Source organism: Cervus canadensis, chromosome 24 (assembly GCF_019320065.1).
Source record: "Cervus canadensis isolate Bull #8, Minnesota chromosome 24, ASM1932006v1, whole genome shotgun sequence".
NCBI lineage: Eukaryota > Metazoa > Chordata > Mammalia > Artiodactyla > Cervidae > Cervus > Cervus canadensis.
In genome coordinates, this window is record NC_057409.1 from 30,311,037 (window position 1) to 30,455,215 (window position 144,179).

Here is a 144,179-nt window from a genome sequence, read left to right on the forward strand (position 1 = left end):
CAGGCATAGCCCAGGAATTGGAGCTGCTGGCAGACCACAAGACCAGCTGATCCCGGCAGGAAACACCGTGATCCCTTTTGAAACCTCAGAGGATCTATGGGAACCCTAGGGACCCTTCTTGAAAGGAAGGAAAGTGAATGTCTTCAAAGAAGGAAGGTGGGGATTTTAGTTTTTCCTGCACTTGGTATGAGGGGGTGTGGCCTTCAGAGCCCCATCCGAGAGCTGAGCAGCTGTGGCTGTCCCGTTTGGGGGAACTTGGGTCAGTACTGTCACCCCTTTTACATTTCTCTTCGTCGCTCTGGAAGGGCTCTAACTTCCCTTTGGAGAAGGGGTTGCATTTCATGAAGTTTGCCACTAGACTGCACCCTCCTCTACGATAAGAATTCCTTCTGCTGGTAGAAAATATTTGTCTTCCCGGTTGGGTTCAGAAGCATCTCGCTCTATGCTGTTAACACCCCCAGATCCTGATCTCTCTTCCCACTTACCTACTTGCCAAAAGGCACATTTTAAAATCAAGGCAAAAATTTTCAGTTTTCTTTTGTTCGTATTGCCAGAGGGGCTTTAAGTGTTGGCTGGGAGAGGGAGGAGGAGCTGTGTGTAATGATTAAAAAAAAAAAAAAAAGCAAGCGAGGCTCGTTAGTATTGCTTCTCCTCTGTGTCTGGGGGCTCGGTAAGGTAGGAGGAAAATTAATATTCCCAACTCTGGTTGGAATATTTGAGGAGTGAGGGAGATCACGTATTATTTTCCCTTTTGTGTCAGGTTCGGACAGGGTGTTGTGTGTGTCCCAGCCCCTGCTCCTATTTCTGCACCGACTCCGCGGCAAAGCCGGCTCTGGGCACACTGGTAGCATTTCAGATGAATGGGGAGATTGTGGTGCTGCTTCCAGAGAAACATGAGTTGCCTAGTTCCAGCCACCCTCTATTCTGAGAGAGACGGCCTCAGTGACACGTCTTTTTGTCTAGCCGACTTCCAGTGGCTGGAAAATAAAATGTGTGAAGACAGGTAAAAGGGAGAGGGGATGATTCACAGAGAAGACGAAAAGGGTAGAGAGAAAGAAGCCAGAGCTGGTCTGTGGGGTAGGGCGGCAGGGGGCCCGGGAGAGGGAGAGGGGTACTCTGCAAGCCTGTACACATTGCGACTGTCTGTCTCTCCATGGAGAAGTGGGCTTAGGTCATGAGAGGTTGACAGTTGGCTGATGGGACAGAAGCTGCCATCCAAGGGACCCTCAGCTAGGCAGGCTCCCTGGGAAGGCTTAAGAGAGAACTTTCTTGGTAGCCTGGGCTAGTCTATGGCAATTTGGCTCAAAGATGGGCTCTTGGCCGGATGGCTTTGCCTCTAAGAGCTGGTAATTAACGTATGACAATGGACTGGAAGATCTGTTCCAGGATGTTGGATTATGGGAGATGCCTTGGAGCCTTTCTTGATTCCATTTTCCCCTCCCCTGAGTTCTGAAGCCTTAGATCTGTCACCAGCACCTTTAGAGGATAGCTTGTGGGGAAAAAAAAAGTTTGCATCAATGAATTTAGTTTTGTGGTGGGGAAGGGGGCACATTTGTGCCTGCCAGATTCAAATGTCAGAAGCTGGGGTCCCTTTCCTCCTTCTCTGTCAGGAGCTTCACAATACTGCTTTCCAAGCAGTATTGATGCCTTTCAACTACATCTTTCTTGGAAAAGTAAGAGGTTAAATATCATTTGCTTGTGTTCAGTTCCTCAGAGATCACCCTTTCCCATTCCTTTGAACGATTAACCAAATATCTTAAGAAATGCAACTGAGTAAAAGATTTGTGCTTAGGACAACTTTTCCAAGGATACATAGCACTTGTGTTTTATAAAGTTTGAGTCCTTTCCCATGGTCATTTTTCATGAGTTTCTAAGTGATTTTTGAGCCCAGGGTGATGCCTGATGACTTGGGGATGCGAGGCTTTTAATGGGACGTAAAATATCATGGATTCCTCTGATTGGAGAAGAAAAATGTTAGCTAAGGATTTTGTCTTTATTCACTCCTAGTCATTGCTCTCCCCTCTGTCCTCGACGGATTTGCCTAAACTGTGAGTTATTATTCCTTTTTAAAGGTCCTATGGGATTGACTGGTCCTTTTCCCAAAGGAAAATGCCCTTTCACACTGAGTGTTTCAATGCTACCACTTCATCCTGGTCTGAATCTAAGGTACGGTGACCCTTAAGAAATAAAGTCCCCCCAGTCACCCAGGTCCTGTCCCCCCCCCCCCAAGATTAGGGAAATTCAGCAAGATTGAGATCTGTGCAGAAGAGCTAGTTAAGGCAGCTTTGTTGTAGTGATGGGGCTGAAGGCTAGGTGGCAGAATGGATACATCATTTAAAACACACCTCCTTAGGAGAAGGAGAAGAAGCTGACGCTGGTGGAAGTCTGACAACAGAAATGGGGGGCAGGGGAAGCAACAGCACGGATGAACGGGTCGTATCAACGCCCCCGGGGTACACTGTCCACCACCCCAGCCTCGGCACCGCCCTTTGCTGTGATAGCACCAATCCACCTGGAGCGAGGAGATCTTCTGAGTCTCCCCAGCAGCTGTATTCACAATCCCTTTCCCTCTGAGCTGAGGACGGGCCAGGTCAGAACTTGATTACTTGGGGTTCATCAAAGGATGCCCTAAAGCTTCTCTGGTGAATAATTAGAAAATAGTCTTCAGCCAAAGTGCAGAGAAATGTCCTTTTGTTTCACATTTTAAAATGTTAATTATGGTATATTTCCAGCATTCAAAAAGCAGGAGATAACACAGTAGAGTAGATATCCCCTACTCACTACACTCATTTACCACCTTAAGATTTTGCCGCCATCTTGTTAGAGGTTATTTATTTATTGTTTTATTTTTAAAGAAATTCAATGTTACAGAGAACAACTCACCCCTGGCTGCAGCCCCTTTTCCCTCTGCAGAGATAGCCCTCCTCCTGAAATAGTTCTGTATCCTTTCTGCACAGTGTTTTTCTAGGTTTTATGAAGTTTCTTAGAACGATTTTGGGGGTGAACCCACGGACTTCTTTTGAGCTCATTTTGTAGCCGGGCTTGCTATGGCGGCCATTGAACTAGAGGCTAAACAGAACTCAGGCTGTCTTTTGAAGAAGTTGGAGCCAACTGCAGCTCAGAATGATTTGAATTTCTATGCAAGCAATATATAAGTTATAGTTTTAAGAATTTATGTTGGGAATTCCCTGGTGGTCCAGTGGTTAGGGCTCTGCACTTCCACTGCAGGGGCCACGGGTTCAATCCCTAGGGAAGCTAAGATCCCACAAGCTGAGTGGGCAGCACCCCCCCTCCCCCACCGCCACCAATAGTAATGCATATAGAACCAGAAAGATATGCAGAACAGGGAGGGCTTCATGTTTCTGGTTGGAGGGCTCTTGTTTTCTTGGGTCATGGGACCTGGTATGTCCTGACAACATGCAGGCCCAGGGCTGTGTGTGAGTTTTGGGAAAATGAGATTAACCAGGAAGAGTGTAGGAGTTAGAACATAAAGAAGGTTGCGCATGGAAGAATTGATGCTTTCGAGCTGTGGTGCTGGAGAAGACTCTTAAGAGTCCCTTGGATAGCAAGGAGATCAAACCAGTCAATCCTAAAGGAAATCAACCCTGAATATTCATTGGAAGGACTGATGCTGAAGCTGAAGCTCCAATACTTTGGCCACCTGATGCAAAGAACCAGCTCATTGGGAAAGATTCTGATGCTGGGAAAGATTGAAGGCAGGAGGAGAAGGGGACGACAGAGGATGAGATGATTGGATGGCAACATCAACTCAGTGGACATGAGCTTGAGCAAGCTCTGGGAGATGGTGAAGTACAGGGTAGCCTGGTGTACTGTAGTCCATGGGGTCTCGGACAGGACTTATCAACTCAACAACAACAGGAAAAGTGATCCATTGAGTCAGAAGACAGTGTGGATAGACCCACATCTAGGAGGGATACAGATGGACTGATTAGGGAAAATGGAATGACATGGGATAGGAGGAAAGTGAAAGTGTTGCCTGCTTGAAGCAGGTTTGATATAATGCATTTGCATCATGAAAAGGTCAAATAAAGTAACAGTGTGTGATTGGAATAGGTTTCATCACAGTGCAAGAAGGAGAATCAGTAAGAGCTAGTTTACCACCAGTAGCCCATAGGGCACATTTGTGTGAATTAGGAAAAGATGCCCTTCCCCAAAATGTTAGCACCTTACTTCTATTTGTCAGAAAAGTGTTATAACATGCAGATTTTGTTAGGAAAAATCAACTGTCCTACCCTTTCCAGTAAAGTGTCATAATGAAAGTGTATCTATGCTGTCTGCTGTGTAATACATGCATCTTAGGTGGGGTTCTCATTGTGCGGTGCACAGCCTGTATAGCTGTATGTGGTGGTCCTGATGGGAAGAGTTGAGCCTGGTTTCCAAACCATCAGGAAGCACTGCTTTTCTACTAGTGTGGGAAGGTCCAGTGACATGACTTGGCTTGATCCCTTCCTAGGGTTGAGGGATGGGCGAGAACCCCTTCAAGGCAGCCTATTCAGCTGGGCCAGTCTACACCTTTGTGCCATTCCTCAGAGAAGCCATGCTTTTCTGTGCCCCCATGGCTTTGCACAACTGTCCCTTCTGACAAGAATGCCTTTCCGTCTCTGGGCTGATTGGTGAAACACTAGTCATCATGAAAGACTCAGATGAAACCATATCTACTTTGGAAGGTTTCTCTGACTCCCATGTGTGATTTTCTAAGAGCACCTAGCTGAGTAGCGGTGTTTATCCCATGTGGTTCTCTGTGTCCTCATCAATAAAATGGGGGAATAATATTGCCTACCCCTAGGGTTGTTGTGAGCCTTGAATGAGGTCATCTATGTGAACCAGGTGGAGCTAGTGGTAAAGAACTTGCCTGCCATTGCACGAGACAAAAGAGACTCTAGTTTGATCCCTGAGTTGGGAAGATCCCCTGGAGGAGGGCACGGAAACCTACTGCAGTATTCTTGCCTGGAGAATCCCATGGACAGAGGAGCCTGGTGGACTATAATCCATAGGGTTGCAAAGGGTTGGATTCGACTGTCGTGACTTAGCATGCATATGAACCTCATTAGCACTTAGGATTACCTACTGTACCCTTATCTTCCCATTAGACTAAATGTCTTGAAGGACCCAAGGTCTTACTCATCTTGATATCATATTTCCACTTCTCCTTCTTTCCCTACCTCTTGGCTGTGAGTTCCTAGTACAGTTCCTAGAGCAGAGAGCACTTCATAAATTATTTTTGAATGAAAAACATTTACCACCCCCTAATTATCCCAACATCTTCCTAAATGAGGTTTATCTCTTCATCATTCTGGCTGTTTTAAAATTCACGTTGATGTGTTTCTACTTTGTAACTTTATATACTGATCTGGTCAATCCCTTGTGTTTCAAATGTGAGTAATTTATGAACTCTTTAAAAATTACAATAAATTCCAATATACTCCTATTGTTGGACTTAAAATATGTTAATTGTAGTGTAACCTGAACACGTAAAAACATATTAAGGTATGGGCTCCATACACTTATCTCACTGTAAAAGCCAACAAATATGTAAATAAACTCAATCAAAACTACAAACTCAACAAAACCCAAAATGACAACATTAATTTAGTGTGTTGGTTGATGTTTGGTTGATGTTCTGCTGGAAATAAATCACTGTTCTTGTTGTGATTATGGTTTAACTGTTATGGTGCAGAGTTTTTGAGCTTGGCATGCACATGTTTGATGTCCTGTCTGATGAGTTAAGTCTCCCACTATTTTTTTTTTTGTAAGCCATAGTGGAGTCATGGCTTAGATAGTGGTTAAAGTCAGCCTGACATACAAAAACTGAGTATAAGCAAAATTACCCAGGAAAACCCCTTAAAGCATTTGAAAAACAAAACAATACTGCAAAACCTTTACTTTTATAACAGTCTCAGCACACCTAGCCTTTGCTCAGTTCCTATGGGTTGTCTCAGGATCAAATCCATACCTACTCTTTGGCCCATTAGCACACGAAGATCATAATGAAGTTAAGTGACTTCTACCCCTTTGAAAATGAAAAATGTCTTCTATTGCAGGATACAAGGCTGAGGTGAGGAGCTTGCACGCAACTGGGTGATGAGCTTTGGAGAAAAACACAAAGTAAACAAATAACGTGAATAGCCTGTACTATTTTGGCTGGTGTGTGTGTGTGTGTGTGTGTTTGGGGGGTATATTGGAGGTTGCGCACAGAGGTCATGAAGCCAGGGTGGTTGGCTACTTGTTTGTTGGTGAATGAGTGCTACATTCAGCATGCCATCATGACTCACTAGGCCATCCTACTTGTACAGACTTAGAACAGGTAGAGGCACCAATTTGACTACCAAATAGGAAGTAGGAGCATCTTAACCATAAACCAACAGAAAAGACTAGCCACAAACCAACAGAAGAGACAATATGAGTTTGGAGCTAAGATCCAAAGACTGAGTGGAGAGAGAGGTGGGGTTTATTGAATTAGAGTAGGCTGAGTGTGGAGGGCAGCGTTCCCTGAGCCCCAAGCTTTGAATACTTCTGTCCTTTTATGTTAAAGCAGCTCAACCTTGGACAAATGACTTAACCTTCCTCTGGTTCAATTTATTCTGTAAAATGGGTTATGGTCCTTGTCAGTGGTTGTTGTGAGGGTTACATGAGATAATTGTGTATCTTGTTTAGCACAGCACCTATTGCATTGTGAATTAATTTGCTAGGGCTGCTGTAACAAAGTACCACAAACTGAGAGGCTTAAACAACAGAAATTTTATGTCTCATGGTTGGAGAGTCCAGAAGTCTGAGATCAAGGTGCTGGCAAGGCCATAGTATCTTGGAAAGCTCTAGGGAAGGATCTGTTCCAGGCCTGTCTCTTAGCTTCTGGTAGCTCCCCGGTTCATGGCAGCCTAACTCCAGTCTTCACACGCTGTTTCCCTGAATGTGTATCTGTGTCCGAATTCCCCCTTTTAAAAGGACACGGGTCATAGTGGATTAGTGGCCCATCCCACTCCAGTGTGACTGCATCTTAACCAGTTATGTCTGCCAAGACCCTGTTTCCAAATGAGGGCACATTCTGGGAGTGAGGATTTCAACATGTGAATTTTGTGGGGACACAATTTGGTCTACAACACGGAGTTAACACCCCTGTGGTAGTTATCATTATTCACTTCTTCAGTCCCCTTTCCATCGGGTAGTTTTATAGCTGGAATTTTCAGATCTTCTTCATTCTCATTGTCTCTCCTGGCCTGTTTATGTCTAGAAAGTGCCCTGAGACCAGGCGATTGGACAGTTGTGTTCACCATCGCGTTGTTAGGTGCTTAGAACAGCGATGGGCACGCTGCAGACACTGAAGTTTTGTGAATAAGTGAACAAAGTCTGTTTCTTTCCCCTTACTTCCTTCCCATTCCCACCACCCCCCCACCTTTGGACTGATTTCTCAGTTAGCCAGACTCTTTCTCTAGTTATCTTTTCTCGACTGCCAAGTATTAAAGGGGAAGGAAATGAAATCAAACAAATTTTAATTTCCTCTGTTGATAGTTATTAAATCCTCCCCAATCACTTAGTCTCTGCAGCCAGTTAGAAACCTGGCCAGATGGCAGTGGGTAGTGGGGGTGTTGGTGGGGGGCGGAGGGGCCTGTGTTAGAGCCAGCTGGAGCCTACTTGGAGCACTTCCTGGGACTTGATTTGGCCAGGACTAGGACTTGGGAATGAAGGGCACCCAACTCTACCCTGGGAGTCTGGAAAGAAACCCACGAGGTCAATATTGGCTCGAGAAGTTGAGAGTCAAAATCTACATCAGGAGCCACAGGCTGGAAATGTGTGTGTCTGTGTGGGTTAGTCACTCAGTCGTGTCCGACCCTTTTCAAGCCCGCAGATTGTAGCTCACCAGGCTCCTCTGTCCGTGGAATTCTCCAAAGAAGACTCAAAAGCCACATCAGGAGCCACAGGCTGGAAAGGTACAGGGGTTTTATTTAGTCTTCAGAAAGATGCATACCCACTTTGTCTGGTGCAATGACTCTCTGCTCCACAAACCACCAGCTCAGCTCAGGTCCCAAAGATCTGACCACCTTTGTCATATGGTGCCCTGGTCTGAAAACCAGGAATTCTATATAAATCTTGGACTCAGGCAGGAACTGGCGTGTCAGTTGTGGTAGTTTGAGGAGACAATGCTCTGTATTTTAGAGACCCAGAGGGGAGTTGTCATGGTCTAAAAACAAGTGACTGAAAGCTGAAAACACACTAATAATTTACTGATTGTCACCACCTATGCGTATATATAGCTATCCATCTACTTAGCTGTTTTCTCGCAGCTGTAGAACAGATGTCACAAATGCTCATAGCCCCTGGCAAATCACAGGATGCAGGCTGGTTGGGGGCTGGGGAGAAACCTGGGTTCGAGAGGTGTGTTACAATTCACTTTCAGACTATCATTACCCTTTGAGATTATGAAAGCAGCACTGCCCCACCCTACTCTGATTTTTTTTTTTTTTTTAATTTACTGGGTGGCAGGGTGGTTTGGGGGAGAATGGATACATGTATACATATGGCTGAGACCCTCAGCTGTCCCCCTGAACCCACCACAACATTGCTAATCAGCTCTACCCCAACGCAAAATGTTTTTGTGTTAAAAAAAAGATTTAATTGGATAGTTAATTTTATTACAAAATGCATCTTATTTTTATCATGGAGACTGTCAAGTATTCATAAAAGTAGAGAGAATAGTATAATAAATCCCCATGAGTCCATTCTTCAGCTGGAAGCAACCATTATTCCATAGCTCTACCACTCCATGTAGTTGCTCAGTTGTGTCCAACTCTTTGCGACCCTATAGTATGTAGCCTATATGGAGTGGGTTGCCATTTCCTTCTCTAGGGGATCTTCATGATCCAGGTGAACCTGCGTCTCCTGCTTTGCAGGTGGATATCGCTGAGCCACTAGGGGAAGCCCATTCCATGGCTGTCCTGACCCGTATACACAGCTCTCTTCACTTCTTCCATTCCCTTTGACTGAGCTTTTAAAGCAAAATGAAAACATAATGCTTCAGCTTCAGGTACATGGTTATATTTATGGAGCTTCTTTCTTCTTGCATGCTGAAAATTCACCCAAACATTACTACATAATAAATAGAGAGATGCTTTCCTTCTATATTATGGAAGAAGAAATCGGTGACCAATAAAAGAATATTTGAGGAAAGTGGGTTAGTGGAGGACAAGCGACTTTGAGGTTTCAGAGTTTGGACATCTGAGAGGATGGAGTGGGAGGCAGATAATCCAGATGGAGGAAGCACTGAAAAAAGACGGAGAGAAGGTGGCAGACAGGGTACATCCGCTGAAGTTGCCCTGAGCGCAGAGAAGACCTCAGGGATGGTGGGAGAGATCTAAGGACTGTCCACAGAATCGTGGCAGTATGAGCATGAGTGCCCAGAGGGAAAGCTCTATGCAGAGAAGAGCACCTTGTTCTGAGTTTAGGAGGAGAATCCAAGTTATTGCCTGGAAACTGGTTATTATTCAGTTTCCCAGGAAGGCAGAGAGGTGGTACTGGGAGGAAGAAGTGATGGAGGACACTTGTTTGATTTGAACTTGGTGAAAGAAGTCAAGAACTGGTCATCATGTCAAGGTAGGAAGAGATTGGGGCATGTGGAGAGAAAGTAACCTTTGAAACAGCTGGGATGGACTGGGCAGGAGAGAGGAGTCCCAGGAAACTCAGAGGTGGATGTGACTCCCCGACTCCACAGATGGCAAACCTCTGTACCCACAACCAACAATTATCTGTTCCAGGAGAGAGAGAACGAGAAGAAAGGGAGGAGGAGAAGGATAACCTCTGCTGGTTTGAGTTTCTAACTTCAAGGAACATTTAGAGCCTCTTTTAATAGTTCACCTCATTAGGGTATATCTATAACCTCAGATATGCAGCTGACACTACCCTTGTGACAGAAAGTGAAGAGGAACTGAAGAGCTGCTTGATGAAAGTGAAAGAGGAGGGTGAAAAAGTTGGCTTAAAACTCAACATTCAAAAAAGATCATGGCATCCGGTCCCATCACCTCATGGCAAGTAGATGGGGAAACAATGGAAACAATGACAGACTTTATTTTCTTGGGTTCCAAAATCACTGCACATGGTGACTGCAGCCATGAAATTAAAAGACATCTACTCCTTTGAAGAAAAGCTATGACCAACCTAGACAGCATATTAAAAAGCAGAGACATTACTTTGCTGACAAAGGTCCATCTAGTCAAAGCTATGGTTTTCCCCGTAGTCATGTATGCATGTGAGAGTTGGACCATAAAGAAGGCTGGGTGCTGAAAAATTGATGCTTTTGAACTGGTGTTGAAGAAGACTCCTGAGAGTCCCTTGGACAGCCAGGAGATTAAATCAGTCAATCTTAAAGGAAATCAACCCTGAATATTCATTCTGCTGAAGCAGAAACTCCAATACCTGATGCAAAGAACTGACTCATTGGAAAAGACCCTGATCCTGGGAAAGATTGAAGGCATGAGGAGAAGGGGACAACAGAGGATGAGATGGTTGGATGGCACCACCGATTTGATGGACATGAGTTTGAGTAAACTCTGGGAGTTGGTGATGGATGGGGAGGCCTGGTGAGCTGCAGTCCATGGGGTTGCAAAGAGTTGGACACAACTGAGTGACTGAACTGAACTGATTAGGGCAGGCCCACCCAGGATAATCTACCTTTTGATTCACTCAAAGTCAACTGCAAATTAATTGAATCTGCAAAGTCCCTTTACCTTTGCCATATAAGGTGACATAATCACAGGAGTTGGCATTCTATTGCCATATTCTAGTGGTTAGAAGCAAGTTACATGTCCCACCAACACTCAAGGGGAGGAGATTAGAGAAGAGTATATGGGTCATTGGGGGTCATTCTGGAACACTGCCTACCCCAGTGTTTGACAGGTCAATGCCATTTTGTCCTCAGATTCCCCACTGGTACAATAATAGGACTTTGAGTCCTATGCATGAGTACTAAATCTCATGCATAGATCTAACTGGCAAGAGAGAAAAGACTTAGGAGAGGAAGAAATATTAAATTATTTTCAAGCTTCTCAAGTTCTGTAGTGTTTCAAAAAAGTCAGAGGAAGATACCAGCAAATGAACTCAAGTTAGCAGATGTTGAATGAGAGCACTTTACCCCAGGCACTGTCTTTCACTTTGTGTTATCAGAGACACAAAGATGAGTGTGTTTGAGTGCATAGATCTTTACAGTTTTCTATAAGAAATTGGACATATATAGTTAGGACACAGTAGTCTAAAGGAAATACCTTAAGAGATGTAGGCAGCCTGGGGGCCTTAAGACCCACACTCGGGAGTATCCTAATAATACACACTTTAGTTGATGTCCTATGGCTTCTGGTCACTTGCATGCATGCAAGTCACTTCAGTCGTGTCTGACTGTTTGTGACCCCGTGGAGCTTGCGCATTAGGCTCCTCTTTCCGTGGCATTCTCTAGGCAAGAATACTAGAATGTGTTGCCACGCCCTCCTCTAGGGGATCTTCCTGACCCAGGGATCGAACCTGCATTTCTTACATCTCCTGCATTGGCAGCCAGCTTCTTTACCTCTAGGGCCACCTGGGAAGCCCTCTGGTCACTTGAGCCCCTCCTTTTGTTTCTGATTGCCGTGGAGATCATAACCAACTCCAGGGATGAACATATAGACTCCATTGTTGCCAGGCTGTCTTTGGCATTGGCTGACATCTGGTCAACCCCACGACACTAAAGCCGCCCAGGCTGGCAGTGCAAAAGAGAAAGACAATAAAGCCCTGGTGAAAAAAATCAGGTTTTCCAATTCTAACTTCCAGGGGTCATTCAAAGTATTAGGGATATGAGAGGAAGCGAAGACATTCAAGAAAATTGTCGAGAAGTGTTTGGTCTGGGAGGGGAATCTACTCCTTTCCTAGGAGGTTGGTCCAGCCCACTCCATCTCACCCCCAAGTCTTTGAAGTGTGTTACCTGGACAGTGAGCTAAGCCAGGCTTGGCAGGAGGGGTGGGGAGGCTGTGTGGTCTGGCAAAGAGCAGGGCAGGGGGCAGAGGGATGGACTTGGATCTGCGACTGACTCACACCACCTCTCATGCCAGGCATTGCACCATTCAGTCCAGTTGGAAAATGAGGAAAAAGCCCAAGTCAGGATCGCACTGAGAAATCCAGATGCCTTTCACAAGAATAAACAAGGCAGCTTTCCCTCCTCCCTGGTCTATGTTTCTCTCTGTGTATTTATGTCTATCTCTAGGTCTTTAGGGGTCTCTGTGTGTGTGTTTTAGCTGTGTTCATTTCTCTCTGTTTCCTTCCTCTTACTTTCTCTGTGGAGTAGCTTCGGGATTTGTTTTTGGTCTCCACTTCTGTCACTGTCTTTAGGTTATAATTGGGCCGAGCCCATGGTGCCCCCCATGGGAGACTGATGGGCTACAGTCCATGGGGTTGCAGAGACTCGGACACGACTGAGTGACTAATACTTCTTTCATGGTGCCCCTCACCCCTCATGCCTCTCTTTAGCTTCCTTGCTAATTCAAGTGAGGTCTGAACTTCTGTCACGTCTTCTGACTGGTGTGTCTCAGCAAACCTCTGCCCCTCATCTCGACAACGGAAATGTTGGGGGTGGGGGAAGTAGAGAAAGCTCTTGACCTGGCAAAGGGCTTGCAGAGTCCTGGCTCTGTTGCTGGAGCAATGGCAGGGTTTTTTTGTTTTTTTTTTTTTAATTTTTATTGGCACTTCTGGTACAGGAACAAAGGAAAACAAAAACAAACAAAAAAGATCACTTATTTAAAGTGAGTACTTTTCTATGGCCTTGGATTTCATTTTCTCTGCCCTTCCCAACCCTACCCAGGGTCCCCAATGGTCCAAACTTCCTCCATTTTTCTACCATTTCATCCTTTCTATTTCCTCAGGAAAAGCAAATCCATTTTCCCTCTATCTGGCCTTCCTCCCTTCTCTTTCATTTTATTTAGGGTGCTTTAGGGAGTAGATTGCCTTTTTTTGTGTGTGTTGGATTTGACTCCATTTGTAGAGAGAAAACCTTGTTTGGTGGCTGTGGCCAGAATGTAACCAGAATACATACTGGTTAGGAGTCATATAGACTTGAGTTGAACCATTTAGCTGAGTGATCCTGGTGAGTTACCTTTCTGAGTTTTAGTTTTCCTTACTTATAAAATGGAAATAAACCTACTGTAGAGGAAGGGAATACTTAACAGGATAATATATGTAAAATTCTTATCATTCAGTCCACTAAATGAATGGGCTTCAACTTTCATACTCATTATGGGTAGTGGACACAAAGTAGGGCCACATCTTTTAAAGATGTCTTCTCTTCTCATTGTCCTCCTTCCTCTCCTCTTGTCAGGCTTAATGATGATGGCCCTGCCCCTACTCATGCTTACCAAAGCTCAGTGCCCTAATCCTCTCTGCCAATCACAGTGATTGACTCCGGGTAGGATACCTGACCCCATCATGGCTCGCCAATGGGTGAGGCTGGGCTGATTAGATTTTCCCTTACATAAATGCGAATAAAAGACACTGAAGCAAGGACCGGTTGGTGGTGGTCACCAGAGCTAAGAAGTCTCTTAGGAGACTGGAGTAATGGGATGACAAGATGAACACGTACTCAGCAGCAAAAGGCCCTGACTCACATAGGCTCTTGGTTTTCTTGTTCCACAGTCCCATGATTTTCCTCACGATTCCATGGCATTTCTGCTACCCTCTCAACAACCATGACTAACTGGAGAAAGTTTCTGCTCTTGACAACCAAAGAGCTTTTACTAAAACATCTTCATGGATTTTCTGATTTGCAGTAGTGCTGGGCTCTCACGGAAGTCCTCTTCTCTCACCTTGAAGCATGTTGGGATTGTGTGTCATTATGGAATGTCAACTCTATAAGAGGTTGTGTGGTAAGAGTTCATCATCCTGTCAGTTTTCATGCATAGGGATCTTTTACTCTTAGGAAATTCCTGATGTGCTGAACACTGGCCCTCTTGCTAAAGTTTAGATCTGTCCTTTCATAATTCTTTTTATTCCCCCTGGAATCCTTGTAGTGCTCTCTTTTTTCCCTCCAAATTCTTTGGGTTCCAGGAGACTGGAGATCTTTTTTTCTGCATCCAAAAGAGCCGGAGTTTCTCAGCAGAGAGATCCTGGAGATATAAAACCCATTTTGAAACCTTAAACCATATCTTTCTCTCGAAAGATGTCTCTTGTCTCAGATCTTGAGGCTATGCCTCTGAAAATTCACCATATATTCACAGCCAGTCTTTCTTTGATTCTCCTGATAGTACCTGACTGGTTAAGTAAACTCATTCTGCCAACCTGGACATAGATGCTCAGAGGAAGATGGTTTGTAGTACAGGTCTCTGAGGTGTGTCAGCTTTGGAAACCTGGGTAGTATGCCTCCTTCTCCACTCTTCCAGGCCCATTGCCAAACTTCCAGCTACAATCCTGAGCTTTGGACGCTGAATTTGTTTTAGGAGAAGTCAAAAACATGAGGGATTCTGTTGATCTGTACCCAACAAGGGAAAGGTCTCTGACAGAGATGTTTCAAGGAATCCTACCAGGCACTTGGGAGATCTTTGCTTTTATCCACTAGGAGAGAGCACACCAACTTGGAGGATACACAGCTCTCTAGGTGATGAGCAGAGAAGGCACTTAGAGATGCCCTGAGACCCTGTTTCCATGGTGATGGTAGTCTCATGGAGCACAGGGTTGGGGGACACTCATAACAAGCTCAAAACGCACCTCTCATCCTTCAACACTAGATCTTCTAGGGTAACACCATTGCTGTCATGGACGTCTCTGGGATATTACCTTAGAAACCAGCTAAACCACTTCTTTGATTGTCTCTAGTTCCATGGGAATTAAACTTTTCATATAAGCTACACTTACAGCCTTTTCTTAGTCCAAACCAGAACTGTTGTGGAGGGAAAAATTAGAATAAGTGTGCTAATAATCTTTTGGGATACCACAGATCTTTGGCTCTTGGTGAGTTTGCACACTGCAACACCTCAAACTTTGAGCCACTGACAGTCTTTCTAAGTGAGATCAGGAGTAAGGCAAATGGGTGAAGGGCCTGAAAATAGCCTTCTTTTCCCTGTATCCTCAGCCCTGGTAGCTTTCAGAAGAAAATTGAGAAAATTCACAATAGATCAAGGTTCATGTTCAAGGTAGAGTGTGTATGTGGGGCTAGGAGAGAGTACTTTTGTGGGGGATCTAGAGGTAGATCCCTTAGGGTTAGGGGTGCCAAATAGGGTTTAGAATGGCCAGTTCAATTGGAATTTCAAATAAACAATGAACAAATTTAATATAAGTGTATTCCATGCTCTTCTAGAGCTTCAAAATCAGTGTGGTTAGTGACTGGAGCCCATGAAATTAAAAGATGATTGTTCCGTGCTCGCTTCGGCAGCACATATACTAAAATTGGAACGATACAGAGAAGATTAGCATGGCCCCTGTGCAAGGATGACACGCAAATTCGTGAAGCGTTCCATATTTTTTTAAAAAAAAAAAAGATGATTGTTCCTTGGAAGAAAAACTAGACAAACCTAGACAGCACATTGAAAAGCAGAGACATCACTTTGCCAACAAAGGTCCATATCGTCAAAGCTATGGTTTTTCCAGTAGTCATGTAGAGATGTGAGAGTTAGACCATAAAGAAGGCTGAGTACTGAAGAACTGATGCTTTCAAATTGTAGTGCTTTAGAAGATTTTTGAGAGTCCTTTGGACAGCAAGGAGATTAAGCCAGTCAATCCTAAAGGAGATCAACCCTGAATATTCATTGGAAGTACTGATGCTGAAGCTGAAGTTCTAATACTTTGGCCACCTGATGTGAAGAGTCAATTCATTGGAAAAGGCCCTGATACTGGGAAAGATTAAGGGCAGGAGAAGAAGGGGGCGACAGAGGATGAGATGGTTGGATGGCATCACTGACTCAATGGACATGAGTTTGAGCAAACTCAGGGAGATAGTGATGGACAGGGAAGCCTGGCATAGTACAGTTCATGGGATTGCAAATAGTCAGACACGACTTAATGACTGAACAACAATGCAATATTTGAGACATATTTAAATTGTATCCGTTGTTTATCTGAAATTCAAATTTGACTGCTGTATTTATATATTTTTGTATTTTTCTGACAACTCTGCCTGGGGTGCGCACAGTCCCTGGTGACCCCAAAAGTTTGTGTGAAGGTGAAATATGCATAGATTTGCATGTGAGAGACATGGGTATTAAAGATTTTCTGTGTCAACGTGTGTCTGTATCCTAGGAGGAAACAATATCTGGGTCTGAAATAATATTTTGTGTGTATTTTAAGTGATTCCAAAATTTGCTAATTTTTCTTTCCAAACATTTCCCAAGAACTTGGAGCTCCTTGGGGAATTCCAAAGGCCTTCCTAAAATTTGAGCGATTGATTCAATAGCCCCATTAGGCCATTTGGAATGAGCTAGCTAAAATTCTAAGAGTAACATGTAGATCTTTCCCCTTTCTTTTTTGTTTTTTTTAAAATCATTACTGAGGATTGTTCTCATCACCGTCCTCCTTCTCTCTTTGATGAGCCACCGAGGAGATAAAATATGAAGACAGAAGCTATAGGAGCTTAGGCGTGGTGGAGGAAAAAGAAATCGGCTCTTAGAGGTTCCTGCGCAAGAGGGGCTTGCAGCAGGGCTTTGTGGGCGCGGTGAGAACAGGCTCTGGGCTGGGACTCAGGGAAATCTGGCAGCGGATGAATCAGTTCCAGGCAGGTTTAGGAATGGAGGACTCCACACAGCTGGCTCCGGGAGGCACAAAGGGAGTGGCAAGTGAGGGCTTTTAGCCTCAGGCTAAATCCTGGAGGAGCATGGGAGGGACAGGCAGCTTGACAGGTTACAACAGAAATCCAAAGCATTGCCTCGAGCTCTTTGGTTGCGGTGGAATGGAGGTGTAAGCTCAACTGCCAGTCTGGGGTGTCTGGATCTTTCTGTTCAAGGCAGATTTGTTACTGCCTGATGCTAGCTGTCAGAAGACTTGACCAGGATTAAGCGGTGTTAAGCGCAGGGCAGGGGTGGGAGGTGGGCTGGTCCTAGATTTTCCGCTCTGGCAAGCTTACCCTGCTTGCATGGGTAGGACACACACTCTTGAACCAAGTGTTCCTGTGACATTCAGGTGAGCATCTCTCCTTCTTGGTGACCTTCTCTGGGGATACATTGGCCCCAGCTCCGATACCTGGGAGCACACGCCCTGTCTCAGTGAGTGGCCACCAGCCAGTAGGAGGATGTTCAACCTCACTGGTGTCTCATTTTCCAAATCCAGACAATATGCCTGGCTGCAGATCCTGTAAAACTTGGGTTTGATCAAGTTGGAGGCTCAACCTATTTGTGCAAGTGGGAAGTCAGGGTTCCTGCTGGCTTCCCTGTTCCCTGGCCAATGCACCCACCAGCCCATTCTCTGCAGATGCTGCCAAAGCATTTCCCTTCTCTGCCACATTTTGATTCCCATGTAGCTGAGGGCCACAGACAAACTGATCTCTCCCCTTGGCTTCAGTTTTCTCATCTGTAAACTGGGTGGCACTTTATCCATCCCTCAGCCTCAAACTGAGATATCCTTGAAGCTTATGATGCTATAGATTAGATATGGAGTTACAGTTTCTCTCTCTTTTAAAACTATTGTTAGATCTTTATTTTAAATACATTTTTTCTCTTTCTGTTTTTAAAAAATTGCGGTATAGTTGATGCACAACACTACATGTTACAGGTGTGCAATCTAGTGATTCACAATTTTAAAGGTTATAATCCATTTACAGTTATAAAGTATTGGTTGTGTTGTTGTAGATTATATCCTTGTAGTTTATTTTATACATAATAGTTTGCAACTCTTAATTCCCTACTCCTCTCTTGCTCTTCCTCCATCCCTCTCCCTACTGGTAACCATTAGTTTGTTCTCTATATCTGTGAGTCTGCTCCTTTTCTGTTATATTCATTAGTTTGTTGTGTTTCTAGATTCCATATATAAGTGGTATTTGTTTTTCTCTTATTTCAATAAGCGTAATAGCCCCCAAGTCCATCCATGTTGTTGAAAGATTTCATTCTCTCTGTGACTGAGCATATGGCTATTCCACTATATATATAAAATAAATATATATTTACATGTGTAAATACATATAAAAAACATAATATTGGGACTTCCCTGATGGTTCAGTGGTGAAGAATCCATCTGCTAATGCAGGAGACGCAGGTTCAATCCCTGGGTCACGAAGATCCCCTGAAGAAGAGAATGGCAACCCACTCCAGTATTCTTGCCTGGGAAATCCCATGGACAGAGGAGCCTGGAAGGCTACAGTTCTTGGGGTCACAAATGGGTCTGACACGACTTAGCAACTAAACAACAGCATAAGATAATATTATTCAGCCATAAAAAATAAGATGGGGTATATACAGATGTGATATATATATGATGTATATATAAAATGTGATATATATGTTTATATATAATGGAATATGTCATATCTTCTTTATTTGTATGATACACTTAGGTTGCTACCATGGAGTTGGAATCTCTTTGTAAAGCTTCTTGAGGTTGATTGCCCCTAATATTTCCTTTTTCTTTAAGGCAAATATTGTATTTATATATTATATTTACATTTGATTGGAAGATATATTCTTGATTTATTATCTCCGTATTCAAATTTCAAAGTAACAAAATAATAATTTTACACTATATAATCCAGGTATAATAATTTGGTCCAGGTGACCAAATTCATTGTTCACAGGGTGGGCAGAACCCTCTGCCTTCAAACAACTTTTTAAGCTAGTTTAACTTTCAGCTCTGAGTCCTGGTCGCAGTCTTGAGATCACAGAAGATTAGGGGCTGGAATTACTCAGTCACAGGGATGAGCTTCAAGTCCAGAGGTGAGGAGAGGGTTCCTGGAAGTGACCAATGAAGCTTCATTGGTAGAGGAAGACAAGGGCAGAGGGCATAGGGGCTGAACCAGAGGGGCCTGGCGAGGGCCTCTGTGTTCACCCCTGTGTCTCCACTCCGTAGAACAGGGGTTGCCTTAGAGCAGCAGCAGCCAGTAAATCTGATGTAAGAACGTTCTTCTCGTAGCTTCCAGAATTTAAAGACAGGGCCCAGTAGGACCCTTAAATGGACCCAGGAGATCCCAGGACGCCAGGAGCTACAAGCCCTTGATTACTGAGGGGGCCCAGCCAGTAGTTCCAGCTCCTGGAAGGCACGGTCAGGTTGCTTTTACAAGAATGGCCTATACTAACACATATATATGGAATTTAGAAAGATGGTAACGATAACCCTATATGCAAAACAGAAAAAGAGACACAGAAATACAGAACAGACTTTTGAACTCTGTGGGAGAATGTGAGGGTGGGATATTTCAAAAGAACAGCATGTATACTATCTATGGTGAAACAGATCACCAGCCCAGGTGGGATGCATGAGACAAGTGCTCGGGCCTGGTGCACTGGGAAGACCCAGAGGAATCGGGTGGAGAGGGAGGTGGGGGAGGGGGGATCGGTGATGGGGAAACGTGTAAATCTATGGCTGATTCATATCAATGTATGACAAAACCACTGAAATGTTGGGAAGTGATTAGCCTCCAAATAAAAAAAAAAAAAAAAAAAGAATGGCCTAGGGACGGCCCCACACAATGACACTGGATTGGGGCCTACAGACTCCATATTGCTCAGGCCATGAATCAAAGCCCTCAACACTGTGGTCAAACAATACAAAGTGGACGCCCTTCTTGATGTTAATCAATGTACACATGACCCAAAAGGAGAAACTCTCTGCCTGCCACTGGATGGGAAAATGTTTATGAAAGAAACACTGCAGGATGGCATAGTTGGCACCTAGAAGTCTGATGTCTGGCTGATACGTACAGTCACTGCCTTGTTGTTCTGTCCAGCAGCGAGAGATAGAAATCCAATCTTTCCACTCTCCAGAAGTTCCAGCCACAGACCCTTCTTCTCCAAGTCTAAAAGTTCTCCCTGGTACCCACACCCATAGGCTGGACAGTAGCTCGCCTCCCAGGAAGTCTCCGGCCTGACCTCCATGTTTTCCTCCTCTTCCTCCGAGTTATTGCTACCGCTCAGCATCATACAGTTCCAGATGTCTTCGCCCATGGGGTTCATGATAGACTTGCATCCTGTGGGTCTGTGCTTGCAGAAGTGGCCCAGGATGCAGGGCCTGGGGCCCTCAGCAGGGGGCAGGCAAGTGCGGGTGACGGGCCTCCGCTTGGCATGGTTATAGGGCAGGATGCTCTGCCACAGGTCCTGGCCGTCTGGCCAGCATGCCTGGTGTCAGGGCCTGAGAAGCATGCTTGGGGGCAAGTCGCTCAGCACCTCCCTGCATCTCAGCCAGTGCCCCTCACCAGTGGGCCTTCACTTTGCCGCCTCCTTTTTCTTAAATTTGAAGATTCATGAAGATCTTGAAACACAGTTCTTGGGAGTGTCAAGAATCTACTGTACATCAAAATATTGATAGTGTGTTATCTCTGGTGGTTGGAAGAATGATCTTAAGTGTCTTCTTTGTAGCTTTTTCATGAATATGCATTACTTGTGGAGAAACTAACATTACCTTTAAATGCTGTCTTGAGGTTAGGCTTTTTGCTAACCTTTTTCTGGAGGATGCTGGATGGGTGAGCAGTGTGTAGAGGTGGGGATCCAATTCAAGTGGGCCCAGCCAGCTCCTACCTTCCTGCAACAGAGTGTTGCCAGGAATCAGATAATGGGGAAAGGAGATGGAGGAGGAGGCAGGAGAGTAAAAGAGAAAACTGCACTGTCACAAAAAGCTCAGAACTCCCCTTTCAACCTTTCCCTTGTAATTAGTTGGTACAGCTAGCGGGGAAGAGCTCTTGGTAAGTTAGAACTTGTCGGGCCCCCGTCCTCGGGATGTTTAAGACTTGCTCAAGTGTTTGGGGAAAGCTTAGTTCTCAGATAGCTCCTCCTCCTTCCCTGTCTTTTTATTTTAATTCCCTGCCTGGAGGGGATTTGCAAAGAGTTGGAAACTTTCTAATGCCCTGACCAAAGAACCTTCTCTCCAGGGCTGGTCTGGGGATGCTGGGATGAATTTGGTTGAAGCAGGTTTCTCTCTGCAGTGATTTGGGAGCTGACTCTGCAAAGTTCTTGAGGGGAGCAGTGGGGGAGAAAGAAGGGTGGCCAGGGTCCCAGAGGGTCAAGTGCATCTGCCTCTTATAAGGTCTCTGTGATTGCATCATTAGGTCCACTCAGATAGTCCAGAACAATCTCCCCATGTCAGTATTATTGGCTTCCAGCTATAAAATCCTTTTTGCCATAGTTGTGTCTGACTCTTTGCAACTCCGTGGACGGTATTCTGCCAGGCTCCTCTGTCTATGGAATTTTCCAGGCAAGAAAACTGGAGTGGGTTGCTGTTTCCTTCTCCAGGGGATCTTTCCGACCTAGGGATTGACCTATGTCTCTTACATCCCCTGCATTGACAGGCTTACTCTTTACCATTAGCACCACCTGAAGATGCCCCTTTTGTCATATCAGGTAGCCTATTCACAGAATAGAGATTAAGACATGGACATCCTTGGGGTGCATTATTCAGTCTACCACAGATGTTTTGCTGAAAGTTTTGTTTTAGGTTTGAAGGACTTGTTAACAAAAGAAACTGCTGGCTACCCAAAAACAATTTCAATTTTTTATAAAAGAATTATTTAACTTAACTTCAATACACAGTTCTTGGAAGAAAAGAAAGAGAAACAGTAGAGAGGAGTAGCAGCATGTACATTACCCAGTTGGGCCGAAACCTACATCCAGACTTGAACAGTGCTGGGAAGTCCCGAATGACAGTAATCTGAAGTCCCACATGGGAAAGGGTCCCCAGTGGTGGGTCCACTCAATGGGTGAGACTTCAAATTGCAGTTTTGGGGGTTTGTCATCAGTTTGCATGCAAAAACGCAGCTCTGGTTTTTCTTTAACTTTTACAATGCCGTCTGTTTCACCTTGTGAGTCATAAGATTTTCCAGACCCCAGGTGACTAACCAGGTCCCCAGGGGATCCAGAAATTCCAAGACCCACACCCTCTCTTATCTAAAGTGCCTCTTGGTTTGTTGGTGACAACTGTGCTTCCTGGCAGGCATGTTGTCCAGGCAGAGTCAGAAGTCGGTCAGAGGCCTGCTCTCCTGTTTTTGAAGCCTGAGCAAGACTAATTCCATTTTAATTTCCCTAACAACAGAAATGGTTTTTGCTTCTAGAACAGTTGTTTCTACCTTCCTGTGTTGTAATCCCAGTAAACAAACTCCCATTTACCAAACACAGCCTCTGGCCTTGAGCTAGACCAAAAGTTCTATGAGGAACACCTAGTAACTTTCTGTACTCTTTCTGATGCTGGAGCTATTATTTTTATCCTCATTCTGTGCTGTGCTTAGTCGCTCAGTCGTGTCCAACTCTTTGCGAACCCATGGACTGTAGACTGCCAGGCTCCTCTGTCCGTGGAATTCTTCAGGCAAGAATACTGGAGTGCGTTGCCATGCCCTCCTCTAGGGGATCTTCCCAACCCAGGGATCGAACCCAGGTCTCCCACATTGCAAGTGGATTCTTTACCACCTGATCTACCAGGGAAGCCCCCTCATTCTACAGAGAAGAAATTAAAGCCTGAGATTTGAGTGACTTGCTAAGATCACACAGTCAAGGACCTGAGATTTGAACCCAGGTCTGTAATGGCAACCCACTCCAGTATTCTTGCCTGGAAAATCCCATGGATGAAGAAGCCTGGTGGGCTACAGTCCATGGGGTCACAAAGAGTCGGACATGACTGAGTGACTTCACTTCACTTACTGTTTGGTTCCAAGATCATTCTCTTCCACGTCTCACTCTTATGACCATGGTAGCAATCCCCTTGAGAAAGCTCCCATTGGTCCTTGCTCATTCCCTTATGTAGACCCCCCCCACATCATACTGGGATTAGTCAGGGTGACCAATAGAATACCATGAAAGTGAAGGTGGGTGTCTTCTGCAGTTAGGGCATCAAAGACATCGTAACCATGCTCTCTCTTGGACACTCACTCTGGGGAACTAGAGGCCGTCCCACAAGCCTCTCAAGCAACCCTGTGAAGAGGTCCACATGGTGAGTGACTGAGGTTCCTTGCCGCAGCCCTAGCTGGCATCTCGAAACACCTAGAGCCCAAACCTTCCAGCTGGGACACTCTCGGGAAACTGTAAGACAATAAACTTTTTTGTTTTGTGCTTTTTAGCCACTACTTCTTGAAGTAATTTGTTACACAGCTATTTATAACTAATATAAGGCCCAAGTTCTAGAAATGTGGGCAAGTTTGTTCTGAGTTCTAGCTATGCAAAAGAGGTGCTGGTCAGACCTTGATCCTCTGAAGCTTAAGTTCTGTTCCAACCACTTAGCACCTAAACTTGGAGTGAAGAACCCAACAGTTATAGAATGTTTCTCCTTCATGAGCCACTTTCCCCAAAGAGCAGAAATACTGTTCATCTATTATCCTACAGCTCTACGACCATCCATGGATCCATAATGCCCATAAATGATTCTGTCAAGCCCAAACTCCTTTGGCTGGCATTTCCCCTTCCCATCTCTCTCATGTTGCAGCCCTTCTGGTCTCATTTTTTCACTGATCCTCAGGCTGACCCTTCAGGCCTGGTTGGACCAAGGTGTTCACTGCTACACTCTCTTCTTGGTCATTGATTTGTACTGACCTTCCCCCATTAGTTGCAAAGGAACGCACAAATCCAAGAGGAGAATCTGCTAGGTACTAGAAGCCAATGAAGGATACTCTTTATGTGCAGTGTCTCTATTTGCACAATAAGCCATTTTTACAGAGAAGGGAATGGAGGTGAAATGACCTGCCCAAAGTCTTAGGGGAAGTAGGTGATGGAATCAGTACTGACAGTCAAGCCCACTCAGCCTTGTGGCTGTAAGCTCAGGATTTTTCCACTACACAGTCTTTCATCTGACTCACATTTCTGTGGAATTTTACAATTTTAAAGCCCCTGCCTATGATCATCTTTACTGAGCTTCACAACAACCCAGGGTGATAGAGCAGGGACTGCTCACCCTTTTTCACAGACGATAAACTCCACGGGGAAGAGTATTTGTCCCCATGGGGACAAATGTCAGAGCTGTGATTCCAAGTTAATCTCTGCCTCCAGACCCACTGCTCTTTCTTCTGTCTTCTCTTTGAACCTCTCCCCAAACTTACCAGAGAGTTCTGTGTATCACTTACTCAGTGCATATTTGTTGGCTGATTAAAATTTTAATGTATTCTTTAGTAAATGGAACTTCCCTGATAGCTCAGTTGGTAAAGAATCTGCCTGCAATGCGGGATACCTGGGTTCGAACCCTGGGTTGGAAAGATCCCCTGGAGAAGGGAAAGGCTACCCACTCCACTGTTCTTGCCTGGAGAATCCCATAGACTGTATAGTCCATGGGGTCGCAAGAGTCGGACATGACTGAGCGACTTTCACTTTCACTTTTACTGTAAATGGTACAGAGAGAGTCTGATGGCTGGAGAATTATCTGTGATGACTGAGACTGACTTAAAAAAAAAGCTATGAGGACAAACTCCAGGAGGAGCTTTATGATTGAAAGGCTGAGAATAGTAACACAGTGTTGAACAAAGGAAATATGGGACTAACTCTGCTGGGGAATCTCTAAGAACGACCCATCCTTACCTGGATTTACAAAAGTTCTTTTTGTTTTTAGGGGCAGGGGATGGACAAAATGAGCTATAGAGGGTCCAGCATCCATGACTCTGGTGTGGATGTCATTGTTATCTGAGTCACTGAGCCAGAACAAAGAAGAGAAAGAACGTTGTCACGATCTTTGTAGGGGATTACCCAGTGCTCAGGAATTCAGCTGATGAAATTCTACAGAGAGATTCTTGGGGACAAGTCATATAAGATCAGGTTCCTTGGGCCTGTGAAGCTTCACAGGTTGTCCCACCCATGCATAGTCCTTACATATCATGAGACACTCCAGAGGGTGCTCAATGAGTATCTGCTGAATGATTGATTGAAAGTCACATAAATGGATAAATGGACAGCTGTGGCTTTCTCCTATTTCTCTAGGGTTCTCACGGTGTTTCACCCTGTCCCAGACACCCATCCCAGTTACAACTGTTCTTTGTTATTATGGCTTCCTTTGGCTCTAACCACTTGCAAATCAAATCCATTGGACTCTTGTCCTGCCTTCTGTGGGCATAGTCCAGGACTGGTCACCCCCGGCCGGTGATCATCTTCCCTGTTTTTTTTTTTTTTTTAAAGCGCCTTTCATTGGGATTCAGAACATACTTGGAGTAAGAGATGTGAAGAGACTCAGGCATAGCCAGAAAGCAACCTTGAGCACTGGGCTGTCTTCGGGGGCTAAGTTTTCCTTTCAGAATCCACTCTGGGGAGTTTGTGAGTGAGGGGGCCATTCCCCGGATTCCACTGGCCCCCATCTGGGGGCCAGGAGACATGGCTGACTCAGGATCGATCACACGAACGATCTTGAACACGTTCTTCCTGACCTGCACCTGGGCCGCTTCACTGTGAATGGGGTGGTCAGATTCCTTCATTCTGCTGTCCACTCATCAGTTGTTTTCTGAGCATCTGTGGTGTGCCAGGCTTTGATGACATGTTGGTCAACACAATACAGGGACATTATGTACAAGGAGAGGAAGAGAAAAACCAATGAAAGCAATGAACAAGTGGGGAGAAGATGCAATGTCAGGTGAGTGTGGGGAAGGTAAGTATAGCCGGGCAAGTAGGGGGTGACTGATGGGGGTCTACTTTAGGTAAGGTGGTCATGGCAGGTATTTCCCAAGAGGTGACATTTGAGCAGAGATGTGAAGAAAGGAGGGAACAGGCCAGGCATGTCTCTGAAAGAGTGGATCCTCAGAAAAGGGACAGCAAGTTCAGAGGGCTTTGAAAAGAACCTATTTAGTGTATTTAAGAAGCTGCAAGGGACTTCACCAATGGTTCACTGGGCTTCCCTGGTGACTCAGATGGTAAAGAATCTGCCTGCAATGCAGGAGACCTGGGTTCGATCCCTGGGTTGGGAAGATCCCTTGGAGTATTTTTGCCTGGAGAATTCCATGGACAGAGGAGCCTGGCAGGCTACAGTCCATGGGGTTGCAAAGAGTTAGACACAACTGAGTGACTGATAATTTCAATGATTAAGAATCCACCTGCCAATGCAGGGGACACAGGTTTGATCCCTGTTCTGGGAACTGAGACCCCACATGCCGCCGGGGACCTAAGCCTGTGGGCCACAACTAGAGAGCAGCCCTCACTCACCCCAACTAGAGAAGGCCTGTGCACTGTAACAAAGACCCAGCACAGCCATTAAAGTGTCCGACTCTTTGCGACCCCATGGACTGTGGCCCACCAGGTTCCTCTGTCCACGGGGTTCTCCAGGTAAGAATACTAGAGTGTATTGCCATTCCCTTTTCCGGGGGATCTTCCTGACCCAGGGATAGAACCCGGGGTTCCTGCATTGCAGGCAGATTCTTTACCATCTGAGCCACTAGGGAAGCCTTAACTAAATACTTAAAAAACAACAGCAGCAGCAAGGAAGCCAGGTAGGGACAAAGTGTAGAGAAGTCACCAGGGCCGGATCACATGATGAGGACCTTGGATGACCTCTTGAGTGACTGGGGCAGTCATGGGTCTCTGAGAACAGGGGGCTGGCGAGGTCTGACAAGTGTGTTAAAAGGGGAACTTGATCCCGAGAGGTCCGACCTGGGCTGCTCCCAGTCCCAGGCTCAGGAGATCAGGCTTGGTATGGGAGGGGGCAGGGTGGCCCCAAAGTGAGGTCCTGCCCAAGAGGCAGACTTTGTGAGCTGTGCCAGGACAGACCGAGGGAACCTGCCTGCCCATGCCTCATCCTGTTCCTGCTCCAGGGCGGCAACCCAGACCTCGGTGAGCAGTAACACAGAGATGACTGACAGATGAACCCACACCCCCAAACCATAGGCTGTGGTGGCCTCGGGGTTGGGGCGTGGGATACTAACTTAGGGGTTAGATGTTTGGGGTCTTGGCCACTCCCAAAGGATATGTTCTTCCCTCTTTAGAAAAATCCTTCCTCTTCCCTCCCCTCTTTTCTCTAGTTTCCCTTAGCACCATCTTTATTCTTCCAGTTAATTCCCTTTTCTTCCTTATCTATATTCAGCCTCCAAGGACTGCATAGCAGCTCCTAAAAGTTGAGAGCTTATTAAATAAAATCTAGTAAGATCAGCTCCCTGGCCCATCGAAAAGCTGACAGTTGCCTTTGTTCCGGAAACTAGAAAGATGTAGTGTCTGATGTTAGGGATTGTGATTCTGGAGTCCTCTAAAACCTCCTAGTAGGTCCCAGGAATTACATATTGTGATAAGACTGAGGATGTAGGTCCACCCAAGGCATTCTGGGAAGACAGGGAAGGGAGCGCTGATCCAGCAGAGTGGGGCGGGGCTATCAGGGAAGTCTTCACAGAGAAGGGGCTGTTTGCAATAGGGTTTGAAAGGTGGATCAGATTTTGCCAGAGAGAGAAAAGTTGTATGCGAGAGAATGTTAGGAAAGGCCAAGAGCAAGGAGACTGGTGTGTCTGGGGAGTGACCAGTCAGTTATCTAAATTAAACATCAAAAAGTCTTACCTTAGTGGAAAAATCAGATGTGCTAGTTGTTTGATCCCATCCGGTAGTTTTTGTTTTGTTTTGAAGTAACTATCACTAAATAAACAGCATAAACACAGATGATCTTCAGGTAATAAATGAGATTAAATATTTGTATTATGTTTGGGTCAAAGGATGAATATAATGAGGAGAGAAGGGAGGAGAAGGTTGGGGTCAGGGACAGGAGATTTCCTGTTTAGACAGAATGGTGTCTGGTCAGTTGGCGACATTTGATCCTGAAAGAAAAAAAAATGAAAGTTTGGGAAACCTGGTTGAAAGATTTCAAAACACTCCACTCAATTGGAAAACCACTTCTCAGATCTCCTACTCTCTTTTCCTAGAAATGGTTCATTTTGTTAAGAGTATTAAGAGAAGAAGGGATTTAAAGAGAAGACATTCTGATTCAGAATAAGAATACCTAGTGTTCCTACCACACCTTTCTCCCAAGGAGCTCGGGTTGCTGGAGAGAAATTATGTCATTAATTCCTCACCTCATTCCCGCCTCCTTTTCCCTCAAATTATCCCCCTCACCCCAGCTTCCCTGATAGCTCAGACGGTAAAGAATCAGCCTGCAATGCAGGAAACCTAGATTCCATCGCTCGATCCCTGGTTCAGGAAGATCCCCTGAAGGAAATTGCAACACACTCCGAAGCACTGGTAGAGCGAGGAAGTGCTTCTTGATACCTAACTCAAATCTCTTTAGCTGTAGTGGAGCTGTAGTGGGGGCATTGGTTCCAACTGGCACAAAGAACGAGTGTCTTGCCCTTCTCGCATCAAGAAGCTTCAGAAACTTCCCTCAACTGGCCAATTTTTAAAGTAAATTTGTTAGATCCTCCATCTTGCAAATGAGAAAGCTAGATGTTTCCAAAACTGACGGGAGGGAGATCCTTGCCTCCTGCCTGCTTGTGGGGGTGGACCCCTGACTCAAGGATTCTTGGGTCAGTACTGAGCTCAGAGCCCTCTCCTGTGCATGACAGACGAGAGCAGCCAGTTCTGACGGTTCCCTGTCCTGAAGGAGCTTTCTGGAAAGGATGAAGCACGTATGTGTGTGTGCTGAGTCATTCAGTAGTGCCCCACTCTTTGTGACCCCAGGGACTGCAGCCCCCCAGGCTCCTCTTTCCATGTGGGTTCTCCAGGCAAGCATACTGGAGTGGGTTGCCATTCCCTTCTCCAGGAGATCTTCCCGACCCAGGGATCAAACCTGTGTCTCCTGCAATACAGGTGGATTCTTTCCCGTCTAAGCCACCAGGGTAACATGTGTCCACAAAAAGCTAAACATCAACTTAAGCATTAAATGTCAATGCAAGATAACCATGGACAATATCATGAAGAAGAGTATTATTATAATACTTTAAATAATAATAGCTAATGTTTATTGAGCAGTTGTTTTGTGCCAGGCCTGTCCTGAGTGTTCTGGGAAAGGTCAGTTTTCATTCCAATCCCAAAGAAAGGCAATGCCAAAGAATGCTCAAACTACTGCACAATTGCACTCATCTCACACGCTAGTAAAGTAATGCTCAAAATTCTCCAAGCCAGGCTTCAGCATATGTGAACCGTGAACTTCCAGATGTTCAAGCTGGTTTTAGAAAAGGCAGAGGAACCAAAGATCAAATTGCCAACATCCTCTGGATCATCAAAAAAGCAAGAGAGTTCCAGAAAGACATCTATTTCTGCTTTATTGACTATGCCAAAGCCTTTGACTGTGTGGATCACAATAAACTATGGAAAATTCTGAAAGAGATGGGAATACCAGGCCACCTGACCTGCCTCTTGAGAACCTGTATGCAGGTCAGGAAGCAACAGTTAGAATTGGACATGGAACAACAGACTGGTTCCAAATAGGAAAAGGAGTACATCAAGGCTGTATATTGTCACCCTGCTTATTTAACTTACATGCAGAGTACATCATGAGAAACACTGGGCTGGAGGAAGCACAAGCTGGAATCAAGATTGCGGGAAGAAATATCAATAACCTCAGATATGCAGATGACACCACCCTTATGACAGAAAGCGAAGAAGAACAAAAGAGCCTCTTGATGAAAGTGAAAGAGGAGAGTGAAAAAGTTGACTTAAAGCTCAACATTCAGAAAACTAAGATCATGGCATCTGGTCCCATCACTTCATGGCAAATAGATGGGGAAACAGTGGAAAGAGTGGCTGACTTTATTTTTCTGGGCTCCAAAATCACTGCAGCTGGTGATTGCAGCCATGAAATTAAAAGACACTTGCTCCTTGGAAAGAAAGTTATGACCAACCTAAATGGCATATTGAAAAGCAGAGACATTACTTTGCCAACAAAGGTCCGTCTAGTCAAGGCTATGGTTTTTCCATTGGTCATGTATGGATGTGAGAGTTGGACTATAAAGAAAGCTGAGCGCCGAAGAATTGATGCTTTTGAACTGTGGTGTTGGAGAAGACTCTTGAGAATCCCCTGGACTGCAAGGAGATCCAACCAGTCCATCCTAAAGGAGATCAGTCCTGGGTATTCATTGGAAGGACTGATGCTGAAGCTGAAACTCCAATACTTTGGCCACCTGATGCGAAGTGTTGACTCATTGGAAAAGACCCTGATGCTGGGAAAGATTGAAGGCAGGAGGAGAAGGGGACGACAGAGGATGAGATGGTTGGATGGCACCACTGACTCAATGAACATGGGTTTGGGTGGACTCTGGGAGTTGGTGATGGACAGGGAGGCCTGGCATGCTGCGGTTCATGGGGTCACAAAGAGTTGGACACGACTGAGTGACTGAACTGATACTGATCTTTACTACTCCCTTCTGAGGTAAGAATGATTATCTCGTAGAAAGGACAAAGCTGAGTCATAGAAATATCGAAAACCTCGCCTAAGATCACAAAGTTAGTAAATGCAAGAATCCACGATGTGACTCCAGATTACTTAATACCAGAGTATAAATGATTAAATTCCAATAGGGAGAAAAAGCAATTTAAAAATATTTATTTATTTATTTTTGACTGTGCTGGGTCTTCGTTGCTGCGTGGGCTTTTTTTCTAGTTGGGGTGCACAGGCTTCTTACTGCAGTGGATTCTTTTGTTGCAGAGCACAATTTCTAGGGCGCTTGGGCTTCAGTAATCATGACTCCTAGGCTCTAGAGCACGGGCTCAATAGTTGTTGCACGCAGGCTTAATTGCTCCACGGCATGTGGGATCTTCCTGGCTCAGGGATCAAACCCATGTCTCCTGCATTGGCAGGTGGATTCTTTACCACTGAGCCAGCAGGGAGGCCCCCAAAGCAATTTTTTTCATGATGGGACATTGATCAGATTCTGATACTTATACATGTCTGAGGGAGTGTATGTTTTGGAGAAGGTGCAAGGGGTTTCAAACATCAAACTGTGACTGGCAGGGCTACTGTGACTTCTCTAACTTTAGTAAGACCAAAAATTCAATTGTCAACATATTATAGAGATACCTGGATGGTTCCCAAGGCAGAGTAGGTAGAGAGAGCTGGGGTTGAACAGGCAAGACAGATGTCATGGAGAAGGTGGGATTGGAGTGCAGAATATGTGGGGGAGGTAGCTGAGGGCACCCTTTCCTGCCCTAGAGATGTGTCTCTAAGTGTCTAAGTTATTGCATTAGGCAACTGTCTTTAGTCATTATATCAGATAGGATGTGCTTATTTGCAAGTAATAGAGAATTTCCCTGCAATTGGATTAAACCAAAAAGGGGATGTTTTAGCTTGTATAATCAGCAAGTCCAGTTGAGTGGTGGACTTCAGGCAAGACCCAGTCAGGGCGCCAGCTCTCTGTGTCTCTCAGTTCTGCCCTCTACGTGTTGGCTTTGTGTTCAGGTTGCTTTTCTCATGGTTGCAAGATGGCAGCGTACAGTAGCCATGGCTACACACTCCTTGATCTTGTCCACCCTCAACCAACAGGCTAAAGTCCTGTGCAGGAATGGTGGGATCCAGTGTGAAGGAAAATGTGGGCATCTTGTTCAAAAATTATTGAGAATTTCACAAAGGAAAAACCAGAATATTAAACCAATTATGGAATCCTTGTAAGTAAAGAGCCCTGGGAGACTGTATCGGTCATATGCCCATGAGGTTGATTATGGCCCTATGCTTATTCTTCTTGGGCTAACTTGAACTAATTATTGTGATTCCCAGAAGGGTACCGTGAACTGATTGACTTATTTGAATTATTGTTCTTTCTTGGACCAATTCTTCCTTTTTTTTAAATTTAATTTTTGTTTTATATTGGAGTATAGTTGATTTACAATATTGTGTTCGTTTCAGGTGTACACCAAAGTGATTCAGTTATGCGTATACATATATCTGCTCTTTTTCTGATTCTTGTCCCATATAGGTTATTACATAATATTGAGTAGACTTCTCTGTGCTTACAGTAGGTCCTCGTTGACTATCTATTTTATATATAGTGGTGTATATATGTTAATCCCGAACTCCTAATTTATCACCTGCTCCCCACCGTTTCCCCTTTGGTAACCATAAATTTGTTTTCAAAGTCTATGAGCCTGTTTATGTTTTATAAGTAAATTCATTTATATAATTTTTTAAGATTCCACATATAAGAGATAGTGTCTGATATTTGCCTTTCCTATCTGATTTACTTCACTTAGTATGATAATCTCTAGGTCCATCCGTATTGTGACAAATGGCATTATTTCACTCTTTTTTATGGGTGGGTAATATTCCATTGTTTATATGTACTACATCCTCTTTATCCATTCCCCTGTCAATGGACATTTAGGTTGCTTCCATGTCTTGGCTATTGTAAATAGTGCTGCAATGAACATTGGGGTGCATGTGTCTTTTTGAATTATTGTTTTCTCTGGATATATACCCAGGAGTGGGATTGCTGGGTCATATGGTAGCTCTATTTTTAGTTTTTTAAAGATCTTCCCTACTGTTCTCCATAGTGGCTGTACCAATTTACATTCTCACCAACAGTGTAGGAGGTTTTTCTTCAGGCCCTCTCCAGCATGTATTGTTTGTAGAGTCTTTGATAATGGCCATTCTGACTGGTGTGACGTGATACTTCACTGTAGTTTTAATTTGCATTTCTCCAATAGTTAGTGATGCTAAGCATTTTTTCATGTGCTTTTTGGCTATCTGTATGTCTTCTTTGGAGAAATGTCTATTTAGATCTTCTGCCCATTTTTGATTGGGTTGTTTGTTTTGTTGATATTGAGCTGCATGAGCTCTCTGTATCTATATATTTTGGAGATTAATCCCTGTCAGTCCCTTCATTTACAAATATGTCCCCCCATTCTGTAGGTTGTCTTTTTGTTTTGTTTATGGTTTCCTTTGCTGGACCCATTCCTATGATAAGTTGGGTGAAATTATCTGATTAGCTTAGACCAATCAGGACTCAGCTTTGGAGTTCAGGTTGGGTCATGCTCTACCCAAATTACAAGTGCTGCAAAACAAAGACGGTGGAGTGAGGCATTGTTGGCTCTGTGCATGGCTTCATCATGCGTGGATTAGACAGTACCTCCCAGCCAGATGAGCATCCGGAATAGGCTCCCATTTCAAGAAGTAGCCTTGCGGTGTTCTCCTTCCTCTTGTTCAGAGCAAATAATGCTTCCCTCTGGTGAGCAGAGGAGAGCATAGATTTCAGGCAGTGTGGAGTTAGGGAAAGAACTCTTGAATGTGCACTTCTAGGTATCTGTTCAAAGGAATGAAATCCGGATCTTGAAGAGTTATCTGCACGCCCATTCTCATCGCAGCATTGTTCACAATAGCCAAGCTATGGAAAGTGCCATGCAGTGTCTGTCAAGAGATGAATGGATCAAGAAAATGAATATATTTACAATGGACCCCTGATGCGAAGTACTGACTCATTAGAAAAGACCCTGGTGCTGGGCAAGATTGAAGGCAGGAGGAGAAGGGGGTGACAGAGGATGAGAGGGTTGGATGGCACGATTCAATGAGCATGAGTTTGAGCAAGCTCTGGGAGTTGGTGATGGACGGGAAGCCTGGTGCGCTGCACTCCTTGGGGTCGCAAAGAGTCAGACATGATTGAGTGACTGAACTGAACTGATTACTCAGCTTTAAAAAAGAAGGAACATCTGCCATTTGCAATAATGTGGATGAACTATTTCTCTAGTTCTACATTTTTAGAGTTCACATATATATGATACTAGGCACTCTTTGTCTTTCTGTGTCTGGATTATCTCACTAAGCATAATGGACAGAGGAACCTGGCAGGCTGCAAAGAGTCGGACACAACTGAGTGACTAACCACACAGAGATATAGAGAGCAAGATGGTGGTCTTCAGGGGCTAGGGGGTGGAGTGGGAAAATGGGGTGATGTTGGTTTAAGGGCATAGATTTCAGTTATAAGATGAGTAAATTCTGGGAAGCTAATGTAAAGCATGGTGACTATGAAAAGAAAGAGTCACTCAGTCATGTCTGACTCTTGCCACCCCATGAACTGTAGCCTGCCAGGCTCCTCTGTCCATTGGATTCTCCAGGCAAGAATACTGGAGTGTTTTGCCATTCCCTTCTCCCGGGGAGAGAGATCTTCCCCGGGATCTTCCCCACCCGGGGATCAAACTCTGGTCTCCTGCATTGCAGGCAGATTCTTTACCATCTGAGCCACCAGGGAAGTCCTCTAGTATTGTATTGTATACTTAAAATTTGCTAGACGAATAATAGAGCTTAAGTGTTCTCATCACACACACTACACACATGCACGAATGGTAACATGTGAAGGGATGGATATGTTTAATAGCTTGAATGTGGTAATCAAAACACTATACTATACACCTTAAATACATACCTTTTTTTTTTTTTTGGTCAATCATACCTCAGTAAAGTTGGGGGAGAAAGATGATTCTGTGTGAGCTACTTGCAAGCAGATTTAAGATCAGTGCTATTGCAGTAAATGAATATGACCACCACACTGTAAAACTTGTGAATAGTGTTTAAACATACATGTATGAAAGATATTTTTAATTCTAAAAAAAAAACACATTGAGGCTAACCTCTCTGCTTGATTCCTCACCAGGTACATTATCTTGAACATACAACCTTATTTCACTATTACTGTTTCCTAACTTTGAAGAAAAACAAGGCCAGCCTTACTCTTTCCATAGGCTGATGTGACAATCAGATGAGATTATATAAGTGAAAATGCATTTCAACCTGGTCAGGACAATATGCATGAAAAAGATAGCTGCTATTTAAAGTCTGTGGGCTTTAACATCTTGAAGGCTTAACATGCAAGTCTTTCCCAGATTTTATATAGGAAATAGGGGAATGGGAAGTGGAAAGAAAGATGAATTGGGCACGGTAACTCAGGAAGGTCATGAAAAAAGGCTCTTGAGCTTTAAAAATGAGGTGAAAGGTGATGGGTATTAAAGCTGGAATACAGAATCGAGTTTCTTGTCCAAAGCAGTAATTTCAAAGGCAAATCATTCTAGTTTCTTACTGACATATAAAATCACCTCTTGGTCTCCCCCACTGGGTCCCCTACCACCTCCCCTCTGATCTCCTTTCCCTAACCCCCACTCCCCACACATAATTCTTAAGCTGCTTCTACTGTCTTTCCCATCACTTTTCTGGTGCCGTGGCTCCGTGTCCTCTAGGCAATTTGGAAAGTATCACCAGTCATCGGTCCTTAATAGTCGAGGGAGAAAAGAATGGAATTATGTTCCAACAGGTTCCCAGGGCTCAGGCCTCTGGTTCATGCCTCCCTCCAACCTGAGATTCCAGCATCCATCATTCTTGACAGTTGCTTGCACGGGGACGCCCCTTCCAAGTCTGTAAATCCCAGGTGCTCCAACAGGGAGGGCAACTTGCCTGCAGCCTATCAACACATCTAGATGGCTATCTTGTCGTAAACACCTGCAACACTGAAGGCGCATCTACAGGTAAATTAGATGTTACCCAGCCAGCCTAAAGGTGGTTATTGCAACCCCATCGTGTCCTCTTCTGCCTCACCACCACCAAGCCAAAAATGCCACAGCCTGATTTTGTACTATCGCACATAAAATGATATTCTAAAAGACAATACCAACCCTTCCAGGCCCCCTTGGTTGTCCTGAAACTTTGATTCTTGTAGATGTGGAAACAACTAAAGATGTTACCTTGCTCATTCTTCTATTTCTAGGCAAATCTATCCATTCAGATAATCTCAGGAAGGGGTTTGTATAGGCCTTTTCCTAGAAATTATTATAGAAGGAGTTGTTGTAGTGTCTTTGGGTCACCTGTTCTAGTGCTTTTCAACCTGACATTTTGGTGAAACTTCATGATTATGAGAACACATGTATCAGCTGCTCAAGATCCATTTTCTCTTTTTTTTCTGAAAACACCACCCTGATTTCACAGGGTGGAATTACCTGTGGGTGCAGTGTGTGTGTGTTCACTCAGTCGTATCTGACTCTTTGTGATCCCGTGGACTGTGGCCCGCCAGGCTTCTCTGTCCATGGAATTTCCCAGGCAAAAATACTGGAGTGGGTTGCCATTTTCTCCTCCAGGGGATCTTCCTGACCCAGGGATGGAACCCGTGTCTCTTGCATCTCCTGCATGGACAGGCGGATTCTTTACCAACTGCGCTACCTAGGAAGTGGGTGCAGACTCGGTCTTGGTAAAGTCCTGCCCTGGTCTAACCAAGAGGTGGGTCCATGCCCCAGCTAGTGGATTTTCTCTCTTGAGACTTAGTGGAGATTAGTGAGCTGGATGAGCCATGCTGGTGGAGCCCATTCCAGATGGGCTCCTGGTACACTGGGCTTCTTCGCTGCTCCACACTTGCCCTGACCCACTCTGGACCCAGCCTGCCTGAACCTGGCCTCCAGTTTTTCCTTTGATCTTGGGATCCAGCTATGTCAGCCCCCAAAGTAATCGCCAATCCCCAGGTGAGTTCTCTTTGTGCGGTTCAGGTGCAGCTGGAGGGGAGCTGGGTGCCCTCTCTTCTAGCCCGATAGCTGTGTCGTCCCCTTAGGTGGCTTGAGCCCCTGGCCTCGCTCTGTGCTCTTGGAGCCTTGGGCAGCCATCCAGCTCTCAGGTGTGAATACACACACTTTTCAGATTTTCAGCCTTTGCTCGTTGCCAAGGCCATTTCTACCTAGAGTTCACAGTGGCACCCGCGTAAACCCCGAGTCCCTTCTCTCCTGCCACCTGCCACTTTACCAGCAGGAGTAATCACAGGATGATCATGTTAGCCTTGGATCAGATTTTAGCGAGAGGTCCTCTGACGTGGTTTTCTCATTTTCCAGATGAGGGAATGGAGGCCTAAGAAAGATCAGGGAGTTTGTGAAGATCACAGAGTTAGCAGTGATTTGTCTTTTTCGGAAAACTGAAGAAATGAATCAGGAATCCTGGAGAACGCTGGCAGGTGGGTTTGTGTTATTTCGATGAGAGGCTCTAGCCCCAGTGGCCATGAGAGACAGCAGAATGGGTTCCCGGGATGTTATGGCTTGGCTATCAACCAGGCTGTACGTACAGTGATAATTCAGGACATCTGTCCAGCATGGGATAGACATTTCCAGAGATGCTTGTATAATGTCTTTCCAAGTGTCTGTTAATAGAACAGGTTCTTTGGGAAACCAGGGAGGTGTGGTCAGATGGAGGTTGGAGCGTTGCCGGATGGTGAGACTGTGGGAGGGATTTGCTTGTGGATTGGGGAGGGGGATGAGAAAATCCCTGAAGTCCCCACAAACCCCCAGATTCTACAAATCTCGCTAAGCTGGGACTCAACCCAGGCCTGGAGTTGTTTTGTTGTTTGCTTATTTGATTTTCAGCTAGGGCATGCTACCTCTGCCCAGACCATTAGGGCCATCAAAGGTCACCATGGCCATCCTTCCACCTCTTCACTCCTATAAAGCTGACCGAAGTCTTATCACGATGGGAAATACCCCAGGGAGGCAAATTCATTCTCTCTGGACCCCATGATTTGGTTTCATATGCTTTAGATTAGGAAGTTCCTCCCAGTGTTATCCCTGGGTGTGGATTTCATTCTTCCCTTCTTCGCTGGGAAAATCGTATTAACTAATTCATGAAATGTTTATTGAGCCCTTTGGTGTAACACTGTGCTAAACTAAAGGAATATCGAGATGGACGAGTCGGAGTTCACATGTTCTTCAGCTCCAACTGTCCAGGAAGCCAGATTTCAGATTCAGGTCACTGGCCTACCCCCCCGCCCCCTGCCTGCCGCATCCCTCCCCTGCCCACCCCCCCAATACAGGATTCAGTTATAGCCGTGGCCCCTGCAGGGTTTGCTTTTTTCTGGGGGCTGTTCTTTGGAGCACAGTTAGTCCAGGTGTTGGTGGGCAGTGAGATGCCTTCGGAGTCTGAGACCTTTTCCCCTGCTTTCTCACAATTGCTGATGAGAGATCACACTCCTTCCATTTATGAATTTGCTGCTCATTGAAATGTAAATCTTTCTAAAGAGAACATTCAGATATGCTCTGATCAGTTGCAACTGATGTCTATGTAATTGGTGATGAAATAAGATGTTTTCTTACTTTCATATAATTAAAAAAGTTACCCCTGACCACTAGAGAAAAATATAGAGAAAATGCATAAATAAAGAAACAAAAAATCACCCATGTTCTTAAAACCCAGAGACAACTGTGGCTGAAGTTTTGTTCTAGTTTCTAGTGGGGCATATTGCTTAGTTTACTGATAGGATAAAAGCAAAATCTCTCAGCAAGGTGTTAGGCTAGTTACTAGCTTTGTGTTCTTCTACAAATGACTAAAATCTTTTTTTTTTGCCTCAGTTACCTCATCTGTAAAATGGGGATAATTGTGGTGGCTATGCTATAAGGCTATGATGAAGATTTAGTGAGTTGATACATGTAAAGTACTTAGAGCACTGTCTGGTATACAGAAAGTGCTCAAAAAAAGATAATTGTTAGTAGTAGTATTGTTATGGCTGTTGGGTTTCCCAGGAGGCTAGTGGTAGAGAACCCATGTGAGTTTGATTCCCGGGTCAGGAAGATACCCTGAAGGAGGGCACAGTAACCCACTCCAGTATTCTTGCCTGGAGAAACCCATGGACAGAGGAGCCTCGTGGGCTACAGTCCATGGGGTCGCGAAGAGTCGGACTCGACTGAAACGACTTAGCATGCATTACGGATGTTTTGGTTTTGTAACTCATGCACAGCTAAGCCTCCCTGGGTTGCCTTTGTGATTGTTGGTCTGTGCTCTCTGGAGGCCAGTCCTTGTGGTCCCCAGTCCTATCCAATGCCAGTTCCTAACTCATTGCTGAGTGAAGTAGATTGTTCCAGAATATCTAGGGAAATGATGGAAGTGTTTACATCACACTCTGCAGCAAATTCTGCCCCTTTCTGTAGACTTTAAACATCTGTGAGCTTTCTCCAAAGTTTAATCCTGGTGGAAATTGTCCCATTTTCTCTCCTCTCTCTTTCCCAAGAAACTCATCTTCAGCCTCTCCAGCCACCTGGCACTTAATCCTCCCACCACCCCCTCAAAGTCTCACCAGCTCACAAAGCCAGCAGCTGCAGTCAATAGAACTGAAGAGCCAAATCCTGACCAAGCACACCCCCGGGGCCTCGTCTCATCCAGCCCTGTGTGGGTCAACTCACACACATGGATACACTTAGAGCAAAGTGTCTAGGTAGACCCCCAAACAGGAGTCTTCCTTCTTACACTGTTTGGTGTCTTTTTTTTTTTTTTTTTCTTTTCACTTGCTAATGTATTGTGAGCACTTCCCATTACATGATGGTACATCCATGGGGCAAAAGAGTAGATGGTCATTAAAAATATTCTTAGAAGTTCTTTTAAGCAGGTTTTTTTTTTTTTTTTTTTTTAATAGTGAGGAGGCTGGAGGCTGCAGGTGCTGGAGGTAAGAGGCTAGCCAATAAGGCTGCCAGCAAGTGAGGTTCTGTGCCCACGTTCACAGACCTCTTGCTTGCTCACTCTCAGTCACTTCAGTCATGTCTAACTCTTTTTGTGACCCCATGGATTGTAGTCCACCAGGCTCCTCTGTCCATGGGGATTCTCCAGGCAAGAATACTGGAGTGGGTTGCCATGCCCTCCTCCAGGGGATCTTCCCGACCCAGGGATCGAACCCACGTCTCTTTATGTCTCCTGCACTGGCAGGGAGGTTCTTTACCACCAGCGCCACCGGGGAAGTCTTGTAAGCTGGCTTAATCACACCTGCTTGGTCATCATTAATCCCTTCTCGAATGCTCTCAAGACCATGGATTAGAACATGTTTTTGTAGCTTTCAGGCAACTTCTCTTCCTTATCCTCTGCCTGTCTTTCCTCTTCTACCCACCCTTAAAAATGGCAGTCCTCAGGATTCACCCTGGGCTATCTTCCATTTCCTGTCTGCGTGGTCCCCTGGGCACCTGCCCTATTACAGAGCCTTCAGTCATCCTTCACTTGCCTAGGATCTTTTCCCTCAGCCCCACATCTCTGCATTGGGTCCTGACTGCTCTACTTGGCTTTCTCCCAGACCCCAGTCAATGTATTCCAAGTGGAATCCATCATTTCTGCCCCAAACGTGCCCCCTGTCTGGTTCCTTGTTTCAGTCCATACCATTCTGTTCGCCTACTCCTCGAGCTAGAGACCATGTGTATCTTCTCTTTCCGCTTTCCTCCCATGTCCAATCATTGTAGTCAGTGTTTCATAATTATTTTGTAATCAATCCAAACTACTACTCTGTACTCCAAGTTGTGTTCATATTCTGTCCTTAATATCAAAATGCTTAGAAAAAATGAAGCATAGGAGATGGTAGATGGCAGCGGTTTTTGTCTGTTGGTGTGTTTTCAGTATCAGTGATGGAGTTGCTGTTGATTGCTACTGAAACCCAGACTCTTTCCTTTTTTTCTAACAGAATTCAGTTTTGTTCAGATTTCCACTTCATCTCCTGCTTCAGAGGGCAATTCCAAATAGTCTAAGGCACCAATTCTCCAAGTCCCTGAGACCCTTCCAGGGGGTCTGGGAGGTCAAAACTATTTTTATTCTAAGCCATTATTTGCCTTTTCACTCTCATTCTTTTATGAGTATACACTAGACTTTTCCAGAGGCTAACTGTCATGTGATATTGCAATAGATTGAATGCAGAAGCAGATATGAGAACCCAGCTGTCTTCTATTAACTGGAAATTAAAGGGATTTGCAAAAATGTGGAACACTGCCACACTTCTCACTAAGCTTTGACAAGGAGTTTTTTTTAATAACAAATATGTTATGTTCACATGTAATGAGTTTATTATTTTTGTTTTAAAATAAGCTGACAAATGTTTTGAAAACTTTCCAGTGTTAATTTATAATACAATACACATCAATACCTTTAATCCACCTAAACACAAGCTCTCTGGTGTCCAGTTTTAGAATATTAAAGGGGTCCCAAGTGGAAAAAAATGTGAGAACCGCTGTTCTAACTTGGTGACAGCTATTGGTTATGTAAGTGACCCAAATTAGCCCAATCAGATCAGATCATGGAAAGATTTATATTCCATGTCTGGGGCAGAGATTTCTCTGCTTCCTCTTGTTGGGTGTGAAAAGTTTTAGTTTCCATTGCCACTGGTAGGGTGTCGCAAGGATGCTGTTGTGACCTTGTCTGAGGCCACCCTCTGCTCTTCCTGTGATATGAGAAGGTCATTCTTCATACTGCTGGATCCAGCTTGAGTTGGATTCTCCATTATTCGCCTCTGAAAGCCTGTTCACTGATATAGCACTTACCAATGATCCCAACTCTACATCCAGTTCTGGTTTGTGCCTGGGTGTCTTTCTTCCAATAACACCAATTACCCAAATTCTGATACTACCTGGAGAGGTTAATAGCATCACATCCCACAGGTTAAGGATTCAGTCCCACAAAACTGTCCTCCTGCGACCACTCCCCATCCCTACTTCAGATGCCAGGGTACCTGTGCTTCTGACTGATGGGCTATGATTGAAGGTTCCAGTGGCTCCTCCCTTGGTTCAATTCATGTGCTAGGGTGACTCACAGAACTCACTTACTTACTGGATCCCTGGTTTCTTACAAAAAAATTACCAGGAGTAGCCAGGTGGAGAACGTGCCCAGGGCAAGTCATGGGGAAGGGACTTGGAGCTTCTGTGTCCTTTCCCTGTGGTCCCCTCCCTGCAGCAACACATGTTCACCATCCTCAGAGCTCTCTGAATGCTGTTCTTCTGAGTTTCTATGGAGGCTTCATCGTGTAGGCGTGATTGATTACATCATTGGCCATTGGTGAGTGATTCAACTTCCAGACTCTCTCAATTCCCCTGAGGCCAAGGAGGTGGGACTAAAAGTTTCAACCTTCTAACCAAGTTTGGCTCTCCAGGCAACCCGCCTCCATGCTTAAGTGCTGTCCAGAAGTCACTGAAGACATCTTTATGGCTTTTATCTCTTGGGAAATGTCAAGGGTTTCAGGGGTCTGTGCCAGAAACATGGACAAAGACCAAATATATATTTATTATCAGAAATCACAATGTCATAGGTAGAAAATGAGGAGTTGGCACCTCCTCCTTCCTCTCCCTCATTGGTCCTAAACTTTGGAAGATGTTTTACTGTTGTAAGTGAAAGTGAAGTCTTTCAGTTGTGTCTGACTCTTTGTGACCCCATGGACTGTAGCCTACCAGGTTCCTCTATCTATGGGATTTTCCCGGCAAGAATACTGGAGTGGGTTGCCATTTCCTTCTCCAGGGGATCTTCCCGACCCAGAGATTGAATCCAGGTCTCCCTCATTGTAGGCAGACGCTTTACCATCTGGGCCACTAGGGAAGCTAGTGGTAAAGAACCCACCTGTCAATGCAGGAGATGTTAAGAGACACAGGTTCCTGGGTCAGGAAGATCCCTGGAGGAGGGCATGGCAACTCACTCCAATATTCTTGCCTGGAGAATCCCCATGGACAGAGGAGCCTGGTGGGCTATGGTTCATGGGAGTCACAAAGGGTTGGACAAGACTTAAGCCACTTAGCATGCACATATAACCTATCAACTGCCATATTAGATGAGCACAGAGGTTTCCCCAAATGTGAGAAACCATCTAGAAGGAAGAAGGTGCTGAGAAGGATGGGATAAGCAGAGAATCGAAGCTATACACCATAGAAGGTTCCCTGCACATAGATGTTCCAGGGCACAGGGAGAGACAGGTCAGAAGTAGGGATGTCATGGAAATCGCAGACCTGGTGTGTCCTTTGAGAGCTAGACTCCTCAAAGCTGCATCCCTTTCCCTGCCCCACTCCTGGTCCCCACCCTTTCCTCCCCTAGCTCTCTTCTTTGTAAACCACACTGTCAATATCTGTGTGGCTGAGCTGACTTGGGGTGACGGCTGTGAACATTTACCCCTTTGTCTGGCGAGGGGTGGGCTAAACCTCACGACCCTGGGACAGAGGCGTGTTTTCTACCCCCGACATCCACACTGCCAAACTGAGAACAAAGAGGCATGGATGGGGCCAGAGTCACCTACGGCAGCTTGGTGACCTTCCCCGGTAACTTTTCCTTCTATTGGCAGTTGTGCTAGTCTGTATGTTGTTGCTTTATTCAGGACTTTCAAAGGATCTTGCAGGTGAGTTTGGGTGCAGTGGGTGGGATGCCAACCTGGTAGAGACATTGCTTCCATACCTTTGAAAAGAGCATTCTTGCCTGTTTAAATTTAGCTTGGTGTCATTGGGCAAGAACTGATACCTTTCTTTTTTTTTTTTTCTTCTGGATTGAAGCTTTTTTGAACTTTTTACTTTGCATTGGAATATAGCCAGTTAGCAATGTTGTGATAGTCTCAGGTGGACAGCCAAAGGACTCAGCCATACATGTAAATGTATCCATCCATTCTCCCCCAAACTCCCCTCCGATCCAGGGTACCACATAACATCGAGCAGAGTTCCCTGTGCTGTACAGTAGGACCTTGTTGGTTATACATATTGTAAATATAGCAGTGTGTACATGTCCATCCCAAATTTCCTAACTGTCCCTTCTCCCCCTTCTTCCCCTCTGACAGCTGGAAGTACATGTGTTAGTCGCTCAATCATGTGCAACTCTTTGCCACCCCATGGACAGTAGCCCGCCACGCTCCTCTGTCCATGGAATTCTCCAGATGAGAATACTGGAGTGGGTAGCCATTCTCCTTCTCCAAGGGATCTTCCCAATCCAGGGATCAAACCCGGGTCTCTGCATTGCAGGCAGATTCTTTACCATCTGAGCTACCAGGGAAGCCCATAAGTTCATTCTCTAAGCCTGTAAATCTGTTTCTGTTTTGTAAATAAATTCATCTGTATCATGTCTTTTTAGATTCCTTTCTAAACAGGACACTTTTTAGCCACAGCAGATATTTTCTGGCAGTGTGGGAGTGACTACCTGCAGATTTACAGGTACTTCTTGGGTTGGAAATCTCGAACTGAAGTTGTAGAGAAGCTGAAAAACATTTGTTTGACTTACGTCTTCTTTTTGGTGGGCAGCAGAGTGGGAAAGGAAGCAGAAAAAGAGCTTGGGGGCCTAAAAGGACAAACTGGACTTTTCTCTAATAAATTGCAAGTAGGATACTAAAAGTCTTTCTTGTTACAAAGAGATTAAAGCTGGATAGAAGCTCCTTGAACTTTTTTTTTGGTTACAAAATAAAAAACTGCTAGGAGGACACAAAGCCCAATGGAGTTGGGATAAGCCCTGGGGAGACTTTATGTCCAAGTTAGGATAATCAAAAAGAGTTTAATTTACTCAATTCTGGAGTAAAACCAAGGCTGCATTCAGCAATATTTGAAGCCAGTTAAAGGTCAGCGAATGAGATGCCCAGTTGTGTTTAAATGTTTGCTTCTATTTATTCATGTCTTACTTTGTATTCTAAATCACATGCTTTCCTTTTTAACCAAAAAAAAAAAAAGATAATCATCATACCTAATTGTTTTATCAAAGCTTTTAATTTTTAAAAAGCACAAGGAATGAAAAAAGCATTTCCTAATCTTCAGTATTTACTTTTTTACTCTCAGGGGTCCTCAAAGCCAAAGAGAGTGTCTGCTAGTGAATTAGAATAAAACCACAGGATAATTACTTTCTGGGCTACCAACGCAACATGAGTTGCTTTCCGTTGTGAGAATGCTGAAAAGTTGCCACAAAATTAAACCAATTAGGATAATAAGGGGAGAAGGAGAAGATTAAATTTATTTCCATCTGATTTAACTTATTAATTTCTCAGGGGAGAAAGATTCCCTGCCGTTAACCTCTAGGTTTTAACCCATGAACCCCTTTTGTTCTCAAGATGTACTTGGGATTTAATTCATACCCCAAAGCCTGGGCCCTTTCAGTTGACTCAAATGGCTGTGATTTTTTTTTTTCCTTTTTGATTGTGCCCCACAGAATATAGGAACTTCGTTCCCCAACCAGGGATTGAACCTGTGTGCTATGCAGTGGGAGCGCAGAGTCTTAACCACTGGACCACTAGGGAATTCCCCCTTTGATCTTTAGGAAGTAGGTTTGAGAAATGAAGAGTCAGTGAACAAATCAGTCAGTCAACAGATCTGTTTTGGAGCTCCTACTGTGTGCCAAGCATGTTTTACAGTCTGGGTATTCAGTGTGAACAAGTCAGAACTCCTGACCTCCATAGTCTTACACTCTAATGGGGAAAGCACATAATAAATACACAAATAAATAGAGCAATAAAGTAACTGATGAGAGCTACAGAAAAGATAGAATAGGGAAATATGATAGCAAGTCACTTCTGGAAGCTAGGACAGCAAGTGCAAAGGTCCTGGGGCATGGATACACTTGATGTGCTTGAGAGCAAGAAGTCCCGCATGACTGAGAACTCAAGGGGAGAAAGAATACAGTGTTATACCCATCTCATCCTTTACTACTTCATTGTGTAAATTTAGTACTTCACTGTGCCCTGTGCAGCTAAAACCTTCCAAACTCTTCTCTGTCTGGTGAGCAGGGAAGCTTACTGTAAAGGCAAATGCCTGGGAGGGATTTGTTGAATCTCATGCCAGCTCCTACTGTTGGTGCTGGCCAAAGGCTAGAGAAACTAGTGTCTTCCTTCTTAGTTCCTTGGGGGCCGTGGTCCCCAACCTTTTTGGCACCAGGGACCGGTTTTGTGGAAGACAGTTTTTCCAGGGATGTGGCAAATGTGGGTTAGGGGATGGGTTAGGGTTAGGGTTAGGGTTCAGGCAGTAATGTGAGCAATGGGGAGCAGCTATGAAGTGGAGCAGCAGATGAAACTTCATTTGCTTGCTCGCTGCTCCCCTCCTGTGTGTGGACCAACACGGGTCCTTGGCCCAGGGGTAGGGGACCCCCTTCCTTAGGGAATACAGTTTTCTCACTAGCTTTAGGCTATGGTTCAACCATTGTTAGGGATGGTCAGTTCTAAATAGGTTCTCCCATTTCTAGTTGCCAAAAGTGAAAACCACTCCAACTAGTACAGGCTGAAAAGGATTTTTTTTAAGAAATATAGATACTGGGGCTTCCCTGGTGGTTCAGTGGTAAAGTACCCGGCTTCAATGCAGGAGACATAGGAGAGACGGGTTGGATCTCTGGGTAGGGAAGCTGCCCTGGAGAAAGAAATGGCAACCCACTCCAGTATTCTTGCCTGGGAAAGCCCGTGGACAGAGGAGTCTGGCAAGCTATAGTCCATGGTGTCTCAAAGAGTTGGACATGACTGAGCATGCACACACGCAGGGCATGCATAGATAGATATATCATGGACCAAGCGGAATGGCTAAAGAAAAAGATTCTAGGCTGAGCTTTCAGGAATGACGCCTAAACCACACTGCAGAGTTGCACCCCCATGGGAACTGCTGCCTCTTCTGTGGTTAGAAAGTTAGCATCGCCATGGCCGGCTGCTCCCACCCCGCCCCTGCCTTTGTTCCAGCCTGCTGCAGTTGAATATACATCCCACACTGATCCTCTCATCCCTCATAATTTGATTTCAAATCAAAGTCTTAAATGAGTGTATATGGTTAATAAGTCCCAAGCTGCCTACCCGACCTTGGCTGCTTGGACATCTGAGAAATGTACCTTCTGGGTTTTTAGCCTCTACAGTGGAGGAAGGTCAGCTAGAAGCTGGCATGGTTACTAGGAAGGTAATCTACTGAAACTACCACCCGGCTCAGCTTGGGTTGATGCCATCTGCATTCCAGAATTTGGGGCTCATTCCGGTGACTCCAGCAATTTTCTCTCCGGCACACAAGCCTGGGTCAGCTGTAAAACCACAAGCAATTTTCCTTTTCAGATCCTGCATTCATGGCTGTGTGCCCCTAGGCAAGATATGATCCGGGGCTGGGCTGGTTTAGCCTGACATGGATTTGGAGGTGCTTGGGGGTAAAGCTCATCTAAAGAGTGACATTTAGACTCTGAGCCCGAAGAGTGGGTAAGTCATGGTTATTTTTGCTCATTTTTACAGCTGCGATATCAGCATAGAAGTTGACATATAGTAGGCACCCAATTAATATTTATTGAGTAAATAAATGAAAGAAAATAGAGTGAGGAATGGTTAGGCATTAAATGCTAAGCAAATTCATTGGAGTCTCTGTGTGTTTAACAAATGCTAGTAATGCTTGATATGTGCCAGGCACTGTTCTAAGTGCTTCACAAATATTAACTTCTTTAATTCTCATAACTACTCTAGGAGATATGCACTATTCTTAATCCCATTCTAAAGCTTAGATACAGAGAAGTTCTGTTACTTGCCCAAGGTTGTACAGATAAGACGCGGTGGGGCCAGGGACTGGTTGCCCCAAATATCTTCTGTTGTTGTAAGACTTATCTATTATTGATTTGGCCCCTATAAATAGTCCTACATGCCTGCATGTGATAATATGAAAGTAAACATTTGCGATAAGTACATACCTACAAGGGTTTTTTGCTGTTAAAACATTGAAATCCACCTGTCTTTATTCTCTCTTTATACTGCCTCCCAGCCCCTTTCATTCTCCTCTGGGCTGGGCCTACTCAGGTCTCCTTCTCTTTGTCCCTCCTCCATTCCTGTACTGAACTGCATTTTGGTGTTATTTCAGCTCCCATTGAGTCAGGTGGGCCCGTGGGTCCCCTGCTGAGCTATATAGGAGGTGATTCCTGCTTGAACGAACCCCAACACGGTGGTAGGTCCTAGAGTGGACCCCACTGTCCCCTTGGTTCAGCCCAGAGTTAGAGACTTCTGACTGCCTTGACTACTGTGATATCCTTGAGCTCTGTGGCCTCTTCTGGAAATGCTGGGGCGGCCACAGCACCAGCACACAGCATCCTGCCTCCGCACCATCCATGGGGTCCATCTGCCAACCTCCTCCTTGCCTGGTTTATTTTAGGTTAATGGATGTCTTGGAAAGACCGAGCTGTAGTGTTGTCAAAACTCTCCTGGCCTAGGAGAGCAGGGTATTTGCAAATGCTTTGCAGAGCTGGCTCTTCTTACTGGGGCAGCACGGATTGTTTGCAAAACACCCAGATACTGTGCTAGCAATCTTCCTGAGAGCGTGGGGGTGTGGCGGAGAGCGTTCTCTTTGTCAGTACAAACAACAGGGTGAGGGGAGTGGGGGTAGGGAGGAAGGGTGTGCTGTTCAGAATTTATCCCATCCACCCCCTGCTTCTGAGCAGTCGGCTCTTCCCAGGCTTAGATCTCTTGAGGCACCTTGTTTCCACGAAGGGGTCATGGGGAAGTCCTCCTGGTGTCTACCTATAGGCCCTGCTGCTTCAGGACTCCCTCTGTTTCCCATGGAAAGTCTAACCCAGTGTGCTTCAGATATCCACGGAAAACCACCCATTTTCACTGCTCCTGACAAAGACTTTCCCACACTGTGGTGGGGGGCTCAAGTCACCCTGTGCCCAAGTAGCAAGAGCTTCTCTGTGGCCTCGCTGCAGGCCCAGTGGGTTCTGAGCCCTTTAGCTCTTGACCTTCCACTCTCTGAGTCACAGGACCCTGCTTCGTCTTGTTGGAGCATATTTTTTCCCTTGAGTTTTTTTTTTTTTTTTCTCCCTTTAGTGTTTACATGAACTGGTTGAACCCGTCACGTGGTGAATCTGTGTTTATATTTGCAGAAGCGCTGCCTAGGGAAGTTCTGTTTGTACAGAGGTCACCCCATCCCTGGGGCTTGGCTGCCGCCCTGCACTGGGTTTCAGCAGTAGTAACTGAGCTCACAGCAGGGACCACCCTCCCCCATTTTCACTTCTCTCTTTATCCCAGGTTCCAGGATCTTGGTCCCTGTGGCTCCATGCCTCCCACTGGAGGAAGAGAAGGCAGACGCAGAGGAGAGTGGGGCCACCTCCCTTCCTTCTCATTCTCAACTCGACCCAGAGTTTTCCCAGAGTTGCCTGATTCCTTCCTTAGAACTTAACTGTCCTCCATGGTCTTAGAGGTAGACTTGAGCTGGTGGAGTAGATGGTAGAGTCTAAAGATGGGTAGCTGTCTTGCCAACCTTCCTTCTACTGGGCTGACGATTCAGTCAGCATTCGAGGATGGTTAAGACCATGCACTTTGGAGGCAGACAGAACTCAGCTGGAATTGTGCCTTTGCCTGTTGCTAGTTGTGTGGCCTTGGACAATACCTCTAAAGCTATTTCATCATCTTAAATGACTATAATAGTCCTTCTTCCTGAAGACTGTCAGGAGGATTAATTTAGGGCATGCATACAAAATGTTTTTAATTACGATGATGATAACTATCATAGCAGTTAGAACTGGCAGCTTCCCTTCATCCCCATTTTTCTCCTCTATTAGAGCAGTGTTTCCCAAGTTTTCTCATTATTACTCCCCCATGTGGCCTTTTTGGGCTTCTCAGGTGGCGCTAGTGGTAAAGAACCTGCTTGCCAATGCAGGAGATGTAAGAGATGCATGTTCGATACCTGGGTTGGGAAGATCCCCCACAGGAGGGCATGGCAACCCTCTCCAGTATTCTTGCCTGGAGAATCCCATAGACTGAGGAGCCTGACTGACTACAGTCCAAAGGGTTGCAAAGAGTTGGACATGACTGAAACAACTTAGCATATATGCATGCAAGTAGTCTTTTGAAGCATTGGTTTTTTTCATCATTTCTTCTCCTCTGCTGTATACTCTGTATATTTTCATATACTTTAACCTTTTGAAGGCCCAAATCATTGTAATATCTAAGATATTTTTAATTCCCCCTAAGAACTAATGTTCGCAGTGAGAACATTCTCTCCCTGTTGAGAGAATGCATGTATTAGAGAGAATTCTGCTATCTGGGGAGTCATGTAGGTTATTATTAAAGTTTCTTGACTTGATGGAGAAACACATATACCCCAGTGTAGCCGTTTTGTGGATATGGCTGTCCATGGGAGAGAGCCCCTAGGAAACCAAATGCTTGTTGCACAACAGTGGGTACCCATTGACCAGAAGGGTGGAGCTAGAGATCTTATCCACTGTGGTCTGTATCCCCTTTTCCCTCCTCTCCTGCACTTAATGTTTGCCTTTAGGACAGCTCTCCCTGGTGGGAGAACTGGAGGATTCATCTTCACTGCTTGCGGGACTGGAGCCCATTTTTCTACAGTCTTTGAGACTCAGTGATGACCAACACACTGATGTTGACCACAGAGCCTCATCTATAGTTGTACATGCAAGTGTGTATGCTCAGTTGTTAGAGCTGTGTCTGACTCTTTGTGACACAGTGGACTGTGGCCCGCCAGGCGCCTCTGTCCATGGGGTTCTCCAGGCAAGAGTACTGGAGTGGGTTGCCATGCCCTCCTGTAGGGGATCTTCCTGACCCAGGGCTTGAACCCGAGTCTTCTGCATTGCAGGTGGATTCTTTACCGCTGAGCTACCAGGGAAGCCCCCATAGCTGTACATCAGACTGTAAACCATAGGATTGATTTAGGGAGCTGGCATCTCTGTATGCAAAGGAGAGAAAGGTTCCTGAAGAAGAATAGCATTTAGGACACAGAGAGTTGAAGAAGTGGTGTTTAAAGGCCTTGTGAATAACCTGAGTGCAGAGGGGTCCACTTAGGGGTGAGGCAAAGCTGCTTTTCTATTTGTGTAGACCAGGCCCTGCCCAAGGAGGTGTTACACTGTTATGTGAATGGTGCTCCCCGGAGTTGTGCAATATATGGTAGACCTGCACAGATGAGCTCTTTCTTGTCAAAGCCTAACTGTTAGATGCTGTCCCTTGGGAGCTGAAAGAGAGACTTCATGTTCATAGTTCAAAGTCTGGCCAGTCTAAATGACCATTTCCTTTTGAGTTTTCCCTAGTTCTTCAGCAAAGCCATGTGCATATAGTTGCAGTGTGGAATGCTATTGTGGTGGCCAAGAAAGAGGAGAGAGACGTGTTGTCTCATCTTGATTCACCCTGGGTTCCAGTAGAAGATGGATAATGACATCCTGGACGGGATGTGGTTCCAGATCTGTAGGGTAACCAGGGGTAAAGCCGGTGGCAGAGTATCCTGAAAGAATATACGCATGAAATAATGTTTGATTCTGCAAATACCTACCTAGGTCAAGCTCTCCTGAGAAGGGAGGCAGAGTTGGGGTAAGCCCTGAGTTGTGGTCCTCTGCTGAGGGCTTGCTATATGCTGGGCAGGCTGAGAAGTGCTTGGATTTATATCCTTGGTCCACAGCATGGGTGATGATAATACCTAGTATTTAGCTTCTAGATTAAAAACATTTTTTTCCCCCCATTCTAACTTGGCAATGTTAGTCTTGGTCCCTTCTAGCTCTGACATCTTAGAGAATCTGCCTGAGAGAATGTTCAGTCAGTTCTGCTTCAAAGGGATGCATTTGTTAACATCTTTCCTGAAAAACAAATGTTGCTTATGAGGAAGAGGAGCTTGATGTCTGAGAGGGACAAAGGCAGAGAAAAGGAAACTTGGGAGCATGGAACACAAACGCTTACATCTTGGGCTCTGCCTGGAGCAGAAGCGTTCTTAAGCTTTTCCTCCAACATCACCACCCTAAGCTTTTAACCTTTCTGGTTCCAACCATTTGGGTGTCGTTGCTCTTTCCTTATTTCTTGGCCAGTTGCCCCTTTCCTGAGAATTTCCCTAGAGACTTGATGTTCTGCTCTGCAGCATGCTTTGCCACCTGCTGCAAGGGAAATAATCCTCACTCTAAAGCAAGATGCATTTGGCATTGTTTATGGGAGAGGATGGAGGGCTTACATGCTGGTGGTGTGAATGTAAACAGAGAGTAACACAGATAAGCCTAGGGCTAGATTCAAAACACTGTGGCTGCAATCCTGGCTCCCACTTGAACTTTGGAGAAACCATTTAGGCTGACTAAACCTGGATGCCTTCATCTCAGAAGGAGGAATTTTTGTGATGAGCTTTGAGGTTCATTTTTTCCAACTACTGGTATGTTATGACTTGAAAGAAATTTTGTTGAAAGAACCACCAACTCCTTCTCCCCGCAGTGTTGAGCCTCCCCAACCACTTAGGGCTTGCAATGACATCTTTCCAAATGGGGCTCTTAGTGGCTCTGCAAGCTGGAGGATGACGTTGTCTTTTCTCTTCAGCTTTGGCTTGGGCTTTTTATGAGACCCATACTATCTGCTTCAGCCCTCATCTCCCACTCCCTGCTTTATCCTTAGTCAGGAGGGCACTTCCCCTGAGCAGCGAGATGAGGGGCCTGAGAACTCAGACACCGAAGGCAGAAGCCAAGTTGGGAATAAGCCGTCCAAAGAAAGGAGGTGGAGGGGACCGATTATTAATGGTATCAGTCAGTTCCCCAAATTGCCAATGATAACTGCGTAACTGTGAAATATTCTCCTTTTTCCTCTCATCCTAGGCCTTTAGGCAACTAATCTTGAAAAGAAGAACCTCTTTTCTTCCAAACTGTGATCACTCCCATCTTTATTTTTATTTTTTAAATTTGTTTTTTGGCTGCACCACGCAACTTGTGGGATTTTAGTTCTCCGACCAGGGATTGAACCCAGACCCATAGCAATGAAAGTACTGAGTCTTAACCACTGGACCACCAGGGAGCTGCGACCATCTTTATTCTTCCTTGAACTCTGCGGGTCCTGGCAGAACTGTGCAGGGCGACTGGTGGCTTGCTCCATGAGGACCCCATAGAGCTGAGGTCCTTTGTACTTGGACCCAGCTGGTGACAGCTGACACCTCTCTGGAGCCTGGAGAGTGAGGATGGTCTGGCTCTTGGTGTTCCATCCCTGCTCTATGGACCAACCAGGGAGTTGAGCGGCAGGATGTGTCAACTCTGCAAGCTAAGGTTGGAAGCTTCTCTGTTCCTTCTCCCACATGGACCTTCACCTCTCCAATAGTTATTCCCCCACAAAGCAGTATCTGCTTCTTCACCTGAGAAGCACCTCTTTTTTTTTTTTGTTACATCAACACCCTTCTGCTTCAGACATCTCATCAAGCTCCTTTCTGGAATTTCTGTCTAAAGAAAAAGAGGGTAGAAACTAAGGACTTGTGAAACAGGATACCCTCACCCTGGCTAAAAGTTATGTTTGCCAACAAGTCTTCAATTCCTGAGGTAAAGCAGTATTTTTAAGACTCCCTCTACACCGCCTCCTTGGAACATGCCCAGTCTGTAAAAAAAGGAGAAAGAGAGGGCATGGATGTTTAGGAGGTGGGAAGGTATGTTCTAGGAAATGAGAATGCATATGAATTTAATTTACAGTGGAAAATAAGAACTGAAGAAAGGGTCCAATAAAAACCTTCAAATACTAAATCCTCTTGGTAAGAGGAGCCACATTTTGTGCATCTCTTGGAACCCAGAAGGGAGTGACCACAATCCACCCTGGACAGAAAGATCCAGGGAACTTTAATCCACTTTAGAGTATAATCATCTTAATGGTCAGCATGATTTCCTTCACAGCTTCAGTGTTCATTGTTTTCTTCTTATTTTATTCAGACTGTAAAGCAATGGAGAAGACAGTGCCTTCCATATTGTGTCTGGAAGTAGCCTTTCATGAGCTTAAACACACAAGCCAAAGATCTCCTTTGGTCTTCTGCCCCTTTTTAAAACCTTGAACCCCTTCCACAACCAGTCCTCAAATTGGGCTCCATTCCATAAGAAGCCAGGATGGGAAGAATATGTCACAACATGGAAAACTGCTTGTGATAAAATGATAGGAACAAGAAGATATCACAGGACCGAGAAGGTGTGAACTGGTTGACTTTTGTTGTTCAGTTGCTCAGTCATGTCCAACCTTTGTGACCCCAGGGACTGTAGCCCGCCAGGCTCCTCTGTCCGTGGGATTTCTCAGGCAAGAATACTGGAGTGGGCTTCCATTTCATCCTGCAGGGAATCTTCCTGACCCAGAGATCAACCAGGGTCTCCTGCATTGCAGGTGGATTCTTTACCGTCTGAGCCACCAGTGAAACCTGAATTGGATGATAGTTACATGTATTGTCGAAAAAACTCAAAGAAATATAACTCAAGTACTACCCATGATGAAATTATGAAAAAAATTTTTCTCTCTGTTTTCCAAAATGTATCTTTTGCAGAGTGTGAATCAGTTGGAGGGGGCGTTGGGTTGTATCAGTCATTCAGCCTGGTCATTGACTGTCTTCTGGATTTAAGAAAATTGGGTGGAATCCAGGCATCTTTCCAAACAGAGGATCTATGGGAGGTTTTGTTCCAAGTTTCAGTACTTATGTCCCTCATCTCTGATTTTTTCCAGAGCAATCTGAACACACACACACACACACACGCACGCACACTCCCTTCTGCTGCAAGCTGTATGCACAGAAGGCATCGGAGTGTTTCTGGGAGGGGCATCTGTACAGACACTGTTTCAGGCCAGCCAGCTGGCCCCCACCTTCTCTCCAGCCACTTGAGATGGTGGGAACTCAGCGGTTGCTGAGTCGGACGTGGGAGAATTGCAGAATCCACTGGTGAATTGCTCCTTTGTTCTCCTCCTAATCGTCTAATCCTGGGGAATAGAGGAAGGGGTTTTCCTGGGACTTGGGACTCAGCTCTCCAAATCTGTCTGTCTCTGACCCCACCCTGAGGCTTGGGATGGGGAAGGGCAGGTGGCAAGACACCAAGGAGAGGGTGGTGTCAAGGTTGTGAGACTTTGATCAATGCTCCCTCCGATCACCTTTCTCAAGGGTCTGGATTTACACTGACCTCATGTCAGGACTCCTGCCTTTCCTGGGTCTGGGCCTGAGCACTATTTCAGAAGGTTCTCTGTGACCCCCTTCATGCCTCATGTACCCTCCAACCTGCAGTTGGGAGGTGGCTGAAATCCAGGGATCCAGAGCAGGCCTTTCATCTGAATGTTAAGATTTGAAATTCTTACTTCCTGGCTAATCACTGTTCCAATAATCAATTTATCTCATGGTCTATACACATGATAAGTGCTCATTTTCTTGTACTTACCTGGTTAAAGCCCTGGGCAAGAAGGCCAAACTCATGGTCTAGTTTCTTGTAAAAACCGTTTAGCTTTGCTCAGGTCTGTGGCCTCGATTGTGGCTCCCTGAAGCTTGGCAATGACTTTTGTTAATATGTGCGGCCAGCTGCAATGATAACAATAGTTAAATGTTTATTGAGTGCTTGACACTGTGTGGAGAGAGTTACGCGTGTTAACTCATTCAGTTCTCATCTCAGCTCCATGAGTGGGTTCTGTTATCAGCTCCGTTTTGCGGGTGAGGAAGCTGGGGCACGGAGGTAGGGAACTTGCCCAGGATCCCTCAGCTCAAAAGCAGCAGAACCTCCCACTGAACATGAACCCTGTGTCCCCACGCTCACCCCTGGGCTGTTAGGCCTGCTGCTGCCCTGACCAGGGAGCGTGGATGACTCAGGGGGACCCACCCTGATGCCCAGAAAGCAGTCGTCCCCTACTGGCGAGCCTGGCACATGTGGGTACCACCTGGCAGAGGTCACATCTTTCATTTGTGCGGCTCCAGTGACCACCATGGCGCCAGGCAACTCAGTGAACAAGTTGGGTTGAACTGAATGAATGGATGGCTCAGCTATTTAATACCTGTCTGAGGGACTTCCCTGGTGGTCCATGGGTTAAGCTAACCACTAACGCAGCTAAGCGAATGCAGGGGATACAGATTTGAGAGATGGGGAGATTCCACATCTCATGCACCACAAACGCATGTGCCACAACTACTGAAGCCTCGAACCCGAGCTCCACTGCGAGAGAAACCCCTGCAGTGAGAAGCCCATGCGCTGTAGCGCTGTAGTTGTAATGAAGGGTAGCCCCCGCTTGCTGTAACTAGAGAAAGCCTGTGTGAAGCAATGAAGACCCAGCACAGCCAAAAATAAAGAAATAAATACATACATAAAAATTAAAAAAAAAAATCTGAGTCAGGGACGCTGCACTTTCCATTCCCATAGGGGCAGATGCATCTGATACACACTGCACAAAAGAAGCCTTTCTGGACGAAGCAGAACATGCGGTTGTGTTCTGCTTGCTGTTTTTCGTATTCTTCTCTAATATCCACCCCTTCCCTCTCACTTTCCACACACATACGCATCATCCTCTCTTCTGATTGTTCTCTGGGTGTTGTCCTGGTGCTTGTTCCCACCTGCTGCCTGCCTCTCCTTCCTCACTGACCCTGAGGAGGCGGGTTTCGCCAAGCTGCCCTCTGGGACTTTGAACAGATACCTCTGGAGCAGCAGCTTTGGGGGTGGGGTACTCTGAGACCCTGGGACTGAGGCTGGGGCTCATCAGGCCCAGGTGCATTTTTTGCAAGTTTCTTGCCCTCTCTGAACCCAAAGAGGAAGCTGTTGCACCATGAAATGAAAGGAAAGGGGTAGAAAAATATCCTGAATCTGGATTGTGAAAACTTCTCTTGAAACCCTTAAAAGTTAAGAGAGGCCACACTCTTGATGGCTGGGCTGGGCTGGAACGTGGAAGATCTGGGCTGGTGGATGAACTTGGTGAGCAGCATGGGGACCTTGAAAGCTGGTCACATGGCTTTAAACATCGTTTCTTATTGCATCTGGTTTTCTTTTTGCCCCATGCCAATCTGAGCCAAGGGGACTGAGGGTGCAGGCAAACCAGCTCAAACCCAATTTCAATTACATGAAAGTAAACACATCGCCCTTTGAGGGATGCCTAACTCTGCCAACTCCAGTCTCCAGAGGCTGGCAAGGACTGTCTAATGTGTCTAATGGCTCTGGCATGGACCAGCAGGGCATTCTGGGTATGGATGTGCAAATAAATGGGGCAGAATGTGTGTGGGTGGGCAGAGGGATGGTCTGCTTGCAGGTTCAGGTGTCCTTTGCCCCAGGGGGCTGTCAATCTCTTCCCAATGCAGTGACTTAAGAGTAGGTGAGTGGTGGGAGATAGAGGAGGGTTCAGAGAAAGAAAATGGAGAAAAAGACTGGGCAGTGGGAAGTCAGTGGCTGGGACACAGTGCCAGCTTGTGTTTCAGAGACTGCTAGAGAAAGAGCCGGGCCAGGTCTCCCATGAGGCCTCTGTGCTGCCCAAGCTGCCTGTCCCGCCCGCCACACGGGCTTTCCCTCCCGCCTGCTGGTGCAGCCTCGTCGGGAGCCATAACTTCTTCCCTCTTTGTAGCTGCTCCTGTTGGTCCCTCTACACACAAGTAGCCCTGCTCTGAGAACATGAAGGCAGGTCTCCTATATCTTCCTGTTCCTGGGAATGTGGCTTAGCAATCTCCAGCCTGCTCTTCATCTTTCTTTCTTTCTTTTTTTTTCCACTTCAGTGTTTTTTTTTTTCTCTATTACTCTTACCTTTAACTTAAAAAAAATTTTTTTAAATTTATTTTAAGCAGCTGGTTCACCCAGAGTAGTCAGCGTCCTGCCTTCCAGGTGCATGGTCAAGGGATGAATGGATGTTGGGTCTTCTCTAAGCATCCCCGGGGGCCTTCTCCCTACCCGTGCTGACGTAACATGGCTCCTACCACTCACGGTCTGCTTCAAATATCACTTTGAGATCAGCCGTCTATTGGGCCCTGTTGTGGTCAAGGTGGGGTGAACTGCTTCAGCAGTCCACACTCAGATCTCAATGGCTTTGCCGAGGACACTGACTTCTTGCTCACATCTTTAGGGCAGGAGCGGTAGACTTGCCTGGAGTGGTCATGGGAGGACTCTGCTCCACGACGTCACTCATCTACCCAGAGGCTCTTTTTATCTATAACTCTGAGTCTTCCATGGACACTCAATTCTTGGTGGCAGGGATGGCGTGGGAAAGACCTTGGAGGAACCCATGGCAAGTTTTTATGGTCTGGGTCTGTGGGTATTCACCACCGCCCCCCCTGGCCCGCCCCGCATCCCCCCCTCGGCCCCAGTGAGTGTTAGGCACTTGGTCGACCTGACATTTGGGAAGCTGGGAATGTGTGGCTCTGGAGGTAAAGGCCAATGGTTCAGTGAACAGATAGTCTCTGCTGCAAGCACTTTGTGTTTAAGAGCATAATCTTTGGCATTAGAAAGACTTAAGATGAATACTGAGTCCCACTACTGAGTAGTGTGTGCTGAGAACTCTGGAGAAGTAATAGACCACTGGAGTTAAGTGGAGAGGTCGGTGTCTCAACTGAGATCATTTTGACTCCAGAGCTGTGTGTTTTGGGGCTGGTTGCTTGCTCTCTGTGGGCCTCCATTTTTTCATCTGTAAAGTGAAGCTAAAAATATTCATCAGAAGTTTGTATGGATAAAAAGATGATGTGTTTAAATGCTTAGCACAGGGTCCAATCCAGAAAGACCTGATAAATGTGACCATCACTATTTCTACTACCCAGTGTCATTGTGGTTGTTAAGAAAAATAAAGATAATAGTCACTTAGTCATGTCCGACTCTTTGCAACCTCATGGACTATAGTCCCCCAGGCTCCTCTCTCCATGGGTTTCTCCAGGCAAGAATACTAGAGAGGGTAGCTATTTCCTTCTCCAGGGGATCTTCCTGACCTAGGGATCAAACCTGGGTCTCCTGCATTGAAGGTGGATTCTTCACCATCTGAGCCACCAGGAAAGCCCACCCACTGTCATTATGGTTGTTATTTCCTGCTAAATCCAGTGATGGTGGCTGTGGGCAAAAAGTTAAACTAAGTAGAAACTACACCCAGCCCTTGATGGTCTCAGGCTTTTAGGGGAGACAACTCGTCAACCAGTGATTTTAGCATGTGACATTTCTTTGTGAAAGGATGACTGTGGCACAGAGAGGGGTGAACCTCATTTTAGGGTTCAAGGGAATGAAGACCTCTGAGATGCAGATCGAAGAGTGGAGATGCTTTGAGAGATGGAGACGTGGAAAGTGGACACTTGGGGCTGGGGATCAGGAGGTGGGTGAGACTGGAATCAAGGATTCAGGGTGGGAAGGGCTGAGCAGCCCATGGGAGATGACGGGCTGGAGCAGAGCCACCCCCTGGAGAGGTACCAGGTCACAATGCAGGATAAAGGGTAGGTTAGATGGAGCCGGATCAAGAAAACAAAACTTGACTTGAAATGAAACTTGACTTTGCCCTGTAGACAGCAACTGGGCTTCCTTGGCAACCTCTGGCCTCATCTTGTGCTTCCCCCGAGACTAGTCTCAGCATGTTGTTACTTTAACCCACAAATCATGCACCTAAAGTGGGGGAGATGCCCCTAAAGGGTATATTCCATCCCATACGACAGAACTTTATAACCTTTAACCATCTGGGCTCTCCATCTGGTGGCTAAGGCATTCTTTTCCTCTCCATTGATACAGACTCTCCCCTTTAGTTTCTATTTTCCCCTCCCCAAAGAAGGTCCAGGCCTCTTCCACTCACACATGATTCCTATCCTTCCCCTGGACTCATCTTTCTCTTATGAAGAAGAATCCAGGGCTCATTTGCTGTTTCCTTATGAGTACATCCACTTCCCCTCCTTTCTGTAAGACAAGGGTCTCCTTACCCTTTTCCTAGGGGACGGCCGAATGGGTTTTTTTCTCCCTGTCGAACAGATTAATTGACCTCCAACTCCATGGGAGACACCGTGTGTGGTCATTGTTAGGGCTGTTTACAGATATGGGGTAGAGTCACCCTTCCCTGCCCTCTTGAATCCAGATGTGGCCAGCGACTGGCTTTGGCCAGTTGAGTGTGTGTGGAAGTGATAAGTCTCACTTCCTGTTAGAGGTTTTCAAAGCTACTATGGATTGATGTTCACCACACTCCTTCCACTTTGCCTTTTGTCACTGACACCTATGACGCTTGAGATGGTGCAACCTGGGTCATCCCAAGACTGGATCATGGAGGGAGGAGAGACAGGTCCTGCAGCAGACCTGCAATCCAGTTCAGTTCACTTGCTCAGTTGTGTCCGACTCTTTGCAACCCCATGGACTGCAGCCTGGCATGCTGCAGCCTGGCGTGCCAACTCCCAGAGCTCACTCAAATTCATGTCCATGGAGTCGGTGATGCCACCCAACCTTCTCATCCTCTGTCATCCACTTCTCCTCCTGCTTTCCATCTTTCCCAGCATCAGGGTCTTTTCTAAGGAGTCAGTTTTTCTCATCAGGTGGCCAAAGTATTGGAGCTTCAGCTTCAGCATCAGTCCTTCCAATAAATACTCAGTACTGATTTCTTTTAGGATTGACTGGTTTGATCTCCTTGCAGTCCAAGGGACTCTCAAGTGTCTTCCCCAGCACCACAGTTCAAAAGCATAAATTTTTCAGCGCTCAGCTTTCTTTATGGCCCAAATCTCACATTCATACATGATTACTGGAAAAGCCATAGTTTTGAATAGACGAACACCTGTCAGCAAACTAATGTCTCTGCTTTTTAATATGCTATCTAGGTTGATCATAGCTTTTCTTCCAAGAGGCAAGTGTATTTTAATTTCATGGCTGATGTCATCATCTGCAGTGATTTTGGAGCCCAAGAAAATAAAGTCTCTCACTGTTTCCATTGTTTCCCTATCTATTTGCCCTGAAGTGATGGGACCAGATGCCATGATTTTCATTTATTGAATGTTGCATTTTAAGCCAACTTTCTCACTCTCCTCTTTCACTTTCATCAAGAGGCTCTAGTTCCTCTTTGCTTTCTGCCATAAGGGTGGTGTCATCTGCATATCTGAGGTTATTGATATTTCTCCTGGCAATCTTGATTCCAGCTTGTACTTCATCCAGCTTGGCATTTCACATGATGCAGTCTGTATATAAGTTAAATAAACAGGGTGACAGTATACAGCCTTGGTGTACTCCTTTCCCAATTTGGAACCAGTCCATTTTTCCATGTCCAGTTCTAACTGTTGCTTCTTGACCTACATACAGATTTCTCAGGAGGCAGGTCAGGTGGTCTGGTATTCCCATCTCTTTCAGAATTTTCCACAATTTGTGGTGATATACACAGTCAAAGGTTTTGGTGTAGTCAATAAAGTAGAAGGTTTTCTGAAACTATTGCTCTTTCTATGATCCAATGGATGTTGGCAATTTGATCTCTGGTTCCTCTACCTTTTCTAAATCCAGCTTGAACATCTGGAAGCTCTGGGTTCATGTACTGTTGAAGCCTGGCTTAGAGAATTTTGAGCATTACTTTGCTAGTGTGTGAGATGAGTGCAATTATGTGGCAGTTTGAGCATTCTTTGGCATTGCCTTTCTTTGGAATTGGAATGAAAACTGACCTTTTCCAGTCCTGTGACCACTGCTGAGTTTTCCAAATATGCTGGCATATTGAGTGCAGCACTTTCACAGCATCATCTTTTAAGATGTGAAATAGCTCAGCTGGAATTCCATCACCTCCACTAACTTTGTTCATAGTGATGCTTCCTAAGGCCCACTTGACTTCACATTCCAGGATGTCTGGCTCTAATTGAGTGATCACAGCATCATGGTTATCTGGGTCATGAAGATCCTTTTTGTATAGTTTTTCTGTGTATTCTTGGCACCTCTTTTTAATATCTTCTCCTTCTGTTAGGTCCATAGCGTTTCTGTCCTTTATTGTGCCCATCTTTGCATGAAAATTTCCCTTGGTATCTCTAATTTTCTTGAAGAGATCTCTAGTCTTTCCCATTCCATTGTTTTCCTCTATTTCTTTGCACTGATCACTGAGGAAGGCTTTCTTATCTCTCCCTGCTATTGTTTAAAACTTTGCATTCAGATGGGTATATCTTTCCATTTTTGCTTTGCCTTTCGCTTTTCTTCTTTTCTCAGCTATTTGTAAGTCCTTCTCAGAAAAACCATTTTGCCTTTTTTACATTTCTTTTTCTTGGGGATGGTCTTGATCACTGCCTCCTGTACAATGTCATGAACCTCTGTCCATAGCTCTTTAGGCACTCTGTCTATCAGATCTAATCCCTTGAATCTATCTGTCACTTCCACTGTATAGTCATAAGGGATTTGATTTAGGTCATTAAATGGTCTTGTGGTTTTCCCTACTTTCTTCAGTTTGAGTCTGAATTTTGCAATAAGGAGTTAATGATCTGAGCCACAGTCAGCTCCTGGTCTTGTTTTTGCTGACTGTATAGAGCTCCTCCATCTTTGGCTGCAAAGAATGTAGTCAATATTGTTTCAATATTGATCATCTGATGATGTCCAAGTATAGAGTCTTCTCTTGTGTTGTTGGAAGAGGGTATTTGCTATGACCAGTGTATTCTCTTGGCAAAACTCTATTAGCCTTTGCCCTGCTTCATTTTGTACTCCAAGGCCAAACTTGCCTGTTACTCCAGGTATCTCTTGACTTCATACTTTTGCATTCCAGTCCCCTATGATGGAAAGGACATATTTTTTTGGTGTTAGTTCTAGAAGGTCTTGTAGGTCATCAAAGAACCATTCAACTTCAGCATCTTTGGCATTAGTGGTTGAGGCATAGATTTGGATTACCGTGATATTGAATGGTTTGCCTTGGAAACGAACAGAGATCATTCTGTCATTTTTGAGATTGCACCCAAGTACTGCATTTCAGACTCTATGTGCTTATTGGGGGGAGTGTGGAGAGGATAAAATGAGGAACAGTGAAAAAAGGAAACAGAAAGAAACCAATGGACAAAGAGAAAAGTCTTTTAGGGACAAGTGGTTACATGAGGATGGTACATGATGGGGCTGGTGGTATGGGAGCATGATTAACTCAAACTTCAGTGCCGAGAGCTCCCCAAGAGATAGTAAATTATATCCAGTTTGAATCATCCTCAGTGCTTGTTTATTCATTCATGCATTCATTCACTTAAACTAATTACCTATTGTGAGTTGTAGGCACCATGCATTTGAAGATAATCAAGACATAGTTTCAGACCTCCAGTTACTCCAACGCAAATTTGTGATTAAAACACGGTAAGCTTACTTAGGCCTACTGGTATCCACAAGGGAGTGGGCATAACAGTTAAACAATGAAGTTCCCAAATCACTACAGGTCCTGAGGAATGAACACCAGATCCATTTGTAGCCTAGTCTCCAAATAGGACCTTCCATTTCCCGCCAAAAAGAATTTGAAATGATCCTCCAAGCCTGGCAGTAGAGAACACTGGGAGTCTGAGATCTTAATGCCTGGATTAGCCCAAGAGCTGCCACAGGCTCAAACTTTTGCACTGTTTTATTACTAGGGCAAGGTATGATTTTTTTTTTTTTTTTGGTTTAATTAAACAAACTGAGCAATTTGAACTTTAGTAAGTGAGCCTGGGAGATGAAGAGTAAACCGTGGGACTAACAGGTAAGGAGAGAGGAGCTGCAGGCGCAGCTTGGAGGACAGGCCAAGACTCAACAGTCTGTTCTCTAAAAGTTGAGGCTTTTTATGCTTTAGTGGGAGGGAAAACTGGCAGATGATGAGACCCTCACCCCGACCCCCCAGACTTGTGCTTGGTTGGAGTAGGTAAAGTTAATGGCTTAGTGAAATGTCAGGAGAACTCATTGTGGAGTTGGGGCTCTGCCTGCCTCATCAGACCGTCTGGGCATCTTCAGACAGCTCAGAGTTAAAATGCTGCGGGTTCAGGTTATTGCTTCCAGGCTGTGAGAACCTGGTTTGACAATCAGACAAGATTCTGGCCTCCAGAGTCACAAAACCAGGCAAGATGCCCTGTCTTGGGGCTCTGTCTTTGCCCAGCTTTTTGACCTCCTGGAAGGGCCATGGTTGACAACAGGAGCTGGTCAGCAGAGTCAGTGTTGGGTCCAAGGAGAGAGCAATGTTCTCTTTTGGTTCTGGAGACTCCATCTCCTCCTAGAGCAGGTCAGGGAAGGCCCCCCAAAAGGCGAGTCTTGAGTTGCATTTTCTGGATGATTACAGGTGTTTCAAGCAGAAAACTGTTTTTGAAAAGGCACAGAAGGATGAAACAGCCTGATGAAGTCAGGGAGCTGTGAGTCGATGATGACTAAAGACTAGCGTGTTGTCTAAAGGCTTATGTTCTTACCAATGGCGTTGGGTTTAGGGTGAAAACTGCCTTTCTCTCTGCCACTTCATCATTCCTGCCAACCCAGGTTCTATTCCTGTTCAGCATCTCTCTAGCAGGGCTTTCTTCCTTGGGCATTTGGTCTTTTGAACTACCTGAATGTTGGTCACAATTGATACCTTGGCAGTTTTTCTTCCTTCCTAAGTGGGAACTAAACTATTAATAAATGGCACATGTTACAGTGAATGCACTTTAGGTTTGATGAATTATCATTTAGTTGGTTGATGTACTTAAATGTCTCCAAATTCACTGAAACAACACCACCTTCTGTCTTTTATAGAGGTCTCTTCTAGTTTCCCTTGATTTTTCTCCTTGTTCCCATCATAGTTATCATCTTACATGGCTGTCAGTTAGATCCTGGTTAGTAATCATGAAAGGAGCATGCCAAAGACCCACTTTATGTTTGATAACCTTTTCCTCTGTAATGAATTGTAGATTAGGATCAATATGTAACCCCTTTCCAGAGGATAGCTTGAAGTAGTGAAAAATTAGAAGTGGACTAAACTATCAATGTGGAGAAGGAAATGACAACCCACTCCAGTATTTTTGCCTGGAGGATTCCATGGACAGAGGAGCCTTGTGGGCTACAGTCCATGGGGTCGCAAAGAGTTGGACATGACTGAGTGACTAAGCACAGCACAAATTGTCAATGATAAGGGGTAGCTTTAATAAATCATGATATACTCACAGGATAGCATGCGATCTCCTATTAAAAATTATGTTGGCAAAGATCTACATAATTGACAGGAGAAATATTCCAAAAAAGCAGAAGATACACCAAAAAAGCAGAAGAGATATGGAATGATCCTGATTATGTTGAAATATTTATGTAGATAGATACACAAAATACGAGTTTTGTTTTCTTCTGTCCCTTTTCTTTATTTTACAGATTTCTACATGAACATGTGCTGCTTTTATAATCAAAAAAATCTGTTAAATTTGTTACACATATTTGAGAGGTGGGAAATTCTTCACCGTGACTTTTTAGGGTCAGGCAGGACTTCTTTAATTTTGGTTGGAATTTTGCAGCCCTAAAAACAGAAACTAAGAGTTCTGCAGACTGTTTCCTGAAGACAGTGCCATTAGGTGTGGCAGAAGGAAGCCAATGCCGTGCTGAGCTTCAAGAAGGATATTTAAACCAGAAGTCACGGCCCTGCCCTCCTCATCCAAACTTGGTGCCAAAACATGCTACCTGCTGGGTCTCAAATAAAAATAATAGAGAGGTTCTCACCATAACCCAGCTTATGGAAGACATTCTGTCTGCTTTACCAAAGGATTCTCCATGCTGAAAATGTGGAGCCTGGGGAATTACATATGGTGCATATTTGGTGCATATGGTACATATGAAGCTTCCAGAGTTGGAAGGTGACAAAACGTGGATATGATCTTCAACATCTTCCCTATGAGAAGAAGGGAGCATCCCTAGAAGCATGAAATGGGTAATTTTAATTTTTTTTTTTAATGGCACCACACAGCATGTGGGATCTTGGTTCCCTGACAAGGTATCAAATGTGCACTCCTGTATTGGAAGCTCAGTCTTAACTACTGGACCCCCAGGGAAGTCCTAAAATGGGCAATTTTAGAAAAGAGCTTAAAAGGACACTTTACAGAGATTTTAATACCTTCTATAGAGATGATTACACTTTCAAAAGTGCTCCACATGGGTCACAGAACAGCCTAAGTGAAATTAGTAGAGTAGGACTATGTCCCTAACTTGGTGGCTTCCAATTTTTTTTTTTTTTTGCACTTGTGGCATCATATTGAAAAGCACTTGATGTGATTAAAGATCTCAAGACAGCACTGATGAGCCATTAATGACTACAATGCAGTCATCAACAGCAGTACAATAATGTCTTTCAGTGGCTGTAAAAGCATCCAGTCTCCTTATAAATGTCTTATTTTCTTTTCAATGCTATGGTCCTTAGGAGTAGAAATCTTTATTACCCTGACACACTCTCTCTAGTGGGTTCTTCCTGCCTTCCCTCTTGGGACCTCCCTCCTGCCTCCCATTCCCCACCAGCCTACGCCTCTAGGTCATCACAGAACACTGAACTGAATTCCCTGTGTCTATAGCAGCTTCCCACTAGCTATCTGTTTTATACCTGATGGTGTATATATGTCAATCCTAATCTCGAAATGTGTCCCAGCCTCCCTTTCCCCCATGGTGTCCACAAGTCTGTTCTTTTTGTCTGTTTCTCCACTCCTGCCCTGCAAATAAGTTCAACTGTACCATTTTTCTAGACTCCTCTAGTAGGTTCTTACATGTTCCAATGAACATGAGCTGCTTCTTCGGAACTTACCTCTGTCCCTGTTGTAGTTTGAATGTGGGTGTCCCTTCATATGTCTATGTTGAAGCCCTAACTCCCAGTGTGATGGTATTTGGAGATGGGACCTTTAGGAGGTCATTAAGTGTAGATGAGGTCTTGAGGGTGGGGCCCCTGCAATGGGATTAGTGTCCTTACAAGAAGAGGAAGAAAGATCAATTCTTTCTCCCCATGTGCAGGTACCAAAAAAAAAAAAAAAGCCACATAAGCACAGTGTGTGGGCTTCTCATTGCAATGGCTTCTTTTGTTGTGGAGCACAGGTTCTAGAGCTTGCTGGCTTTAGTAGGTGTGGCACATGGGCTCAGTAGTTGAGGCTACAAGATTCTAGAGCACAGGGTCAATATTTGTGGCTCATGGGCTTAGTTGCTCCAAGGCATGTGGGATCTTCCTGGACCAGGGAGACCCTTGTCTCCTGCATTGGCAAGCAGATTATTTCCCACTGAGTCACCAGGAAAGCAAACCCCTCCCCCCAAGGTGATTCTGATTCACTTTTTCACTTAAGAACTGCTCATTTAGGTAATTGTCACCTCACTTTCACGTCCTCATGAAAGGGTCCTTTTGACGTTATTTCTCTGGAGCTCCTTCATCCACAGTCTAGACTCTTCACTTTCTAGAATCATTGTCAGAGGGACAAAAGCCTAGCTCATTATCAAGTGGATGCAATCCAAATGCCTGATTTTGCAAAGCAGTGTCTGGCTGTAAGAGAGACAGCACCCATGGGTTTCTATATATACACAATGGAATATTACTCAGCCATTAAAAAGAATGCATTAGAATCAGTTCTAATGAGGTGGATGAAACTGGAGCCTATTATACAGAGTGAAGTAAGTCAGAAAGAAAAACACCAATATAGTATACTAATGCATATATATGGAATTTAGAAAGATGGTAACGATGACCCTATATGTGAGACAGCAAAAGAGACAGAGATGTCTTTTGGACTCTGTGGGAGAAGACAAGTGTGGGATGATTTGAGAGGGTAGCGTTGAAATGTGTATATTATCATATGTGAAGCAGATCGCCGGTCCAGGTTTGATGCATGAGACAGGGTGCTCAGGGCTGGTGCACTGGGATGACCCTGGGGGATGGGATGGGGAGGGAGGTGGGAGGGGGGTTCTGAATGGGGAACACATGTGCGCCCATGGCTGATTCATGTCAATGTTTGGCAAAAACCACTACAATATTGGAAAGTAATTAGCCTCCAATTAAAAAAAAAAAAAAAAACCCAAAAAACAAAACAAGTGGATGCAACTCCAAATGCTGATTTTGCAGAGCAGTGTCTGGGTGTAAGAGAGGCAGCACCCATGGGTTTCTATTGGAAATCATCTCAGTGAACGGACAAGTTAAAAATCCCAAAACTCTTTGTCTTTTTCATGAGTCAGTCTGGGCTGAGGTTCGAGTTTGCTGAATGGAGGCCCTCTGAGTCTTTGATGCTATCTGCGGAGGGATAGGATAAGGCCCAGAGAGGCTGAGGGTGTGTGTCCCGTGGAATGGAACAGCAGGCAACAGGTCTGGTCTGGGAAGGGAGACGCCAATCAGAAAGTGTATGGATAAACAAGGAAATATTCAGGGTCTGGAGCTGAGCCTGAGAGAAGTCCTACGTTCTCTCTTCTTCCCCTCTCATAAGACAAGCTCTGTTCAGCAGTAGGCACTCTGTGCCTCCTTAGGCAGGTTTATTCCTAGGTATTTTATTCTTTTCAGTATGAAGGTATATAACATTCTTGAAATAATAGAATTTTAGAAATGGAGTGCAGATTGGTGGTTGCCACCGGTTGAGGAGAGGGTAGAATGGGAAGAAGGGGCATGTCTCTAGAAGGCAAACAGGGGACCCTTGAGGTGATGGCGACCTTTTGCATCTTGTCTGTATGAACAGCAGCATCCCAGCTGTGATATTGCGCTACGGGTCTATAAGATTTAACCTCGGTGGGACTTCAGTAAAACGGTACAGGGATCTCTCTGTATTATTTCTTACAACTGCAGGTGAGTCTCCGGTTTTCTCAAAACTGTAGATTCACATGAAGCGGTCCCAAACTTTAATTAAAGAAACAAAAAGGCTTTTGACTTCCAGCACCTGGAACAGGGCTTGGAGAGGTGGCCAGTCTTCCAAGGAGGAACAAGGGAGTTCTAGAAGGCGGCGTGTGTGCCCTGAGGGCACTTAAGTGGGTTCAGGCCTTGTCTCTAACACAATTTATGCCACCTTAGAAACGTTTCCTCAATTGTGAATATGGGCAACTAAACCATTTCCTCCAATGCCAAGACCCTATTTTTACACACAGCACCAAGTGTATGGGCCACGGAGGGTTCCCTCGGTGAAGGTCTGTCTGCCTGCCTTTGTTCTCTCTCATACCCTCCCTCTCATCTCTCTCCTTCCAAGGCTTCACGAACCCCGCTGGGCGGAGGTGCCTGGGTGCTGGGTCCTGGGGAACCGGGGGTAAGCGGAGCGGGTGGGGCTCTCTTTCTTGGGGACCTTGGCCCCCCTCCCTTTCTCGCCCCTCCCCGGTTGATCGGGCCCAGCCACGTGCAGGCTGTAGGGGGGAGCCACGGGGGAGAGCGCTGGGTCAGCAGCACCAGGCGGCTCCTGGCTGGCTCCCCGGGTTGGCTTTGCTCAAGGCGAGAGCTGTCAACTCTGCCCTTTTGAAAATGAGCAACAAAGGGGAAAAGAAAGAAAAGAGAAAGGGAAGTGGGGGAGCCCAGGGTGGGAGTCGGGGGGAGGCCGGGGCTGGGAGAACAGGTGGGGACTATTTAAACAGAAGGCCTGACTCAGCCGTTTTCTTTCACTGAGTTTCCAAAGGACTGTTTGTTTTAACTCCTCCAGGCGGGTGACAGGAGAGAGGCTGGGGTGGGGGGTGGGGTGGGGCCCATGGCCTTCCATGGGGAGGAAGGAGCCTGGGCTTTGGGGGGTGGGGCAAGGCAGGCAACCTCTGGGCTCACAGCAGCCTATTCTTCTCCAGAGGCCGGGGTTAGGGGTTTCCTTTTGCTTGCTTTCTGGTTTCTGAGTTCCAGGGTTAACATTTTGTCAAAGGGAAAACTAAGGGAACTTTGGGCTGGGGAAGGGGGCTGAGAAGCTTGGGGGAAGAGCTATGAACACACCCTGCCCTGAATGGAGAAGAGAAAACAAATGCCATATGTTAGAGATTCTACAAATTGATCTCAAAGCCTGTAGATGGAAAGAATGACAAGGGGTGAAGAAAATAGAATTCCCAGAATATCCCCAGTCTAATTATTGTAAGACACCAGAAAGTCACTTCTCTCTTCCCAGAAGAAGGCTTACACTTTCTGAGTACTTAGTTCCATAATTATATTCACAAATAGGGCAGAGCCTGGGGCTTGTAATTAGCTTCCAACAAAGCACACCGCCTGCAGGAAGGCCTCCAGGTCATCACCTTAAAAGGAATTTCATTTATATTTGGTCTCCTTAAGCTCTCTTTCTCTCAAAGACTTTATGGAGGACCTGCAAGTATAACCCCAGATGAGCAATGTGGTCTGTAGCTGAGAAGAAGTATGATTTGTAAATCTAGAGAGGTGTTTTTTTTTTTTTTAATGTGTGTAAGCAACCGTTTTGAAAGATGATTGCTTTCAGAAAGTTCAGCTTAATTGGAGCATTGTTTAATGCATTGAAAAAATGAAATATTTTTTGGATTTGATCAATTTCTCCCTGGGGAGTCAGGTTCAACTTGAATTCCAGCTTGAAATACATTCTGTGGAACACAAAGTTGTACTGAGTCTAACAAATAATTAGCATTAAAAGAAAAGTGTGGAGAAAAAAAAAGTGTGAATAGGACTCTGGGTCGTGCATTTGTTAACTCACCCCCACCCCCACACAGCCTTCAAGACTGCAGCCCAGGTTGATCTTACCAGGTACTGTCCACATTCTCAGTCTCCACTCTGGTTGGGGTTCCTGGCCCCTCCTTTGTCTCCCCTTCTCCATCCATCCCCCAGTCTTCCCTGGGGCTGCCTGGAAGTAGCTCAGCAAGGCTTTGCCTGAGCTTGTCCACTCCCACAGGTCAGGGAATCTTGTATTGCCCCTGCACAGAACCCAGCGCGGTGTCAGGCATACGTGCTTATTAATAAATGCCTGTTGACTTTGATGATGGTGAGTAAGGGAAGGAGGTGGGTCTGGGGCAGACCCGCAGTATTTCACCTGGTTGTTTTGCCTGACATCGAATCACATTCAAAAAGACAAAAACAAGGAAAAGAACAGAAAACTCTCTGAATTTCTGCATTTGACCAGATTCCTATTTGACCTCACATCCTGAAGATATGGGAAAGTTCATTCCTTTTCGAATGCTTCTACCTAAGCAGGGAATTGGGTGAGGCGGTAGGATCTGTGCCTTAAGAGTCTTTTGGAGACTCTGGACTGAAAAATTAAGAGGTTGGATTAAATGAGAAGTTCTCCTCTTTTTTCATCACTGAGGATGCCATGATTTCCTTTCTTGTCACCTGAGCTCCACATTATGGAATATTCGTGATTTGGAACTTTAAGTTAGCGTTCCATGTTCCAAGTACTTAAAATCAAAACCTTAAGCGCTAATTAATGCATAACTTATATTTACCATATGGAGTCCACTCAGTTTTAGGAAAAAAACAAAAACAAAAACAAAAAACCAGCCCTGCAGTTATTCTAAGTATTGTTGTGCTTCCCAGGTAGCTCAGCGGTAAAGAAAATGCCTGCCAGAGCAGGAGATACGGATTCAATTCTTGGGTCAGGAAGATCCCCTGGAGAAGGAAATGGCAACCCACTCCAGTATTTTTGCATGGGGAATCCCATACACAGAAGAGCCTAGCCGGCTGCAGTCCTTGGGGTTGCAAAGAGTTGGACACGACTTAGTGACTAAACAACAAAGAACGACAAGAACAAAATAGTTGTGCTAGGTCCTGTGCTAAGTTCTATATGCTTGACCTTTTATCTTCATCAAAACCCTTTTAGGCAGATATTATGCTACCTTTTCATCCACTATACTCACTTTATTATTTATCCCTTTTTTAAGAAAGATTAGAGAAATTATGTAACTTGCCTAAAGTCACACAACTGTTAGAATGTGGTGTAGCTGTGATTTGAACCCACATCTGTTTTAATCTAAGACTCTCACTCTTCTCTACCATTAATACTCCCTACTTTCCAGTGGGCTTCCCTGGTGATAAAGAATCCACCTGCAATGCAGGAGACATGGGTTTGATCCCTGTGTAGGGAAGATCCCAGGGAGAAGGGAATGGCTGCCCACTCCAGTATTCTTGCCTGGAGAATTCCATGGACAGAGAAGCCTGATGGGCTACAGTCCATAGGGCTTGCAAAGAGTTGGACATGACTGAGCAATTAACATGCGCGTGCACACACACACACACACACACACACACATTTTCCCCAACACAAAATATTACTATCATGTCATTTGCCTTGCTCCTTTCCTTCAGGATTAGTTTCTATTTTGCCTTTTAACATCCAGAACACAGTGCGTGAACCCTCGTCATAAGTTTAGTTTGAACTACTTCAATTCAGTTCAGTTCAGTCGCTCAGTCATGTCCGACTCTTTGCAACCCCATGGACAGCAACAAGCCAGGCTTCCCTGTCCATCACCAACTCCCAGAGCTTGCTCAAATTCATGTCCATGGAGTGAGTGATGCCATCCAACCATCTAATCCACTGTTGTCCCCTTTTCCTCCTGCCTTCAGAACTACTAGATCATCCCCAAACACAGAGACAAGATTTCAGTAGTAGAATACAGTTAAATATTAAAGAGTTAAGTTAAACAGATAAATTGACTTCATCAAAGTTATAAACTTTCATGCTTCAAAAGATATCAATAAGAAAGTAAAGAGACAACCTATAGAATTGCAGGAAATATTTCCCAAATTATATATCTGATAAGGGACTTATATTTAGAATGTATAAAGAACTCACAGCTTAATAATAGAAAATCTAATTAAATATTGGCAAAGGATATGAATACACAATTCTCCCACATATATATATATATATATACAATATATATATTATTGTTGTTGTTCAGTCGCTCAGTCATGTCCAACTCTTTGCGACCCCATGGACTGCAGCACGCCAGGTTTCCCTGTCCTTCACCATCTCCCAGAGCTTGCTCAAACTCATGTCCATCGAGTCAGTGATGCCATCCAACCATCTCTTCTTCTGTCGTCCCCTTTTCCTCTTGCTTTCAATTTTCCCAGCATCAGGGTCTTTTCTAATGAGTCAGCTCTTCGAATCAGGTGGCCAAAGTATTGGAGCTTTAGCTTCAGCATCAGTCCTTCCAATAAATATTCATGATTGACTTCCTTTAGGATTGACTGGTTTGATATCCTTGCAGTTCAAGGGACTCACAAGAGTCTTCTCCAGCACTACAGTTCGAAAGCATCAATTGTTTGGCGCTCAGCCTTCTCTATGATCCAACTCTCACATCCATACATGACTACTGGAAAAACCATAGCTTGGAGTGAGTTGCCATGCCCTCCTCCAGGGATCTTCCTGACCCAGGGATCAAACCTGTGTCTCTTACGTTTCCTGCATTGGCAGGCAGTTTCTTTACCATTAGGGCCACCTAGGAAGCCCCTATGTGTATGTATGTGTATATATGTATTTATACTCAATAGGTACTTGAAAATATTTTCAACCTTGTTAGCCATCAGAGAAATACAAATCAAAGCCACAGTGAAATATCTCTCCATCTTCACGACTATAATTAAAATGTCAGATAATAATAGTAACAAGTGTTAGTGTGGATGTGGGAAATGAGACCTCTCATACATTGGCTTCCCCAGTGGCTCAATGGGTAAAGAATCTACCTGCAATGCAGGAGACACAGGAGATGTGGATTCAGTCCCTGGGTTGGGAAGATCCCTTGGAGGAGGAAATGGTAACCCACTCCAGTATTCTTGCCTGGAAAATCCCATGGACCGAGGAGCCTAGTGGGCTACAGTCTATGGGATCGCAAAGAGTTGGACACAACTGAACACATGGCATGTATTGCTGGTGGGTGTGTGAACTAGTACAGTCTCGATGGAGAATAGTCTGGGGGTTCCTTAAAAAGTTAAACATAGAGTTAACATAAGACCCAGCAATTCCACTCCTAGTATAGACTCAAGATAACTGAAAACATGTCCACACAAAGGCTTGTACATGGATATTCATAGTAGCATTGCTTGTAATAGCTAAAAAGTGAGGACAACCTAAATGTCTATTATTGTATGAATGGATAAATAAAATGTGGTCTGTCCATGCCATGGAATATTATTTGGTAATAAAAAGGGATGAAGTACTGATACATACTACAATATGGCTGAACCTTGAAGACATTATGAAAAGTTAAATCAGTTAGACAGAAAAGACCGTGTATTGTAGTATTCCATTGATATGAAATGTCCAGAATGGGCAACACTTTAGAGGCAGAAAGAAGTTTAAAAGTAAAGTAGTGATTGCCTAGGGCTGGAGGGTTGGGAAGGAATGGGAAGGGAGGAGGTAATTGCTAAAGGGTTTGGGGTTTCTTTTCAGGGTGATGAAAATGTTTCAAAATCAATAAGTGATGTTGGTTATACTTTGTCACTAATGGGTGATTCTGAATATACTAAAAACCATTGAACTGCACATTTTATTATTATTTTTTTTTTAAGATGTGGACCATTTTTAAGAAGTCTGTATTGAATTTGTTACAATATTGCCTCTGCTTCATGTTCTAGTTTTCTGGTTAAGAGACATTTGGGATCTTAGCTCCCAGACCAGGGATTGGACTCTCACCCCCTGCATTGGAACGCAAAGTTTTAACCACTGGACCACCAGGGAAGTCCCTGAATTACACATTTTAAATAAATGATCATGTGGTATGTAAATTAAATTAAAAAAATAAAAATAGAAAAAGGAGTTAAGTACTAAACTCTCTGCAGTGTTGGTGAGGGAAGAGCATTGAAACAGTCAAGTGTAGCTGCCCAGAGGAGGTGGGATTCCAGCTGAGTCAGGAAGAAAAGTAGGATTGACTGTGGAGAAGCAGTTTGAGGTCTTCCCAGACTTGGAAGGACAGAATCAGCAATGACCTGGAGGCAGGGGCTGCCTTGGCATGTGTAGGGGGTGATGAGATGGTCTCCCTGGTGAGTGAAGAGCATGCCTTGGAGAACTTCCACAGGAGGATAGTGATCAGGTACTGTAGAACCAACCTAAAGACCCAGAAATCCAATGTAGGGCACTTATGTCCACAAGCAGGGAGACCCCGAAGTTCCTCGAGTAATTTGGTGAAAGCAGTATTTTAGGGAACTGCAAAACTTCATTTGGCAAAGACGCACAGCTGGAATTAGAGTAGGGAGGGGTCAGTGCTCCTGCTCAGGTGCTAAGTCGTGTCCAGCTCTTTGCAATCCCATGGGCTGTAGCCTGCAAGGTTCCTCTGTCCATGGGATTTCCCAGGCAAGAAAACTGGAGTGGGCTGCCATTTCCTTCTCCAGGGGATCTTCCTGATCCAGGGATCGAACTTGCATCTCTTGTGTCTCCTGCATTGGCAGGCGGATTCTTTACCACTGTCGTCCCCTGAAAGTGCCAACCACAGAGCCTCCCAATTCCCAGTGCTCATGCTGCTTTGCACCTTGATTCCCCTTCGCAGACCTTCCTCTACCTGCAAAGCCATGCCTCTTTCCACTTAGTAAACTTGTAGCTGGCCAGCTTGAATGGGCTCATGTTCCTCTGGCAGGGGATGAGAGTCAGGACGGAGGGTCCCCAGAGAAGAGAGAGCTCTACAGGGGATCAGAGATGGTGTTCTGAGCAGTTCTGCCAGGATGGACAGCTGAGCAGTGGTCTGGAGAAGCCAAAGTCTTGCCTTCCATCAACGACAGAGGACAAGGCAGACATGGCGCTTGAGACATCGTGAGGAGCCTGTGACTAGGGCTGCAGAGACGGGTGGGGAAAGTTCAGGATCAGGCATGCTTATCTCAGTCCACAAATGGCTTTGCAGTGGAGGTATCCTGGCAGCAGGTGCTGTGAAGGAGCCAAGCTGGGCTGAAAAGTGTCACTTCCCTGGATTCTTCTTTCTGGAGACATAGTGGCTCCCTCTTCTCTGTACTTTTATTTGTTACGATACACATTGAAGTGTGTGCAGTGTTAGTGCTTGCTCATCTCCCTGCGGCTTGCGTTGGACAGTAGACTCCTGGGAGCTGGTGATCTTGCTTTTTCTTCCACAGTGATTCTGCCCAGTCCCAGGAACCATCCTGACACATGGTTTGTGCCTTAGTAAAGGATTCATTTGTCCTTTCAATCAATGCTAACCACTCCAATTCTCCTTGAGGACTTCAGAAGGAAAATTCATGGCTTTGAAATGACTCTGGCTAATATCCTAAAGTTCTTAACAACTCGAATGGTCAGTATCCACTTATCTGATATTGCCTAATTAGTGACATGGAGATGATGTCTCACCAGTTGTCTTCTGCCCTGGTTATCATGATCTTGTTTCAACTCACCTCCAACAGTGGACTCTCAGTCAGACCACAAGTATTAACGCCTCCTTTTCTCTATAACTATATTTTCTATGACAGTAGAGGTGGGGGTGGTTCTGGGTCATCTACCCCTTTATCTGTTAGATGTTCCTCTTTAGTCACTTGGGGTTCCTCTGGTGGGTCAGATGGTAAAGAGTCTGCCTGCAATGTGGAAGACCTGGGTTTGATCCCTGGGTCAGGAAGATCCCCTGGAGAAGGAGATGGCAACCGACTCCAGTATCCTTGTCTGGAAAATCCCGTGGATGGAGAAGCCTGGCAGGCTATAGACCATGAGGTCGCAAAGAGTCTGACACAACTGAGTGACTTCACTTTCACTGTTAGTCACTGAGCAATGAGCAGCCCTTGAAATGGCATTGAATTAAATAATGTGAGTTCAAATGTATGAAACTGAAAGACAGCAAGAAAGAAAGAGTGAGCCAGTTGCAATGGTGCATGTAGTGAAGTGAGCCTGAGATGGGTGTGTTGATCTGCCACTACCTTCTAAACTCGGTCCCCAAGTACCACCCAGCATGAGGGGCTCACTAGGTGAAGGGTGGCTCTAGGTTTACACCATGGCCCCTGAACACTGCTCGGAGACTTCACTTGCTGCACAGAGACCCTGATCTCTTTCTGTGTATGGGCTAAGTCACTTTAGTCATGTCTGACTCTTTGTGACCCCATTTACTGTTGCCTGCCAGGCCCCTCTGTCCATGGAATTCTCCAGGCAAGAATACTGGAGTGGGTGGTCCTGCCCTCCTCCAGAGGATCTTCCTGACCCAAGGACAGAGCTCGTGTCTCCTATGTCTTCTGCGTTGGCAGGCGGGCTCTTTACCACTAGTGCCATCTGGGAAGCCGTGATCTCTTTCTACCCTGGAATTAAAATGGGAGTTTGCTGGACATACTGAGAGCTAATGTAGGCTCTGTAGCAGATAGAATCGAAAGCTCATGCTGACCTCATGATAGAGTTGCCTTAGATGCTGACTTTGTATCCAAATCCTCATGTGAGATGCTTCATGGAGCCACTTCTCATACCTTCAGCGCCTGTTGCAATGATGATATGAACTAGGTTCATCCCCGAGGGAGCTCACACAGACGTTTTCTATCCCTATAACACCCCCAGGGGGGATTTCTTGTGTCTCTACAGGTGACCAGATGACCCTGTCCTTTATCTCTTTACAAGTGATCTGATATGGGAGAGTGAGGAGGGGGTTGATTTGATCCAGTAAATAATTTCTAACAGATCCAAATATCAGCTTTTGGTTTCTCCTATTCTTTTTATTCATTAAAAAGAAAAGGATACCTGACTATTTCTGGCATTAAGAATGAGGTTTAGTCAACCTCTCACGATATGATGGCTGGCACACCAAACCTAACCACAACAGCGGGTTTAAACAACTGCCTTAGATTGTTCCTTGTTTATCATCCATCCATCGACCTGTCTACTTATTTTAAATAAAAAATGTCCTATACATGTTGGCAAATTTTTGTATATTATAGAGGAGTGACAGTGGCAAGCAAACTCTCTTTTCCTGCTCACCCTATTTCCCTACTTTCCTTCCCAATTTTCAAGGTATATTTCCACAAATATTTCTTGCAAAAAAGCATTGTGTTTATTGGGGAGGGATAAATTAGGAGGTTGAGATTAATGGATATATACTGCTGTACATAAAATAGATAGCCAACAAGGACCTACTGCATAGCCCGAGGAACTATATATACTCACAGTCTTGTAATAACATATAATAGAAAAGGATCTGGAAAAGAATATATATATATACGAATCACTTTGCTGTATGCCTGAAGCTACATGACAGTGTAATTAACTATATTTCAATAAAAAACATTTGAAAAGCATTATATTTAAATCCTTATATTTTATTTGTTTTTTTCTTTGCTTGCTTTATTGATTGCAATATTTACTACATTCTCAGATGAGAGGCTCCTTCTTCTGGGCTGGGAGCTGCCTTTCATCCCTACTAGGAGTGATCAAATTCAAATAGGATCTGGGATGATAAAACTGGGAGTTGTGAAGCAACACACACTCCTGGGTGGAATGCAAACATTTACATGTATTCTCACATTCCAGGGATTACCTGATTGGGGAAAAATTAGGCCATAGCAAGTTCCCAAAGATTATTTCTCTGCTCTGGTTGATGTGTCTTTGGGAAATCTGTGCAACACTCCCTCTAATTTCTCCCAGAGAGGTTTTGGAAACCTAAAGAATGTTTCATGAGTGCTACACAAATCAGTCCCCTTGACCATCTCCCCTGGAAGCTGCCTGTCCTGGCTCCCGGCCAGGGTGCCTCTGATTTTGCAAAGGCTGCAAGAGGCAGTGATGTCCCAGATGGCTGGCAAAGGGGCTGCCCCCCTGGTGCCTGCCTGCCCTGCAGTGAGAGGAGATAAGTGTCCTCCAAGAGCTCTGAACAAAGTGCTTGGAGAGGGGGCCCCGAGGTTGGGGAGAGCCTTTGGATCTGGGGCTTGGGGAGTGCTCGCCAGGGGGTGCCTTTGATCTGGAGACCGTGTTAGCGGATGCAGGCAGATGCTATTCTGGGCAAGGAGGACATCACAGATGAGACACACAAATCTGTCATCTGGGACGATGTGAGCGGTGCCCTGTGCCGAGCCCTGAACTCTGCTGGAGCTGCCCCTAGTTCCCCAGTGACTCAGATCTTACTTGACTACACAGGCCCGGGTAAAGCTTTGCCTGCTCCCACTCCAGCCCACCTTGGACTTCGGCAGCATTTATCACCCAGAAGAAATGGACACATATTTATTGACAACCAGATGTTTGTTTAGCAGCACTGCTTCCATTTGGCGAATATCTTCACTGGAGTTGGGTCGGGTGGGGTGAGACAGGACCCTTCTCTCCTCCTATATCACCTCTGCCCCTCTGCTCATTGCAGATGGTGAAGGTTTTCTCACTATTCAGCACTCATTGAGTGGTTGGCAGCCATGGCCAGAGCACGGACTGGAGTCGGGTTTCCCAGAGCTCAGTTTAGATTAGGTGCTTATAGCTGATGAGATGGGCTTCCCTGGTGGATCAGATGGTAAAGAATCCACCTGCAATGCGGGAGACCTGGGTTAGATCGCTGGGTTGGGGAGATCCCCTGGAGGAGGGCATGGCAACCCACTCTAGTGTTCTTGCCTGGAGAATCCTGATGGACAGAGGAGCCTGGCAGGCTACAGTCCATGGGGTCGCAAAGAGATGGACACAACTGAGCGACTAAGCATACAACACAGCTGATGAGATAGAGCATGAAGGGGAGGAGGAGACGGGTGGCTGAGTCCAGCAGCATCGGAATCGCCTCCATCTCAAGGTCCTGAGATGCAGTCTCCTGTGGACATGTTTGTAAGTTACTGGTCAAGTTCTTTGACCACAGGGTATCTTTGGGGGTTTAAAAAAATAAAAAAAGCAAAGAGGAGAGAATATTTTCAGACTGTTCAGAGTCGTTAATTTCTCCAAAAAGGCAGGCAATGTGAAGGTGGGACTAGACAGAGACCCTGACACCCTGGGTCCCAGACTCAAGTTCTCATCTGTATGTGCTGCTGCTAATCAGAGGCTGGGATTTCTTGATGCTGCTTGCATGGAATTTTCCGAAAAGATCTGGGTCTCTCCATACACCAGAGAGGAGAGCGGCTCCCAGGATCTTAGGCTGTGTGACTCGAAACTAGGTTAGCAACAAAGAAAACCACAACACAGCCGCATAAAGAGGGGCCAGGCTATGGAGGTGGGTGGGACCGCCTGCCTTGAGAAAAGATGCTCTGAGCTCCTTGATATTTGAGAACAAGAGTCAAGTGCTTATTTTTTTAAGAGAAGTGGGATAGGAATGAAAAGGAGTCAGTCCCTCCAAAGTAGGAGTTGAGTCTTCAGAAGGATATTTATTGTTTCTACCCCATAAGCTTTTGAAAACAATGAGAAGAGGTGTAGCATTCTGGGGGATGTGGGGGAGATCTGGGTTGCTCTGGAAGGCCATAGAAGCTGAGTGGGAGAGGGAGGGAAGCGGTGTCTAAAAATACTCGGTGGAGGAAGGGCCCATGAGGTCATCTCCCCAGGATACTCTGTCCACCCTGGCCAGACTCTGGCTCCCGCCCCTTGTCCAGTTCCGAGTACAGTCATCTGAACAGAGCTGGGGCTCAGTAATGAGTGTTGACGGACGGGCAGCCTGAGAGGGACACGGGGAACCTGGAGAGGGTTCAGAGGTGATGAAATGGCTGGAAACTGGAGCTCAGAGGCAAGGTCAAGGGAATGGGACTGGCTCCACCTGGACAGGGACAGGGTGGGGGTGAGGACTGGGGAAAGAATCATTTCTAGCCACCAAGGGGTCAGGTCTTAGCTCTACTCTGGCCAGGTCAGGATGGAATCAGAGTCACGTGTGACTTTGCTCTTGGAGGTGGACCGTGAGTTCCCAGTGCATTGGAAACCCCAGGGCAAGGCAGAGATGCATTTTCAGGTTATCTTCACAGTTACCCCCTTCTGTCAATGAGAGTGGCCAAGACTCTCAGCCATCGCAACTAACAGATCCTGAAGCCCTCCTGGCCTTTGAGAATGACTCGTGAGTGGTGTATTTCAGACAGCTGGCATGGGGGTGGTGGAGACAGTCTTGAACAGGTGGGGAGCCTGTCTAGTGTCCATCAATCACCCTCTGCATGAGATCACCCACTTCTACACTGGACCCTGGAAGGAAGAACTGGAGTGAGGCCAAAGTGGGTGGGTAAGGACTCTTTTTCTGGGGGCGGGGAACAAGTTCACACTCATAGAATCCCTACTATTGCCAAGAACTTTATGAAATGGGTTTCCCATTAAATTTTTCAGTAATTCAATGAGGGAGAGAGGGGAGGGATTACTCTCCCATTTTATAGATTAGAAGATGAAGGCAGGAAGAGATCAAACAATTTACCCAAACCTGCATAGTTAATGGGGCTTCCCTGATAGCTCAGCTGGTAAAGAATCTGCCTGCAAAGCAGGAGACCCCGGTTCGATTCCTAGGTCAGGAAGATCTGCTGGAGAAGGGATAGGCTACCCACTCTAGTATTCTTGGGCTTCCCTGGTGGCTCAGATGGTAAAGAATGTGCCTGCAGTGTTGTACAGTTGGAGTTTGAATCAGGACAGATCTAATTCTAGAACCCATCTGCAGCTGGTAAGGGGAATGTGGAGAATGCAGTCAGATTTCCATTTGGCAACATGATCTTCATTGGTACCCAGGGAGCATCCTTAGATCAAGCTCACTTCTGACTCTCAGGGTCCATGTCTGAATTGCGAGGCTAGCTGAAAGTTTCTTCAGCATCCCTCCCCATCTTTTAGATTTGGATCTGCTCTAACTGGAGGGTCCAACTTGGAGACTCTCTGAAGTCCCTTCCAGGCTGAGACGGAAGCTGCCTGGGGAGGAGGAGGGATGCAGTTTATGTCTGGAAGCTGCGAAAGAGATACAATTCCCAAGCTTGGATTTACAGTGGGTATCTGGTTGCCTCAGCCTGGAATCTGAACCAAACCATTTTCCATGGGTGAATTAGCTAAACAATCCAGCCCACAAAGGGAGCAGCTCCGCTCTGTCAGTTAACAAGCTCCGAGGGCTGGGGGTGCACCGAGCTTGGAGGGGAGGGAGGAGGCTGCTGGCGAGAAATTGACCTCCTCTTGTCTTGCTGCCCTGAGTCCAGCCTCTCTGCTTGGGAACCTGGGTAGGAGGCTGGTCTGATTTCCCTGTGGTCTGAACGGTGGGAATATTTTTTAGTGGCAGATTATACTTTCCCCGAGGTGGTTTGAATTACACCTGCCCCATTTCATTTAATTAGGGCTGGTGCTGCTGTCTATTGTGTCCAGTGGGCCTTCCTGCATGAATAAATAGTAACATGTTTGTTTTCTTTTGGGTGGGGTATTTTTTTTTTTAAATGATGGGGTTGGCAGAAAATAGGAGAGCATAAGAAACTGTGATGAAATCATCAGGAAAGAAGATGTTAGAGGGCAAATTCTCATCCCACTAAGCCGGCAGGGGTGACTCCCCCTCTGCTTCTTCTTTGAGCCCACTTTCACACAATGTATTCAGAACCTCCTCTGTTTTCACTTCTATTCTCCAGCCAGGCTTTCTTTCTCTTTGCAATATACCTGGGAATCAGGCATTTCCTCCTTCAGTACTGCTTGTCTTTCCTGCCCCTTCTCATTTTACTGTAGTTTTCCATCCAAATTCTCTTTCTTTCTCTCTTCCTCTCTCAATAGCTTCTGTCTACTATGAAATCATTAATAGGGAACTTGTTGAATAAGTCATGGTATGGTCTTGCCATGGGATGTTATGAAGCCAGGAAAAAGAAAATAAAGAACTCTATATATGTTGACTTGGAACACTTGCCAAGCAACATTGCAAAGAAAAAGATGCAAATAGTTTACTCCTTTTGTAAATAAAGGGCTGCTTGTACGCACACATGGATTTCTGGAAATATACAAAAGAATAGGCAGCAGGGTTGCTTTTAAGAAAAAGGGATAGAGCCTAAATTTGAAGAGAAATATACTCTTATATTGCATATCTTTCTGAGCTATTTGATATATATATATATACATATATATTTTATCATCTGCTTCCCTGCTGGCTCAGACAGTAAAGAATCTGCCTGCAATGCAAGAGACCCAGGTTCTATCCCTGGGTTGGGAAGATTTTCTGGAGAAGGGAGTGGCAATCCACTCCAGTATTCTTGCCTGGAGAATTCCATGGACAGAGGAGCCTGGTGGGCTACAGTCCATGGGGTTGCAAAGACTCTGACATGACCGAGAGACTAACACTTTCATCTTTCACTTGCATTATCATCTGCATGTATTGGGCATGTATGTATGTATGTATGTATGTATGTATCTGCATGTATGTCAGTGGTAAAGAATCCACCTGCCAAAGCAGGAGACATGGGTTCGATCCCTGAGTTGGGAATATCCCCCGGAGAAGGAAATGGCAACCTACTCCAGTCTTCTTGCCTTAGAAATCCCATGGACAAAGGAGCCTGATGAACTGCAGTCCATGTGGTCGCAAAAAGTCAGACTCAATTTAGTGACTAAACAACAACAACAACAACTGCATGTATTACTTTTTCAATGAAGAACTGATTTATAAAAGGAAACATGAAATATGAAAATGTAATATAAGACAATACATATTTTACTACCAAGTGAAGTAGTGATTAAGATCTGGCTTAGAAGATCCAGGTTTGCATCCCAATCCCACCAAATATTAGGTGGGATTATATGTATGATTATAGGTAATTTTATTCAATTTTTTCCAATTCTCAATTTCCTCATTTATAAAATGGGGATAATAAAGAAGGCTGAACCCAAAGAATCGATGCTTTCAAATTGTGCTGGAGAAGAGTCTTGAGAGTCCCTTGGACAGCTAGGAGATCAAACCAGTCAGTCCTAAAGGAAATCAACTTTAAATATTCACTGGAAGAACTGAAGCTGAAGTTGAAGCTCCAATACTTTATTGTATTATGTGAAAAGCCCACTCACTGGGAAAGACCCTGATGCTGGGAAAGATTGAGGGCAGGAGGAGAAGGGGATGTGACAGAGGACGAGATGGTTGGATGGCATCACTGACTCAATGAACATGAATTTGAGCAAACTCTGGGAGATGGCAAAGGACAGGGAAGCCTGGCATGCTGCAGTTCATGGGGTCACAAAGAACTGGCACAACTTAGTGACTAAACATGAGGTTTTTAATCTTACAGTTTTCAGGGAAGGATATTTGTTAAATATATGAATAAATGGATTTAAGTTTCAAATTCTTTATACAATTCTCCATGTGAGTAAATGCACAGATCATTAAAAAATTGTTAAGACCATGGATCTTGATTTTCTGTTTAGAAAATGATGGAGCTAGATAAAGAAAACTCTCAGTTCAAAAGAGAGTAAGTGCCTTGTTTACCTGGCATGTTCCTAGAGGCTGTGGGGAGGAACTGTCAACAGCTAAACCTTGAGGGGTGAAGGCAATTTGGTTGGGCTGCTTGGTGAGGCCATTCTTGTCAGGCAGCAGTGAGGTCCAAGGGACCAAAGACAGAATAGAGGATGTTGGTGAAGTGGTGAGTAAACCAATTTGTTAGGAGCAGAAGTTTCTTCCAGAGGGCAATAAATGGAGGCAAAGAGGTTGGAAGCAGCTTGTTGAGGGTCTTGAAGGCCAAACCTAGGGTCTCACAGGGTATCCTAGAGGCAATGGGAGGCACTGCTATTATGATAAGGGAATGGTTTAGCTGCCTATCACAGTAGAATTAATTATGCCCAAACACAGTGGATAAAACAACCATTTGTTATGTTCTCAGAGTCAGATGTGTCAAAGAGTTGGACTGCACAGAGCAGGAATCATCTGTCTTTGCTTCCTAATGACTGAGGCTTTACTAGAAGATTGAAAATTGGTGGTGACTTGATGACTGGGGCTGGAATCATCTGAAGGCTTGTTTACTAGCATGTCTGCAATTGATGCTGACTGTCGACTGTGTCCTTGGCCATGTCTGTCTGCCAGGACATGTACTCATGGCTGCTCCTGGAGGCTGGGCTTTCTCTTAACATGGGTTCCAAGGATTAGCATCCCAAGAGAGGCAGAAAGCTGTAATGCCTTTTCTAACGCAACTTCAAAAGTTAGGCAGCGTCTCTCTGCAGATTCTGTTCATCAAGACATCGGCAAACTCTTGATCGATTCCTAGGGGAGGGAAAGTAGAGTCTACATCTTAATGGAGGAGCAGTATATGGGACCAAGCATCTTGTTAGCCTCATTTTTTCAAAATACAACCTGCTGTAAAGAGTGACATGGGAAAAGCCATTCATTTAAAACAAATATTTGTAGAGTGTCTGTTATGTCTTAGGTATCATACTAGAGACTAGGGATAGAATGACAAGTAAAAATTGACATCATTCCAACCTCCTAGAGCTGACAGTCTTGTGGTTGAGACAGACATTAATCAAACCATCATACCAAAAATATAAAATTTTGACAATGTAATCCTGGAGGGAAACAGGGGTCTATGAGCTCATATAGTAGAGTGTGGATTTTACACAGTCAGAGAGGGCAAGAAAGTTTCCCTTAAGGAAGTGATGTTAAGGCTCACAACTGAAGGATTATAGAAGAAGAGCAAGCAGAGTGGCCAGGAAGTGGGTTTTCTGTGTGAAGGTCCCATGACAGATGGGAGAAGGTGTGTGTGATGACTATTCATATAGCCCTGATGAGAGAGGACAGTGGGAAAGAGAATTAATAGCCATCTGTTCTATTGAGAGAGAAGTTTTATTTTATTTTTTAAAATTTTATTTATGTGTTTCTTTATTTTTGTTTTTGGTTGCCCTGGGTCTTCACGGCTGTGGGTGGGCTTTCTCTAGTTGCAGTGAGTGGGCGCTACCCTCGAGTTGTGGCGCATGGGCTTCTCTTCTCAGTGGCTTCTCTTGTTGTGGAGTATGGCTCTTGAGTGCGGGTGTCGGAAGTTGTGCTGCAAGGACTGAGTTGCTCCGTGGCAAGTGGAATCTTCCCAGACCAGAGACGGAACCCGTGTCCCCTGCATTAACAGGCAGATTCTTAACCATTGGACCGCCAGGGAGGTCCAAAAGAGAAATTTTTAAAGAAAGAATCAGCCAGCTGTACATGGGGAACTTAGGAGAAGTGAGGGGTCAAATGTTTCTATATGGTTTCAGGTCAGGATGAGAACAAGGATGATGCTACCATGAATGAGAGTTAAGGAGTCAGAACAGGGAATAATTTAGAGGGTAAGAAATTGTGTTCCAGTTGAGAGATGTTGAATCTGAGGCAGTAGTAATATGAAATAACAGAGATATGGGTAGGCAGTTGATTTGTCTGAACAGATAAGGAATGGAGCTATAGATTTTGAAGCTATTGATAAAAAATTGAGAGATGAAACCATAAGCATGAGTTAAATTTTCAAAGAAAGAGGAGGAAGGAAGCCAAACAAGTAGACGATGAGAATGGTCTGAGACAGAACAGGGGTAGGGAGTCATCTGGAAAATCAAAAGGGAAAAACATCTCAGGAGGAAGGGGTGGTCCATGATGCCACATACAGCAGCCAGGGCAAGAAGATCCAGCCCTGGACAAAAGCCCATAGGGCAAAGAATCTATCTGTCATATGGGCTTCCCAATTCCTAGGTTGGGAAGATCCCCAGAAGGGAATGGCTACCCACTCCAGTATTCTTTTTTTTTTTTTTTAAAAAAAAAGGTCATAGAAAAGAAGAGGAGAGAGGATAAGAGTTCATAACAATGTTTCCTTTTTAAAAAAGTTTATTTATTTTTATTTATTTATTTTAGTTGGAGCCTCATTACTTTACAATATTGTAGTGGTTTTTGCCATACATTGATATGAATCAGCCTCTCCAGTATTCTAATCTGGAGAATTCTATGGACAGAGGAGCCTGGTGGGCTGCAGTCCATGGGATTGAAAAGAGTCAGACCTGACTAAAGGACTAACACTTTCACTTTTCGTACCAAGCTAAATGGTTTGGTATAGAGTTTTCCCAGGGACTGGAGACAGAAGGAAGTTGTAGGGTAAGTAAGAGTAGAGAGGGTGGTGAGGAACAGAAGGCAGATGATGGGAGTGGCTTGAAAACTTCGTCAGTAAAAGAAGGGACCAAGCTTTGGGGAGAAAGCACAGTCAGGTCAAGGAGGCTGGATAAGTTCGAGGAGACCTACTTTCATGAGAGAACAAGAGGATGGTGCTGGAAAATGCTGGACAAGGAGCTAGGATGTGGTGGAAGGCAATGCCTTTGGGACTTGGGCTATCACTCTTTGCCTAAGGATTCTCTACTTATATTTTAGGATGGCAACGCCACAGGGTCGTGGTTAGAGAAGACCTTGTCAGCTAGAGAGGCATAAACCGAGTAAAGATTAATTAGTGTTTTTTTTTTTTAAGACCATGGAATCTTAGCTTATTATTTTCTGCTCTGGTCGAATAAATAGAGGGACTATACCCACCCACTCCAAACTCTTCCTTCTTGTCCACTCCCAGTGTCTCCTTTATATTTTTGTTTTTAATTTTATTGAAGTATAGTTGATTTACAATGTTATATTATTTTCAGGTGAATGAATGTTTTAAATCCATTCCTGCCAAGTAACTAATGTCAAATTATAGCTGGAAACCACTCATCCATATAAAGTTTTGCCTTAATTTTCCCTAATAATTAAAAAAAAATTTACTGTTAAAAATCCCTCCAAAGACGTCTCCTATACTCTCATCATGGCATTTACAATACTGCTTTGAAATGTTTTACCTCAAATGTTTACATACTCCTCTCTCTTAACTTGCCCCCATCTCTCCAGGCCAAGGGTTGTGTCTTATTTGTCTTAGACTCACTCATGATATTCACAAGATAATTGCAAATTTATTAAAAAAATTATTCTTAGTGAATAATCTTCATTCAGTTCTTTTAGTCAGTCTCCATGACTTTGCATAGTCTCACTGAGAGATGAGGTCAACATCTATATTTGAGGCTCTTAAGCCTGTGAGGCAAAGGCCAAATGACCGTCTTGCCATGATAGTTTTCCCAGTCATCCCCTAATCCTGCCTGGCCCGCTGCTGGGCACTGTGGCATACAAAAGACAATACATGCGCTGTTTCCAGAGCCTGGAACACAATGTTCATGGACATCCCTTTCACATCATCCTTCACCTCTTTATTCAAAACACTTTGGAGTGGCCTTCTCTGCCACCTCCAACTCCCTTCTCAGCTTTATTTTTCTCCATCGCACTTATTATTACTCAATATTTTATACACATTGCTCACTTGTTTTATTGTCTGTTCTTCTCTTATAGAATGTGAGTCCCAGGAAGGCATGAATGAAGGTATGCGGCTTATATTTGGAATAACAAAAAAAGACCACAAACTGGGCGGCTTACACAGCAAAAACGTATTATCCCCCAGAACTGGAGGCTAGAACTTTGAAATCAAGGTGTTGGCAGGTTGGGTTCCTTCTGTGAGCTGTGACAGAGAATCTGTTCAAGCCTTTCTCCTAGCGTCTGGTAGCCTCAGGAGTTCCTTGGCTTGTAGACAGCATTCTTCCTGTTTTGACATTGCCGTTTCTTTGTGTGTGTCTGTGTCTAAATTTCCCCTTTAATAAGGACACCAGTCATACTGGGTTAGGATTAGGGCCCATCCTGATGACCTCATTTTAACTTGATCATCAACAAAGACCATTCTCCAAATAAGGTCACATTCATAGGTACTGGAGGTTAGGATTTTAACATTTTAGGGGGAGGAGGGTGTTACAATTCAACCCATAATGAATATTTATTGAATAATTAAGTGAGGTCACTTCTTTTCTTTAGGAAGAAGATGGACCATGTGAAGGTAGAACTGATGTTGGCATACCTTGGTGAATATGTGACAAGCATCTGCTGAAGGCCTGGTAGGGCGGGAGGGTGATGAGGAGGGAGGCTGGAACTGCTGAGCCATGAAAGGCAGGGACTATCTGCAGCCAGACTGAGGCAAGGGTGCCCTTCATGCTCAGCAAAGCAGAGACCAGACAAGGCTCAGAGAGGTCGTCAGGGCAGTGCAGAGAGCTCTGCAAGGAGATCTGAAGCCAGAGCTCGTTCTGAAAGCATCCAAGAATCACACCAAGCTTGGCAGTAGAGAGCTTGACCTTCTCGTGATCTAGAAGGATGAGCAACTTGGTTTAATGTCTTACCTGGGTCACAGGTGAGCCTGGGAACTAGGAGCTGAGTGCCCTGTGTGTTGTCTTATGTCATGTGATGATAGAATTCTGGGCCATGTGATCTGCCTGTGTCCATGCTTTGATATATTATTTTCTTTTCCTTTAACTTCTTTTTCTCTTGGTGAAAGTTACTTTTGTCCTTTCTAACTTTTCCTTGGCTGATCTAAGGGGAAAGGGAACTGCTGTTGGTGAGACCAGTTGAGGAGGTTGAAAGCTCCATGTGGCTGGGGAGCAGCCAGCCCAGTTTGAGAGGACAAGGAGATGGGAGCAGATAAGACTCGGGAGGGGCCAGACCCAATGGGTTGACCGCTGAGCCTTTCTCATTTGAGGTTTTTAATTCACAAGATATAGAACCAGAAAAAAAATGTAAAAAGCTCGTCTGTGGCCTCCTGCTGACATAATATCACTGGACCAAGAAGGCAGTTACACACATAGTCACCATGGCACAGACTCAGCATCCAGGACATATGAACCTTAATTCAGTTTGAGGAGCAACTATCAATCATCAGTCAGCAATACCTAGACCTGGGATTCAGAGATAAGCTAACAACCTAGAAGAGGAGGAGCTTCCCTGGTGACTCAGAGGTTAAAGCGTCTGCCTGCAATGCGGGAGACCTGGGTTCAATCCCTGGGTCAGGAAGATCCCCTGGAGAAGGAAATGGCAACCCACTCCAGTATTCTTGCCTGGAGAATCCCATGGACGGAGGAGCCTGGTGGGCTACAGTCCACGGGGTCACAAAGAGTCAGACACGACTGAGTGACTTCACTTAGAAGAGGAGACATGCATGTAAATAAAAGTTCAGCACCACAGGGAAAGTGTCACATGAGGTACAGAGGTTGCCTCTATTTGTTTCTTAGGGCTGTCATTAACCAAGAACAAGAAACTGGGTGGGACAATAGGAAAGTATTGTCTCACCACGTGGAGGCCAGAAGTCTGAAATCAAGGTATTGGCAGGCTCATGCCCTCTCCGATGCTGTAGAGGAGAACCAGTCCTTGTCTCTTCTAGATTTTGGTGTTTGCCAGCAATCTTGGTGTCCCTCGACTTGTAGGTGGATAACTCACTCCAAACACGTGGTCGCCTTCTCCCTAGACCTCACACCATCTTCCCTCCATGCATGTCTGTCTCTGTGTCCAGATTTCCCCTTCTGATAGAGAACCCCAGTCATTCTGGATCAAGGCCCACCTTAACAACCTTGTTTTGACTTGATTACCTCTGTGAAGGCCATATTTTCAAATAAGGTCACACTCTGAGTACTGGGGGTTAGGACCAAACTTGTTTCTTTTCAGAGCAGGGATACAATTCAATCCATTGTTGTTTAGTCACTAAGTCATGTCTGACTCTTTTGCGACCTCATAGACTGTAGCCCACCAGGCTCCTCTGTCCATGGGATTCTCCAGGCAAGAATATAGCAGTGGGTTGCCAGTTCCTTCTCCAGAGGATCGTACTGACCCAGAGATCGAATCCATGTCTCTCACACTGCAGGCAGATTCTTTCCTGTCTGAGCCATCAGGGAAGCCCCCATGACATCAGCATAATACTACCTAATTCAGTGTTGTCCTGGGTATTGGATAAGATCAATATACATTTTGTTAACATTGGAGTGTTATGTGCATTTCTGTGTGCTCAGTCACTTTAGTCGTGTCTGACTCTTTGCGATCCTATGGACTGTAGCCTGCCAGGCTCTTCTGTCCATGGGATTCTCCAGGCAAGAATCCAAGAGTGGGTTGCCATGCCCTTCTCCAGGGGATCTTCCCAACCCAAGGATCGAACTCGTGTCTCCTATGTTTTCTGGATCACAGGTGAATTCTCTACCGCTGAGCCACCGGGGAAGCCCCTAGAGTGCTGTCTATAGAGAAGTTATTTGGACTCTTGGTAGAGCTAAATCAGATCATCTCCTCTTTAATTCTTTCTCTTTTGAGCAGGATCCTCTAAAACAAGGGGTCTATAGCCCATGGCCCACAGGCCAAAACTGTCCTGTCTCCTGTGTTTGTATAGCCCATAGTCTGAGAAAGACTTTTACATCTTTAAAAGGCTTGGCGGGGGGAGGAAATCAAAAGAATAATATTTCATGACATGTGAAAGTGATATGAAATTCAAATTTCCATGTCAATAAATGAAGTCATATCAGGGTATGGCCACACCCATTGGTTGATGTCTGTGGCTGCTTTCGCGTTACTAGAGCAGAGGTGAGCGGCCGCGGCAGACACTGTACGGCCTTCAAAGCCCAACATATTTACAGTCTAGTCTTTACAGAAAAAGTTTGCTGCCCCTGCTCGAGAATAATAAAACTAAGCAAATAGAAACTCCGAGCCAAGACCCAGTCTTTGAACATTCACATTGGCTGTGTGCACACCCCTTAAATCTTTGGGTCTTTGCAACGTCACTCTAGCTCTGACTTCTTGGAGTTTGAGAGGAGCAGCCTGAGCTTCTCCTGGCTGGGGCTGACTTGACATAGCTCCCAGGGGGAGCCCCAGGGTAGGGTGGTCTCCAGATCTGCCCTACAGGAGAGTTGCAGAGCCACACAAATCCGATCCTGCCTGCTGCACCTCCATCATTGAAGTTGCCTCATGTCAGCTGTTGGTGGACTTCGCCTACTGAGAGATCTCCTTTTAGACATAATCACCTTTTCATATACATGCAGCTCTCTAAACGCCTCTCCCACCCCAGAGCTTTGCCTGGTGATCGAAAGGAGCTAATCCAACAAATGGCATGATCATCTCTGAATGGCCTCAGTTTATCACCTGGACAAGCACAGAGGGTTCCACTCTGAGCTTCTCTTTGTTGTAGCAACAGGTGCTCAGGAAGTGGATGGGGGTGGTTGAGAAGGAGGATGGGTTTAAGGGCCGGAATGGGGCGATAGGAGGGAGGCTGTGGAATGCTCTTTGGGGGAGAGCTTTAGAAATAGGATCAGCTTCGCTAGTTTGGAATGGTCTGGGACACAATCCTCGCAGGACTCAGGGGTGGCAGATGACACCAGAACCCTTCAAAGTTCTGCAAAATAGTCCATGACAGATGTAAGTGTTGTCTGTCCTAAACTGAGAGTTCTTAAAGAATTTTCTGAAAAAGTAATAAGGGAAAAAAAGATTCTAAGGGAAAATCTATTTTTCTTTATATTTTTTGGTTTTGTATATGACTTAATCTCTATGGCACAAGCCAGGTGAGAGACCACACCGTCTACCTAGTCCTGTCTGACAAGAGGGTTCCAGGAGGCTTCCAGAATGGTTACAGGTTTGTGTATAGCTGAGTCCCTTTGCTGTCCACTTGAAACTATCACAACATTGCTAATCAGCTATGCTTGAGTGCGTGCTAAGTCGCTTCAGTCATGTTCGACTCTTTGTGACCCCCCCTGGACTGTAGCCAACCGGGATCTTCTGTCCAGGCAAGGACACTGGAGTGGGTTGCCCTGCCCTCCTCCAGGGGACCTTCCAGGTGCAGGGATCAAATTCACATCTCTTATGTCTCCTGCTTTGGCAGGCAAGTTCTTTACCACTAGAGCCGTCTGGGAAACTTGTTAAACAGCTATACTCCAATACAAAATAAAAAGTTTTTTAAAAAAAGGAGCCTAGGAAGTTTTCATATGTCTCAAATGCTGATTTTTTTTGAGATGTTATGTTTAAACATTACTGTAAAATTTGATATTGGGATGTCTGGAGCTAAAGTTCAGAGAAAGCAGCCTGGCATAGGGCAGCTGTTGGTAAAGTTTTTTTGGAAAGATCTAGATGGTAAACAGTACAGGTTTGCAGGTCATGTGGTCGCTGCTGCAGCTATTCAACTCTGCTGTTGTGTAAAAGCAGGCACAAGTCATATGTAAATAAATGACTCTGACTGTGTGTTAATAAAACTTTATTTACAGAAGCAAATGACCAGCCAGATTTGGCCATGGGCTTTAGTTTGCTGATCCCTGGTAGAGAGTTTTATCCTCTTCTATATTAGCTTTCTTTGCTTTCCCTAGAAGATGCTAGGGACCATTTTTTGGAGTCCATACGTCAAGGCTGTTTATTATCACCCTCCTTATTTAACTTATATGCAGAGTACATCATGCAAAATGCTGTGCTGGATGAAGCACAAACTAGAATCAAGATTGCCAGGAAAAATATCAACAACCTCAGATATGCAGATGACACCACCCTTATGGCAGAAAGCAAAGAGGAACTGAAGAGCCTCTTGATGAAAGTGAAAGATGAGAGTGAAAAAGCTGACTTAAAACTCCATATTCAAAAAACAAAGATCATGGCATCTGGTCCCATCACTTCATGGCAAATAGATGGGGAAACAATGGAAACAGTGACAGACTTTATTTTTTTGGCTCCAAAATCACTGCAGATGGTGACTTCAGCCATGAAATTAAAAGATGCTTGCTCCTTGGAAGAAAAGCTATGACCAACCTAGACAGCATATTAAAAGCAGAGACATTACTTTGCTGACAAAGGTCTGTCTAGTCAAACTATGGTTTCTCCAGCAGTCATGTATGGATGTGAGAGCTAGACCGTAAAGAAGACTGAGCACTGAAGAACTAATGCTTTTGAAGTGTTGGAGAAGACTGTTGAGAGTCCCTTGGACTACAAGGAGATCAAACTAGTCAATCCTAAAGGAAATCAGTCTTGAATATTCATTGGCAGGACTGATGCTGAAGTTGAAGCTCCAATACTTTGGCCACCTGATGGGAAGAACTGACTCATTGAAAAGACCCCGATGCTGGGAAAGATTGAGGGCAGGAGGAGAAGGGGACTAGAGAGGATGAGAAGGTTGGATGGCATCACCGACTTAATGGACATGAGTTTGAACAAGTTCTGGGAGTTGGTGATGGACAGGGAGGCCTGGCGTGCTGCAGTCCGTGGGGTCACAAAGAGTTGGACATTACTGAGCAACTGAACTGAACTGAACAAATGCTAGAGTACAGAGAGTGTGTCAGTATATGGCAGGAGTAGCTCTGCCATATGGGAGAGCTGAAATTTGAGTAAGCAGAATCCAGGAGAAAAGGGGTGAGATGCTCAGAGTCTGGGTGAGATAGTGGTCAACAGTGGAAGGAAGAATATCAGTGGAAGGGGAGGAGCTAGGTTCACTTACTCGCTGAACTTCTGGATATAGATGCTGAAGTTAGGGTAGGCTGTAGAGGGAAGACATCTGGTTCCTTGAGCTGTCTAGGACCCTGAACAATCTCACTCTTCCAGGCTCCACATGACCCACTTCTACTATGGTTTCTGCTCTTTTTGTCTACCCTTGCAGTCTCCTAGGATTTCTGTCTCTTTTACCCCATCCATATTATTGTAAACTCCCAAATCTTGGCTCTCTCTAAAGCTCTTTATAATAACCCTGCCTCGTGACACCTGTCCCAGGATTATGACATTCAGAATGAATTAGCCCTTCTCTATGCTCCCCTGGTCTGGGTGTAAATTCCATAATAGTGCCAATTATGCTTTTGCCTTCCTCATTTCTTGACTGTGAGATTTTCATGTGTAGGTTCTATTTTATATTCTTAGTGGTTAGTTGGGGAAAAATGCCTATCAAAGAGAGAAATGCATAGGTGCAATAAGGAGCTAACTCAAAGCTACTCAATCTAGTGCCATCTTGCATGACTTTCCAGTTATTTTGTTTATAGTGTTTTCTTTCTCAGGAGGTGATACTGGTTTTGAAGGAGGGGACAAGGTTGTATACTTCAACTATAATTATACTGGGCTGGCCATGAAGTTCATTCAGGTTTTTCCGTAAGATGTTATGTAAAAACCCAAACGAACTTTTTGGCCAACCCAGTGTTATATTGTGAGTGGTATATTGTAAGTAGTATAGTCACAAATGGCAGAATTTCTATAGTCAGCCCAGGCTACAAGGGGGATTTGTTGGTTCCTGTAACCATAACAAGGGGAGGCAAAGTGCAGCTGGCCTCAGGGACAACTGGGAATGGGGAAAAGAGGAGGGACAGTCCCTTATCTCGGTTTTTGCCCAGGTGTCAAGTTTCACGCCTACTATCTTTACCCCAAGCAGGAACTGCCTTTTTTGTTTCCAGAAGTCTGGTCCAGAAAGTCTTAGGAAAGCGTTGGCCTACCTTGGTCATCTATGCAAGCTGTGATCAGAAAGGCAGATTTTCATCACTGGTAGCTCCTGGTAAAACAGCAGTGGCATGGGGTGGGAGGAAGACACCCTGATGAAAGGAGGGTGCGTTTCTTAGAAGCAGGGAGAAGGGGTGCCAGAAAGACAGAATGAGAGACACCACATCAGTGTCTGCCCTTCCTCAGTGCTCGGTCCTGAACTGGGCAGAAACTCAGGTGACCAACATCAGGCATTGTTCCTCCCAAAGTGTCACCGCTCATCTCCAATTGGTCTCTAGACTGTGACTGCCAAAACTTTCTCAGAGTAAATGCAGTCCTTCCCTTCCCATTAATAGATTAAGAACCCACCTTTTCCATAGACATGATAGCATAGAAATGCTGCCTTCTTTGCTAGTCCTTGAGTGTTAAATAAATGAGTCCCAGCCATTCATTGGAGAAGGCAATGGCAACCCCCTCCAGTACTCTTGCCTGGTAAATCCCATGGACAGAGGAGCCTGGTGGGCTACAGTCCATGGTGTCTCGAAGAGTCGGACACGACTGAGCGACTTCACTTTCACTTTTCACTTTCATGCATTAGAGAAGGAAATGGCAACCCACTCCAGTGTTCTTGCCTGGAGAATCCCAGGGATGGGGGAGCCTGGTGGGCTGCCATCTATGGGGTCACACAGAGTCTGATATGACTGGCATGACTTAGCAGCAGCAGCAGCAACCATTCATCATCCCTTCAACACACATTTGTCCAGCACTATTTTTTTTAAAAATAAAATTTCTGCTTTTTTTTTTTAAATAATTTTATTTATTTTTGGGTGTGCTGAGTCTTCTTTGCTGTGCAGGTTTTTCTCTAGTTGTGGTGAGCGGGGGTTACACTCTAGTTGTGTGCAGGTTTCTCATTGTGGTGGATTCTCTTGTTGCAGAGCACAGGCTCTAGGGTGAGGGGGCTTCAGTAGTTGTGGCGTGTGGGCTCAGCAGTTGTGGTTTTGGGGCTCTAGAGCACAGGCTCAATACTTGTGGCACACGGGCTTAAGTGCCCTGCAGCATGTGGGATCTTCCTGGACCAGGGATTGAACCTGTATCTCCTGCATTGACGATTCTTTACCACTGAGCCACCAGGGAAGCCCTGTCCAGCACTACTTTTTAAGAGCAGCCTTAGGTTTGCAGCAAAATCAAGCAGGAAGTACAGAGTTGCCACTGAGCTTTTCATAAGCTATAGCATGATCACCTTCTATTGATGTCATCTCATTTGTTCTACTCAACAACTCTGTGAAGTAGGGATGCATTCTCATCTCACTTTTCAGACAAGAAAAAGGTCTAAAATGGTAAAGGGGCTTGACAAAGACCTCATGGCTTTTGAGGGGTCAGTTTGGGATGTTACTGTCATTTTCATTGAATACATTCAAAGCAGAAGATTCCAAGGCAGGAAGGGCTGACTCTTCAATGGTAGAATTCTCTACACCTATATTTGATACAGAGAGAAGTAGCATAGGTCTTGAAATGTTTTCAAAACCCTGAATTCAGCAAACAGACCATATTTTTTTGCCCAAATCCATTCAAGTCATCAATCTTGAGCCCCACTGCATCTCCTGGAAGTGAGTCTGATAATTCAGTTAAATGGTGGAGATCTGCTGCATGGCCCCCTCTGCAATGCAGATGTGGACACTCTGACCCTTCCATGCCCATTTCATTGGCATCAAACAGCAAAGTCTCTGGAGGGAAAGGTGCCAGGGACAAGGAGGAGGTGGCTGGCAGGGCTCCCCAGATGCCCCCAGTTGATTTCTTCCAGGACTAGTTCTCATGCCCAAAGCAGTCTTGTGGTTCAGCTCATGAGGTCTGCAGGGTTACACTTCCAGTTTCTTCTTTCTTTGGCTTCAGTGTCTCTGAGCCCTGGTCTCTTGGGATTAAGGTGTATGTGACTGGGAAGTGGAGACTGGGGCAAGGGAGGGGGCAGTTGAATGGAGTGGGTGGCTGGTAATATTTTCCAGTTCTTTCTAAAGCGTCTGCCTTCCCTTAATGGACACGGAAGTGAGCCAGCCAACAGACTGCTCCAACTGCAAGATTGGTTACTGGTTACATCATCTGGGCAGCCAGACTGGGGAGGTGGGGAGAAACTGAGTAGGGATTAACCCAGCCCTGAGTGAATTGATAGACAAAGGCTGTGGTGATCAGGTAACCTTTTTCCCAAGCACTGGCCTTGGGGAGGTGGAGAGGAGCCAGATATTCGTAATAGTGCCCGCATGGGTGCTGGGTGGCTGCCCGCCCTTTACCAACATTTTAGCTCTATTTCATTCCACTCTATACTGCTCCATCCTGAAAGTTTTGGTTGAGAATTGAATGTCCCAGGAATATACCAGTGCATACATACTAACTCACTTAAGTCGTGTCTGACTCTGTGACACCCCATGGCATAGCCCACCAGGCTTCTTTGTCCCATGGGATTCTCCAGGCAAGAATACTGGAGCAGTTTGCCATTTCCTTCTCCAGGGGATATAATATACCAGTGAAGAGACGATATTGAAACATCTAAGATGTGCAGCCTCAAGGCACCCCCTTTTTCAGTGAGGCACAGGGGTACACATCAGTTAGCTGGTGCTGTGTGCTAAGACACCCCCAACATGAGTGGTTTCTGACACCATTCCTTAATGCTGCTTCTGAGTCTAATGAGCTGCTGGGCAGTTCTGCTGAATTGGATCGGGCTCTGTGGTGGGTGGGTCAGCTGGCTGATCAGTGATGGTCTGGACAACTACAGCCTTTCTCTATATGCCTTCTCATCCTCTCCCAGGCTAACCTGGGCTTGGTCACATGCAGGGGAAGGCTTCCAAGGGGGCAGCAGACAAAGCCTCTGGAGGTCCAGGCTTGGGACACATTTGAAGTTGCTTCTGGCCACATTCTACTGACCAAAGCAAGTTACAAGGCCAGCCTGGATTGAAGGGGTGGGGGAAAGGGCTCCACCTCTGGTTGGGGGAAGAGACAGAGACATTTTTGTCCTCTGCTCTATACCCACGAGCCCTTATTATGGTCAGAAGACTGATAACGCTCTGTTATAGCTCTTATCACAAACTGCTAGGCAGGATGGAGGAGGAGGAGTAGTACATTCTGATAGTGGTGGGTGGGGTGGGAAGGAGTTTGGGGAAGAGTTCACAGAGAAGGAAGCCTTGAAGGACAAATAGCATTTCAACAAGAGCAGAAACACACACCCGTTTCGCTTCCTTTTCTCTTCTGTCCCTCTTGCCAAAATCCAGCCCTGGACCCACTAGCTACCACCACTGGTCTGATTGCAGGGATTCTCAGCAACCCAGGGAGGGGGGAGCATCATCTCTGCCCCTTACATCTAGAGACAAGAAGAGCTCCAGCAAGTCCTTCCTGTAATTAGAAAAAGGGAGATTCCTTGACTCGTGTTTTTGCCAAACTGTGGCATTTCTCGCCCACCTCTCTTCTCTTCTTGAGCTCTGCCCCTATTTCTCTATCTTTCTCCCACTGTGATTTCTGATGGGATGGGTCACTGGAAGTCAGCAAGGAAAAAGATAAATAAAAATTGCTTTCATTCCGTTGTCAATGGAAAACAAAAACTTTTCTCTTGTTTTGTGGTGAATCATGTAGCATGTAAAGAGCTTCACCCAGTGCTGGGGACAGAGTATATGTGTGCACTCAGTCACTCAGTTTGACTCTTTGTGACCCGTTGGACTCTATCTAGCCTGCCAGAGTTCTTCTGTCCATGACATTTTTCAGGCAAGAATACTAGAGTGGATTGCCGTTTCCTCTTTCAGGAAATCTTCCCAACCCAGGGATGGACCCTGTGAAAACTGCATTGCAGGTGGATTCTTTATTACTGAGCCATGGGGGGCAGATGTTGGGGGAGAGTGGAGGGGAGCTGGGCAGAGTAGCTGGGTTGATAAATGGAGTGGGGGTGGCAGGAGCAGTATTGGTTGCGGTAACTATTACACCTAATGAGTCTTTGGAACAGAAGTGTTGTCTGGACAGACCTCTACTGCCTTAGCAGAATTGCTGGTGTGCTTGACAAGTATGATCATTAAGAACAAACAACTTTCTGTTTCAGCAAATGCTTGGGTAGCTCCTTTCTCCTGAGAACAAACAAACAGAAAAATCCCAGAAGGAATCTGTCTGGAGTTGGTCATCCTCTGGTGAAGTCCACCCTTGGAAAAATCCTCAAGCCTCACTTACTGCTGCAGGACCATTACCCCACCCTCCACCCGCCACCACGCTCCCCCTCCCCCATCCCAAGTCACCCTAGCACCAGGTAGAAAAGACAAGAGGGATTCTGAGGGCACAGGCTCTTTGGTTAGGTTCCCCAATTGCCATGGCCAAGACTACTTCTGCAAAGAGAAGGATGATGCCCTCTAATCCTGGTGTGTCTCTCCTCTGCCTCTGCTCTGCCTTTGAAGTTTCCAGGGGCCTTCTGTTTCCTTGGGTCCTGATAATGGAGGCGGCTGGAGTCTTTGGAGGGCCTCCTGTTCAGTTTGCTTCCAGTCTGAAAGGTGTGGCTGAGAGTAGGATGTGAGAGGGAGCCAAGGCAGCCCTGGCTTCCTCCACTCACACATGGATGTCAGATCTCCTTCTCTTCTTGGTGACACCAACTGTGTCTAAACCTGAAATGTTTGGTTATAAGGAGCAGAAATGTAGCTCCAATGAGCTTAGACAAGTGAAACATTTATTCCATAATTGGGCCGCACACTGAGGTGCTCCTAGAAATAAAGGAAGAGTTACAGAAATTGAAACCGAGCGGAACCCTATGGGCATGGGCGTGGGAACCATGCTGTCACGGAAGCCTTTCTGTCTCTTGAAACCAGTGTTTCTTGTTTGTAGGGAATAGACCCCAGCCTCCTCGGTGGAACAGCCAAGAAACAATAGCGCAGCCTTGGGGCAGGGTCCTGATTACACCTCAAGGACTACACCTGACAATATCTTTGAGCTCTCTATAGAACTAAAGCTCCCAACTAATGGAAGATGTCAGCATACTTCGTTCCAGAGAGATCACCCGAGGCCCAGGTGGTGCTAGTGGTGAAGAACTCGCTTACTAATACAGGGGACTTAAGAGATGCAGGTCCTATGCTTGGGAAGAGAAGATCCCCTGGAGCAGGGCATGGCAACCCACTCCAGTATTCTTGCCTGGAGGATCCCATGAACAGAGGAGCCTGGCAGGCTTCAGTCTACAGGCTCACCAAGAGTTGGACCCTGAAGTGACTTAGCACTGCACCCACAGATTAAAGGAACTAGAGAAGCTCATTGAGAGATTAACTGAGACCAGGTTAAAGGAGTGTAGGCCCTGCCCACACCCTGATGTTATCAACAGCCCACCCTTGAACTGTTGCTGTAAAACTCCTCTCCAAATCCTTCCAACTTGGGATGCACAGTTTTCAAGGCATGAGTCTGCTGTGTCCCCCTTTGCCTGGCAAAGGAATAAAGCTCTTCTTTTCCACTTCACCCAAAACTCTTGTCTCTAAGATTTGATTTGTGCACAGAGGCTGAGTTTTTGGCATCAAAATCAGGACCCCCCTCTTCATCACTGTTTGCCTATCTCCACTTCTTTGTGCTTTTCTTCAACTGCTAGTTAGTTGTGACCCCTTCTGAGAGGCTTTCCTCTGGTAGGTATGTGACCATTAGCAGTCCCTACTTAGCAGCTTCTGCAGAAACAGGGTATTCTTCGTTCGATCCTAGGGAAGGGTTATGAGTTTTCCTACTTGGGTTACAAACCAGTGTTGTCTGAACATGGGCGCTAGACTTTGGGTCCTTGGACATGCCCCCCTCCCCCTATATAGGACTTTAGATTCTGGCACCAGAAGAAGGAAGATGAAAACGTTTGCTGAACAGATCACAACCAATAAGTGCTCCCACAGGTACAAAGCTTTAGGAGGTATATACTCTTTTTCCATAGTCAGCAGAGCCCATTAATGTCTTTGCTGTCTACTCTCCTTTTGAAAGACAAATTAGTATAACCTCATTGCTGTTGTTCTGTTCCCATTGGCAGTGGTTGGTTTAGACACAGCATGGGATGTACTTTTGGCCAAAGTGGTATAAGGAGACACTAACTGGAAGCCTTCAGAGAAAGGTTCTCATTCTAAAGAAGGGAGATCTCTTTTGCAGACCACCCACTGGTCTTCAGAGGATGCCTGGAGCTGCTGGACCAGGATGCAGCTGTGAGGACCGAGTCAAGATTGAGGCTGATCTGCTGAGGAAGACAGAGCAGGGTACAGCCAGGTCCTAAAGGACCTGACTGAGCCAGTGTATCAGCTGACCTTGGACCACCCTCTCCAAGGACATTTTGCCTATGAGAGGACATTTTCTTTATTGTTTAAGCCAGTGGTTTTAAAACTATGGTCTCCAGACTAGGAGTTTCAGCCTCCCTTGGGAACTTGTCAAAAATATAAATTCTTGAGTCTCACCCAGACCCACTGAATTCTGGGGATGTGGCCGAGGCCTGTGGGTTTTAAGGGGCCTTCCAGGTAGTTCTGGTGAGAATTACAGCTAGGACCCAGAGAGGATAGTTGTCATGGGGTGAGTGGTGGCCCCCAAAAGATAAATCCACACCCTAATCCCTGGAATCTGTAGATGTTACTTTATTTGGGAAAAGAGTCTTTACAAATCTATTTAAAGATTTTGAGATGATAATCCTGGATTATCCATGTGGGCCCTAAATCCAATGATGTGTCCTTATAAAGGAAGAGCCGAGGGAGTTCAAGACAGACAGCAAAGGAGAAGACAGGGGAAGGGGGAGGCCATGTGACCACAGGGGCAGAGAGGAGTGACGGGCCCACATGGGTCCCGACAGCGCTGGAGTCTGAGGGGCAGAGCACAGATCCCCCTCAGAGGTCCCCAGGGAGCGAGGCCCTGCTGACACTTTGGTTCCAGACTTCTGACCTCCAGCACTGTGAGAGGGCAAGCTTCTGCTGCTTTAAGCCACCAAGTTTGTAGTGATTTGTTAGAGCAGCCCCAGGGAATGAATACAGTCCTCTCCTCTATGGGGAGGACTGCGTTGCTTCTCATGCAGAGAAGCTGGGTCAACCCAATAGAGTGCGGCAAGGAGGGAGCAGAGGGGCTGGTTTCTCACTTTCTTCATCCTCTTTGACCTCCAGATGATGCCCTCCCCGCCGCCAGCACCGGCCTAATCCAGAGGAAAACCACAATGGAGATCCCTTGATATGGTCCATTGGGGTTGGCCTCCAGAGACTCAAAGCAGGGTGGAGCAGGCGGGAGAGAGGCTCTGGAAGGGCAGCTGGAAGCCACCCAGAACACACACAACTGCGGGCAAAACACAACTGAATGGTAACCTTTGAACAGACCTGGAAGGATAAGGTCCAAACACGTACCTGAGTTGAATGTGGCAAGAGTTCGTGCTTTGTGAAGTTAAAGAACGACAACATTCATCTGGCAAAAGTGGCCAGAAGAAGTGGAAATTCTAGTGATGTTTAAGTAAGGGGACAAAGACGGCTGGAGGCCCTGGGGGTGAAGAAGTGATTCCTTGCATCTGTCCATGCTTGGAAGATAGAGATGATAGCGAGATAAGAGGATGAAAGATGTGCGAACAGCAGGTGCTTAAAAGGGGTGGGTAAACAGAATGGGGAGAGGGAGGGACTAGGGGAACTACTGTGTCACCTAATGGAGGATTTTGACATTTTTATACATTTCTGGCATTGTAGTTCAATCAACAATAGGGTTACTATTGCCCCTTTTAGCCTCCTAATCACTTCTTCTACTGACAAGTGAGGACAACCTCATAAGATTTAGGCTCAAAGCCCCAGGAGTTCTGCTTACAGAAAGGTGGCAGAGGGTCTACCATTTAGATGAGGGAGGGCCCAGGGCTCAGAGGACAGACATGCGTGTCCTGGGCTCATCTTCCTAGACGGAATTTGCCAGGGAGTGTCTGGGGATAGGGTTGGATCCATCACAGCCACCATGCTCTGTAGCCCCAGGCCGTATCTTTTGCCTTTTCTGTGCCTCAGGACCACGGGAAGAATGAGGCTCTCTCTATCTTGAAGAGCCTTTGAAAAGAACAAATAATGGTAAATAAACCAAGGGAAATAAATAAATAACAACCAGCAATTTACCAAACTACACAAAATTATCTAATTACAGAACAGGAAAGAAAAACAAAAGGCTAGGGAGGGAAGGATGAAAACCTCTCGGGGTGAGGGGGGCAGGGTGATGGCTACAGAGGGATTAAAGGAATTCGGATTTGTTAGCGGGAGAGACAACCTGGCTCCCTTTCCTAATTCTTCTTTTTTTTTTTTTTTCCTAATTCTTCTTAACAAAACTTGCCTTGCTCCTGCAGATGCTCCAAGAGGGAACATCTGTCTATAGGCTCCTGGATTCTGATGTGTGAGCGTTTGGTCTAAGGAACTGTTTTCAAGCCTGCGAACTGCTTGGCAGACTCTGGTCTGGGACACTTCCTTATGCACCAAGTAAGGAACAAGCTACAACCACCAACACAACAACGAGCCAAGTTGCGTAAGGAAATACACACTTGTCAGTCACTTGCCAAATGCCCTTCTCTGAGTCAGGGGGTTGGGTGTCCCACCCCTGCAGGGTCCTGCAGCCTGCAGAATAGTTCTTGCATGGTGCATGTTTCATTGTGAGCAGAGACTGTCTCTACCACATAGGAGGAACTTTATTTTTCCTTAATAAAGCACGTAGTTTGTGTTTGGAACGTGCGTGTGCTTGCATGTGTGCATGTGTGTGGGTGCATGTCACTGAATGTATCTGTGTGCCTGCCTGTGACGCTGGGCCAGCAGAGATGGACACACTTCCACTCATGAGATGAGGCCCTGGCCTAGCAGCGAGGGGATGTACGTGTGGGCGTTGAGTGTGAGTCGACCCAGAGTCCAGGCCCAGGGCCTCTGGGGACTTGTCGCCTGCAGGGCTCATTATAGAGGAGACCAGGTTCTTGGAGTGTCCCCAGAGCAATACAGAGTGCAGTCATGAGTTTGAAAAATATTCCTGCGAGAGATATAAATAAAGACTCCAAACCCAAAGCCAGGGTTTGAGAAAGCCATCCTTAAACACAGGATAATTTATAGCTGCTGCCGTCCTGTCCCGAGGATGACTCAGCTCTCCTAGTCTGAGCAGGCCCAGCCTGCTCCAGTAACCTTTGGGTTTGGCTGAAAGGAAGGCGCTAAAGAGAGAGAGCGCTCCAAGGAAGCTGGTGAGCTAACCACCCGGCTACCGGCTGCCCCTGCTGGGTCCCCTCCCCCCCACCTCCTCCTGCTTCTGGGCAAACTCCAGCCTGGACAGGGCTGATCAGACCCTGGAAGCTGAGGAATAGGCCCCTTGGTTATTCCTGGCTGGCCAGCCCTCGGGAAATCTCTGAGATGGATGTTGGTCTACCTCTGGGATCCGGTGGGTTCTGGTATCCACACAACAGGCCAATCTTCCCCAGGAGGCACCATCTCAACACAGACACAAGTAGAACTGGAGAGTTGTTCTCAGTCATGGAGACTTTTGAACCCCACCGAAAGAACAGAAATGAGAGTATTTTCCTCTTTTATTAAAAAATAACTTACTCCAGTCAAGTGCCAAAAGTGGGCTGTGAAGAGGGGCAGATAAGCTTCAGCACTGTGGTAAGTGTGTGAGGGAGCAGTCAGAGTTGAACAGGGTTAGTTTCTATTCTCTCCCCCTCCGCATTGCCTGCCCCCCTTCCTTCATTATATTTTTAGCAGACTCTTTGGCCAACCAAGGCGAAAGAGACAAATGCAAGTACACAGAGTGCTTATCAAAACCCGTGGATGTTTCTTTTTTTCTTTCTTCTTTTTCCCTTAAAAACCTTCCAGGAGCAGGGAAAGGACTGGAAGTACTTGAAGGTCTTTTTAGCTCCGTGCCTCACCCCGGCTTGGATCTCAAGAACGTTTCGATGCCAAGGCCGTGTGCCTGACTGTCCAAGTGTAGAAAAGAAAAAGTGTCATTCAGAGCTATTTTAAAAATAGTTTCGCTCTTTGATTAAATGGCTTAACAGCCCTGGATGAAGTTTTCTCTGCTCTAGCCCACGAATTTGTGTAACTGGCCTAATTTTAACCTAGATCCTTGCATATCAGGAATGTAATCATTGCTAAAGATATGAACAGTTCCTGAAATATGTAACTAAGTGTCTTCTTTCAACATACTTTTAGTAAACCATTGTGTGTGTGTATGTGTATGTGTATGTTTGGATGTGTGTCTGCAAACGGGGTTGTTAAAGATCTAAGTGAGGAGGAGTTGGGGTGGGATGCATGATGAAGCCCAGAGCCTCTTGTGTAGGGCGGGCAAGGGCTCTGACCTCTGGGCAGGGCATTATCTTTGGTGCCTCTCTCTGTTGTGTGTGTGCAGGACTTATTGCTAAGCTATTGTCCAGGAGGGGTGGCACTAGGCTGGGACCCCTCAGCCTGGGTATTTATTGCTGTACATAGTGTTTATCTGTGGTACATAGGGTTTGTTTTTTTTTTTAAGTTGCAAATATGATCAATAAGGGGAAGATCCATTGGAGGAGGGGATGGCAGCCCACTCCAGTATTCATGCCAGAAGAATCCCATGGATAGAGGAGGCTGGCAGGCTATGGTCTATAGGGTCATATGACTGAAGCAACTTAGCACTAGCATGATCAATAAATACTGTTAAAGAGAAGGAAATTTCTTCTTCCATGAAGGAAGTTTCAAGTCAGTCAACTTAAAACACATACACACACACCTCCTCCCAGATCTACACAAACTGCCTTCATAAATGATAGAAAGCAGAGGACCATGGTAGCTGCATAACTAAAACCACAGTTTTGGCCTGGCCTGGTGGCGTTGGAAAAACAAGGAGCCTGCTTCAGATTTTGCAGCTCAGTGTTTTGAAGTCCAGCCTCTGTCCCCTGTCTCCTCTTTTTTCTAATCTCTCCCTCTGGGAGTATTTTTTTTTTTCACCTTCCCCCAGTTTCTAAAGGCCCCCTGCTCTTGTAGTCACCTGTTTTTTCACATGATCAAAATAAAAAAGGCTGCCGTGATTGGTAAGTGTGGATTGATTAGCACATACAGATTGATTAGACACTTCTAGATTGATCAGAGGCACTTCCCTGGTGGCTCAGATGGCAAAGAATCTGCCTGCAATGCGGGAGATCTGGGTTTGATTCCTGCGTCGGGAAGATCCCCTGGAGAAGGAGTGACTACCCATTCCAGTATTCTTGCCTGAAGAATCCCATGGACAGAGGAGCCTGGCGGGCTACAGTCCACGGGGTCACAAAGAGACACGATTGAGTGACTAGCGTTTCCCTCCAGTTTGATCAGACCCCTGCACTTTATGGGAAGAAACAATCTTGTGGAGAAGTGAAGAGTCTCAAGATCCCACAGCCATGGATGAGCAGCACCCTAGCCCTCTGAGACCGATGGAGAATGAATCTACAATAATTGGTAAGCAAGAGCTGGAGAGAAATTCCACGAGCCTGCCAGATAGAAACCTGGAGGTGGAACTGGGGCTGAGTCAGGCCTCTGCCCTTTGCTAGCTGATCGCCCTGCCTGGATTAACACGAGGGTGTATTTGGTTGGGCTGTCAGTGGTTTGTTTCTTCTGCTCTCTTTGGAGTAATCCACGCATCTGGCAGGGCTCCCCCGATGTCATCTGTTCTCCGAACGTCTCAGCTGCCTTGGCAGAAGAGCCCAGCCCAGCAGTCTTGGTTCTGAAGGTTATGGGAAGGCCCTTGGTAAGAAAACCAGCTTTGAATTTCTGGATTCTCTTCCAGAGACAGTGAGGCCCCTTGGGTTGGGTTTGCTGTTAAGCTTGGATGCCCCCTCTGTGCACACACTCTGATCATCTGCAGTTCTTGGGGAAATACTCCAAAGATACAGGACCCATCTTGGGGGCAGCAAGGGATCACAGAGCCGAAAAGATAAACTTCCCATCCCCCAGGATGAAGGTCTGAAGAAAGGTGCATATCTGTTGCTCAAAGGAGAGGGGCTGTGTGTGTCTGCACAAGGTGATGGATGGGATGGCCTTTGTCCAAAAGCAACACAATTGTGATCTGACAGACTTGTGAGATGGGCTGCTCACGTGCATCACAGCCCACATCAAGGTCGCCGGGACCTGCACACAGGACTACCCTGGGAAAGGAGGAACTGCAACTTCTGGAGAGAATTCAGAGGAGTGCCGGGGGGGACGAGGAGGCGGAGAACTGAGACGGAGGCGGTCCACCTTGAGTATCCCCCCTCTGCTGCCCTTCCCCCACCCTACTCCCCTAAGGCAGAAGCCCAGGGCAGAGGTCAGACTAAAACCAGCTGATTCTGTGGCTGTTTATACCCTGTAACCAGAGCCTGTGCCTGCTAGGCTGCCCAACAGCTGCGGAGATAAGGGAATGGGCCGTCACTTCCAAAGACTGGGTGACCTGTGCTGGCGTCTACCTCGGGGGCCGTTTATCCCGCTCATTTACCTAGCCAGTGGGTGGGAGTGGGGAGAGGTGGGGCTGGCTGCCAGCTCCTGCCCAGGTGGCCGGGGTGACCTTCTCGAATACAGGGTGAATCTTCTAGCTCCATATGGGACTTCCTTCTAGACTCTCTCCCAACCCCCTGTCTCCTCAAGGGGTTGCTTTCTACCCGGTCAAGAGAGGTGAGAGAGGAGTTCTGCCTGTTTCTTGGGTTTGTTTTCCTCTCTCTTTATCGTTGTCATCACAGAAACAGAAAAGAACACGTGGTAAAGCTCTGGATCAGGCGAAATTTCTAGATTCTGCTGCCAAATGCATTTCAGGCCAGGGCACTTCTTGCCTTGCCCCCATCCCAGAGTTCCCCTCTGAGGTTAGCCTTGTCTTCCCTCCCATCTCCATCCTCTCAGCCCTCCAGGCAGGGGGAGGGACCTCTCTGCCCACTGGGGACTCCCTGCAAGAAGGCAGAGGTAGTGAACCCTCCCTGCTGGAAGACTCCAAACCAGGCTTATCCTAGTCCTTCGGTAAGTGGTCCTTCTAGTCCATATCCCCATCCTATGGGGGCAGGCTCCCTCCACCTCCATCTTCCAGTCTGCCCCTTTCCTCTCCCATTCCTTCCCCTCCATCCACTTCTGACCGTCTCCAGCCCCTTGGTCCTGGGCACCCCTCTGGAGCAGGTAGACATCCTGTTCTGGTTCTCACTGTTCACACCTCTCAAGTATGAGATTTGAAGATGGCTCACATGTTCTTTCCTTCAGTTTCTTGTTCCCTTGCCACTTGGGCTCATCTTAGAGCCCAGCACTGGCATGGCCCATGACCTGGGACACTCAGACTGCCTGCCAAACGGCTTTTTATTTTTTACTGTCCCTGCCTGTCCCTTCCCTGCTGGCAACCTGGGCAGAGGTGGAGGTGGCGCTCATGGAGTTGGCTGAGTTTATTCAACAGCTGCCTCAGAATGGAAAAGGTGAGGGCAAGTCTCTAGCGTAGGGGAAAAACAATGAAAACCAAGGAGTTTCGACTAAGAGAATCCTGAGTTCAAGTCCACACATGACCGGTGACCAGCTGTGGAACCTCAGTGTCCTCATCATTTAAAATGGGGATGATGACACCTTACCCTTCAGGGTCAGAGGAGATCATGAAAAGGAAGATGCTTGGGAAATTGTTTTTCCTTAGTGTGTCTGACAGTGGGTGTCAGCAATCTTTGCTGCCTGCATGAATACAAGACAGGAGAAGAGAAGGGTGAAGGAAGGAGGGAAGGAGAGAGGCGGAGAGGAAAGAAAGCGAATGGAGCTTGCAGGGACCCCTGCTTTTTCAAGTATCAAAATCTGAAGCAAACTGAACTTAGAGACTGCTGAGCTTGCAGGTTCTGGCTCCAAGATTTTCTGCGTCTTAACTTTGTAATTGGATACGCACTGACAAAGCTGTTTTTTTTTCTTTTTCCTTCCCCTGATCAGAGTCTAAGGGAGCTGAGAGTGCATTAATCTAATGGCCAGAACAGAGGGGTTGATTAATATCTGCTGGTGTGTGTCTAGAGGACTTCTCCAAAGAGGGGATTGCCTGAAGCAGCCAGGCTTACCTCTTGCTGCTCTCCCCCTCATTCTGCTCCCCACTTTCACTGCCCCGCTCAGGTCCTAGGCTTCTCCTGCTTCCTCTGGAGCCTGAAATGTGTCTTATGCCGCATCCCCCTTGGGCCTGGAACATTTCTGATGCAGATCACTTCCAGGACTCTGCCACTTACCAACCGACCTGGGTAGATCACTGAACCCCTCTGGGTTTCAGTTTCCTTATCTGTAAAGAGAAAAACTGGATACAGCCTTTGTTAGGAAAGTTAAATAGGATCATGTAAGGGAGAGACCTAGCCCAAGGCCTGGCTTCAGGCTGTAGCACAGGTGATGGCCACTCCTGCCTGGGTTCATCAGTGTAGCTTCCCCCTTCCTCTCTCTGGGGGAGCTGTCCCCTTCCATTCCATTCCTTACTCTGTTCCTCCCTCCCCCACAACAAAGACTGGCTTTAGCTAATTTCCTCCCTGTCATCAAAGGTAAGCCCATCACCTCCTACCCTACCTGCCTGCATCTTTGTTTTACTGGATGTAGGAGAAGTTATAGATTTTAGAACTTTGCACCATCCTGCAAGCTTACAACTGCACATCTTTTCTGGTGGGATAATAGCCAGAAGCTCTGTTGGGAATTAGCCTCCTGCTTGAATTGTTTTTATTTTAAAGTAAAACCACATTTATGAGACTTCCCTGGCAGTCCAGGGGTTAAGACTCTGTGCTTCCAAAGCAGGGGGCGTGGGTTCAGTCTCTGGTTGGGGAACTAAAGATTACACATGCCACATGGTTAGGAAAAAAAAAGAAAGAAAAACCACATTTATTTACTAACCAAAGGGTTGATCTTAATTAAAGGAATACTTTGAAATAGTTGCATGTAAAATATTTGTGATAAAAATAATTAAATGCAATGAGGAAAAGGAAAAAAAGCATATGAAGATATAGACAGAACTTGCGTATCATCTCAAAGCTAATTGTCATCAAACATGATGATGAAATTTTTACTCTGCTTTTTCATAGATCTGAACACAGGTGACATTTTTCCTCATACACTGCACCCACTGATTTTCCATCTCTCATTTTTCTTGTCATTATGCTTTCATTTCTCCTTCTGTTCGTGGTATTGGAGCAATGTATCATTTGTAAAGTGAAAGATCTGAGTTTTTCTGCCATCAGCTGCAGTTTCTTCAACTCTCTCTCCCAGGTCCCAAGAAAATTGTGTTATTTTCAAAGTGCTCTCAGCCTTTACTGGAGGCCTTTGTCATCAGAAGAGATGACACAATCTGGGTTTTGGCCATTGCCCCTGTTTTTGACAGAGGTGTTACCACTTTTACTGCCTTCGTGTATTTATCAAAGTCCATGCCCTTTGCCTGGCGCCAGAGGGTGGTTCTTACACCCTCTTCTTGTGAGGTGTGAGCATTTCTAACTTATTTTAGCCAATCTACATATTGTTTTTCTGATTTCAAGGAAAGAACCCATTTCCATTATTCTTCATGCTAATAAACAAGGGACCAGTAAGAAAACCCAGTTTTGACTAGAAAATTAACAGTGTTGTTGTTGTTCAATTGCTCAGTAATGTCTGACTCTTTGCGACCCCATGGACTGCAGCACGCCAGGCTTCCTTGTCCTTCACTGTCTCCCAGAGTTTGCTCAAACTCTTGTCCATTGAGTCAATGACGTCATCCAATCATCTCATCCTCTGTCGTCCCCTTCTCCTCCTGCCCTCAATCTTTCCCAGCATCAGGGTTTTTTCCAATGAGTCAGCTCTTTGTATTAGTTGGTCAAAGTATTAGAGCTTCAGCTTCAGCATCAGTCCTTCCAATGAATATTCGGGGTTGATTTCCTTTAGGATTGACTGGTTTGATCTCCTTGTGGTCCAAGGGACTCTCAAGAGTCTTCTCCAGCACCATAGTTCAAAAGCATCAGTTCTTCACTGCTTAGCGTTCTTTATGGTCCAGCTCTCACATAACTACTGGAAAAACCGTAGCTTTGATGTGATTAAGAACCAGATACTCGAAGGACTTGGGGTGGCTGACTGGAGACAGGACTTACCTTCCTGAGGCCCTGGGAGATTGGGTGGAAGCCACCTTCTGCTGGACTTCACATCCTTCCTGGGGTCCTCCCTTCTTGCTCTGCTTCCACATTTTCTTATCAGCCCTTTTGGGGAGCACTTTAATAATACAGTGTGTAAGAGCACTGTCTAAGATCCCCCTTCTCAGATCTACTTCTTGGGAACTGAATCTAAGACAGCTGGCTGTGCATTTCTGCATGTTGGTGGTTCTCAGAGTTGAGAGAAAATCGGAATTACTAGAGGAGCTTGTGAAAAATGCAGATTTCAAGGTCAGGTGTCAGAAAGTGTAGTTGACTAGGGTGGGGCCCTCAAATCCGCAGTTTGGTGAGCTCTCTGGGGGGTTCCTGCATTGTGGCCCTGGAGCCTCGTTTGGAGAGCCATGGCTGCAGCCCTGGGACAGCGCTAACCGGTAACAAGTTGGTTGCTGGCTTGGGCTTCTTCAGCCCCACCCTACCTTGACATCTGCTGATCCCACAACTCCAAGTGGCTTGGCTTCAGCCAGGAACAAATTGCTGCTGCCTACCATCCAACTGGCACTCCCCTGGTGTCAGGCTGATCCTTCAGGCAGGGTCACTTACACATGGCTCTGATTCAGCCAGGGCGCTTTTCAGAGACCTCCATGTTTGGATGTTTGGGAATCACGAGACTTCTCCTTGGCTCCCATTCTTCTGTTCTTTCCAGCATCTGCCCAAGTTGCCCAGTTTTCATGTTCTGGTTACCGAGGTCCCCTTCTCCTCTGCTGCACACATTCTTTATCTCAGATCTCAGCAGCATGGGGCATGGGACAGAGCCCTGAAACAGCCACTTCTGGCAGCAAGTGTGGTAGTTACACACACGAGCGTGATTGTTACACTTCTTGGGTTGAATCAAGGCACCATCACTTACTAACTGTGTGGCTCTGGGCAGGCTATTGATATTTAGATTCTCTGTGCCTTAGTTTTTTTTTTTTAACTGGAAATCATGAGAGTAACTACTTCTAAGAGTTAATCTTTTGCTGATCAGTAAAATGCCCAATACATAAAGAGTGCTCAGTAGATATTTGCTAATCTTATTGTACAGGCAGAACAAACTTCTCTGACTGCCAAAGAGACAAGCCACCTGGAGATGAAGGGGTGTTATTTGCAGCCTCCATGCACGGGGTACATCCCTCGGGGGCCCTGGTGTCTTGTTACTTTCAGCTCTGTACATTCTCTGCTGTGTAGGATACGAGCAGTAGAAATAAGTTGCCGAGTCTTTCGTAGCTCTGCACGGTTTTGCTTTGACTGCTGACAGACATATGGAAATTTTGACCCTAGGGATAGCTGAAGGGACAGGAAAACGACAAGATTTGTGCTGGAAAGCAGCCTGGTCCGACGCACACTCACACACACATTCTCATCCACTCCTGTACACCCTCATACAGTGCTCTCATTCAAACACAGACTCAGTACACTCGCTTCCACACATACTCTCGCTCACACACGTTTTCAAGAAGACTCACACAGAAGCTTGCTCACCCGCTCTCACACGTTGTCTCAGAAACACCTTCTCCATCCCCCACAGTCTCACGAGTGATCCTTGTGGAGCCATAATTAAAAAGACCTTTGACTATTGTATATTAATGCATATACATGGAATCTAGAAAAATGGTATTGATGAACATATTTACAGGGCCAGAATGGAGATGCAGACGCAGAGAATGGACCTGTGGACAGAGCAGGGGAAAGGCAGGGTGGGGCGGATTAGAATAGCACTGTGTACAGACAGTACCGTGTGTAACTAGTGGGAAACGGCTGTAGAGCACGGGGAGCTCAGCTCGGGGCTCTGTGATGACTTAGAGGGCTGGGATGGGGGCATGGAGGGAGGCTCAGAAGGGAGGGCATATGTGTATACATAGGGCTGATTCACATTGTGGTACAGCATAAACTAATACAACTCGGTAAAGCAACTATGTTCCCATTAAAAAAAAAAAGTAAACAACTCAGAGAGGGGAAAAAATAAATAAAAAGAATTTTACTGGAAGTCACTGGAGGCAGGGGTGGGGGGTGGGGTGGCAGGATCTGAGCAGGAGGCTTCATAGGATCTACTGTGTGCCGGGCTTGGGAGGTGACCGGCCAACCAGGTTGGATTCCTGAGTCTTCTGAGTGAGGCGACCAGACGCAAAAACAATTTCATTACAGAACCAAATAATTAAGCCCTATACCTGAGATTCAGGCAGCCTATGGTTGGAGAGTCTGAGACCTCTCCCTGGGAGGCACCATCACCAAAGGTAGATGTGCCAGGTGTGATGCTACACGCTTTTAATGAAGTAGCTCATTCCATCTGCTAACAACTGGTAGGCAATGATATGGTCCCATTTTACAGATGAAGAAAATGAGCCATGGTGGGATTTGGTAACTTTCCTGAGGTCCCTCAGCCCATCTGTGTGCAAGTCGGGTGGGAACCCAATGGTGGCCTGCTTCCAGGACCATATGGAGAGGCTGATGTTGGAGCTGAACTTGGAAGACTTTGTGCAAGTGTAGGGTGGGTGTTGGGGATGAGGGAGGCAGAGAAAAGGCACACAAGTGGGGAATTGGACGGCATGTTCCAGAGAAGGGAAGGTAGCCAAGGTAAGTGAGAGTAAGATCTGGAAGGAACCTGAATATTTGTTTAAGGAGATAGGTTTGTGTTCGGCCCTGTGGGCAATGGTGGAGGGCAGAGGCCAGGAGGAGAACAATTTGTATTTTAGGAGGATGATTCTGACAAAATGGATGGAAAAGACCACAGATTAGAGAAGGAAAGCCTGGTTAGGATGCTGTTACAGTGATATGGCCCACCCGAGAAGACATGGGGGCCCACTAAGTTCAGAGGCAGAGTTCAGGCCACTGCAAGGGTCTGATGGGCAGGACTTTCTGACTGATGGCAGGAGGTGATCTTGGAGGAGAAGGAAGGAGGAGGACAAGTTTGGTGGGGGGTTTCTAGTCAGGAAGCTGGAAGGATGGTGGGGTGGTCACCAAACAAAGAAAGAAGGAGCAGAGGAAATCAGCTGCACGGTGAAAGATCAAGAAATTTTTGGTGGTGAGGACATTGTAGAGTAATACAGAAGTAGAAATATAATGTTGTACTTGTGAAACAATAATTCAGTGTTACCTAGGTAAGAAATTTTAAAGTATATACTAATAAATTTTAAAAGTTAGTAACCTAAAAAAAGAAAGATGTTTTTGAGTTGTGGTGTTGGAGAAGACTCTTGAGAGTCCCTTGGGCAGCAAGGAGATCAAACCAGCTAATTCTAAAGAAAATCAAGCTTGAATATTCACTGGAAGGACTGATGCTGAAATTCCAAGACTTTGGCCACCTGATGTGAAGAGCCAACTTATTAGAAAATGTCCTGATGCTGGGAAAGATTGAGGGCAGATGGAGAAGGGGGCAACAGAGGATGAGATGGTTGGATGGCATCACTGACTCAGTGGACATGAATCTGAGCAAGGTCAGGGAGATGGCGAAGGTCAGGAAAGCCAGGCATGCTGCAGTCCATGGGGTTGCAAAGAGTCCCGCATAACTTAACGACTCAGTTCAGTTCAGTCACTCAGTCATGTCCAACTCTTTGTGACCCTATGGACTGCAGCACTCCAGGCTTCCCTGTCCATCACCAACTCCCAGAGCTCACTCAAATTCATGTCCATTGCATCCATAATGCCATCCAACCAACCATCTCATATCCTCTGCTGTCCCTTTCTCCTCCTGCCTTCAATCTTTCCCAGCATCAGGGTCTTTTCCAATGAGTTGGTTCTTTGCATCAGGTGGTCAAAGTATTGGAGTTTCAGCTTCAGTCCTTCCAATGAATATTCAGGACTGATTTCCTTTAGGATTGACTGGTTTGAACTCCTTGCAGTCCAAGGGACTCTCGAGTCTTCTCCAACATCATAGTTCAAAAACATCAATTCTTCGGTGCTCAGCTTTCTTTATAGTCCAACTCTCACATCCATACATGACTACTGGAAAAACCATAGCTTTGACTAGATGAACCTTTGTCTCTGCTTTTTAATACGCTGTCTAGGTTGGTCACAGCTTTTCTTCCAAGGAGCAAGCGTCTTTTAATTCCATGGCTGCAGTCACCATCTGCAGTGATTTTGGAGCCCAAGAAAATAAAGTCTGTCACTGTTTCCATTGTTTTCCCATCTATTTGCCATGAAGTGATGGGACCAGATGCCATGATCTTTGTTTTCTGAATGTTGAGTTTTAAGCCAACTCTTTCACTCTCCTGATTCACTTTCATCAAGAGGCTCTTTAGCCACTGAACAACAAGAAAAAAGAAGACTTTCTTCCTAAGTAATGAATGGAAAAAGAGCTAATGGGTTAGGAGATCTAAAATGTATTGTGATTTCAACTTTTTTCTTAAAGAAAACTGTGTATCTTTAAAACTCTTCCCCAAATCAAAATGTCTGAAAGCATTTGGATTACAGTATCTTACAGAACTGTAATAAAATAATTGTATTAGAAAAAAAGAAGACTAAGAACTTAGACAAGGTACTCTACTTAACCTATATATGTTTCTCTAGTTTAACTGATTTGCATAGCCTGTTAAAAAAAAAAAGAGAGCACAGGAGGGGACTTCCCTGGTGGTCCAGTGGTTAAGACTTCACCTTCCACTGCAAGAAGTGCAGGTTTGATGTCTGGTCAGGGAGCCAAGAGCCCACATGCCTTGTGGCCAAAAAACCAAAATATAAAACAGAAGCACTGTTGTAATGAATTCAATAAAGGCCTAAAAAAAATTAAAGCATGCTAATGTGCCAAATTCAGACTTAAACTGAAGAAAGTAGGGAAAACCACTAGACCATTCAGGTATGACCTAAATCAAATCCCTTATGACTATACTATGGAAGTGAGAAATAGATTTAAGGGACTAGATCTGATAGACAGAGAGCCTGATGAACTATGGATGGAGGTTCATGACATTGTACAGGAGACAGGGATCAAGATCATTCCCATCAAGAAAAGAAATGCAAAAAGGCAAAATGGTTGTCTGAGAAGGCCTTACAAATAGCTGTGAAAAGAAGAGAAGCGAAAAGCAAAGGAGAAAAGGAAAGATATTCCCATTTGAATGCAGAGTTCCAAAGAATAGCCAGGAGAGATAAGAAAGCCTTCCTCAGCAATCAATGCAAAGAAATAGAGGAAAACAACAGAATGGGAAAGACTAGAGATCTCTTCAAGAAAATTAGAGATACCAAGGGAACATTTCAGGCAAAGATGGGTTCGATAAAGGCCAGAAATGGTATAGCGAAGAGTTGACTCATTGGAAAAGATCCTGATGCTGGGAGCGATTGGGGGCAGGAGGAGAAGGGGATGACAGAGGATGAGATGGCTGGATGGCATCACCGACTCGATGGGCATGAGTTTGAGTAAACTCCGGGATTTGGTGATGGACAGGGAGGCCTGGCGTGCTGCGATTCATGGGGTCTCAAAGAGTCGGACACGACTGAGCAACTGAACTGAACTGAACTGAATGTGACATTTGTGAGCTCCTTGTGGCTCAGATGGTAAAGCATCTGCTTGCAATGTGAGAGACCCTGGGTCAATCTCTGGGTTGGGAACAGCTCCTGGAGAAGGAAATGGCAACACACTCCAGTACTCTTGCCTAGAGAATCCTATGGACGGAGGAGCCTGGTGGGCTATAGTCCATGGGGTTGCAAAGAGTTGCATACGACTGAGTGACTTCACTTTCGCTTTAATGTGACATTTGTAGGAAAGAAAAAAAAAGAACATGGGAGAAGACATGGGTGAGGGAGGTGGTGTAGAGATATACTCATTTGGAAGGGATCCTGAGGCAGGCGCAGGGGCCACTGAGCGGCAGGAGGCTCTGCTGGCCCCGGGGCCTGTGGGGAGGCACGTGGGGGCAGTGCCCTGAGGAGAATGCCCAAGTGAGAGGAGGGGAGAGCCAGCGGCGCTGGTCGTCAGAGAGGTCAGGCAGAGGGTATTCCACTGGGAGAGAATGGTCAGTGTGTGTTCTGGGACTGCCCTTATCATTCCCTCCAGCTCTTCCCCTTGGGGCCGGCTTTCAACTGACCTCTTCCCCATGGCCACTGACCCAGCCTGAGCCCCGGCTTCCACCTCCAGCTTCCCTCCACAGCTTTGCCTGCTTGGAGGGAACCAGCAGCCTGTGGGGAAACCTTTCCCTGAAAAATGTTTAGCTAAGACTGAGCCAGCACTGGGAACTGATGAGCTGAAGGAGCGTGGTGGTAGTGAGTTCCGTGGTGTCGATATTGACCAAGATCTCTACTCTTCCCAGATCTGGGGCACAAAGATGAATGAGACCCAGTCTTTGCCCTCAAGGCCTTCAGAGATGAGCACATGTCGGTCTCAGGGTGGAAATGTTGTAGTGGGGTCATCAATAGAGGATCTGGAGAAAGAGGATTGATTGATTCCTTCCAGGAGCATGGCAGACACTGCCTCTAAGGAGGAACTTTTTGCATTGGGCCTGGGCGTGAGCACGGTTTTCTATGCAGACAGGAGCAGCTCAAAGTTACATGACTAATAAATGACAGAAACAGGATTTGAATGCCTATTTCCTCTGTAGTGAGATGTTCATGGTTATTGCCCTGGGCAGTGTTAGGCTCTGATGTGTGGTTAAGAATAAATGTTCGTCACAGTAGTTTTTGAAAACTGGTTTTTGAAAAGCTTGGGATCCAGTATAAGGAGGGCATTCTCAACAAGAAAATCACAGGAAACAAGTCACCGTGGAAGTAACAGCCAGGAAGAACATGTGATTTGGTGGAAAATATAAAGGAGCAGATGGCTGGGTGTGACAGGAGAAGAACCTGGACTGGAAGGTTGGAACCAAACCATGAAGGACCCCATGGCTGATGTGTTTTGAGTACCTTCTGGCAGCCTTGAGGAACAGCATTTTCTGTGATGGATCAATGTTCTGTATTTGTCCTGTCCAATATGGTAGCTACTGGTCACATGTGGCCACTGAGCACACGCAATGTGGCTTGTGAGGATAAGGAATTGCATTTTTATTTTATCTTATTTATGTTTCAGCTTAAAGAACCCCATGTGGCTAGTGGCTCCTGCATGAAACAAGGGAAGTCATTTGCTCCTCACAATAAGTTGGACAGAGATCACTTGTCCATTTTTAGCCAAGCTAAAGTTCTAGACCCCGATGCTGGGAAAGATTCAAGGTGGGAGGGGAAGGGGACAACAGAGGATGAGATGGTTGGATGGCATCACTGACTTAATGGACATGAGTTTGAGTAAACTCCAGGAGTTGGTGATGGACAGGGAGGCCTGGCATGCTGCAGTCCATGGGGTCGCAAAGAGACAGACACGACTGAGTGACTGAACTGAACTGAAGGTTCTAGAAGATTATGTGACCTGCCCAAAGTTACATGACTATTAAATGACAGAACCAGGATTTGAATGCAGATTTCCTCTATAGTGAGATGTTCATAGTTATTGCCCTGGGAGGCGTGAGGCTCTGATGTATGGTTAAGAATAAATGCTCACCACAGTAGTTTTTGAAAACTGCTCCCTGTGGATTATATAGGGGAGTTGTGTTTGTTATAACACCCAAGCTCCTGCCATAATGGAGTAACACAAATACCAAGGAGGCAATACAATCAGAGGGAAGGATGGGGCTGTGGGATGAGGCTATTGTTGGGGTAATAGAAGGAGCACCGAGTTCTTTTGATTCTGTCAAATGGAGAAATGCAGTTATGAATCTTAGACCAGTTGCCTTCCACCTGTGGAAAGGAGCATCTTTATCGATGGAATAGGGAGGCTTGCCAAGATGATCCCATGGCCCTTTCCATCCCACTTTTGGAAACTCAGACTCAACAGGAACCATGCTGTGGAATTGTTACAGCCCAGACATCTGCTGATGGGGTTTATACTCTATGAAGGTGAGTGTACAGCTGCAGCCTCTTGACCAGAGGGCCTGGGTGTGAGATAGATTCAAGGTTCCAACTCCCATACAATTCAGCTTTGTTCTCACCAGGGATGAGGGACAAAGTCCTGGGACTCAAATGGAGTTGTCACTCTGGTTAGATTAAGAACCTGGGCAGGAGGGCAGCAGGCTTCTGAAAGCATAGGGCTGAGGAGGCCTCACTAAAGAACAATGTGAAAGTTCTGGAAATTTTGAAGCTACAAGAAAAAAGATATAGATTGCACTATTTTTTCTATTTATGATTTTAAAATATTTTTTTATCAAAGACTTTTTATTGGAGTATAATTGCTTTACAATGTGTTTGTTTTTGCTGTCCAACAAAGTGAATCAACTATATTTAGACATGTATCCCTTCCCTCTTGAGCTTCCTTCCTACCCCTGCCCCCGCATCCCATCCTTCTAGGACATTACAAAAGCATTGTTTTTTAAGCACTTAAATTCCTGAACTCAAAATAAGAAACATGTAACTCTAGAGCTTTGAAGATGATCACATTTGGTATTTTGGAGAAGTCTGCTTGAAAACAACAAAAGGATTTGCAGGAAAAAATATTGGCTTTTGTCATTCTTATCTTCATTATTAATGAAAATTCATATTTCTGTTCTTTCATTCCCTGTAGGTCTTGGCATTCTTGCAGATATTCACAGCCATGGAGGGACGTGGTGGTGAGCCCAGCATCAGCCTGGATTTGCTCAGCCTGAGGTCTTATGAGTACAAGCACAGGATTCCTTTTCTGGGCTTTGAGTCCCCGAAGAACTAGAAATTTTGTGTCCCACTTCATCTTACCTGGCTGCGTTTTTCCCTGTTACCTCTCTGGCCTTGTACAGAGCAGGTCATCACTCATAATTCAGCTACTTCTATATCAGAAATTTGGAGAAATGGGAAATTTAAAGGTCTTCAAGGCAGATAGGTAAATTCCTTAAAGGAGATTGGAGAGGTAGGGCTGGCGCTTAGCATGGCCTGCCTTCTGTTCCCAGCTGTGCATTGCACACAGGGTTGCCATAAAAAATGTGGGACACTCAGTTACATTTGAATTTCAGATCAATAACGAAAAAATTTATTTAACATAAGCATGTCCTAAATATTGCATTCATTGTTGATATGAAAATTCAAATTTAAGTGAGCATACTCTATTTTTGTTAAGTCTGGCAAACTCTGATTCTCTTGGCCTACCTTTTAGCCTCTGGCAGTCCTCCCTTAAGCTGTAAGCTTGCTTCTTGCTGGGACTTCTCTGTTGTCACTGCACAGAACTGCTGGTCACTGTCAAGGTCCACCTTGGGAAGAGGGAGGAAGTTAACTCCCACGGGACAACCATGACCAGTGGGATGGGAGCTGATGTAAAATGTTCCTCTCTTTCCATTCCTCTAGGGCATGGAATTATGAATGCGTTCTGTCTGGCTCTTCAGAGGATACCAGTGAGACTGAGCCTCAGTTTCCTAGAGTGGTGACTAGCTTAACAACCCACCCTTGTGTTAGACTCCTTCCCTCCCTTCCTCCCATTGCCCCACTCCTATTTCCTGGGATCACTTCAAAAACTAAGCTTCCTGAAGATAAATAGTATATATTAATGCATATACGTGGAATCTAGAAAACTGGTACAGAGGAACCTATTCGCAAAGCAGAAATAGAGACATAGACGTAGTGAACAAATATATGGACACCAAGGCAAGGGTGGGGGAAGAGGGCGTGAATTAGGAGGTAGGGACTGACACATACACTACTATGCATAAGATAGATAACTAATGATAACCTCCTGTATAGAACAGGGACCCCTACTCAATGCTCTGTGGTGACAAAGATGGGATATATGTATACATTTAGCTGGTTCACTTTGCCTTACAGCAGGAACTAGCAGAACATTATAAAGCAGCTATACTCCCATAGAAACAAACAAAGAAAAAAGAATTTAGCAACATGAGCTGATTCAGAAATGAAGTAAAACAAAAAACTAAGTCGCCTGCACTCAAGCCCTGGGCTCGGGCTCCCCTCTCCGATGGGGAAATTCAGGTTAAGAGGGGTTTACTGGTGCTTCTTCTGGAAGGAGAAACTCGATCTCAGAGCTGTAGAGCATTTTAGCAAATTTGGACTGGAAGATTCCTGAGAGATCATATAGCACACCCACTCATTTTAGAGATCTGGAAACAGGCCAGGGACTTACCCAAGATCATTCCCCATCCCCACCAGCCCAGGGATAATCTGGAATTTCTGTTCTTCATGATGTGAACTAATCTATATAAAAGCATAGTGCTTAGCGCCTAGCAGGTGCGTGGAAAATGTGAAAATGGAATGATATGGGGAGGCAAGTGGCTAAAGGCCTGCTGTAAAAGGGGACAAAATGTTTCCATATGTCTCGGTGGCAAGCCTCTGTTTATAGGATCCTGGCTCTCTCCACCTGTTGCTGCTCCTCTGGGCTCTGATTTACACAGATGATGTGAAGGGAACTCTATATGGTTAAAGACATCCCAAGAAAGGCAGCCGGTAGGAAGAGGGACTCAGTGACGAATCTTACTGGAAACCCTAGCTCCTGCATTTCTGCACCCGAGCCTGAGAATTTGGGCAACCAGTGCTCTCTAGGAATCGGTTAGAGCCTTTATGAATCAACCCAACTTAAATATTTTAGCTCAATTCCACTAATTTTTGTGCCAGGGACTGCCTAGGTCTGCAGTTGTTGTCGTTCAGTTGCTCAGTCATGTCTGACTCTTTGTGACCCCATGGACCACAGCACACCAGGCCTCCCCGTCCATCACCAACTCCTGGAGCTTACACAAACTCATGTCCATTGAGTCGGTAATGCCATGCAACCATCTGATCCTCTGTTGTCCCCTTTCCTGCCCTCAATCTTTCTCAGCATCAGGATCTTTTCCATTGAGTCAGCTCTTTGCATCAGGTGGCCAAATTACTGAAGCTTCAGCTTCAGCGTCAGTCCTTCCAATAAATATTCAAGGTTGATTTCCTTTAGGATGGACTGGTTTGATCTCCTTGTACTCCAAGGGACTCTCAAGAGTATTCTCCAACACCACAGTTTGAAAGCATCAGTTCTTCAGCACTCAGCCTTCTTTATGGTCCAACTCTCACATCCATACATGACTACTGGAAAAACCAAAGCTTTGACTGTACAGACCTTTGTTGGCAAAGTAATGTCTCTGCTTTTTAATACACTGTCTAGGTTTGTCACAGATTTTCTTCCAAGGAGCAAGCACCTTTTAGTTTTAATGACAGCCTAGGTCTGAAGAGTCACTAATATGACCGATTTCTGCTCCAGGGGACTCATCGTCCCGTGGACCATAAAATCAGGCCTCCTGAGAAAGAAGAAAAAAAAAAAAAAGAGTCACTCAGTCATGTCTGACTCTTTGAAACTTCATGGACTCTAGCCTGCCAATCTCCTGTGTCAATAGGATTCTCCAGCAAGAATACTAGAATGGGTAGCCATTTCCTTCTCCAGGGGATCTTCCTGACCCAGGGATTGAACCTGCGTCTCCTGCATTATAAATAGATTCTTTACCATCTGAGCCACCAGGGAAGCCCCTGAGAAAGGAGGTCTGGACCAAATTTATCAAACCAAACTCTTGAGATGGATACCCCCTAACCTGTAATAAGCACCTGCACCAGGGAGAAATGAAGAAATGAATGACAATATATATATATATTATATATATTTAAAGTTCTCCTCTGGCATGAAGGAGATGCTCCCTGAAGCACTTGCAATCCTGGAATTAGAGCAAACGGGCTCTGGTAGAAAAGAAGAGGGAAAGGAATGGTTGTTGGTAGGTGGGCTAGTCAGGGTTTGCGGGGGGAGGCAGAAAAAAGCTGGTACCAGAAGGGATGGTTAAAAAGGAAATAAAAGCAAAAATAAACAAATGGGACCTAATTAAACTTAAAAGCTTTTGCACAACAAAGTAAACTATAAGCAAGGTAAAAAGACAGCCCTCAGATTGGGAGAAAATAATAGCAAACGAAGCAACAGACAAAGGATTAATCTCAAAAATTTACAAGCAACTCCTGCAGCTCAATTCCAGAAAAATAAATGACCCAATCAAAAAATGTGCCAAAGATCTAAACAGACATTTCTCCAAAGAAGACATACAGATGGATAACAAACACATGAAAAGATGCTCAACATCACTCATCATCAGAGAAATGCAGATCAAAACCACAATGAGGTACCATTACACGCCAGTTAGGATGGCTGCTATCCAAAAGTCTACAAGTAATAAATGCTGGAGAGGGTGTGGAGAAAAGGGAACCCTCTTACACTGTAGGTGGGAATGCAAACTAGTACAGCCGCTATGGAGAACAGTGTGGAGATTTCTTAAAAATCTGGAAATAGAACTGCCATATGACCCAGCAATACCACTTCTGGTCATTCACATGGAGGAAACCAGATCTGAAAGAGACACGTGTACCCAGTGTTCGTCACAGCACTGTTTATAATAGCCAGGACATGGAAGCAACCGAGATGCCCTGCCCATCAGTAGATGAATGGATAAGAAAGCTGTGGTACATATACACAATGGACTATTACTCAGCCATTAAAAAGAATACATTTGAGTCAGTTCTAATGAGATGGATAAAACTGGAGCCCATTATACAGAGTGAAGTAAGCCAGAAAGATAAACACCAATACAGTATACTAACACATATATATGGAATTTGGAAAGATGGTAACGATAACCCTATATGCAAGACAGAAAAAGAGACACAGATGTATAGAACAGAATTTTGGACTCTGTGGGAGAAGGCGAGGGTGGGATGATCTGAGAGAACAGCATTGAAACATGTACATTATCAAGTATGAAACAGACCACCAGCCCAGGTTGGATGCATGAGACAAGTGCTCAGGTCTGGTGCACTGGGAAGACCCAGAGGGATGGGATGGGGAGGAAGGTGGGAGGAGGGATCGGGATGGGGAACACATGTAAATCCATGGCTGATTCATGTCAATATATGGCAAAAACAACTACAATATTGTAAAGTAATTAGCCTCCAACTAATAAAAATAAATGGAAAAAAAATAAAAAATTAAAAAGTTTAGCAAAGGGAGTGCACAGTGTGGACAGCATTGAGGGAAGCCAAGCAGTGGTGTGGGGCACACAGTGACTGGCACTGTGGGGGGCTGCGCCCATCCCTGAGTGTAATGATGTCAAGTAGCTGCAAGAGATAGCTGCCTGGCAGGTGCAAAACTTTTTGCTAGAAGAATTCAGCCACTATTAAGCTCCAGACCTGCAAGGAGAGAGTCGGGGAGGTGAATAGCCCAACCTTGCTTTCCTTCCACCTCCCACTTCCTACAGATGACTTCCGTTGGTAGAAGCCAAGCAGAGGCCAGAGGACAGGGAGGCTTGATTGGTCCAGTCTATAAAGGTCAGCCTCCCTGGGCACCGAGCGGAGTAGAGAATGGAACTGGAGAGGCAAATGGAGACCATCCAGTGGAAGACAAACGTCCGTCCCAGTACCTTTATTTAAAACGTACATCTATAGTAACACATACAACTGGCATGGACAAATTTAGGAACACACCTGACTCTCGATAAGCAAGCAGTCAGTGAGAACAGAGTGCATTAGGGCGTGAGAGCTTGGCCCTGTGGCTGTGAGAGGTTAGATCCTGTGGGCTTGTCTGGTTTATGTCCCAGTTGGAGTAGAGGGTACTGGTTGAGTCTGTGAGTTTGTTGGGCTTCCCTGGTGGCTCAGACGGTAAAGCATCTACCTGCAATGCAGGAGACCCGGGGATCAAACCTGGGTCTGATATCCGGGAGATATCCCAAAGATATCTGGGAGAAGGAACTGGCAATCCACTCCCATATTCTTGCCTGGGGAAGATCCCCTAGAGAAAGAAAAAGCAATCCACTCGTATTTTGGCCTGGGAAATTCCACGGACAGAGGAGACTGGCAGACTACAGTCCACGGAGTTGCAAAGAGTCAGATACGACTGAGCAACTAACGCACATGAGTCTATTAAAGGAGGTGGTTAAGAGAAATTTCCTATTTTACCACCCTTCTTTCTTGGGGTAGATAAAAAGCAGAAGGGATTCTATTAAGTTCAGTTTAATATTGTTTATAGTATTGTTTATTATTCCACTGTACCTACTGTTGAGATATAGATACTTTAGGGACAAAGAGAGGAAGGATAACATATGGAATCAAGTGTCCTGGAATTTACGTTCTAGGTGGGGAGATAAATTCCATCGACGGAACAGAATAATAAACAGGAGAGCGGATTGAAATGCTAAAGTGTGGGATCCAGATGAATCACAAGGAATTTGACTAAAGCACACCACATCCAAGTCTGTGGTTTCGGCATGGTCCTTAAGGGCTTCCCACCTGGGTGGGACGAGTTAAAGCCCTTATGCATGAGTTTGGAGAGCAGGGTGTGTCTAATCAAAATTGGGCAATGGGACTAAAGAGAATGTCTCATACTTGGATGTTCAGATTCTTCTCTTTTGGGTGGACGCCTCTTGGATCTCCTTGTCTTAACCATGTCTGTCGAAGGCTCATGTTGGGTTTCTCAGGATCCAGACTGATGAGGGGACATGGGCTAGAACAGGCATCTGGAAAACCTTTGCTCTTTGAAGACACTGCATGTGTGCAGGGCAGGGGAGGAAAGCCATTTGCAAGACTCGTGAGTGGTGCTCACTCCAGGGGTGGTGGGCTTGGATAAGGGGTCCTGCATCCTCACCAGCTCTATTTTCTAAAGGGAAGGTGAAGTATTTATCCTCCCTCACAAGATAGAGCAGGATTTCACAAAGTGTATTTTATGAAACATAAGGGTCCAGGAAATGATAAAAAATAATTTTCATGAAAGAAGAGGGTTCCTTTGCTGAGTAAGTTTAGGAAACACTAGATCAAACAAAGTTACATAGGGTTTCCTCTGCAAGATCTCTCAAAATCTTGAATGTGAAGCTGTGTGTTATGAAATTCCTGCAAGGGGCCAGTAATGGCATATAGGGATTGCCAAACTTTTTTGATCAAAGAACTCCTTTTTTAGGAACACTCAGGAATATCTCTTAGAACACTCGCATTCTAAGGAACAGTTTCAGAAATGCTTAATATGTGGGGAATTTGCTTGTTAAATAGGGACCCCACAACAGAGAGAACTATGTTTAACACCACAAGATTTCGGCTAATGTTATACATAGCATTTCCCAATACCCGTGGGAAGTTGGGGGGATTCCCTCAGCTTTCCTGAGACTCCCCATTTTCTCCATTGGGTTGAAGAGAGGACAACATCTAGGGAGGGCTTTAGGTGATGCAGCAGATAGCAATGAGAGCTCCTGCTGATGGACAGAACAGAAGAAGCCTGAGGTAGGGAATTTGGGGACCTCTTCACAAAGGGCTAAAAGAACAAAAGGAGGAGAAATGGGGGGTGGGGCTTCCAAGATGGTGGGACTTGGGGGATCCTGAGTTGATGTTCTCCTTCCTTAAAGAGGCTATCACTTCTTAGTCCCAAGTCAGCAGCGTATATTTTATAAATTTTCTACACCCTTTCTCCCCAGGGAACAGGAAGAGGCTGAACAGGCAAGAATCTGTTGCATCTAGAATCTATATCTTGACCAGGATTTTTAGTTCACGGAATTGTCTGGCAACTATAGGTCCTTGAGGAAGGAAACTCCCCAGCATGCCTGAGATGCTGAAGCATTTTTCTCAGAGTCTCGGTACAATCATCGTGGGAAATGGATAAGAACAACTGGCTTTGGCTTAAAAACAGGAAGATTCAGAGGTTACAGAAACCCCCAAGTCTGAGTCTCTGGGTTAAATATATTGGTATGGCGGTGATAAAATTGCCTCCTTTCCTAAGTCAGAAATGGTTGAATATTGGTTATTTTATATGGGTCAGCTGATAGCTGGCAAATATTTATGGGAGAGTCAGAGGGAGAAGAGAGTGTGTGGTGTGTATGTGTGTCTGTGTGTGTGTAACGGGAACATTGCTGCGAAGCTAGTCTTATATGGAATAGAAATAGTTTCTCTGCTGATAAAAAGGTGGGAGAGAAAAGCTCTCGGGCTTATTTCCAACGGGTGAACAAGATTAGACATTCACAACAGGTCTAGACTCAAGGAGATAAAGGTGGAGGTTGTAGGTATTGGCTCTTAGGATTAGGTGCAGAAAGACACTGGTAATACCTTTGGTCTTTGGGAGCAAGGCATGGAGACCTGGGTCTGACAAGTCACAAGCAGTTAGTGACTTACATATGAGAAAGAGAGAAAACAAAAGAGTCACCCTCAGTAGGAGAAATTGAACCCAGCTTTTTGGGTGGTGGCTTATTCCTTACTTTTGGCCTATCCTGTCATTTGTCTTCCCAGTACATCTGAAAATCAGAGTGGTGTGATGGAAGGTAGAGGTGTAGAGATATATAGTTAATATAGGGAAATGTGGTCTGTTTCATCCCTAAACCTCAGCTAGTCCTCCTGGTAGATGAACACAGCTGTTACAATGGTGAAAGTGAAAATGTTAGTTGCTAAGGCATGTCTGACTCTTTGCAACCCCATGGACTGTAGCCTGCCAGACTCCTCTCTACATGGAATCCTACAGGCAAGTATACTGGAGTGAGTAGCCATTCCCTTCTCCAGGGGATCTTCCCAACTCAGGAATCAAACCTGGGTCTCCTGCATTGCAGGCAGATTCTTTACTGTCTGAGCCTGTATTCTAATTTCTGTAATACTTTACAAAATTTACAAAACAGCCCACAAATATGATTTCATTTATTTTGATTTTCAAATAACCTTTGAAAAAAGGTATTGCAATTCCCATTTTCCAGATAGGAGATTTTGGCTCAGAGAGCAAATCCCCCAAGAATGGTAATTGACAGAATCATACTCAAACCTGTATCTTTGGACTCCAGATGGAATGTTGGTTTGGTCTGAGCTCATGGAGGGTGACCAAGGCCATCATGTAATCAAGAAGTCCTAAAACAGAAGCAATTGTTCAGTTACCAGGCATACAATAGGTGGTGTGAGTGAAGCTGGTTGGTTACAGGGCTTCGTTAGTGGGTGGTGGGGTCTATGGCTTAGGACTGGTGAATCCACATCCTGGTACAGGGGGCATTCACTACTCAGCTCCAGGTGGTTATTGCCAGGAAGAGGTACCAGCATGATTTTTTTGAGAGAAGTTGGAAATTCAATGAAGCAAGTGTCTGTTGAGTGCCTACTATGCTCCAGGCACCAGGGATAAAGCAGTGAATAAAATGAATTTCAAAAATCTCTAAGATTTTTACAAGAATTGGTCCAATTTTTTACAAGTTGGGGACTAATAGAAAATTTAGAAAACATTATTCAGGCCAAACCAAACACATTTGTGGGCTACATTTGGCCTCTTGGTTGCCAGTTTGTGACTTCAGTTCGAAAACTTTGATGAACCAAGTGTTCTCCAAAGAGCAGGCTGTGCAGAAAGGCCCACTGGGGCCAGGGAGGAAATTGTCAGCACTTTTATTCATGCTGGTCTTTTTTATCTTGTCCTTTAACAGTTCTCATCATTTATATAACTAATTTGTGTATCGCACATGTGTGTCCTTATAAATATTTCAATAGATTTTATTTCTTTTTTAAAAGAAATAATTGTATTTATTTATTTGGCTGTGCTGGGTCTCCATTGCTGCTTGGGCTTTTCTCTAGCTGGGAGAGCGGGAGCTACTCTCTAGCTGTGGTTCCCGGGCTTCTCATTTCAGAGGCTTCTCTTGTTGCAGAGCACGGGCTCTAGAGAGTTCAAGCTTCAGCAGCTGCAGCTCATGGGCTTATCAGTTGCGGTTCCTGGGCTCTAGAGCACAGGCTTAGTAGCTGTGGTATACTGGCTTAGTGGGTCCATGGCATGCGGGATCTTCCTGGACCAGGGATTGAACCCATGTCTCCTATGCTGGCGGGTGGATTCTTTACCATTGTCACCAGGGAAGCCCCAGTAGATATAATTTCTATTTAAATAGCAATAGATATTACTTAAATATCTATTGAGATATTAAATAGGTACTTAAGTATACCTAAATATGTATCTATTAAACATTTCAATGTATGATATAATGTAGCAGATAGTGTTAGTCACTCAGTTGTGTCTGACTCTTTGCAATCCCATGGACTATAGTCCTCCAGGCTGCTCTGTCCATGGAATTCTCCAGGCAGGAATACTGGAGTGGGTATCCATTCCCTTCTCTGGGGGATCTTCCCAACCTGGGGATTGAACCTGAATCTCCTGCATTGCAGGCAGATTCTTTACCATCTGAGTCACCAGGGAAGCCCAATATATGTTATAGATATTATAATATTTCACTAGATATACTATGGGCACATGATTAAAGGACTTTATTGATAGGGATGTGGATCAAGAAAGGTTCAAGACCACTAGGGACAGTCTTGGCAAAGCATATTTGTTTACTCTCTGCCTGAAATAATACTAACACTGTAGATTATAGTTTAGGGTCCAGAAGACTTCAGGGAATGTGGGAGTGGGGAGAACATCTATAGCAAGATTGATTGCAAACCATCACAAACCAACACAAACCATCAACACAACCATCCCTCAACAAAAGGTATCCCTCTCTTCTTCCTGCCAGAGTGGCTGTCCTGAATGTGAAGACTGCAGGCCCTGCTGAGTGATGGAAGAGACAACCAGATGATGGGGCCAGTTCAGGGTAGACAAACATTTCAACCGCTGCCGCCAAGATTATGGGGCTCTTATGGTCATGATTGTTTTTACTTTTTAGAAAATGAGACATGCTTGTGAGACTATCGCTGTGCTGGAGAAATGAGAATGGAGGGGCCGTATGATGTGTGTGGGTGTTTCTCAGTCACGTCTGACTCTTTGCAACCCCATGGACTGTAGCCCGTCAGGCTCCTCTGTCTGTGGAATTTCCCAGGCAAGAACTCTGAAATGGATTGCCATTTCCTTCTCCAGGGGATCTTCCCAACCCAGGGATCGAACCTGGGTCTCCTGCATTGCAGGTAGATGCTTTGCTATCTGAGCCACCAGGGAAGCCGATTTGTTACTCACCCTTTAATGTCTGGAAGATTATTATAGGAAGGCAGATGATGAGACAGTTGTCAACTTCTCTGAGGACATAGCATAAACAGGTGAATGTAAACTGCTGATAGGGAGAGTTGGGTTACAACTACAGAAGACATTTCTTTCTTTCTTTTTTTTTTTTAAACCATGTTAAAAACATTAAATTAAAGTTAATTTGCAAGTGTTAGTTTCAGGTGTACAGCCAAATGGTTGAGTTACACACGCACACACACACGTGCATGCATGCTAAGTTGTTTCAGTTGTATCTGACTCTCTGTGACCCTATGGACTGTAGCCCACCAGGCTCCTCTGTCCATGGGATTCTCCAGGCAAGAATACTGGAGTGGGTTGTCATGCCCTCCTCCAGGGAATCTTTCTGACCCAGGGACTGAACTCCCAAGTCTTATGTCTCCTGCACTGGCAGGAGGTTTCTTTAACACTAGTGCCACCTGGGAAGCCTCCCACCCCCGTTTTATTTTATATATATGTGAAGCGTACATATATTCTCTTACAGATTCTTTTCCATTATTGCAAGATACTGAATATAGTTCCCTGTGCTATGCAGGAGATCCTCGTTGCTTACCTATTTTATACATAGTCTTGTGTTTATGTTAATTCCCAACTCCTTATTTATCCTTCTTCACCCGGTCCTGGTATCCTCTTTGGTAACCACAAGCTTGTTTTACAGGAGACACTTCCGATAGTGAGCTTTGTCTAAGTCCTGTTCTACTGCCTGTCTTGGACGTTGTACTCACCATTGGTCTGTAGAGTGGCAATGTTTTGTTCAGAAGAGAGCTCTGGAGGAGAATCCAGAAAATGAGTGCCCTAGTCTTGCAAAGACCTTTGGGTGTCCTTGACCTTAGACAATGCCAGATCTCTCTTCCTCTGAACCTCTCTTGTATAAAGGACACAGTCTATGGTCTCTGAGCTTCTTTCTTCTACTTTGGCTTTTAGCTAAGAGTCTGAGCATTGGAAAGTGGTCACTAGGTGTTGCAGAGTGTTTTCTTGGGCCAGAATAGGTTGTCTCTAACCCATGTCGGTATTAGCTACTGTAGCAAACAGACCACAAAATGTATAATGGTTCTTACATGGTCAAAGCTTATTTGTTATTTACAAAAGGTGTCAATGTATTTTCTTGTTTGGTAGTCTCTTTTTCTCCAATGTTGATAGAAGGATCTAGGATCTTTCCATCTTGAAGTTCTACCATCTTTAATACATGGCTCCAAGGTGGCCAGACTCATGCATATCAAGCTGATGTGGGACAAAGCACGGACAGTTGAGCTGGAGTATTTTTATGGGCCAGACGGTGAAGGGTGTGCATTAACTTTGCTCAAATTCTGTTGACTAGAAATCAGTCACAAAGAAATGCTCAACTACAGGGAGACTGGGAAATGTAGTTTAGCTGTGTGCCTAGGACAAAGAGGAAAAGGATTTGGACAGTGAGAATCCATCTAGTCCACAGAGAGGAGAGCTAAAAAGACAAAGGATTATATGGAGTGGAAAAAAGATGGCAGTAATGTTAATTATCTTTCTGTTTATAAAGTGCTTGGGAGAGGCATCAACCAAGGAGGACTCAGGATATGGGTTTAAAAGATCTTCTGGGCCACAGGGAAGAGCCCTGAGCTGAGACTTAAGACCCTCAAGGTTCTAGTTTTTTTTTCTGTATCTTCACCTAGCTAAGGGACTGAATATAATTGACTTGACTGTGTGCTTCAGTTTCCCCATCTGTAAATGGCGATCAAAATACTTACCCTAATTACTTGACATGATTTTCTGAGAAGTCAGGTATAACAACATCATGCACAGTGTGAAAAAATAATACAAGAGTGATTACAACAGAAAATGAACTTAAACTGGAGGTAGAGAAAATTCAGTTAGATAAGAAAGTTTGACAAGAAAAGAAAAGTTCCCCTGTAGTAGAGCAAGGGAAGTTTTTAGGGAGTGTGTAAATAGCTTGAAGAAATCAGTGTGAAACAATTTTGTGAGTAGTAGAAAAAGAACTCAAACTTGGAGGATGTTTCCTGGAGGGTAGGGCGGACATGGGTGTGGATCCTGGTAAGCAAATTGCTGTGTGATCTTGACTGAGTGAGTTGCTTCCCTTCTCTGGGCCTCCATATTCATCTTGTAAAACAAAGGGACTGGATTACACATTTTGCGAAAGTCTTCTTCCCGAATGGCATTCTTCTGACTACGTTCAGTCTTGTCGAAGTGTGGGGATTTGAAGGGCTTTAAGCAACTTTGCTGATGACCACAGTGCTGACAGTTGGACTCCAGACACACCAAAGTTCCAGGTGAGCCCTTCACCTTGGGAGTCCAATATAACCTCGAACCTCTCATGTCATTGTCAAAGCATCATGGTATCTTCTTTCCCCAAACCTTTCCTCCTGCAGCCTTCCACATCTCAGGAAGAAGGCCACTATTCTGAGGGTCTCCCTTCATCAACCTCACATCCAGGCGTAGCCTGCAGCCCACTGACGAGCAAGCCCAGTTGCTCTACCATCATAATACACCCCAAATCTCAGCCCCTCCCTGCCAACCTCTTAGCTTGAGCCATCATCACTTCTCTGGATGTGCCAACTGTTCTCCCAGATCCCACTCTTGCTCTCTTATCATCTGGTTTTCACATTCCAGTCAGGTTGAGCTCTTTATCCTTTCCACCATTAAAGAACTTCCAAAAACTTCTTGGAATAAGACTCCGTGCCTTGGCCTGGGGGGATTTCTGACTCATCTCTAACCCGCTCCTGCCCTCCTGTCCTCTTCCTAACTTGGCTGTAGCCATGCTGGCTGCTCTCCTGCACACTGGGCTCATTTCTGTTGCAGCCGTGGTGCTCTCCAGCCCTTCTGCTTCGGGCACTCTCTTTCCTTATCTTCTCTGGCTCCATCCCTTGCCCCACTCAGGTCTTGGCTCAAATTTGTCTCTTCTTTGAAGGGCAGAGTACCCACCTTCATTCTTTTCTAGCTTATAATTCTTTGAGCTCTCAGCCTTCTAGTTTTTCCCTAAAGCACTTTACACTCCCTGGAATTATTTTCTTACTTGCTTACTTAGGTGCTTTCTGTCTCTCTCCACTAGAATGTTAACTCCATAAGTGCAGGGACATTTTTTCATTTTTTTATGTAACTGTGTTTCCCATAGCATATATAATAAGTATTCAATGAATGTTGAATGTAATTAATAAATCAGTGGAGAGAAACTGACCAGAGGATCCCTGCAGGGATTGCAGCTGCCAGTGGCCAACATGCTTCAACAAAGGGCAGAGAGCTGAGGACTTGAGTTTGATGGTCCGGGATGAACCTGGCCAACCTCCCCCAGCCCAGGGTGGTGGCACTTGGACAGGGTGTGAGTCTCTGACCCTGGTGGCCAGGGGTCTTTGCCGTGTGACCCTGATCAGATCCTGGTGCTGAGAGTTCTGTACTGCTCCTCGTTTCTCTTTTTAGGAGGTACTTGGCAGACCTCTCAGTGGGTATATTTGGCTTCTTTTTCAAGCTTCTTGCTCTTGCTCTTGAGAAATGACTAAGCAGATTCTCCATCTCCCAGTGGCCAACTGCCAGTCTGCAAGAGCTGACACTATCAGCCCAGACAGGTTTGGGAGGACAACTCCTCCTTCCAAAAGAGCCCTCTTCCTTTGCTGTGTATTCAGAAAAAGCACACATCAGACACCCCTACCACTGCCTTCTTTGAAATGGGCTTACTCTCCCCTTGATGGGGCTCTAGGCTGATCCCCATGTAAGAGGGGAAGGCAAAGATGACTCTGATGTGTACTCAGGGCTCAATGTTTGAGTCATACTGGACGTTGCAAAATGATGGATAGAGGATATTTGAATGGTGGCATAACGAAAATGACACCAGCCGTTCCCTTCTCCAATTCTCTGCTTATTGAGCGCTTACTCTGTATTAGGCATAATGCTAACCTCTTCAGGTACATTAACTCATTTGATTCTCACAATGATCTTTGGAGGTAAGTAAAGTGTTAGTTTCTCAGTTGTGTCCGACTCTTTTCGACTCCATGGACTGTAGCCCACTAGGCTCCTCTGTCCATGAAATCCTCTAGGCAAGAATATTGCAGTGGGTTGCTGAGGTGAGTGCTGCAAATTTATAGATCAGGAGCTGGAGGTAAAGAAAGGTGAAGGGACTTGCCCGTGGCCGCGTGACTCACAGTGGAGGGACTGCATTTAAGCGCAGGTCTCTCTGTTTCCAAGAACGTGCGCTTACTCCTTTGGCTGCTCTCCTTCCACCACTGCACAGATTGTTCCTCAACTGAATGCAGTGGAAACACAGGCAAAACCCAAGTAATTTTTTCCAAATTTCTCACCACCCTCCCCTTACTTCACACCAGAAAGACCCCTGCCAAGTTCAGTGAGAGGTTAATAGGTTTAATGTGGAAAATTGGTTGAGAAGTGAATTAAGTATGGGAACTACTGGCTGGAAGTAAAGTTAGAACTTTGAAGAATTACTAATGTGTTGAAATTGATTGCAAATCTTCAAGAGAGACATGTATCATGTTGCCATTCCTAAAGTTAATTGACCAGGGAGTACTTTTTTCTCCCTGGAGCATCTTAGGGTTCTAGAGTTCCAGGAATACTCTGGAAATTGCTGAGCTCTACTAATACACTCAATGACCTATAAAGGTGCTTGGGCATTCTTCTTTCCATTGCCACTTTTCTCATCTGAAATCCATCCATCTATTCATAGAACACCTACCATGTTCCAGGACCATACAAGGTGTTTTCTCCTGCATCATCATAACCAGTCTCACCATAACTCCCTTTTACAAAGAAGCAGAGAATCTGCAGGATCACAGAGCTAGGCAGTGAGATGGCAGATATTAAAACCCAAATTTCCCTACCCAGAATTACTAACTCTCTCTATGTACTCCTGGGTTGCTTTCTTCAGTTGCTTATTAAAATTCTGGGCATTGGTTAAAATTCCAACTCAAGCTCAAAGAAGGTCATATGTCCCTTCCTCCTTATCTGCCCTTTGAGTTGTGAGTTCTCCCTTTCCTAAACTCCCTTCAAACTCACCGTCTCTACCTGAATCTGGCACCCCCTTCATCAGATTGATGGTTTAGGGGTGAGAAAGTGTGAGTGTGTATGTGTGTGCCTAGGACCTCAAATGGAATTTAAGTCAAGCCCTTGGCGTATATCGTCTCCTTAAATTCGCACATAAATCTTATGAAGGAAATACTGTTAGACTCATTTTATGGATGAGAAGACTGATGTGCAGTGGTTCACTCACTTGCTCAAAGTCACAAAGCAAGTTAGTGATGAAGCCTGGTCACAGGACTCACTCCTTCCACCATTCCATGCTGCCTTTATCTAGTTCAACTCCTTGTTCCCTAGTTAGGGAAACTGAGATCCAGTGAGGGAAAGTGACCAAATCACATAGCTTGTGAGTAGCAATGTTAGGACCACCTGTAAAGCCTCAACGCCAGGAATTCTTTCTCCCCAGAACGCTGTCTCCCCAGGTTTAATTCTGACCCCAGCCATTGCTGACTGTCAGCTCCTATTACCTCCACGTGTGGAAATTGTACCTTGTAGCTGCAGAGACAGCAGGAGACTGGTAGCCTGCTCCCAGGGGAATGGCCAAGGGAGGTCAGCCTACTAGCCTGCAGACCCAACACCTAAAATAAACCAGGCAGCAAGCTCAACAGAAACCACACAGCCTTCCAACAGCCCGGGGCCAGATGCAGCGTCAAATTCCCAGGTTTTTTGGGCATAGCGCCGAGCATAGCACTTAGTGGCTGCGGCTTCCTTTTTTTATTTTAAAGAAAATGAGTTCTTGTCACTTGAGATTTAGAATATGAAGCTGGCAGGAACTGAGGGAACTAAGATCCAGGAGACCCTGGAACATGATGATGGGGAGAAGGAAAGGAATATTCTTTGCATGGCTGGTTTCCAAATTTGAATGCTTATCAGAATCACTGAGAGAGCTTCCAAAAAATGACCCAAGTTTCATTACAGATCTACAGAAATCAGACTCTCTGGGGACAAGGCATGGGACTCTGTATTTGAACATGTTTCCCCAGGTGAGTGGTCCAGGTTTGTGAACCACCATTCCAAATACGGGCTTCCCTGGTGGCTCAGGCGATAAAGCGTCTACCTCCAATGCAGGAGACCTGGCTTCGATCCCTGAATCTGGAAGTTCCCCTGGAGAAGGCAAGCTACTGCAGTATTCTTGCCTGGGAAATTTGATGGACGGAGGAGCCTGGCAGGCTACAGTTCATAGGGTTGCAAAGAGTCGGACAAGACTGAGCAACTAACACTTTCCAAATATTCTCTTTCCATTTGCTGGTCCACTTGATTTGCATCCCTCATTTTCAATTCTCAATTGAGGCATGATTTTTTTCACAATAGAATTTAAATTCTAAATCGTCCATGTCTATACCATGGCAGGTCAGTAAGACAACACTTCGTAGGATTTCTGTCCTTTTTGTAGATAGAGATTTCAAGTTTTCCCTTTCAATTGAAGTTTAGGAAGCTTCTCTTCTCCAAAAGGTTTAGGTCACTGGAGGAATCAGTTCTGGGGAGTTTGGTTGCCTAAGATGTCTGCCACCAATTCCCTTGGTATCCCAGGCAATCTATAAAAGTTATAGGTCGCTAAGGTAGCTGTAGATGCCAGGACACAGGCCACTGTATTCAAATTTTCTGAAACACCTTGTCTGCAGCTGGAAATGCCTATTGAGAGAGGTGAATGTCTTTTCTTTTTAAGGAGAGACTGGAAAGTTACTTTCCTTTGGCTTGGAAAGAATCAGGAATTTCAGTTGGGTTTAGGGATGACTGTTGCTTCGTCTTCCCCCCAGTGTGAAGAAAGAGGGCTCAGATGGAATGGAGGACCTTCCCAGCTCATCAGAAGATTAGAGGGGAAACACAGACTATGGCTTCTCCTTCTACAAGCCAAAGAATGAGTAGCCCTATCTGGGAGGAAAAAACCATATTAGCCACCCCGGGACCTTGGGTGGGTGTTGGCATCAAGCTGATCTGAACTCCTGGGCTGAAGTTCTAGATGCATGTTCTCACCTGTGGAGAACTTGCCCGTTTACAGGGATCCCGGAGAAGTAGTTATTAGCGCCTTAGTGCAAAGAGATTTGGCTTTCATTCTGCACCTGCTCCTGCAGGGTAGGGTGACAGAAGGAAAGCGGGAGAGGATTCGTATCAGCTGAACACCTACTACAGTGTCAGATGGGAAAATAAAAATTGTAAGACAGGGCTTATACATGCAAGGAGTTGGTTGTCTAGAGGGAGCAGGTAGCCAGAAATGGCTAGGAATTATGCTTTTGTTCACTGACAAGATTGTACTGATTGACTGTGTTGGCCATGGGTGTGTGTTTGGGGGAGGGGCAGGAAGGGATGGATGCCAACCCCTAGATCTAGGTAAATCATACCTCGATCTCTGCCGCCCAGGGGAGCTGTGTGTGCGTGGTGGCTGGCTCAGGGAAGACCTCCGAAGCCGGCGTGTCTGTGCTGCTCCAAGATGGATGAGGCATCCAGGGAGGCAAGGTGGGGAAAGCAAGTCCAGGCAGAGGGCATGAGTGTTCCAGGGTAAGGCAATGGGCCCTCCTGTGAGCTTTCTTGTATTTTTCATCAGAGCACTGGTGACAGTGCTCAGCCTTAGCAATACAGAAAGTGGACCGAATTTTTCCTGGGGTCCCCTGTTTTGAACCCTTTAGCCCCTCTAGAAATTCTTTCCTTAAGACCCCCTGTCTTTGAACAGAGACAAAAACTATACCGAGAGAGAGAAAGAAAGAGAGAAACCAGAGAGTGAGCAACCATTAATCCAAAACAATGAATGCTGGTGGATTTAGACATGTACCTAACTGGGAAGATTCTTTAGGTCAGGGGTTGGCAAACTTTTTCTATAAAAGGCCACACAGTAAATATTTTCAGCTTTGTGGGTCAGGCAGTCTCTGTTGCAACTTTGTAGCAAATTTGCTGTTTCGCAAAAGCAGCCACAGATAATACCAGGAAGTGCATGGGAGTGACTGTACTCCAATAAAACTTTATTGGTGGATGCTGAAATTTGAATTTTATGAAAGTTTTATGAGTAAAGAAGCACAGTGCATTCTTCAGCAATGCAGGAGTTAGGGGCGATGAGCCTCAGCACTGTTGAAGATTTGTGTAAAACTTACAGTTAGCTCTTTGTATCCCTGCTTCCTCTATGTTCACGGCTCCTTTGTATGCGGATTTCTCTGTATCCATGGCTCCACATGCGCAGATTCAACCGACCACAGATTGCATAGTATTGTGTTTACTACTGAAAAAAATCTGCACAAATTGACCTGTATAGCTCAAACCCATATTGTTTGAGTCAACTGTATGATTTTTCTTTGCTTTTCTTTTTTTTACCACTAAAAACTGTAATGAACATGCTCAGCTCATGGGCTGTACAAACAGAATTTAGCTCATGGGTGGTGGTCAGCTAATTCATCACAATCTAAGATGAGATGTGGTGTGTCTGGGTGAAGTCACTCTGCTTGGAGAATCTCTTTGTATAGCCTGGCAATTCATCCATTTATTCCATCAAATTCTTACTGAGGACCAATGTGAGTGAGGGCCTCTTCTGGGTATCAGGGTCTCAGACGTGGACAAAGTGCTTGCTCTTAGGTAGTCTATATTCCCTAGTCAGAGCAGGAAGATTTTGGGCCTGGAGGCAAAGATCTGGGTCTCGGTCCCAGTCCTTGCTTCCTTGGCCCTGGATCTCTTTCAGTCATAGTTTTCAGGGTGCCTGGCATTTGCAGTGCCGGGCTGAGGAGCCCGAGTCCCGATCCTCTAGTGATCAGCCACAGGGGAGCCTCGTGGCATGTTTGGAGCGAATGGCCTGGGATAGCTTTAGTGTTCCGCATTTCCAACTGAAAAGTCCAGCCAAAAAATAAAAATGGATAAAATAGCATAAAACCCAAGACCTTTCGGGCTCAGTGTACTCTGGCAAAGCATTTCAGTGGGATTCTGGGATGGTTTTCAAGAGCCGTGGCTTCTCTTGGACTTTCCCATGGCCTATTCCAAGACAACCACTGGTCTGCAGATGTTCCCCCAGGGCCGGGTCACGGTGAAGGCCTGTAGCAACAGCAGCCACCACTGTTGCCAGGGCTGAGAGGTCGGTGCTCCTGGGGGCTCTGGCAAAGTCTCACGTCCTCCAGCACCCACCCATTCCTCGGCAGGTGATTGGGAAATTCTGTGAATTCCTCCTCTGAGACCAGGAAGTCCCCTCCATGAAGTGGGGGAAGTGATACAGCTGCATTAGGACAAGAGAGGGACTTACAGTGAGCAGTATTGCTCCCAGCAATTGCTCCCAGCCCGTGGGCCACAGAATTTATAGCACATCTCCTCCACATCCAGCCACTTGCTGCATCCTGTGGTCTGGGAGCAGGGAACTGAGATGGAAGAGAAGATAAGGGATGTGGTATGGTTCCTACTTCCAAGGTCTGTATAATCTGGATAGGTGGGAACTTAGATGAAACGGGGAAATCAAAGCAGCAATGTTTTTTTTCTCCTATCTTTATTGAAAAAAATTGGAGGATAATTGCGTTACAATGTTGTGTTAGTTTCTGCTGTGAAATGATGTGAATCAGTTGTATGTATACATATATCCTCTTTCTCTTGAGCATGCCTCCCATGCCCCCATCCCCATCCCAACCCTCTAGGTCATCACGGTGCACCAAGCTGAGCTCCCTGTGCTATACAACAGCTTCCCACTAGCTAGCTATTTTATACCCAGTAATGTGTATATGTCAATACTACTCTCTCAGTTTGTCCCAGCCTCTCCTTCCACTGGGTCCACAAGTTTGTTCTCTATGTCTGTGTCTCTATTCCTGCCTTGCAAATAGTTCATCTGCACCATTTTTCTAGATTCCACATATACGCATTATTTGTTTTCCTCCTTCTGAGTGGGAAAGACTAGAGATCTCTTCAAGAAAATTAGAGAGACCAAAATTTCATGCAAAGATTGGCACAATAAAGGACAGAAACGGTATGGACCTAACAGAAACAGAAGATATTAAGAAGAGGTGGCAAGAATACACAGAAGAACTATACAAAAAAGGTCTTAATGACCCAGATAATCATGGTGGTGTGATCACTCACCTAGAGCCAGACCTCCTGGAGTGCGAAGTCAAATGGGCCTTCGGAAGCATCACTATGAACAAAGCTAGTGGGGGTGATGGAATTCCAGCTGAACTATTTCAAATCCTAAAAGATAATGCTGTGAAAGTGCTGCATTCAATATGTCAGCAAATTCGGAAAACTCAGCAGTGGCCAAAGGACTGGAAAAGTCAGTTTTCATTCCAATCCCAAAGAAGGGCAATGCCAAAGAATGTTCAAACTACTGCACAATTGCACTCATTTCACATGCTAGCAAGGTCATGCTCAAAATCCTCTGAGTTAGGCTTCAATAGTACATGAACCAAGAACTTCCAGATGTACAAGCTGGATGTGGAATAGGCAGAGGAGCCAGAGATCAAATTGCCAACATTCTTTGGAGCATAGGGGAAACAAGAGAATTCTAGAAAAACATCTACTTTTGCTTTATTGACTATGCCAAAGCCTTTGACTGTGTGGATCACCATAAACTGTGGAAAATTCTGAAAGAGATGGAAATATCAGACCACCTGATCTGCTTCTTGAGAAATCTGTATGCAGGTCAGGAAGCAACAGTTAGAACTGGACATGGAGCAACAGACTGGTTCCAAATAGGAAAAGGAGCACGTCAAGGCAATGGTTTTTCTAGTAGTCATGTATGCATGTAAGAGTTGGATCATAAAGAAGGTTGAGCACCGAAGAATTGATGATTTTGAACTGTGGTGTTGGAGAGGACTCTTGAGAGTCCCTTGGACTGCAAAGAGATCAAACTAGTCAGTCCTAAAGGAAATCTAAAGGAAATATTCCCTAGAATATTCAGGATTCCCTGATGCTGAAGTTGAAGCTCCATTACTTTGACCACCTGAGGTGAAGAGCTGACTCTTTGGAAAAGACCCCGATGCTGGGAAAGATGGAAGGCAGGAGGAAAAGGGGATGACAGAGGACAAGATGGTTGGATGGCATCACTGACTTGATGGACATGAGTTTGAGCAAGGTCTGGGAGATGGTGAAGGACAGGGAAGCCTGATCTGTTGCAATTTCATGACTGAATTGACTTAGCAACATGCATGCACACAGAAGTCCCTTGGATCAAGGCTAATGTCAAGACTACATATAATTATTCACTTATTTGCCTGGCAGACAACTGGGGCTCTGGAAATTCATCACCACCCATCATCATCCTGTCAGAGGCTCTGCTGTGTAGAGAGGCTGTGACTTTTCTATTTGACAAATATTTATTGGGTATATACTATATGCTAAATATTAAGATGAGGAAGAGGTCAAAGTTGTCATGGTCTCTGACTTCAGAGAGTCTGTTTAGTGAAAGGAGGGAAGAAATACCTAAGAACAGAATAACTCAATTATGAAAATACTGGGAAGGGAGCAGAGGATGCGAGATAAAGTAATCATGTTCAGGGTAGGGTGGAACCCAGGATGTTTAATTAGGGTGGGAAAGGAAGACCTTGATATTGGCTGGGGCCTGAAGTTTGATAGTGATCAACCAGGAGGGACATGAGGGTAGGTGAACATGGAGGAGAAAAAAGAGGGCCAGAGAAAGATGATAAGTCCTTCAGTTATTTCTTGTCACATAACAAACTACCCCTAAACCTAAAGGTTTAAAACAAAAATGGATTGTCATCTTCTTGAGCCCTGTGGATTGATCGAGCTTTGCTAGGTATAGGTTCTCACTGAGGGTCTCTCTTGAAGTGTAGTCAGGTAGCAGCAGGGACTAGAGTCATCTGAAGGCTTGACTGGTCTGGATATTCAAAATGGTTTCTTCCCTTATATGTCTGGTGTGTGGGCTGGGTTGTCTGGAATAGCTGGAGGTTGACTATCAATGATGTCTCTTCATATGGCTTCTCCGTATGGCTAGCTTGGGCTTCCTCATGGCATGGAGGACTCCAGATGGTGGGGGAGGCTGGCTTTCTCCCGAGTGAGTGGGGAGGAGGAAACTCTTCAACTTGTGAAAGACTAGATAGACCTGAATCTGGTCTAATGTTACCTCTGCAGCATCCTGTTGATTAAAGCAGTCAGGAGCCAGCCTGCATTCTAAGATGTGGAGGATTAGAAACCACCACTCAAAAGGAGAATGGCTGGTGCATTCAAGAGGGAAGGGATTGATGGTGACCTTCTTGGAGATAAGCTAAGTCTTAGAGATATGAAAAGCTTGGGGTGTTAGTGGACCAGGAAGATACCTGTATTGCTAGAGTGTAGTGAAAGTGACACAAGATGAGGCAGGAGTGATGAGCCCAGCAGGGTCCTTGTAGCTAAGCTAGGGAGGAAATTTAGATTTCTTCTAAAGTGTCACACAACCCTTAGATGTTCTGCTTTCCAAGAGCTGATAATCATAGGAATCTCCTTTTCCTCCCTCTAATCCATCCTCACTTTCTGTTGGTAGGTTATCCTAAGCCCCAGTACTGGTCATAAGCTCCCTGTAGCAAACTTTCAGGGAGTCCTCCTCACCTCCTGAACTAAGCATCAACTTTCCAACCTAGCTTTCTGGGTCCTCTGCCAAGTTACGCACTTACACACTCTTCTCACCTTTTGGCCCAACCTTTCCTATTGGATCTCTTCTCTCCCCGAGAGGTGCCTTTTGTCTCCTTGCCTTCCTGTCTTGTCACACCTGTCCTTGAAATGGGCTAGGGCCTGAAGTTTGATAGTGATCAACCAGGTGGGACATGATGATAGGTATACATGGAAGAGAAAGAAGAGGGCCAGAGAAAGATGAGAAGCCCTTCAGTTATCTATTACCATATAACGAACTACCCACAAACCTAATGATTTAAAACAAAATGGATTGTCATCTTCTTGAGCTCTGTGGATTGACTGGGCCTTGCTAGGTGTTTGCTCCTAATGTCCTTCCATGATCCCATCTGCCAAAATCCTACCGTTCTTTTAAAATGACCCTTCAACACCACTTCTTCAAACTGAGTGTGACTCCTTACTTCTGGAAGCCTCCTAGTTCGTGCTACTTGAACGGTGCAGCTGCATCTCTATTTGTCTAACCTGGCTTCCCTTGTGGCTCAGCAATAAAGTCTGCCTGCAATGCCAGAGCAGCAAGAGACTAGGATTCCATCCCGGGGAAGATCCCCTGGAAGAGGGCATGGTAACCCACTCCAGTATTCTTGCCTGGAGAATCCCAGTGAAGAGAGGATCCTGGTAGGCTACAGGCCGTGGGATTGTGAGAGTCAGACATGACTGAAGCAACTTAGCACACACACACACCCTTTCAGGTCCACTTCCATTGACTCTAGGTCTTCAAGAGCAGGAACACAACTCTCTTGCTTCTTCTGCCCTACAACCCCATGCCTGGGGCACAAAGATTATTCAGTTAATGCCTGTTGAACTAAACAGTGCTTTCTCTGGGACCCCAGCCTCCAATTCTCTTCCCTTCCCATGGCAGATTCAGCTTTCTGCTCCCAGAAATCCTAGGTCCATGGCCTCAAGCTTCCTGGCAGGCCTTTCCTGCAGGACCATGGCGCCACTGTTCCCAGTCATCCAGGCCTGCACAGCTCAGAGCCAGCTCCCGAGGAGATGGTGAGCTTCTGATTCTGCAGGGCCCCTGGCTCCTCTCTTCCAGCTGCCTTGCACTTGTTTTCCTTGGCAGAAGGACTCCCTCAGTCACCGCTTCATCTTCCATTTATAGGCATATATGCATCTTTGTTATTCTTTTCACAAAATGACAGTGTTCTCAGTTTAGAAAAGGAGAGGAAGAGTTGAAGCCCGTGCAAAGCAAAGAGAGGCATTTGAGATAAAGCCTCCAGGGCTTCCTGCAGTATTTCTGTTCCTTTTAGAGAAAGGAAAACCCTCTTCCTGCTTCTCCTGCTTTCTCATCTCCATCTCAACCTGCACCATTAGCTTCTCAAGCTTCATTGATGGGTAAAAGGAAGGTCAAGGCACAAGTAGTAAATGGGGCAAAGACTCTTATTAACTAAACAAGAAAGTGGGCACGACTCCCTGGCTTGTGTCCATGCTTACAGAGTCTCTGAGTTCTTCTCACACCGAAGTATTCTGTGGTCAGGAGTCAAGCTCTGTGGGTTCTGGGTTTGCCCATTAGTCAAGCTACACCTGTATGCAAAAAGCAATAACAACAATGGCAAACAGCTACATAGTGCTTCTTCTAGGCCAGCTACAGATGTAGGAACAGAGGTTAAGTCATTTAACCTAAGATTATACACCAGTGGTCCATAGCACAGAAGATCTGAGTCCAAGAAGGCTGGCTCCAGACCATGTCTTTATTCACTCACTTTACTGCGTTAATTGCTCATCAAATTAAGATGTTTAAATTACCTAACAGGATCACTTAGCCCTTTTTTACATACCCAAGTACATTGGAAACAACAGTGTGTCTGAGTGTTGTGGGTAGGAGCCTGGACAGGTATGAACCTGTTCTCGGCACAGGTAATTCAATTTGGATGAAATTCTGACTTTCCCACAGATTTATGATTCTCAGTCTAGTGTTTGTGCCTTTTTGGATGGATAGATTAGCAAAGGGATTTTCTAATGTATCCAAGAGCAACCTACTTCTCTTGACTGAAACTCCTGGCCTGGGAACTCACTAATAGCCAATTAACTCATTTCTTCTTCCCTTCATTTATTCATCAGACTTTGGTCCCAGATCTTGTGTGTGTAAGACATCATATGAGCTCAAGAAGGATGAATGGAAAAAAAGGAAAACTAAATGAAATGGACTTAGTCTCTGCCTTCTAGCTGTGAGTTTGTGGGCCATATATACACCTACAAGTAAACCTGAGAACTCAAATGTATCTGTCTACACACTCTTTTGGGTCATTGAGTACTCTGTTGTTCAGTTCCTAAGTCATATCCAGCTCTTTGGGACCCCACAGACTGCAGTGCACCAGACTTCCCTGTCCTTTACTATCTCCTGGAGTTTTCTCAAACTCATGTCCATTGAGTTGATGATATGTTGATGATGAGTTGATGATGTCCATCCAACCATCTCATCCTCTATCGCCCCCTTCTCCTGCTGCCTTCAGTCTTTCCCAGAATCAGGGTCTTTTCCAATGAGTTGGCTCTTCGCATCAGGTGGCCAAAGTATTGGAGCTT

At 45.3% G+C, this 144,179-nt stretch overlaps 1 long non-coding RNA gene and 1 other non-coding gene across 3 annotated transcripts; both read left to right on the plus strand.

Annotated features, from left to right (window-relative positions):
• Nucleotides 1–15,375: 15,375 nt before the first annotated feature.
• Nucleotides 15,376–15,482, plus strand: LOC122426964. The gene has a single exon (XR_006265309.1). It is a non-coding gene; the product is annotated as a U6 spliceosomal RNA (small nuclear RNA).
• Nucleotides 15,483–36,062: 20,580 nt separating this feature from the next.
• LOC122426498 lies at nucleotides 36,063–102,804 on the plus strand. 2 transcript variants are annotated; one of them, XR_006265179.1, is made up of 7 exons: nucleotides 36,063–36,195; nucleotides 36,795–36,913; nucleotides 46,709–46,846; nucleotides 87,235–87,264; nucleotides 87,748–87,769; nucleotides 101,268–101,723; nucleotides 102,464–102,804. It is a non-coding gene; the product is annotated as an uncharacterized LOC122426498 (long non-coding RNA). The 2 variants fall into 2 exon arrangements; XR_006265180.1 differs by having other exon boundaries at nucleotides 101,268–101,457.
• The last annotated feature ends 41,375 nt before the right edge of the window (nucleotides 102,805–144,179 follow it).